This window comes from Delphinus delphis, chromosome 4 (assembly GCF_949987515.2).
Source record: "Delphinus delphis chromosome 4, mDelDel1.2, whole genome shotgun sequence".
Classification (NCBI taxonomy): Eukaryota; Metazoa; Chordata; class Mammalia; order Artiodactyla; family Delphinidae; genus Delphinus; species Delphinus delphis.
The window spans coordinates 118,287,382-118,431,560 of NC_082686.1; the positions used below are offsets into that span (position 1 = coordinate 118,287,382).

At 37.1% G+C, this 144,179-nt stretch overlaps 1 protein-coding gene and 1 pseudogene across 2 annotated transcripts; both read left to right on the forward strand.

Moving 5' to 3' along the window:
- Positions 1–3,042: 3,042 nt before the first annotated feature.
- Positions 3,043–120,905, forward strand: RASA2 (RAS p21 protein activator 2). 2 transcript variants are annotated; one of them, XM_060011351.1, is made up of 24 exons: positions 3,043–3,185; positions 27,531–27,648; positions 31,960–32,063; positions 41,595–41,689; positions 51,185–51,261; positions 67,297–67,380; positions 69,049–69,121; positions 72,428–72,504; positions 74,317–74,418; positions 84,024–84,180; positions 84,590–84,738; positions 85,355–85,469; positions 85,897–85,971; positions 86,418–86,541; positions 88,863–88,969; positions 93,892–93,975; positions 94,400–94,477; positions 97,904–97,977; positions 98,535–98,644; positions 113,707–113,789; positions 114,438–114,646; positions 115,300–115,403; positions 116,136–116,325; positions 117,796–120,905. In XM_060011351.1, exons 1-24 carry the CDS (start codon positions 3,062–3,064, stop codon positions 117,824–117,826), a joined length of 2,544 nt encoding a protein of 847 aa, XP_059867334.1. In that variant the 5' UTR covers positions 3,043–3,061; the 3' UTR covers positions 117,827–120,905. The 2 variants fall into 2 exon arrangements, with proteins under 2 accessions (XP_059867334.1, XP_059867335.1); XM_060011352.1 differs by having other exon boundaries at positions 98,535–98,641.
- A 7,449-nt stretch (positions 120,906–128,354) lies between these two features.
- Positions 128,355–129,478, forward strand: LOC138414048 (cytochrome b-like; annotated as a pseudogene).
- The last annotated feature ends 14,701 nt before the right edge of the window (positions 129,479–144,179 follow it).

Genomic DNA, 144,179 nt, shown 5'->3' on the forward strand with positions numbered 1-144,179 from the left:
AATGAGAGGAACTCTAGTTGAATTTAAAACACAATGCAAGGGCGATTAAGGGAGGGGGATGCCACAGCCTTCTTGTCGTAGTGAGTAAATCTTTTGAGTCTTTACAAAGGCTTATTTCCCAAATATTTTACATTAAGGAAACATTGACTCTGCTAAAAATCTCTGCAAAGCAGATCAGTACCAGCAAAAGAATATTAATGTCCTTAAACATTTATTCAGAATTAGAGTAATTAGGAATGACTTTGGATGAAGAAAAAATGAAGTTTCTGAGTTTTAGTGAAATAGTATGATAATTCTGAAATCTGCAACAGGAAGGCTGCCTGGGAGGAAAAGTGTGTAATTTTACACTTCATGTAAAACTGTTTTCAAACAATTTAGCGATAGAGTTATGGACCTGGGGTTAAGCTAGTGAAAAGAAAGGAAACTAGGAGAATCTGTACAGATGTTATTTTAAAGAAAGGAAGAAACCTTTAAAAACTAGCTTTTAATTTTAAATTATAGGTTGTTATTAAGGTTTCCCATTCCTATTTTAACCATTTGGACAGGTATGAAAATGAATAATAAATACAAATCAGAATTTCCCAAACAGGAAAATTTCGAGTCTGCAGAGGAGAGGAAGTGAGCTAATATGATTCAAATCATTCATTCAGCAGATATTTATTGGAAGAGTTTAAAAAAATGAATTTAGAAGAAGAGATAAACAAGTACACAGGTAACATAACACCAGGCAGAAAGTGATCAATGCCATAAACAGGTACAGATAAGAACCTCTGTCTGTTGAGAGAAAAAGAGAGATGGATGGGGCAGCATTTGGTCTGGGAGGAGGAAGGGCCCTCCTAACAGAGTCCGGCTGGTGGGAAAAGTGGCTCAGTGTGGCCGGAGATAAGAGGAGTCAGGTAGGCTGGGTCCAGGACCAACCCTGAAAGCTCGCCCGAGGAATGTGAACTTTACTCTTCATCGTTTCTAGTACTGTTCATGACCTGTACTGTGTAGCTTGCTGCCGGCTTAAGGGATGAATGAAGCCATTGATGCTTTTTTGAGCAGACAAGTGACAAACTCCAATTTTTGCTTTAGAAAGCTTAAGTGATGTGTGGGAGGAAGGACAGGGATGGGAGACCTGTTCTAAGAGTTCCAGTCAAGAGCAGGAGGTGATGTTTACTGAGTTAAACCTGCTACCTGCCCCGCATTCCACTAGATGCTTCACACACACTCTCAAGAATGATTTCATCCTGAGAATCACCCTTTGAGGAGGGAAGAGTAAGTATAGAATTCCCATTTTACGGTTTAAAACCAGGTTCAGAAAGACTGCGTAACTTGCCCAAACATCACACGTGTAAAAGTGATAGCATTAGGCTCAGACCCAAGTCAGTCTCATAAGCTCCTTCTTTTTGAAAACAAAACACACACAAAATACTATGACATGTTGACACTACTCAAATGAGGATGGTTTTAATAAGGACAATGACAGGGAATGGAAAGGAAGGAAGAGAGAGGAGAGATTTTGGCAGAGTCAGAAGGATGTGGCAACTGAAAACTGTATGGGGACAAGGGATTCAAAAAAGAGTCAAAGTTTCTAGCCCTGATAACAGAATATGGCTGTGAACTCAGATTTGGAAATGAAGGTAGGGAATTAAGCTTTGGACCTATTTTTGAAACGACAGCAAAACATTCATATAGGAGGAGTAGGTTCACTTTCTCCAACATGTGTAAAAATCACATAGTGGTCACTGGCAACACACGCAGAATTGGTAGTGTCACTCCTCGGCCAAAGACACATACCAAGGCCATTCTCTCTGGCTGTCCAGCCTTTGCCCAAGCGGCTTCTGCTCCTTGGCCCCTTTCCACCTCTCCCCCTTTGTCTTCAGTTTATCCTGCAGTACATTTCGCAGGAAGGTCTCCCATGACTCCCCAGTTTAATCATCTTAGTTCTTTTCTCCCAGTGCCTCTGCCCTTCTCTGTGTCCTCTCCCAGACTGAGCTGCTGGAGAGCTGGGGCTGTCTTCCCCTTGACGTTGTGCAGTCTCTGAAGCTATCATTTGTTAAGTCTGACCCTCAAAAAATATTTGTTGACAGACTGATTCCTATTGTTGCCCTAGAAAACAACTACCCTGCCCTATTAAGTCACAGTTTCTTCCTTCTTAGGGCATTGCAGTTAACCTCAAGACTAGGAAATCATCTTCCTCCTCACATACCAGGGTATTATTCATGCAGTTTACTCACTGCAAAAAGTTCCCTTGGAAAAAAAGCTAACAAACTAGTCAAAGATTTACGAATTTCCTAGTGTCAATCAACTTTTCAACAAGCTCACTTATGGGCGGGGGGATGGGAGATGCGACCCGACCCTTCTTTGCTCTTTGTTTCCCAAGTACCCAAGCGGTGGTAGAGGCTTCAACATTTCTCTATGGGAGGGTCTCCGGCGCTGCACTGAGGTTGAGATTGGGGGGAGGGACCTTTTTTTGAACCAGCTTTTGCGGAACGAACAGTGTTCTGACTTAAAAGTAAGAATCTGTGTGTGTGTGGCGTCTGGCTTGAGGGTGAGGGCATGTGGACATTACTGCGGGAGTCTCTAAGGCACCTGGGCTCCTTCTGAATAAGGTAGTTTGGAGGTCCACGCAACTGTCAAATTCCATTCTCTTTTCTTCCCACAGGGAGTTCCCTTGAGCGTTAGATGTGGAAATCCGCGGACGGCGGCAGGGGGGAGTAATTCCCAGGAAGATTTGGGGAATCTCGGGAGGGCCGGTGTTTTCTCAGTGGGGTTTTGAGGCTGCTCATAGCCACGACTCAGAGCCACACTTGGCTAGAGCCTGGGCTTTGACGGGGCCAAGAGGAGGAAAGCCAAGAGGTGGGTTCGCGCCTGGCTGCCCGGGTTCGGGGGAGCGGGGGCGGCGACTGCGGGGCCCCTGGTGGGGCGGGGGCAGGGCGGAGCGGGGCGGGGCGGGGCGAGACCGGCCGCGGCCCGGGGGGCGGGGCCAGGCGCGGCTCGCCCTCGCGGAGGCCGCGGCTGGGCTCCGCCTCGCCCCGCTACGCAGGCGGCGAGGCTGCGGTACAGGCCGGGCGGCACCATGGCGGCGGCGGCGCCTGCTGCTGCGGCTTCTTCCGATGCGGCGACTGCGACGGCAGAGCCGGAGGCCGGGGACGAGGACAGTCGCGAGGTCCGAGTGCTGCAGAGCCTGCGGGGCAAGATCTGTAAGCTGGGGCCGGGGTGAGGGAACCCACCCGGCGGCGGCGCCGCCGCCGGCGGCCGCGGGACTGAGGGGGCGGCGGGCGCGTGGGGGTGGCGGCGCCGAGCCGCGCTGGGACCCCGGGGCCGAGAGGGGCCTGGGCGGGGGCCGGGCGAGGCGCGCGGGGAGGACCAGCCCGGGGAGGCTGGGAGGGGGGTGTGTTGGGGGAGGCGTCTCCCGGACGGGGCGGCGTGGGCTGAGGCTGCCCCAGTCCGGAGCGAGTGGAGAGCCGGGAATTTGCCGGGGACCGGGGGGGGGCCGTTTGCGGGGGCAGCGCCGGCGTGAGGGGCTCGGCTTTGGGGCGCGGCCTGGACGCTGGGACGCCCCGGCCCGGGCTGCGGCTGGGGGCGTGAGCTGGGGGCGTGAGGAGCTTCCGGCTGCCCTCCTACGCAGGCCTGCGGGCGGCTGCTGGCGTCGGGAGCGGCCCGGCGGTGGGAGCCGGGCGGTAATTACCGGGAGGCGCGGCCGGAGGAGGAGGAGGAGGGCGGGGAACTGAGGCTGGCCCGAGGGGAGGGGGCTGCCTGTTTTCTGGGTTTACGAGTCGGGGCGAGGGTGGAAAAGGCGCCCAGGGCTGGGGAAACGGTCCGCCCTGGGACTCGAGTGGCCACCGTACGGGTGCTCGCGAGTGAGCGCTCCGGGAGGGGCTGGGGCCGGACACCTGTACTCGCCCCACCTCGCTGCGGCGGGGACTTGAATCGAGAGACAGCGTGACTGACAGGGACTTAAGGCAGGATGTAGTGGCTTCCTGTGAGCAGGTCTCAAAACAGTCATCCAGCCCGCACTTAACCCACTTAATTCCTTTCTTTCTTATGCCTTTAATTGTTATTCGTGAGTGAGCCATCCTAGTTGCCTTCACATTTTTACTCAGAGGCCCTGAGCATTACTGTAGACAGACCATTTGAATTCAGTCATTTGGACATTTATTTTTTTTAAAAATGACCCTTTGGCGTCAGATTGCCAGTTTTTTCACAGTACTGTAGTTTATTCAGAGGAAACACTTTTTTTTTGGCTATTTGTAAGATAAGATATGTCAATACAGTTTATTTTTGCTCTGGTTGAAAATTAGTTTTGCTTTCTTGATTGAGTATCCTCAGATTGGAAACATGCTACATGCTTCATGTTTCCTGTAAATAGCCCTTAGTCATTAGGAGTACTTTTTACTCTGTATGAAGAAAATCGAATTGCATTAAAATGGTTAACAATGCTCTTTCTTGCACAGGATGTAAAATTTTCCTCTTCCTGAATAGTGATATTATTAAGTGAGGTTGGATTTCCCCACTTGCCTTTTTCAAGTTGATCCCCCTTTCAAGTATTTGGGATTTTATTAAACCTCAGAAGCAGACATATTAAATTCTCTCACCTTTTTATTTCCAGAAGTAGTGCTGGGGTTCTTAAGAGAGTACAGTTCTTAAAACCTGGAAAAATGACACCAGAGAAGGAGATCTTGTCTATGTCTAAGATCCCAGCACAACCTACTAGGGTATAAAATCTTTTCAGTATTCAAATTAAGTCTTATGCTTAATATTTGCATATATCTAATTTAATATTTGGGAAAACTATAAATGAATGGGCCAGAGCACCCCCCCACTGATCTGATTTTTCAGATTTTCACTGCTTTACATTTTAGTGTCACTTGATGCTAGGCAGTGTCTATTGGAGCCTCGCTGATTTACATAGCTGCAGGTTGTACCATGGAACTACATATACACATATCTTGGAATCGAGAGTTAGGGTTGGGCTGTTTCCAGAAGGACTTAGCTGCCCTGCACTTTCACCTGCTCCATGGCAAAGGTAGCACAGTGAGTGATATCACTGTGAGTGGAACTTGGGCCTACAAATAAAAAACTCAACTTTGTTTCTATGGGAGAGCAACCCCACTACCCAGACTTGGAGATTGAACATCCAGCTGCTGGGAATGATATTACCTCTTTAATCATAGTCGAAGTACTACATCTGTTATCGCAGTCAGCTTCTTGCTTTTTGAATTGCTCAGCTTATAGCTCAGGTCATGGAGTGTCTGTTTCATAGAAAAAACGTATTAGGAAACTTATATACGAAGCTTCCCCCCATCTCCCTCTCCGTTTCTGTGCCCTCCTTTTAGCTGGTGTAATCTAGAGTTGGTTGACCTTCAGAACCCTGTGAAGAGATGCTGTTTTCTGTTTCCCTGAAACTGACATGTGGGTTTTGCAGACTGGGGGCTGGGGGGCTGGAAGTGTCATTATTAGCAGGTGCTAAAGTCACAGAAATGGGATGATAGCGGTTCTGACTGTGCAGATATTAAGCAGCTTGGGGGTGTGGGTAACTGTGTCAGCTTTCTTTTTCACCATGCTGGGAGAGAGACCTCGGAGGAAAGCTTCATGTGCCCACCAGCCTGGAGATGTGCTGGCAGATTCCAACTGCTGATTGAGAGCCTTTGACTTGGGGAATTATAGATTCTTAGGTCTGAAAGTGAGCCTGAAAGGAAATGTTCTTTCTCCTGGACTTGGGTAGGACCCTTCAACTCCAGATTATTCCAGCAGATAGTGGGAGGGTTGGATTTATATCTCTCTAAAGTTCTAGAATAGTAGTCCACAACCTTCTTTAGGCATATCACTCCAGTATTTATTAAATTTCCCATATATTTCCATATATCCCATATATTCCCCGTATACTTCACAGGGTGAAATGACATTCTGTGGTCACTTTCAAACAATCAACTGACATTAGCTAATCCAGTGTTGCTACAGTATTTGAGCTTATGTGCGGACCCTTAATTCCTTGAAGTCATATTAGTGCAGTAGGAAACCATGGCAGCTCCAAATATTAATATTCAAGAGCCAGGTTTAGTTGTTGGATGTCTTAGAGTTGTATGAACCTTTCATCAAGGAAAGCAAGGTTGTACTCCAGACTCCATCCTTTGGTCTGAACTCCTGTGCAGTGAGTGGCCGGTATGTTAGTCCTCTTGAAGCACTTTGACATTGGCCCCATCCCCCTAAAAATCCCATACACAAGTGAAAGATGGGGGTTGGGGCTTTCTCCTTTATACTTTCAGGCTTCATGCTGTTATTTTGTCATGTCCTCCTTTTTGGTTACTGTTTTTTGTTAAGTTTGCTCTCATCCAGTTAAATCATGTTGTAAAAATGTTGCTCAAAGAGCCCAGACCACCTTATGCATGGGTTGACCTGCTCAAGGGAGACCGGATTGATAAGGGAGCCAATGAGGATTTGTGTGAACGTTGAGATGTGTGGTACAGTACAAGATCTGTGGGACCACGATATGTCCCAGAACTCACGTGGTCTCCCTGTGTAGGATCTGTGGGATATGGTTAAGTGCTTGAGTTTAGAGGCTTGGTCAGGTTAGTCACCTGGGTTTGATTCTTCACTTAATTTCTGACTTTTGTTAACCTCTGTGTGTCTCTCTGTTCTTGTGTGTAAAGTGGGGGTAGTTAAAACACCTCTATCTCACAGGCTTGATTTGAGGATTAAATAAATCCCCTCCCCGATCATTCTCTTCATCCCCCCAGGAACTGAATCAGATATGGGCCATCTCTTAGGAAGGAGTAATAAAGTAGTAGCTAAAAACTTTATTTTATGTTCTGGTCCAACATGTGCTGGCATTTCCTGGTGTACAAAGCTGATTAAAATCAGGAGACTTGAATTCTGTTTCATACGTTGTTCATTATTATTCATGTGACTTTAGGCAGCTCACTTACCTTTGAGCTTGTCTTCCTCACCTTTAAAATGGGAATAATGCCTCATCACTAGCCATTTTGTACATGTTGTTCCCTCTGCTTGGGCGTGTCTTCTCCTTTCTTCCACCCCATATTTATGCCAGGGAACTCCTACTCATCCTTCAGAAGCCTGCTCCATGTGATCCCCTGACCAAAGCCGTGTGTGCGGGACACTGCTACCCTCATTCCTGGAGAGAATGTGGTAGGCCTTTGTACTGCTGGGGGATCACAAGTTGTTGTTGATTTCCTTGTAACACATTGTATAGAAATCATTTCTTTCCCCCATTAGACTGTGAGTTCTTCCAAGGTAGAATTCATTCTTGTTTTTTTTTTTTGTTTTTTGTTTTTAATGTCCAGTTGTCAGCATGGTGGCTAGAACAAAATAGGCCTTTAGAAAATGTCTTACCTCTCACTATGTTATCCTGAGGAGGATTTGAGATATGTACTGTATGTGAAAGTGTTCTGTAAATTTTACAGCTAAACAAACTAGAAGATGATAGTATTATTAAAGACAAACTACATGGGTCCGTGGCAGGAAGTTCATCCCTTTCAAAATCACAGTTCCAACTGAGCTTAGGTTTGAATTGATGCCAAAGTTGCCGTATTAGGAAAAGGATTAAATTTATCTAAATGCTCTGATTGCTTATTATTGGGGTTGAATATTATTACCTGACTGTATTCCATGAATATTGTTACTAATTGGTCCTGAGCCTGTAAGAGAAAAATCTAATAATCCCACCTTACACATTAAATATTTTTATTTGTCATGGGAGGTTTCAATTTTTTGGTAATAAAATATAAATCAGAACATTTTATTGACCAATGTGATCGAATTGAGAGGGAGAAATTAAAAAGTTTATTCATGCTGAGAATTCATTATTATCAGACATTTGAAATGAGATGTTATTTAATAAATTAATAGAGAGAGATTTAAAAAGGGTTTGTTCATGCTAAGAACTCATTATTGTCAGAAATTTGAAATGAGATGATGAGTTATTTAAGATGGAGGAAGAATCCATCTTTCAGATGGATCGAAATGAGAGAAAAGGGTTCTTTGTAAAAGTTCACAGAGCAGTCCGCTAATCATTTGCTCTGAGGAAGACAGGAGGTAAACCTCAATGAGTTCATAGAATTTTTCTTTTTTAACTTAGAACTCTTTGAATAGACTCTTAAGAGACTGGAACTAACGTAGCTGAAATAAAACTATCGTTTTATCCTTTAATCATAGATACTAATCCTATTTCTTGCTAATGTGCTTTGTGAAATTATTTGAAAATAATAGCAGATTATGTTTTATCTACTAATGAAATTCTGTTTGCTTTTGAGTGCTGCTATCAGTTTTGTTGTATAGTAATCAATTAATGTAAATTAAGAAACTTTTTATGTATATTAAGAAATTTCTACATCTTTAGTTTTGTATGTCATTATTTTCACCAAAATCCCTAGCTAAAATAATATACTTTATAAGGCTATACCAGTAGACATGCAAACATGAATGAACAGTACTTGACAAATTTGTTACAGTGATATTAGTTCTAAGAATATCATTAATGACAGAATGACTTTGGGCAAATTCTTTAACTTTGCTGAGCTTCTGTTTTCTTACTTGTAAAATGAAGGGTTTGGTTGTGGTCTTTAACATCCCGCCCAGCACTGAGTCTTTGATTGTTGCCTTTTAACTTGAAACATTTATTAATACTTTAAGACAGTACATTGGATGCTTTTATTTTAATGCTTAAATGTGTTTAGTATACTTATTGTGTGTAATATGCACTAAGATTTATTAGATAATATTGTTTGAATCCTAACGAGTTTTTTTTTTGTTTTTTTTTTTGTGACATTACTTTATTCAGCAGTACACAATACATATCTGAATGTGTGTTAGGGCACCAACCTACTGGGCTGTGAAATGGGCCTAAGCAGTGAATGAGATGAAAAAGGTTCTTACTAGTTTATCCTAAAGCAATAGTTGCTTTTAGACACTTGTATTCTTAGAGAATTATAAAAGTTTAGAGCTGGAAGGTAGAGAACATATCCTGTTCAGTCCCCTCATTTTGCAAATGAAGAAGTTGACACTCAGAGACTCCACTGTCATACAGTTAATGGCCTGTTGGGCACTAGTCCACTACTATCAAAGTTTTTACTAAAATGCTACGTAGGATGAACTCATTAGTATGAGTGCTGCAAAAGTACTGTGTTTAATATATGAAGATTACACTGCCTATCTTAATGATAATATCCAGAAGTAGTAATAGATTTTCACTGTGCCAGCTACATCCTCTCATCTGTTCCTCTTTAAGAACTTTGTGAAGTAGTTAGGATTAGTGATGAAACTGTGGTTGTAATCTAGGTGGAGACTGAGCCTGGATGTTTACCTTTTTTTGTTATGCTCTAACTCAGCTGTTTTCAGACCTGACTGCCCATCAGTGTCACCTGTGAACTTAAAAAGTTCTGATGCCCAGGCTTTACTCCAGACCTACTAAATCAGAATTTCTGGGGTGGTACCTGGACACCTGTAGGTTTAAAACATTCCACAGGGTTTGTTAATGGGCAGCTAGGATGGTGAGCCTCAGCTTTTGCCCATTGAACAGACTAGCCACCAACTACCTGAATGTTAGCAACCTGTTGTGCGTGACCATTTAAAGGATACCAGCGACTTCCCTGGCGGTCCAGTGGTTAAGACTCTGCGCTCCCAATGTAGGGGGCACGGGTTCAATCCCTGATCGGAGAAGATCCTGCGTGCCGCGTGGCATGGCAAAAACAAAAAACAAAAAAAACAAAAAAAGAATAAAGGGTACCAGTTGAAAGTTTGGTGTGATCACAGGGAGGTTTTCAATTGATTATTTTTAAAGGTTTATTTGTTCATTTGATTAGATAGTACAAATACTTGGTACAAAATTCAAAAGGTACATAAGGTATACATTAAAAAGTTAATTTTTCTCACTTCTTTTATTCCCCTAGCCATTCCCTCTTCAGAAGCAAGCATTACCAATTAATTTCTTTCGTATGCATACAGAGATTATTTAAGCATTTATACTTAAATGTGTGAGTATTAACATCTCTGTCTCACCAATATACATATCATAACAAAATATACACATTGTTTGCATCTTGCCTTTTTACACTTAATAGTAGTAGCTTGATGATTTTTCATAAATATATGTGTGTATATATGGGGGGAGGGAGGGAGGGAGGGGGAACTGCCTCATTTTTTTAACAGCTGCATAAAATTTCGTCATCTCTATATACCACAGTTTATTTAGCCAGTCCCCTGGACTGGACATTTAGATTATTTCCAGTTTTTGCTATTACAAACATTACTGCAATAAATAATTTTGTAGGTATTTTATTTTTCATATGAATGCATGTGTCTGTAGGATAAATTCCTAGATGTTAAATTGATGAATTGAGTGGTATGTGCATTTTTATGCTCAAAGGATAGTGGCAAATTGCTTTTCATAGAAACTATAACAGTTTATGCTCCCAGCAGCAATATATGAATGCCTGTTTCTTTACGCCCCCATAGTGTGTATTTTAAAACTTCTTGATCTTTACTGGTCTGTAAGATGAAAAGGAACACCTAGTATTTAGTCTTAATTTGCACTTCTAAATGAGGTTGAGGATTTCTTCATAATTTTTAAAATAAATTTATTTATTTTTGGCTGTGTTGGGTCTTTGTTGCTGCGCGCGGGCTTTCTCTAGTTGCGGTGAGCGGGGGCTGCTCTTCGTTGTGGTGCGCGGGCTGCTTATTGTAGTGGCTTCTCTTGCTGCGGAGCACGGGCTCTAGGCACACGGGCTTCAGTAGTTGTGGCTCACGGGCTCTAGAGAGCAGGCTCAGTAGTTGTGGCGCAGGGGCTTAGTTGCTCCGCGGCATGTGGGATCTTCCCGGACCAGGGCTCGAACACTACCCTGCATTGGCAGGCGGATTCTTAACCATTGCACCACCAGGGAAGCCCCTTTCTTCATATTTTTAAGAGCTATTTTTTTCCGCATTTTTTGGTGTTTATTTGGTTTGCCTTTTTCCCTGCTCCTTTATCAGTCATCTTACTGATTTGTGGGAATGCTTTATGCAGTAAGGAAGTTAGCTATCTTTTTAGCGGAAAGATTTTTTTAAATTTAGATCCTTTGGCTGATGTCTCTGTTTATTCTTGAGGAGAAGTTGGTTATGAGATCCAGTGAGGGCAGTCTTTTGTTTCATCTACATATATAATTTTCTGATATTAGAATAGAGATGGAAAAAGAATTGTTTGAGGAAAAGTAAATGAAGACTTAACTATAAACAGGAGCTAAAAGATAAACAATAGATTGGGAGAAGATACTGGCAGCAAATCTTAGAGGAAAAAGAAAACACTTATATAACACTTATACTGTGCCAGGCACTGTTTTAAAGCACTTTAAGTCCAATAAAGATGTTTGAAAAAAAAAAAGATAAAGCACTTTAAGTATATTAACTAACTTAATCCTCATGGTGACTCTATAAGTACAGTTATTATCCACATTTTTACAGATGAGGAAACTGAGGCTAAACTAAGTAACTTGTCAAGATGAGACAGTGAGTGAGCCGTGGGCAGACTGGCTCTGTTACTCTTAACCTGCTATCTATACTCCTTATTTGTTAGTGTCCAGAGTATATAAAAAGTTCATCCAAATTTTAAAAAGGAAAAGGCCATTAGAAAAATAAAGGATATGAATAGGCATTCCACAGAAAAGAAGATACAAAAGGCCAGTAAACATAAGAAAATACTGGAAAGGTTTAACAAAAATTAATCAGGGAAATACAGATTTTAAAAAGTCATCAGTTTGTGAAAAAAGAAGAGCTCATTGCTTTCAGTATTTGGTGAGGGTTTAGGGAAACAGGTACTTTCTTCACTGTTGCTTGAATTTAAACTGGAAAGCAGTGTTGGAGAGCATTTTGGCAATATCTGTTAAAAATTTAAGTGTGTATACCCTATTCATTTCTACTTCTACATATCTGCCCTACAGAAACACACGGTTGCAGAAGAGGTATATACAAACATGTTTAATATTACCTTGTTGGTAAAACAATACAGAGGCAATTTAAGTGTCCATCAGTAGGATGATGGCTAAGTAGTATGTTCATAAACATATTTTATAACACACACACACCCCCCATTTACACGTACCTGTGTGGGTGCAACTTCTTTATATCTAGGTGCCACTTTTGTTTTTTTTTGAAAAACTCTGGATCATGACTGAGTTTTGGCTTCCTGGATGCCGTTATCAGAAATAGTAGCCTTATCCCATATATGGCTAAAAATAATGAGATGTATCTATAGTATGAAAGGAAAGAACTTCAAGAGGTATCGTTGAATAAGAAAGAAGCCAGTTGTTAGGGTGGTATGTATAGTTATATGTGACTTCTGTATATGTATATGGAAAAATGCACAGAAAGGTGTTTGAAAAGATAAACAACATTGGTTATGTCAGTGGTGGACAAAGGGAATTGGCCTTATAAAGGTTTACTTTTCTGGAGAGTGTATTTATGTATGAGGTATGTTATCAAAAAATGACTATTTGTATAAGTGAGTTTGATACAATATTTGTCTTATTCTGTGAGAGCCTCTCTTTCTCTAACTGTTGAAGACTATCCTATCTGCAAAAATAAGGACAACCAAATGTTAGGTTGGGTAACATTTTGAGTGCACATAGAAATAAAGTCAATTTTTCTGTCAATTTTTTGGGTAACTTTTAATTTTGATATAACTGCACACACACAAAACTGTAAGAGTAATACAGTGAATTCCCATATGCTCTGCCTGTTTTCACCAATTGTTTGTATTCAGAAAGTTGACTTTAAAAAAATTCAGTATTTTGTTTCAGAGGAATATAGTAAAAAGAATAATTTTGATCCCTTAAAATATTGTTAACATTTGTGTGAGTAGTACGGAACCTCTTCGTTTTGAATTTGGGCAGTTTTAATTTTCTATTTTATTAAATGTTTATTTATTTGGTTGTGCTGGGACTTAGCTGTGGCTCACGGGCTCCTTAATTGCGGCACATGGCCTTCTTAGTTGTGGCATGCCAACTCTTAGTTGCCGCATGCATATGGGATCTCGTTCCCTGACCAGGGGTCGAACCCAGGCCCCCTGCATTGGGAGCTCGAAGTCTTAACCACTGTGCCACCAGGGAAGTCCCTGGACAGTTTTATTTTATAAAAAAATTTTCTTGGTAGATGGGGGAAGTGAACTAACATTTATTGAGTATTTACTCTTTTCCAGGTACTCCGTTAGGATACTTTGTAAATTATTTCATTTAATCCAATTTCATGAAGAAATTTGTTATTAATTCCTATTTTAGCAAAGAAGCAGATGGAAAGGCTCAGGGTTCAAAGGGGCAGGGGCAGGTATTCAGAAGGTCTTTAAGATGCCAAGGTCCATGTCCTTTTCTCTACCAAGTTGCCTGTGAGTTGGTATATTGGGAAGAACTGATGAGTACATTTCTGTTGTCAAGAAGTTAATAATTATCCCTAAATTGGTTATGGTCTAATGTCAATAAAATTAGAACGTTGGAATGCTATAAAAATTTATCTTTAGTACTGTTTTTGGGTTTCACAAAAAATGTTATTCTTCTGTCTGCTTGGCTGTGCTCATGTGGGTTTGTGCATGTTAACGGTTCTCTTAGAAAACACACCCGTGCACACACACACACCCCATATACATGCACCTGTGTGGGTGCTACTTCTTTATATCTAGGTGCCACTTTTTTTTTTTTTTTTTTGAAAAACTCTGGATCATGACTGAGTCCCATTTTGGCTTCCTGGATGCTGTTATCAGAAATAGTAGCCTTATCCCATATATGGCCTGTCCATGTAGCCCTTAGTTCTGTCACCACCTGGCTTTGGGCCTTTCATTTGCTTGCCATGCTAGTCTCTCTTGGTCAGCTTAGGAGCCTTTAAGTTTCTTGTAGCTGTAGGGACCATTGGCCTATTCTAGGAGAGATTTCTGCCATATGTGCTTCAGAGTTTGGTTTGCTACTTGAGAAGGGGGCTGTAGGGAGCTTAGGGATCAGCACACGTTCAAAACTGAAACCGGAAGTGGGCAAGGCAAACCACAGGAAGATCCTGCCTGCAACTTGGTGACGTCTCTCTATAACCCATGGAGGTTTCCTGGCAATACCTTGCGAAACTTGCCTTTTCATGTACAGTAGTTTCCTAACTTCTTGCTCTGGCCTAAGCTTCAGTCGGAGGTGATTAATATGATAGCAATATAGATAACTGTATGATAATTATTATGCACATGACTTGTGTAAAACAATTGGCCCCTAACTATGTTCTGTAGACTTTCACACTGAGGAGCTGCATCTTACCTAGTAGGGCATTTTTGAGGAGTTGCCATGGAATTCATGCTTTAACCTTGACTTTATGCCTTGTCAAGAGTTGTACTTTATGTTGTTCAGGTTTTATAACCACAAGACAGTTCTTTGCTCACTGAGTTTAGGCTAACCACCTAAACTATACTGGATTCCTGGAGTCCTTTGCCCACTCAAGTGCTCACTCAGTGCTATTACCTCGTTTATGTTTTACTGGTGATTGCACAGTACCTTATTTCCGTGATGGAGTAGGAGTGCAGTGTTAGTGAAACTTTATTATTCCCTGTTTCTTTAACCTCCAGGTCCCAGGTTGATATCATAGTGCCTGTTCTTCCATAGAACCAGATTTCTGCTAGGAATTATGTAATGTGTTGATTTTTTTTAAGATGACCAGTTGAGTGGGATTATAGAATCTCAGATTATATTTTTAAAGGTAATTTATCATTTATTGGGAGTAAGAAAAGTTGCTTGACAATCTAGTTATCTGATTATGTTAATTTATGCATTGGAAAACGCTACTTACTAGTAGATATTCCAGCAGTCACCATATGCCTATTGGTGTCTCATTCTCTGCCTCAATAGTATCACAAATGTAAATGTCTAACTTCCCAGTGGTGCTTTCGAGATGACAACTAGAGAGCGAAATAACAGCTATGTAACTTTTTTCTCTTCAGTGGTTCTTAGGTACCCCCCCCTCCTTTTTTGTTACTGTACACCTGGGGCAATCCGACATACTCTGAAGAGGGTGAATAGGAAAACTTTTGGAAGGTCATGTGTGATTACGGCAGTTTTTCTCTTCCTTTCTCCATTGAGAACTGTAAAAAATGAACAAGAGAGAGCTCTTCTGTAAGATTTCTTTATAGGAAATATTTATTAGGTATCTAGAAATTGAATGATAAATGAAACTGTAGCATGTTGAAAACATGATTTTCTGCTACTTTTCTAGTAATCACCTAACCTCTCTGAGCCTCAGCTTCCTTTTGTATAAATTCGTAATGGTAGTTATTCTAATCTTACAGAGTGGTTGTGGGAAGATTGGATGACTTGCTATAGTGCTTGGCACGTTGTAACGTAAACAGTAGTGATAATCGGTAAAGTAAATATTCATAGTTTTCTTGATGAACAGCTATTTAATATAAATGTATATCCAGTTCTTGTAGTGTTTATGAGATTAAACTGGCCACAGGTAGCAATATCTAAAAACATTTGAAATCAGTGTTGCCATGTGCATTTTAAAACATTTCAGGTGTTATCTCTCAGGATCTTAAATCTCTACGGAGGCCTAGAAGATTAACTAGTTAAGGTGTTGCAAACTCCAGTCTACAGAGACCAGGCATAGTGAAGTTAAAGCCAGGTGGGGATTGTTAGGATTTCAAAAGAGGCTGTCTGTCTACAGTTTCTACTCAGAACCACGTTGCCAGGTCTCTGATTATTAAAGAGAAACCAGAAATATGGATTTATTTATTATTAACTCTCCCAGTTTCTAGATGTTGGCTACATTTTTCCTAACACTATGCAAGACAGACAAAATAAATCTCTGGTTAGCTGACCCCCAAATTGTGCCCCCCCATTTGAAATAGTTCAAACCCCTCATTTTAGAGATGTGCAGCCCGAGGTATAGAAAGGTTAGGTGTTTGTGCATCTATTTCCTCTAGTGGAAATGTATTATTTCTTTAATAAAAGTCTCATTAAAAAAAAGTGAGCTTCTCTGGTGTATCTCGTTGTTAAATTACAGATTATCTTTGGTCAGAACCTTATGGCTTGAGTGAAGGGAATTGTGTACAGATGCTAATTTTTAGGACTCTCTAACCAAGGAAGGGCACTACTAGTTACTATTTACTGAGTGATTACTCTGTTCTAGGCATCGTGGTAAGTGCTTGACCTCAGCTAATGGTCACAGTAGTCCTTGAAGCATTATAATTACCTCTTTTTATGCAGGAGGTTGAGACTAGGGACATGCAGATCATTAAGTACAAAACTCACGTTGAAACTCATATGTGTCTCCAAAATGAATTTGTTTAACTTGCACCAGTACTGTATATGTTTTCAGAATTTTGTGCAACTTTCATCTTACTGCAAAAATTAAAATTAAACATTATACGAAAATTTGAAAGACCTTATATGTTAACATTACATAGGATTGTCTTGGGACTCCCCTGGCGGTCCAGTGGTTAAGACTCAACACTTTCACTGCAGGGGGCACGGGTTTGAGTTCTGGTCGGGGAACTAAGATCCCGCATGCCTCGCAGTGCAGCCAAAAAAAAAAAAAAGAACACGTATAGGATTGTCTTTTTGTCTATAATTAGATGGCATAACAGCATTTTACTTTTATTCTAAGCTTGTCGACACTGAAGCTGTTATATTTTTAAGCATATGTTTGTTTCACTCCATTTTTTTGTTGTGTATGTAAATGATAATGTTTGCATAGTTTTATATCTTGCCCCCCATCTAAAGGTCTAATCCTCTGTTTAGGTTGCTATTCCAGTTATTAGAACATCATATCCTGAAGTCACTCAGGCCAAATTCTGTGAATTTTCTCTCTGTAGTACCTCTTCCATTTTTCTTTTGCTCGCATCTTCCCTTTATTCCCTTAGTTTAGGCCCGGTAACTGTTAGTAATTTTCCTGAAGCATAGTTTTGATCACACAGAAACTTTTAGTGACCCTTGTTGCTTCCTGAATAAAGTTAAAACTCCTTAGCTTGGCATTCCAGGTTCTGTTTGATGCCACCTTTCCTTTACAGTCTCATCCTTTCTTATAACCCTTTCATCTCTCTTTACGCTTTAGCCAATTTGTACTATTCACTGCCTCCTTGAAGGTGCTCCTCCTGTTTCCACCTCCCGAACTTGTTCACGTTGTGCCTGCCTTACTCCTGGAATGTTATCCCTCCATTCCCAGTTTCTGTATTTAAAAAAAAATTACTTGGAAGAAGTTACCTTGAAGATTAAGTGAAATAATATATATGAAGTCCCTAAAAAAATCTATGTGTAATGTATTATTTATTTGATAAATGAATATAGTGAACTATTATTATGATTTAGCTTTCCTCCCACTCCAAATAATCTTTATCTTTGGATCATCTTGTCCAGGACCCTGGCCCTTTGCAGTTTCTCTTGGGAGTTAATCACGCTGGCGGGTCTGTATTGGCTTTTATTTCTGTGCTTAAGGTATCCTTTGAAATAGATTGGAGATTCTACAAGATCTCTTAGGATAGTTTCAGGAAGGAATAGCTGTCTGTTCCTCTCAACACTGCTGTGTTCAGAAAGACATTAATAGGAATGGAAAGACTAGGCTTTGGAATTTGATTTCTGTCATTTCACTGTGCCAGCTGTGTAACTGTGAATTTTTTTTTTTTTTAGTTTATAAAAGAGAACAGTAATGCTTATGTCACAAGGTTGTTGTACCAACCAAATGAGGTATTTGAGAAAATATTTAGCACTGTCTCGGAGCATGCAACTGCTTGATAAATATTTATCTTCTTTTCTTACTTATCCCAGTAGTGTTCCCCTCTCGGACACACAGAAACATGCATACAAACCTATAGATATATATGCATGCACACAGTCCCCCCAAAACATACACATAAACACATATGTGCATACTCACATCCATGCCCAGAAGCGTAACACTGGAATCTCTACCCAATACCCTGATATTTGGGATTCTAGTCCTAGGTAAAATTTATATGGTAGGCTCTGGACCTGTGACCTTTGCACAGAATCATTGATCTTGTACACAGAGAGTTGACTGTCTTTCTATTTCTGTTAATCTAGGTTATTGGTTTTGATTCCCAATGGTGTTTATCTTCTTGGTTTAAATTGTTTACTTTTTGCCAATGACTAAAAGCTATTTTCTATAAAATAGTTACTTGTCTCCCCTCTTTCTTCAGGTATTTATGCAGAAGTTACCTTCTAGGTGGAGCCTTCCTTGGCTCCCCTCCCTCTGCCATTTCATGTGGTGCCCATTCCTGCTTAATACTAACATACCATTTTAATTTATTTATCTTATTTATTATCTGTCCATCTGTGTTAGTTCAATGAGGACACAGTTTTCTCATTAATGTATCCCTGGCATCTGAGTAGGCACTCAGTAAATGTTTGAATGTGTGCATTTCAGGACTGGTTGGTTTGTTTTCAATATGATATCTCTGTATTAACACTATAAAAATTCTGAAATTTAGTGCTTTTGGTAACTGTATACAGGAGACATTTTCTTTTTAAAACTTTGGAGCAGTTGACATGGATAAACTTATATCAAACTTATAAAAAGAAGTTTATATGCAATTTTATAATTCGTGATGTGATATTAGAACCCCTTTTTTTGCCCATGCTAAAGTTATAAACATACACATACTTATTCAGTAGATATTTCATTAACTGTTATAAGCTAAGCATGATGCTAAGCATTGGTCCTGTCCCTTAAGTTTATATTCAGCGAAGAGACATGTAGCAGTCTCCTTTGCTGGTTCCTTCTTAACTCTACTAATGCAAAATGATGATGGAGAGCTCTGAGGCTCAGTCTTCAAATCTCTTTTCTTTTCTCCACATTTACCTTCCTTGTGATCCTGTATAGTCTTAAGGTTTGAGATATATTATGTACTTGCTAATGATTCTCAAATTTTATCTCTAGCCAGCACTTCTTTGCCCACTTGCATTTGCACTTGGATATCTAATAGGCATCTCAGACTTAACATACGCAATACAAACTCTTGATCCCTCTTTCCCAACAAGAGACTCTTTCCTCTGGAAGTGGCATCTCTGTCCGTCCAGCTGCTCTGGCTGAAACCCTTTGAGAAGCGATCCTTGACCCCTTTTCCTCTCACATCCACATGCAAACTATCAAAAATCCTGTTGGCTCTATCTTCAAAATATATGCCCAGCTGACCACTTCTTTCCATGCCAGGACTGCCCCCCTAGTCTCAGTTATCTCTAATCAAAATGATTACAATAGCCTCCTATCTAGTTTCCTGCTTCCACCCTTTTCCTTCTGCAGTGATTCTTTAGAACAAAAGTTGGATCATGCCATTCTTCTGCCCATAATCCTTCAATAGCTTCCCATCTCATTCAGAAAAGCCTAAGACTTTCCATTGGCCTGCAAGACCCTATTTAACCTGTTTCCTTCCCCAATCCTACCTCATCTCTTACTGTTTCCTCGCTCTTCCTACTTTGCTTACTGTTTTACAGCCATACTGGCCTCCTTGCTATTCCTTCAGTGTGCCAAACTATCCTGTCTCAGGGCCTTTGCATATTTTATTGTTTCTGCTAATCATCTCTTTCCCCAGGTATCTGCGTGACTCACTCCCTCATTGACCTCCTTCAAGTATCTCCTCAAATATCTTCACAGAAAGGCCTTCCTTGATTCCCTGTATAGAATAACATTGCTCTCCTCCCTCTCTACCCTCTGGGCCTGGCACTCCCTCACTGTCTTACCTTACTTTATTTTCTTCCATGGCAATAAATATTATATACTTACTTGTTTAAGAGTTTATGATGCTTGTCCCCACTGTCTCAATTGTATAAAAGTTCCACGTGGGCAGAGACCTAGTTTTGTTCATTGTTATATTCCCAGCATTTAGAAAGGTGTCTGGCATGCCATAGGCACTTAATAAATATTTGTTGAATGAAATACAAGTGCAATCCAATACGATCCTTAGAGTAGAAGTGCATATAAGATGTAGTAGGGAAGAGAGGAAAGGGTGACATGCCTACCTAGGAGTTGAGGGAAGACTTTACAAAGATGGTCTTAAGCAGAGCTTTCAGGAGAAAAAAGATCAGGTGAGAGCATCCCATGCTATGAAGATAGTGTTGAAAATGTACAGGGGCATGAGAGAACACAGTGTTTTCAAGGAACTAAAAGTACAGTACTGCTGGAGCATAACTTGTGGGGGTAAAGATTAAGTAGTAGATGGTGCCAGATTATGAAGGGTTTTTATGCCAGACAAAGGAATTTTAGGTTTTATCCTGCAAGGTGGGCAGTGGTAGATATGGAGGAGCCATTGAAGATTTTTGAGCAAGGAGTGATATATATGTTTACGTATTAAAAAAGTAACAGGCAACAGTGTGAAGGAAGGGGATCAAAGCTAAATACAGCATTTTGTTATATACTCTGTATATGAAGTTGCAAGATATGTATGATGCAGAGAAACAATTCATGTCCCGTGAATGGGCAGGCGACTATTTCATTTTATGGTTGACAAAACCAGTGATGTGTAGTGTGAAGGTGTTCTTGGCCTACTTGCAGTACATCTGTGAGGGAGAAGAAATGCCCGGTGGAGGATTGGTTCATCTCTAAAAATCCATGCTTTAGGAGAGAAGATTTTTTTAAAAAATTTGGTTAACAATTGTGTTGTAAGTCATGTAGACTGAAAAGTTCTTAAAGAGTACCAGTTATGAATTCAACAAGAAATGGTGTTGTTATAGAGTAAAAGATGTCGTGCTTGAAGGCCAGCCTCCTTTCTTCATAGAGGAATGGTTGTTTCGTCAGTAATATGCCTCCTGCTCTTGATTCATTGTTGAAGGAAATAGCAACAGCTGTAAATGTAGTCAGAGCTATACTATTTGCTGTAGGGCCAATAATACATCTGCCTTTGTAGAAGTATCTACCTTTGCATATTGAAGTACCCTGGCATGCACAGAATTTTAAAAATCAAGAATGAGCTAAAAACATTTTCTACTTTCATTCAAATGCAAGTAAAAACTATTTCCATTATTTCAGCTGTCTTGCTCAAGTGTCATATCTTAGCAATATATTGAATGTCTTGAACACATTTTAATCTTTTTACTTTAGAGTCAAAATAGGATGTGTAAATTTAAGGATAAGATGGAGGTACTCAAATGGTGCACATGGTTTGGATGTTGAGAATTTGGCACTCCCAAATTCATGGAAACATGGTATTGTATTATTGAGCATGTTTTCAAAACCACATCCAAATGCTGCAGTAGGAAATGAAGAAATGTTTTCCAAAGGCAGATACAACCATGCAGAGTTAGGATCCATTTGTTTCCATTTCCCAAGTTGAAGCATTCACCTTTTGAGTGTGCTCTGCTATTCAACTCATTGTCTAATGGAACAGTAAAAGTGGTTGTCAGTGAGATACTGCTTTATAATTTCTGAGTCCATGTTTGATCCAGATAGCCAGATCTAGTTGAAAGACTTACCAAACTCTGATGACGATGACCAGTAATGTGAGATGGGACTTTCAAATTTGTTAGAAAAGGTAGAAAGGATAAGAAAAGAAGCTAGTCAGGATTAGGTTACAGAATCAACTCTAGCTAGTGTAAGCAGAAAGAGATTTAATAAAAGATTTTTTTTTAAATAAAAGATTTTAAGTGGCTTACAGAATTGTTAGAAAGACTGAAGAAATAGACTGAAGAAATAGACATTTCAAGAATGACATTCAAAAGCCACATTGCATCTGGGCCACAAAGCGATTTACTACCTCTTTTTGGATCAGAAAGGTGCCTGCAAAATTAGGAAGTTGTACCTTTTAGCTGTAGAACCTTGCCACCTCTACCATGATCAGGAATCTTCCACTATTAGGAAACAGCCAACGACAAGCAACCATCTTCATCGGTAAACTGTTGTCACTGCTGCTAGCTCTAGAAGTAGGTTTTATTATTACTTTCTGGACACACCGTGCAGCTTGTGGGATCTTAGTTCCCCGACAGGGATCAAACCTGTGCCCCCTGCACTGCAAGCATGGAGTCCTAACCACTGGACTGCCAGGGAATTCCCCTGCTGCTGCTGGCCCTAGAGCTAAGCCACACTGGCCACAACCTGTGTGACAGAATGGATGCCTTGTACCCTTCTTCTTGATATCTATGAAACCTGTGACTGGATACAAGGACTGCAGCCAGTGCTACTGCGGGAAACTTGGACATCTCCATGACAGTACTTGCTAGTAGAAGCAACATAAATGCAACCTCCCTTCTCTTTTGTCCTCCAAATTTCCAGCGAGTGCATCTAATTAACGGAATTTAAATCACATCCACAACCCTAACTACAAAATAGGCTGGGAAATGTAGTTTTTAGCTTTCTAGTCTCTGCAGTACAGGAAATCATACGCCAAAGGACATTGTAACAGATGATGAACACTGACCCACCATATCTGCCACAGATATAGACCCTGATTCTCCTGAAGGCTAGCCATCATCAAATGCGCTATAGATAAATTGAGAAAGATGGCACATAATACCATCAAATAATGTTGAGAGGCTTACAAGTATTTGTATTTTAGTATATTTTAAAATTGTTTTATAATGACATATTAAAAAAAAATGCCTGAAATTGTTTCTCCACCTATATGATGAATTTAGTGGTCTGTGGATGCTCAGAGTTACCTGACATTTAAAGTGTAGGTAGTGGATGAAAAGCCTGAAAGAGGGAGTTCAAAAAAAAAAAATTAGAATGGGTTACCTAAGCTGAGGAAAGGTCAGTGTTATCAAACACTGAAGTGTGATTAAATAAGGTGGGACCAGAAGAACAGTCACTTGATTTGGTAGCACTTAATATTATTAGTGTTCTTGAAAGTTCTAGTAAAGAAATAGGGTCAGAAGCCAAATTGTAGGTTTAGGCTGTGAGTAGGAGGGGAGGGATTGAAGCAGAGATTATAAAATAAGTTATCTGGAAGCTTGCCTTTTAAGGAGCAGTAGTTTATTGTTTGTTTGGTTTTTGTCCAATGCATTCGCTTATTTATATACAATAATCAACTAGAACTAGTGAGGCCCTATGAAAATATCACCCACAGGACAGGTATAATCTTCTAAAGTTCCTCACTTCTTTGTGTAGCTTAATATAAAGTGTGTGCTATTAAATTAATCATTCTGCTTAGAGATATATTGAGTACAACGTTATTTTTGTTAATTCTCTAACCATTAGTTACTTTTGATTTTTTAGAATAAAGTGACAGTTAATTATTTTGATTTATGTTTTTTATAAAGTGCCAGTTAATTACCACTGTATTTTGGAGTCACAGTTTAAAGTGTTGATAGCTGACTTAATCAACATATATTAGCATGATTGATTGGTGATCTGGCATTGATTAGATGAATTTACTTTTCAGTGTAGTTTATTTTGAACATTAGTGACAGATATTCAAAGATTATGACAACTGCTTTTCTAGGAAGTGATGTTGAGTCCATTTTATATATTACGTAGAACTTGAATTTTAATTATTCTGAGTAAATATCTGATAATGTCAAGTTCATTGGATTCTGTAGACAAAATAACCCCCACTGTCTCCCTCTTAGAAAGGTGGGCATCATCAAAAAATCTAGAAACAATAAATGCTGGAGAGGGTGTGGAGAAAAGGGAACCCTCTTGCACTGCTGGTGGGAATGTGAATTGGTTCAGCCACTATGGAGAACAGTATGGAGGTTCCTTAAAAAACTACAAATAGAACTACCATATGACCCAGCAATCCCACTACTGGGCATATACCCTGAGAAAACCGAAATTCAAAAAGAGTCATGTACCAAAATGTTCATCACAGCTCTATTTACAATAGCCCGGAGATGGAAACAACCTAAGTGCCCATCATCGGATGAATGGATAAAGAAGATGTGGCACATATATACAATGGAATATTACTCAGCCATAAAAAGAAACGAAATTGAGCTATTTGTAATGAGGTGGATAGACCTAGAGTCTGTCATACACAGTGAAGTAAGTCAGAAAGAGAAAGACAAATACAGTATGCTAACACATATATATGGAATTTAAGAAAAAAAAAATGTCATGAAGAACCTAGGGGTAAGGCAGGAATAAAGACGCAGACCTCCTAGAGAACGGACTTGAGGTTATGGGGAGGGGGAAGGGTGAGCTGTGACGGGGCGAGAGAGAGTCATGGACATATACACACTAACAAACGTAGTAAGGTAGATAGCTAGTGGGAAGCAGCCGCATGGCACAGGGATATTGGCTCGGTGCTTTGTGACAGCCTGGAGGGGTGGGATAGGGAGGGTGGGAGGGAGGGAGACGCAAGAGGGAAGAGATATGGGAACATATGTATATGTATAACTGATTCACTTTGTTATAAAGCAGAAACTAACACACCATTGTAAAGTAATTATACCCCAATAAAGATGTTAAAAAAAAATAGTAGAAATCATGCAAACCATATTCCACGGCTATAATGCAATAAAACTAAACATTAAAAACAAAAAAAAAAAAAGAAAGGTGGGCGGTGGAATATGTGTACATTTATATAGTGTAGTTTTCTCAGATTGCACTGGTGTGAATGGAACAGCAACATGTTCAAGGGCAGTGATTTAGTATTTAAGATTCCCTCATTAGATATGGAGCATGTTTATTATGATTTAATTCCAAATTTGTTTATATTCCAGGCCCTATATGGTGACCTAGGTGGATTTTTAGTTAAAAAAAAAAAAAAAACAACCCAAACCCTCTGGATTACACAGAGGGGAGACGGCAAAGAAGGAGAGACTTAAAGGAGAAGGTTGAAAGTAATGAAAACAGAATTGCTGGGCAGTGTCCTGGAGTGAGAGGGAGGGAATGGGGTAGAGAGAGCACAGGTAGATGGATGAGCTATAGATAATAGGTAGGGACATTGTAGTCTTTTGAGGAAGAGAAGATGGATGGATACAAATTCAAATATATATTATTTTTCCTGTTAGGAAATGTGAATTTGTAAAGGCCAACCCATATTAGGCAAGTTGGGGGTCATTTAAAAGATGAGATTCCTTTATTTTGACTTGAGATGCTTATTCTATGACGTGGTAACTTGATTTCTTTCCCCTAATCTCTCAGTGGCAAACTTAATAACAGTGAGTATCTAACTGGTGCCTTTCCATTGATTTTTCTAATTTTATTTTATTCTACTTTTAGTTTTCGAGAATTCTGTTTTATTCGGTGGACTTACTCAGGACTTAAGCCTGAGAGACAGCCTCTCAGATAGCTCTGAGGGACGGTTCCCTGATTTTTATAATTTTAATTTAAAAAAATCATTTGTTTATTGAGTTTTTCATAGGTGCTTCTTAAGTTTCTGCTAGACTTCTTTAAAAGATATTGGTTTAAATGGCCTTTAGTTTTATTTATTATTTTTTAAATATTTATTTATTTGGCTGTGCCGAGTCTTAGTTGTGGCATGTGGGTTCTCTAGTTGCAGCATGCAGGATCTTTAGTTGCGACGTGCGGGATCTAACCCGGGCCCCCTGCATTGGGAGCACGGAGTCTTAACCACTGGGCCACCAGGGAAGTCCCTGGCCTTTAGTTTTAAAGTTGGTAAGCAGAAAGAGACTTGAGTTTATCTAGCCCAGGCTTTCGTTAGGAAAACTGTTCTTCAGAGATTTGTCTGAAGTCATTTGTCTACTTAGTAGCAGAGGTAATACAGGAACATTGGTTTCCTGATTCTCATGGAAATGCGCTTTCCCTTATGCCAACTACATTGCTTTCCTAATTTAGTACACTGGTGTCTGATTTCAGCACCCACAGTTTTGTGTGTCCTTTTAGCCAATGAGCATGTCACAAGAACTTCGAAACTAGACTTACTTGATTCTTTAATATTCATTCAGCAAATATTTCTCAGTATTTAACAGTCACTATTTTAGATCTTGGGGCTCAGTAAGTTCTCATGCATTGAAGGAGGGAACCAAGAACTCCCAAAGAATGAGAGAACCAGAAATAAACATTTAGGTAAAAATTAAGAGTTCCAGATAGTTGTAAAGGCTCTGAAGAAAACAGAGACATGGAATATGGTAGCAGGATTATTTACTTTAGATAAATAGTCAGGAAAGGTTTCTGAGGAAGTGACATTTGAACTGAGACTTGAATGATAGGAAAAGGCAGCCATATGAAGATGTAGGGTTAGAGCATTTCAGGCAGATGCCCTAAGCTTGAACAAGCTTGACATGGTTGATGAATGGAAAGAAGGTGAACACTGCGGAGAGTGGGAGGAGAAGAGGTCAGAGAGGAGAGGACAGTTCAGTAGGGCTGTGTAGACCATGAAAATGGGCATTTAAAAATGGAATTGTATTCTAAGTGAAATGGAATGGCATTGGAGTAGGGGGGTAATTGACTTGAAAAGTATGTTTAAAAGATCATACTCCTTGATGGAGAGTGGATTGTAGGGTGATACTAATGAAGGCAAGGAGAAGTGGTTGCATTTGGGATTTATTTTGGAGTTCTGGATTTACTGATGGACTGGACGTGGGGATGGGAGGTTTGGGGAGCATGGTGAGAAAACGAGAGGAAGATGGTGGTAGACTGGGGGGAGAGTGGGTTTTAGGGGAGGAAATCAGATGGTTTTTCTGGGACTTGTTAAATTTGAGAAGCCTACTGGATATCCAGGGAGGCAGTTGAGTATTCATATCTAATGTTGAGGAGGAGAAATCAGGCCTGGAAACACATATCTGGGAGGCATCAGCATGAACACCGTATACTGAAGGAATTTGCATGGGGAAAGAAGAGAAGGTGGTCCAGAAATGAGCCCTGAAGCATTGCAACATTTAGAGACGTGAGGAGGGAAAAAAGTCAGCAGAGGTCCATGAGGCAGGAGGAAAGCCAAAACTACTGTGTTGTGGAAGCCAAGAAAAGAGTGAGTTTTAAGGAGGGATGTTAGCATTCACTTATATTAAATAAATAGTGCTGTCAGATCAGGTATGATGAGGACAGAGAAATGCCATTGGGTTTGGCAATATGGAAGGCATTGGTGACCCTAGATAGAGCAGTTTCACTGTTGTCATGGGGTTAAAAGCTGATTGGAGAGGGTCAAAGAATGATTGGAAGGTGAGGAATTAGAGACAATGGCTAGAGATGATTGTTTTTGAGAAGTTTTGCTGTGAAAGAGAGTCTAGAAATGGAATGATATCATGAGGGAAGAGACGGAGTCAAGGGAGTTTTTTTTTTTTTTCTTTTTGTGCTTTTTTAAAAATTGGGAAATATCAAAGTTTGTTTATGAGTTGACAGGAATGATCCAGTAGAGGGGAAAATTAATGATACAGGAAAGGGGGATTAATTGTGGAGATGTCTTTAGGGTGGTGCTGGTGGGATGGGATGAGGACATAAGTGGGGACATTGTGCTTTTCTAGGATCAGGGATACGGTGGTATAACATGACCTCACATGCCCCTTTACACACAGCTCCTCTCTTCTGTCTCACCACATTCCTTTAGACCAAGTTGATTATCTTTCTTAATTACTAATTTTTTCTTCTGTGCTATATCTTATATGTTCTTTTGGATTTAATGTGTCCCATATAAGACTTAGCATGAGGCAGCTGGTGATATTTAACACCAGTTTTAATTTTTGTGCCAACAGGTGAAGCGAAAAATTTATTGCCATATCTTGGACCCAACAAAATGAGAGATTGTTTCTGCACCATAAATTTGGACCAGGAAGAAGTTTATCGTACCCAAGTTGTTGAAAAATCTTTAAGGTTTGTAAAAAATTGGTAAATTATCATTCATATGATATATATTGAATAAAAGTTTTTACACATTTTCCTGACTGTAATCATCAAGAAGACGTCCTTCATCTGAAACTTTTATTTTCCTTATAGATTCTGAGTTCATTTTTAGAGTTACAGAATCTCAGAGTTTGAAGGAACCTTAATGTTCATTGAGCTGGACTAAATGCCGTACGCTTAGTTCCTCCCGACAATTATTTTTGACAAGTAGTCATATGGCATTTGCTTAATAATGTTCCAGTGACCAAGGAGTTCACTGCCTCCTAAAAGCAGCCTGTTAGGTCTTAGAAGTATTCTGACTCTTGAAAAGCTCTTACATTTAATGATTAATGTCTGTCAAAAGGAGAACCTACCATATGCCAAGAACTTGCTGGGTGCTATTTATTCGTACATCCACAAGAACAAGATAGCCACAGTGCTTGCTTTCATGTGGCTTTTCATTGCCTCAAAATATATCTTCCTCTTAATTGTTCCTAATTGTGTCCCTTGGATTTCTGGAGAACAAGTTTAAGCCATCATTCACGTGACACTCTTTCAAGTTTTTGAAAACAACTACCAATATACCTCAGTTTTTTCTCTAGGCTAAATTTGCCCACTCATGTGAACTTTTCTCAAAGTACATCATTATTTTATTTCTCTTGAAAATAAATTACCCCTTAACGTTTATAAAAGTCACTTAACTAAGTAGGGCATTGTAAGGGAATGAACTCTTACGTAGATTTGTCATTTTTTGGAAGTGTAATAGCACTGCGAGAGTACCATAGCAAATTATAATTCATAAAATTGAGATGTGCCACCTCTTCCCTGTAATAGTGTTTGTGGATATAATTCTAGTGCAGAGCTGTACTGGAAGGATGCAGTCTTGTTCAGAGACAAGACTTAAAATAAGGGAATGAAGAGTTGTTGGAATGAACGTATGGTGGATGAAATATTTAGTAATCCAAGGAGATTTGAAATAGTATACTTCACATCTTTAAATCGTAAATCACCTATCCCTGTTGTATTAGAATTTGTTTTTATTTATATAAATGATGAAACTGAGTCACAAAAAGCCTGAATAATTTGTGCATGTAATAAAGGAAGTTAGAAGCAAAACTGGGATAGGGACCTGAAACTATTTAAATCTCAATTTGTTATTTAATGTATGTTGATTCCGTATCAAACAAAAATCAGTTATATACAAAACTAGTAATTTTCAATAAATTGAATATTTGTGGTAGTTTCTAGTATGTAATATAGCTGTAAATGAATAACTAAAATAAGCTTACTATTTTTCCAGAACTCTTGCCTGCCTTTTCAGATATTTGTGTGGGGGAAATGATAAAACCAAGTATTTTTATCCATCTTAAATTATTATGCTAGATGCATAGCAACCTGGAAGATATTTTAAGGCTAGCAGTGGTTACCTTAGGTCATTTCAGTATAATTAGACTACATGTTTCTTGGATTCTAGGTGCCTCCTAGCGTTCTTCCTTGTGGAATAGGGTGAAAGAATTTGTAGTATAAACCCTTGCTCACCTTGCTTTCATTTCAGTGTTTTCTACCCTAGTGAATGTTGTGATAAGCTGTTAAGTCAAAAGTCAGTAGATATCATTTAGATCTTTTATGGGTTCTGAATATTATAGTTTTTATAGGTAGTCTGGATATAGAATTTTTCATGGCAGGTAAGTAGGAGTCACATATGGAATCCATAGCTCCTAAATCTCTACCTCAAATCCTTTTCAGAAGTAGGTGGTCTATAAACAAATTGAGTAGCAACACTTCTTGTACCTAGTGCTTCTCTTCCCCACACCAGGAATTTCCTTAGGAGTGATATGCAGGATTATAGGTTAGTGATAACAGTAGAGTATTGCTTTATAAAAACTATATGTCTAGTTATTGCTTCTAACCAACGTTGTTGAAAACTTTTTTCAAATGGATTGATTAATTAATTAATTTATAAAATAAAGATGTGGGCGCCCAGATGTGGGGATTAGATTGTTGAGATTGTGATGATACAGTGATACAGATGACTTAGTGAATAATTCTCATCTTGTTCTTATTTGGCTTTAGAATGTGTTTTAAAAATAATATTTGAGTGTGGATGTGTAATATATAAAGGAAATTCTCAATTGTATATAAAATGATGCAAAGGAGAAAAATACCTAAACCTGTCTTTACCTAATAGTTGTTTTTGTGTTGATTGCTATATTGAGACTAATTAGAAAGACTATTTTGACAGACCACCTTTTAAGTTTATTTTGGTTACGTTTGAAGTGAAAAATATATTGACAAAAGTTGACCGGGTATTATAACAACTAAAAAGCTAAGTCAGCTGTTTTCTGGACAGGGTCAGAAATGACTTCTTTAAGAGTCATTTACTTTGCATTTTAGCTTCTCTTTAAGTTGTGACATCCTGAAGAGATTGCATTTTATGGTGACATTTTTAAAGTACCTTTTGTTCTTTAAACATTCTCAGGAAAGAGGTACTCTTGACAAAAGATGTTAACTAGAATTTCAGAAATTCATGTCTTCATAGGAGAATTTAAATATCAAAAGAGCATTCTTAAAATGAACTTAGAAAAATAAGCTGTTTCGTAGGAGAAACTCTTAGCAACTTGGGGGTAGACAAAGATTTCTTTACTTAGGGTGCCAAAAGCACCAATCATAAAAGAGGAAAACTGATAAACTGGATTTTATCAAAATCAGAGCCTTCTGCTCTTTGACACTGTCAAGAAAATGAAATGGCAAGCCACACCTAGGAGAAAATATTCTGACAAAGGACTTGCATCCAGAATTTATTAAAGCAAACAAACAGACCAAAAACCCAGTAAGAAGACAGACAAACCTTTTAAAATATGTGGAGGAAACTCAAACAAATCGTTCCTAAAATAAGATATACAAATGGGCAACAAGCACAGGAGAAGATATTCAGCATCGTTAGTCATCAGGAAAATGCAGTTTAAAACCACTTCTGTCACTACACATTCTTGAACATAATGTGTCACGATAGATATCAGATCACTGGTTCCCGTGACAGTATGGAGTGAGTCATTGCACAGGGGAACTTTGTTCTTTATCTTGATTGGGGTAGAGATTACACGGGTGTATACATTTATCATGTCCCATTCACTAGAATAGCTATTTTTTTTCAAAACAACTTTTTATTGAAGTATAGTTGATTTATAATGTTGTAGAGCAGCTAATTTTAAAAAGGCTTTCAGTAGCAAAAGTTAACAATGACGTGGAGCCGCTGGAGCTCTTATCCCTCGCTCGTAGGCGTGCAAGATAGCACAGCCGCACTGGAGACAGTTTGACAGCTTCTCATAAATTAGAAGTTCACCTGCCTTTTAACTCAGCAATTCTATTTTTAGTTACCTGTCCAAAAGAACTGAACACATAAAAGAGCTTCGTATAAAAATATTCATAGCTGCCTTATTTTTAATAGCCCAAACTGGAAACAACTCAAATGCCATCACTAGGAGCATGGATTGTGGAATATTCATAAATGGAATATTACCCAGCACTTAAAACAAATGAACTAATGATATACACAGCAAGATGGAACAGATATCATAGACGTTAAGCTGAGTGAAAGAAGCTGGACACAAGTGTACATACTATTTGATTCCATTTATATGAAATCCTACACCAGATCTTTAGTGCTAGAAATCAGATCACTGGTTGCCTGTGACAGGTATGATGGAGTAACTGCAGAGAAACAAGAGGGAACTTTGTGAGGCGTTGCAATGTTAATATATCTTGATTGGGATGGGCACTCTACAGGTTTATAAATTAATCAAAAGTCATTAACCTCTGTACTTTAAATTAGATTTTATTTTATGTAGTTTATACCTCAGTAAAGTTGATTAAAAATAACCTATTTTAATTTTTTAAAGTATGTTTTAAAATAACATTTTACGTAGCATTATTCATTTTAGGTGTTATGTATTATTGTGATTTATGTATTTTTGAGATGATGATGGTGTGAATGACACTGTCCTCAGCTCTCATTTGTGTCCACTTTAGGTGAGCATGACCCCAGGCAGTTACTGGATCTTCTGTCCACAGGACTCCAGAAAATCTGTTTGTTCAGAGCCCAGCCTGGCAATCGAGGTCCTTTCAGAGCTCAGCTTGGTTTGTACAGGGTTTAGCTGAAACTTAGCATAGAGAATTATTTTGGAACTCTTGAAGCTTTTCTTTATGGTGTTTAATCTGTAATTTTAATTTATTTTATTGAAAATATTATAGGAGGACACTGTTGAATTTAAATTTAATGAGCTTTCCCCCTTTTCTCTTTAGCCCGTTTTTCAGTGAAGAATTTTACTTTGAGATTCCAAGAACTTTCCAGTATTTGTCTTTCTATGTTTATGATAAGAATGTTTTACAAAGAGACCTTCGTATAGGTATGTACTATTCATAATTGTCTTTTAATCACAACATTCATGTTTATATTCGTTCTTTCTCTAAGTATAAAGTGTTGAAAACAACAGAATAATATATTCTCAACTTTCTAATCCTTTCCTGTAGACTTCATGTTCATTTATGGATCTGATTTTTAATTTGAATGCTCAGCTTGGGTGACACTTCCTCAGGGAAGTGACATAACCAATCTCCCCCTAGTCATGGTACCATATGTTTCCATAGTACCTGGTGGGTCCCTTTCTGTAGTATTCATTATAGTTGTTCATCAGTTTGTTTGTTTTTTAGGTGTATCAGAGTCTATTTGTCTACTTCTTTTATGTTATTAGTAAAGCTTGATCCTGGGTAGAACTCTGATTTATATGAATCTGATTTGACAAATCAGTTTGTTGTTTAATGTCTAGGTGCTCTAGTTGAATATATATGATATTTATGAAGGCAGAGACTGTCACTGCCCGAGTGCCTTATATTTAGTAAATGCTCTGTAAATATTGTTGAATGGTTCAAAGAATGTTTTTTACAAAGATCACAGTATTTGATCCCCACCAAAGAACATCTGTTTTTGAAGTTTTTCTAACAGAAGTAATAATTCGGTTTAATCTAGTCATATTCTTCTCTCTGGCTATATTGGTGACTGGTAACTGTTTCTTAAGTAATTGTCTGAGGTATGATCTGTAGGCATCGACTAGGACAAAACTAACTGGCCACATATTCTCACGTTCATGGTCTTTGCACTACTATCTTTGAATAACAGGTAGAGGTCTGTAATTTACATGCATTACTCTCCCTTTTTAGTGTCCTGAATTTCATCATCTCCATCTCTCCTTTCCCATTTGAAACATGCTCATCTCCTACAGTTCAAATGATTACGCTTTATTTGGCTTTGACCTCTTAACTACCGTCTAAATTGTTTCTGCTTTTGCTATTGAATTCCTTAACAAATGGTCTATATCCTTCTGCTTCCTACTTATTTCTTTTTAAATCGCTGTAATCTGACTTCATTTTTCTGACAAACTTGTTTTTGAAGTTTGCCAAAAATCATTTTAGAGCAGATAAAATAACCTTTTAAAAACAATAATACTTTCTCTTAATTGTAAAATTATTACATGTTCTAAGGGATTGGTAATGACTCTGCATAAGAACAGTTATAGTTAATAGTCTGTGTATTTCTTCCCATTCTTTATTTCACACATTTATATTATTACATTGTACTATTTATTCAAGTTTTTTTCCTTTTTCATTTAATATCATCTAATGATCCTTTTCCCATGTCATTAAATATTTTTCACAAGTAATTTTTAAAATATCCTTTCTATAGGAATGTATTATCTTAACTACTCTTTTCGTGGTAGAGATTTATGTTTCCAGATTTTTGTTACTCTAAATGGTGTTGCTGTGAACATCCTTCTGCATAAATTTTTGCATGTCTTTTTTTCTAGGATAAATTCCTAGAGGTGAAAATACTGAGCCAAAGCGTTTGAATATTTTTAAGGTTTTTTCTATATATATTTTTCCATTGGCTTCCGGAAATATTGTACTAATTTACATTCCCCCAAACATGACATGTGCGTAATCATTTCACCATACCCTGGTCATTCTTGGATATTATCATTGAAAAATTTTTTTTTCCAGTTTGATAGTGAAAGAAATATTTCATTTTTCCAGTTTGATAGTGAAAGAAATATTTCATTTTAACTTGTATTTTCTGATTATTAGTGAACTTGAGGAATTTTTTCATGTGTTTATTGGTCTTTTACATTTTTCTTCTATGAATTAGTTGTTAATTCTTTTGCTTATTTTTCTTTTGGATGGAATTTTATCTTTTATTTATTCTCATGCATCCATATTTGATAAATATGTTAACTTCTGTCAGCTATATACATAACAAATACTTTGTCACAAAAGGCATTTTCATAGTTTTCAATCCTCGTCTGCCTCTATGTCACATTAGACTCTTTGGATTGCTTATTCAACTTGTTGAAAGCCAAGGAAAAGGCAATTTAATGACATTGTATTTTCCTAGTTGTCTTCCTTCTGACTTCTTTACTTATATGTAGACTTTTCTCTGTGTAGCAAACCCTTAATTATGGATCACCCCTGAGACTCCATCCTTAATTCAATTAAACAGACATTTACAAACACTTGTCTATGTGGCATACAAAAGATGGGGATATTAAGGTGAATAAGATTCAAGTTGCTCCCAGGTTTTCAGGCTGATTTATACTCTAATCCTAATATATTTAATAGGGTCTGTGCTGGAGGTAGGAACAAAGTACTTGGGAGCACAGAGTAAAGAAGAGTTAATTATGTTTGGTGGAGGATTAACAGAGACTACCTAGGTAGGAAAAGGAAGACGTTTCAGGATAATAGGGATTAGCAGAAGCAGAGAAGAAAAAGTGGATCATGTTTGTGGTGTATCTGCTGGAAAATGTAAATCACTTAGGCCAAGGGTGGTAGAAGATGAATCTGGGAATATGATTTGGACCAAGTTGTGGTGGACCCTCAAAGCTGTGTTAAGGAATTTGGACTTTATCCTGTAGACAGTAGTGTTGAGCCTTTTAAGAATGAGGAACCTTTTAAAAATCATATATAACTGCATATACGAATATAGTTTTGTAGTTTAACAACTTCCTGTGGTGTAAACAATAACTTACAAACTCAGAGTCTATAGGTTACGTATTTAAAGTGTGTATACATATATATACATATATATAACTATATATACACATATTTTTAAAGTATATGAACATCTACTTTAAATATGTCATCTGTAGCAGCGGTCCCCAATCTTTTTGGCACCAGGGACCAGTTTCATGAAAGACAGGTTTTCCATGGACCTGGGGAGGGGTACGGTTTTGGGATGATTCAAGCACATTACATTTATTGTGCACTTTATTTCTATTATTATTATGTTGTAATATATAATGAAATAATTATACAACTCACCATACATAATGCAGAATCAGTGGGAGCCCTGAGCTTGTTTTCACTTGCCACTCACCGACAGGGTTTCGATATGAGTCTGCAAGCAGTTGATTTATTATGGTCTCTGTGCAGTCAAACCTCTCTGCTAATGATAGTCTGTATTTGCAGCCGCTCCCCAGTGCTAGCATCACCGCCTCAGCTCCACTCAGATCATCAGGCATTAGATTCTCATAAGGAGCGTGCAACCTACATCTGTCGCTTGTGTAGTTCACAGTAGGGTTCATGCTCCTATGAGAATCTAATGCCACTAATCTGACAGGAGGTGGAGCTCAGGCAGTAATGTGAGCGATGGGGAGCGGCTGTAAATACAGATGAAGCGTTGCTCGCTTGCCTGCCACTTACTTCCTGCTGTGCAGCCCGGTTCCTAACAGTATGGATCCGTGGCCTGGGGGTTGGGGACCCCTGATCTATAGTTTATGCTTTAGAATGGAGAGAGGTTAAAGGCAGGGAGGCCATCAAGGAGGCTATTATCAAATGAGATGAGTAGGGTAGTGGCAGTGGAAATGCAAATGAGGGAATGTGCTTCATGGGAGTAGCTTTAAATAGGATTTAGGTACTAAGAAGATAAAGAGGATATAAGAAGGGAAAGAGTTAAAAATGGTCTTGTTTCTATGGTTGTCATTAACTGAGATACGGAGCATTCAGGATGGGAAAGGGAGATGATGACTTTGATTTCAAACAAGTTAAACTTGCATTACCTGGGGAGTATCTTGGTGGACATGTTGGTTGACTGTTGGAAATACAGATCTGAAGCTCAGAGAAGAAATCTGGATTTGATGTGGAGGTATGGATTTGAGTCATTAGCACTGAGTGATACTTGAAGCCTCCACTGGAATGAATGAAATTGCCCTGGGAGCATTTAAGGAGGGTTGCAGGGAAAATGAGGCTTTAGTGAAGATTGATTAAATGTATCAGGAAGTTGGAAGAGAGAGAGAAGAGATGAATATCTCAGAAGGCAGGGAGATCTTTTAATGGCAAGACTAGAGAGAGGTAGAGTAGGATAAAGATTGGCTAGAGGCTGTTGGTGATTATTAATGACCCTTGAGAGAGTGTGTATCTTTGATTGACTAAACATTTTAAGAAAATGTTTTGTAATTTTCATTACCTATTTACAAGTAGTCATTATATAGTATTTCTTGGGAAGGCCTTTAGTTGAGGTTTATAATTATGATTTCGAAAAGTTGCCCTTGTTTTGTTTTTTTATTTGTTTTTAAAGTAAAAATCAGTCCTTTGAGGAGTGGTATCAGAAGGCCATAACTTGGTGTGGGAACTGTTAAAAAAAAAGTTTATTCTTATTAAGGAATAAAATTTCTACATTTAGTAGAAATTGTTTTTCCTTTTACAGATAGGAATTATTATTATTAAAGTAAACACAGTTTGTACATAGCCTTTAATTTAAAGTTGGAAAATAATCTTGATATTTTCACTTATAAATTTTTACATTTGTTTTACTTTAACGTATTTTTCTTTTGTCATTAACTCATAAAGTTAGGCGGCACTTTGTTTTTTTTAAATTTTGAGCTACTGGAAATTGAGTTGCCTCAATTATTTTATAACTGAGTTGTCCAATTGTAGGCTAAACAGTGCCATAGCATTTTCTGGGAATGAAATTTGAGCTAGGGTTGAGAGAGCCACCTTTTAAACTTAAGAAGATCTAAGAATGTATATTTGTTGAATAGCTTTAAAAGCCTGTTTTTTGTTTTTAAATGAAAGCTGCTTTATTTATTTATTTTTGGCTGTGTTGGGTCTTCGTTTCTGTGCGAGGGCTTTCTCTAGTTGCGGCGAGCGGGGGCCACTCTTCATCGCGGTGCGCGGGCCTCTCACTATCGCAGCCTCTCTTGTTGCGGAGCACAGGCTCCAAACTGCGCAGGCTCAGCAGTTGTGGTTCACGGGCCTAGTTGCTCTGCAGCATGTGGGATCCTCCCAGACCAGGGCTCGAACCTGTGTCCCCTGCATTGGCAGGCAGATTCTCAACCACTGCGCCACCAGGGAAGCCCAGCCTGTTTGTTTTTTATTTTTAATTGTATAATAATATATGGATATTTTCCTTTTTGTAAAAAAATTTTTAATTATAGTATTACAGACAATTAATTTTGGCCACTGACCCCCCCTCCCAGTCCCTTTCCTGGAAGTAATAACTGTTATTAATATGGGGCATAGTTTTTCATATTAGGAATCCTTATATGCCAGGAACAGTTAGTATGAAAACTTGATTATAGATTAATTGAAAACTTGAAACATAGGAACCAAGCTGCAAAAAGATAGAAAATTATAAAATTAAGGCTTTAAAAGTCTTTTACTGTGTGATTTATTGTCCTAAGTTATAGTGTCTTCTTCCCTTAAAAAAGGAGAAAAAGAGAAGAGAAAAACTGCATGTAAGAATAAAATTCCATTTCCAGTGAGGATCCTAATAATATTAAAACATATATATTTAACCTTCTAATGTGTATTTTCTAGTTATTTTAGTTTTCAGAGGGATCTAGGCTTAAGCAGTTAAACCATGGTTATCTTAGTAGACTGGTTTACTTGTTTTTCTTTCCCCATGGTTTAGAATGTTATAAGAGAATTTCAGTAGGATATTAGAGACCTGAATTCCTTTCATGACTCTATCACTAACTGCCTTTGTGAACCTTAAATAAGTCACTCTACCTTCTTAGGCCTTGTTCACCTATGAAATAAGGTTGGGTTTAAGATAGCGAAGGTATTTCTTAAACCCTTTGAATTGTAATTTCTCCTGGCATTTAGCTCTTAAGTCAAACCTACTGTTTAAAAATTGCTTATGACTACACTTTTGTGTCTGCTTGCATAGGGACTGTATCAGTTATCTATTGCTACATAACAAATCACACCCCAGTACTCAGTGGCTTAATTTAGCAATCATACATTTGCTCATGATTCTGCAGGTTGTCAATTTGGGCCAGGCTTATCTGGGTGGTTCTTCTGGTGGTCTCACCTGGGGTCACTAATGTGCAGTTACCTGAAAAATTGACTGGGCTGAATGATCTGACCCATATGTCTCATGGCTGGTGCTGTCCATTATCTGAGCCTTCCACTCCACACGGTATTGAGGTTGCAAGAGGGTAAGCCCTACTGCAGGTGCTTATTAAGACTACTTGCATTACATTTGCTGATGTCCCATTGGCAAAAGTAAGTGGCATGGCCAAACCCAGAGTCAGTGCTGGAGGGGACCACACAGTGGCATAGAACAAGGAAGTATGATTTATTGGAAGCCATTAATATACCAGTCTACCACAGAGACCAAAAGGTATCAATCTAAACCCTGTACATGAAGGCATCTAAGTGTTGCCATCGATTGAATTGCTGTTACTGATACTGCCAGAATTTGTTCAGTCCTCTGGTTCTTTTTCATCTTGTATAGGCAGTCACACTTATCGCTACTTTTATCTGCCCTTTCAGCCATTTCTACTAGTAGCCAAGTAGGAAAAAGGCCATCAAGATTTTGCCCGTTGGTGATCTGTATCAGGATGAAATTTCTAAGAATATGTTGTGCTTAAAAATGGGGGCCTAGTATAACATGATATTTACAGATGGTAAGAAAATGCTTCTTAGAAGTGGTAATGGAAAGCTAAGAATACTTTTTTTACTTAGAGACCAACAGAAATGGTTTCTGTGTCCACAGTTCCTTCATTTCTTTTTGTGTTTCCTCTCCTTGTCTGATTTTAAGGAACTAATATAGCATCTGGTATATATGTGTGTATATATGTGGTCTAAGCTCTTTCTGTCTATGGGTTTGTCAGTACAGTGGGGAAATGAAATGGTACCTTTAAATAATGTGTTGGGTATTTGGTTCCTGGGGTGGTTGGTTGATTATTTATATATTTGTTTATTTTCAATGTTGGTGATCTCACAGCTAGTGAAATAATGAGTTAACTTTGTTTAAAATAGTAAACATTAAACTAAAACACTTTGGAGACTGTTGGAGGCATGGAATAGGTTTCATTAGAGCTGAAAGTTGTTTCAAATACAGAGGAGGTAAATGAGATGTAGAATTTAAATAAATTGCCCAAGATCACACAGCTTAATAAGTAACAGAATTAGTGTCTGTAGTGTCTGTAGTGTAGACACTACAGAGTTAGTGTCTGTGTTGGAAGGAGCATGCACAGGCAGGCATACCTTGGTTTTGAAAGCTGGCTTTAGCACTTATTAGTGGGCAGGTTTTTGATATCATTCAGCTTTCCTCATCTGTAATATATGCTCTTCCCCCAAGATTGTTATGAAGATTAAACAAAATGTGTAAGAATATTTACTACCTGGTAGCTGTTCAGTAAATGCTGGCTTTTCTTTCAGTTCAGTGCTCTTTCCACTGTATCAGGCTGCCTACCTTTAATATTTAAAAGCTGTCATCTAACCTGTTTAACTAAGGATAACTCACAACAAATACGAATGATGATCGATTTTTTTGGTCTTATTTGTATTTCAGACACTTGTTCCTCCCCTCCCTGTTCCTCTCCTCCTTCTCCAATTTCCTTTCCCTTTTACCTTCCCACCTTTCTCATTCATTCTTTTATTCATTTTCCCTCCCTCCCTCCCCTCCTAACCCTTCTCTACCCTGTTTGATTCCCTAGGGCTGATGACATATATTTCTTTTTCATATGTTATATTGCCTATTGAAGTGCTGAACATGTTGCAGGTATCCTAATACCTAATGACTTCAAATATTTTTCTTTATTTTTCTCTGTTGTTCTTTGTCAGTTTCTCTGACTTCTTGAGATCATGTGTTCTTCCCTGCTTCTTCAGGCTGACTAAATCTTTACATTTTAGAAACTGACATCTTAAAAGGAAGTTGATAAGAATAAGAACTGGCAATAAAATTGCAGGTTTTTCTCAGCTTACAAACGGCTTATTTATACGGCTAGTCAGAAAAGAGTTTCCCCCTCAGAAGACAAGAACCATTCAATTCTTTTGTGACAGTGAGTACCATGGATACATGAGACATGAAATAGGAGGAAGAGGGTCCTTGCCTTAGGATTTTTTTTTTTAACCTGTGAACTAAGAGAGGATTCTCTCTTGGGAAGGCACTTGTGACAAAGAAGATGTGTTTCCAGTGATCGAGTTGTGAGTTATAAATAGAACAGGTAGATTCCTACTCTAGTTTTTAGAAGTATTATTGGTTAAATAGACTTTGGTTAAGGAAGTCTGGAAATCAACTCACCATTTAAAATACAAAGCCATTGTGATTATTTGTTGAATCAGTAAATGAATCAAACCAGAAAACTTCTGAATAAACTTTTTTAAAAGCCCTTTTTTTAAGTTGGGGGCTTGCTTTAGTGATGTTTGTATGCATTATACATGCACATGTATGTACATCTACATACACATTCATAAATTATGTATAAAACTAAAAATCCTGGAAATTGTAGAATAAGGGTCTTATAATATTAAATTTTTAAATAATAGCTTTATTGATGTGTTATTTACATGCCATAAAACTTACCCTTTTAAAGTGTGCAGTGCAATGGTTTTAAGTATATTCACAGAGTTGTGCAACCATTACCACTGTCTAATTCTAGAATAAAATTTTAAAGATAGTTTTTCTGTGTTTGTTTTCCTGTTATGCCTTTTCTTTCCACTTGATACACAAAAATTGATATATCTTGACAGAAATTTTTTTTACTGTTTTCTCAAAGTTTTCAAATGTTGAACTAAAAGATCAAGATGGTCATAAGTGAAAAGGGTATGAAGTATAATCAGGGTACTTAAAATGGAAATTCTTGTTTGATAAAATAAAGTGAACTATTTTTTACTTTAGCATATATCCTTTGTTGAAGCTTTTGTGTTGAATATTGGAACAAATTGTCGGTCATATGCAAAACTATGTCTACTTCTTAAAACTTGAATTGAGGAAGGAAATGCTTTGTACCAACATGGCAAATACTTCATTATAATAAGAACATTTCTGTTTCTTCCTCTCATACTTCTTTGTTCATTGTACTGTATCTGTCTCTGAGACGTAGAAACTCTTTAGGGAACTGCTTTGATTTTTTTTGTGTGTGTGTATGCATTGAAGCAGCATAAGCAGTGTTTACAGTGTTTTGATAAAGCAAATTTTTAATAAAATTGTTTTAATCCCATAATTTCCAGTCAGTTTTCAAAATTATTAGTGACCATATGATACTGTTTTTCTGTTCTCTTAATTAGAGCTTATAAACTCTTATTAAATGCAGATATGTCTGCTCAGACAGAACATATGGTTTATTCATAGTGTTAAGGAGTTGAGAGGATTAGTTTGCACTATCATTGTACATTGAAAACGCAGTTGCATATAAATACAACTGAGTTTTGGTCTAAACCCCTAATTCAAAATGGCCCAGAGAAGGGTCTGCCAATGGGTAGAGGGAAATGAGGCACATTTTCATTTTTTAGGATATAGAAAAACGCTTTATAAAAATGGATTTTTTGATATCAACAGATACAAATTATTTTTAAATGTTTTCTACAAAGTATTATATGTAACAGTGCTAATGGTTATATATAATATGTTTCCTCATTGTTTTACTTATTTCTTACAGGAAAAGTAGCCATCAAAAAAGAAGACTTGTGTAACCACAGTGGCAGAGAAACTTGGTTTTCACTACAGCCTATTGATTCCAATTCAGAGGTTCAGGTAAATATTAAGGATTAAGTGATGGAAGAGATTGTCACACACAGAAAATAAGTGTAAAACGAACTAATTATACTAGTTCATTTAGAGAGAGCTTATCATACCTTATTTTAAATTCTGGCACCAAATACTATAGACCTCTGAGTAACATATAACTGGAAGGAAATGCCTCGCCACATGAAATCAAGGATAATGTACGTGTATGTGCACGCGTATGTGTTTGGGGGGGTTATGTTAGGAGGACATTTTTTTTCCTTCCATAGTTCTTTTATTTGGGTCACAGTAGCAAATTACTAACTTTTTTAGATGGGGAAACGGTTTTAATGGAAAAGATATATTTTATTAATTCTGAGGAGAATCCTTAGAAGTCTGTGATTTATTTCATCTGTTCTGACCAGGATGCTCTCTTTACTCTCTAATACACTAGACTTGGGAAAATGTTATTCATTCAAACCATGCCTGAGCCCACCATGCAGAGCTTTCATTCCCATACCTACCCTTCCTTTTGTTCATCTTTCTTTTTATTTCAAAGGGTATCATTAATTATTTTAAAGCTCTTCTTTCCTCTTGCCAAAATAAGAGATCTTAAAGATTCTGTGTGTGAATAAAGATGTATGTTTAGCCATGTAGCTTAACTTTTGTATTTGTTTCTCAAAAGTCTGAGTTACTCTTAGAAATTATTTCTATCTAAAGGGAATCCTTTTTTTGTAACCCTATTTATTTATAAAATATGATAAGGATTGTGAAACCATTTCCCAAGGGCATAACTGCAAGCAGAATTCTTCTTCTCTAAAAAGTTATAATTTGCCACTATGACTCAAACAGAAGTTTTAGGTAAGAAAAAAGTACTGCACACACCCCCACAGGTATTTGCAAATAAAGTGCCTGTGTCTGTTTCCTCATAACCTCTCAAGCATTCTGTTTGATTAAATTCTCAAAAAATTAAGTATTTGTTTGCTAAGACCCCTTCTTAAGTATAAAATATAATTGAAACTTCTCCTGTTTTTCCACCCTACCCCATTTTAATGTTCTTTTCTTTCCATTTGACAATAACTTTTATTCTTATCCCAGTTATACTGTATGGTAAATGATCCAGGTGAAAGGCAATGTGATGAAGTGGAAAGGGTTTTAAAGTAGAAGTCTAAAAATTGAGGTCCTAATTTTCATATGTGGTTATTTTACTGACCCTGAATTTTATTTCTATAAAATGGGAATGAAAGTTGCCATGTTGACTCATATGATTGTGAGAATTAAATGAAATACCTTTAAGAGTATTTTGAAAGCTGTTGATAGTTATACAAATGTAAAATGTCTGTTTACCACCAGTCAGTCAGGTGTGCATTTCCCTAATACGCCTTTACCAAAAGGCAGACATGAAAGTTTTGAAGTGCTAGTTTTTCTTTTTAATAGTTTTAACAAAAAAGAAAGATAAGAAAAGGCTTTGAGAATTTGGTCTAAAATGAAGTTTGAGGATTATTTTAAGATGTAGTTTATTAAAGTCCATTCTTCTTCTTGTGGCCAGTGTTACTTGCTAAAGAATTTAAGGGACCCAACTCTCCAAAGTTAGAAATTTCTATAGAATACTCTTTATATAATTACTGGAGATGGTATTAGAGATCAGTACTGGGTAACAGGCTTTTTATTTGATTGTATGTATAAAACTCATGGCTGAAACACAAAAATCTGCAAACAGCATTTAACCGTTAGATATCATGACATTTTTTATTTGCTACGAATTATTTTCATAACCATGAGTTTTTAACCTTTACAGTTCTTTTGTCTTAAATGATAGTTGATCTGTAAGATCTACTCACTATTTAAAATAAACTTTAGAAGGAAGAGTACTTAAGGGGATGGGAGGGGGTGCATGACACTTATTACCACATTAATCTGGTACATTGGGAATATTGTTTCGCTCCAAAGCTGATCTAGGAATATTAAATCAACCTCGTGAGTCTAAAAAAGTTAGAAAAGCAGCCTGATTCATACAAATCCTATTTTGTTAATGAATTTGTTCACTTGCATAAGTTTTATAAAATTTCATTAAAATATCATGGAAGTAAGAGCAGTTGATGGAGCCATAGGAGAAAGCTGTGAGACAGATTGAGTTCAGCAGGAATTTAATAATTACTATTAGTAATTAGAACAGCATATATCTAGCACAGTACTAAGGATTTAATATATTTTATCTGACTTAATCTTCAGATTAGCATTATGAGGTGTAGGTAGCATTACCTCTATTTTGTAGATGTGGAAAATGGATTCATAGAGGTTAAATGACATCTGCAAAGTCACAAAACTATTAAGTGATGGAACCATCATTCCCATAAAGAGCATGTCTGATTCTAAAACTCCTAACCACAGTGTTTTACTACCTTTCACTATTCTGTACTGTTGGTCATAAAAAGGCTTCAACATAGATTATTAAGAGAATCACTTAGGAAAATCTGAGTATAAGGCACAGAAGCTTACCCAAATTAGCTCAAAGAAAAAGGGAGGGACATTAGAAAGTTCCTGGGAAGCTCCTTGGAGTATAATTACAAGAATTTCAGTATGGCCAGTGAGAGCTAGAAAGTTGTCAGGCATTTACATGGGAGCTGCATCCTAAGTGGAGATCAGGTTTCTTACTATAATATAATAGACTAGATACAGTTCTCATAGAATTATTTTTGAAAAGACTTTAATTTCTCATAAAGTAAACTAAAATAATGGGTGGTTTGTTTGTTTTTGGTTGACCACCACATAAAATAGCTGGCTTGCATTTAGCACCACGGTGAATGAAAAATACATACTGTATCTTTAAAGTGTAGACTTCTCAACACAGCAGTAGGTACTGCAGGAGGCACATAGGATTGAGACCCACTGATTCCTTTCTCCCTACTCATGTGCTCATTGTGCTCCTTGAGTATAAGTGCTCACTGTTTAAATAGTCTTTTTCTTCTTTCCCTTTTATTTTGTAAAGTGAATAGTTAATGTTTTCTCTCTATTTTTCGCTCTAATTTTTTTTTTTTTTTGGCTGTGTTGGGTTCTCATTGCTGGGCGCAGACTCCTCTCTGGTTGTGGTGAGCAGGGACCACTCCTTGCTGCGATGTGCAGGCCTCTCATTGCGGGGGCCTCTCGTTGCAGAGCACAGGTTCTAGGCGCGTGGGCTTCAGTAGTTGTGGCACACGGACTCAGTAGTTGTGGCTCGTGGGCTCTAGAGCGCAGACTCAGTAGTTGTGGCCCACGGGCCCAGCCGCTCCGAGGCATGTGGGATCTTCCCAGACCAGGGCCCGAACCCGTGTCCCCTGCATTGACAGGCAGACTCCCAGCCACTGTGCCACCAGGGAAGCCCCTGCTCTAATTTTAATAACTATTCACTTTGCAAAATGAAGGGGAAAGAAGAAAAACGTTGTTTAATGGTGAGATTCCATGGTATTCTTTTCGTATGTCTTATGAGACTAACATGTCTCTCCCTTCTGCTTCTCTCTATAAATCCACTCTAATTTCTTGTTGACAGCTAAAAAATGCCACATCCATCTTTGAGCCTACTTGAGCATACAGCCCCCTCACCCTCTTAAGGTCTGACTCAGTTCTCTGCCACAATTTAGAGAGAAAATTTGGCAGACTTGGGTCACATGCCCACTGCAGTCTAATTTGATATGATTGGAGATTAAAGTTTTGGGGCATTGTCCCCTAAGAAAGGGATTTAGGTAGAGGAAATGATTGGTGTCTCTACTTCAGAGGAGATGTTTCATTTCCTAGCTCTAATTGGCATTTGTACCCAAAAGAGTTGCTAAATTATTGTTGTCTGAGGATCTTCAACTGTGACATGAGAACTTCAGTATATAGGATTCCCTTCAGTTCTAAAGTTCTAGGGAAGTAACATGTAGAAACATAATTTAGCCCTCAGATGAAAGGATTCCATAGTAATAAGATGGGTTTTATACCAAAACAGTTCAAAAATTGCTAAGAACACTAACCTCTTACCTTAAATTGTTTCCCAGATGCTTTATTATTGCTGTTAATGTTAATTGTTTTCAGTTTTCTTTTCAAACATTCAAGACAGTATTAATAATATTTCATGAGTGTGTTTTGCTACACTTTTTTTTCCTTTTCTTTTTGTTTTGTTTTGCAGCGTTCCCCTGTGGCTTGAACTATTCTTTTCTCAACCCACTCTAATCTGCCTTCAAACCCCACAGTGGGTTGGAGGGAGAGCGTAGACAGCTCTCAATAATGTTACGCATGACACTGTGTTAAGTCTAGTGGACATTTTTTAGTCCTCCTCTTACATGGTCTTTCAGCAACTTTTGATACTGTTGACTGCTCCCGCTTTTTCAAAGCATTTCCTTCCTTAAGTTTGTGGTCCTGGTTATCATCCTATTTCACTTGGTGTTCTTTCTCTGTATTCTTTGCCACATAAACGAAGTTAATATGAGTTGTATCGGTGCCCCTTCCTATAAATCTTCTTTTGGCTTAGGTCATCTGCAGCCATGCTTTTAGCTGTTTGGTCCTGGAGCTCACAATAACTAAGTATTTTTCCTTTCTTTATTTTTTAGGTACTATGATAAAAAGTATGCTTTTATATAAGACTGATTAAACCAAATCTGTCTTATGGAGAAGTTGGTGCTCTCATTAATTAAGGGTGTTTGTCTCACACAGCTTGTACAAGCAGTGAATCCAGATGCAATATCAATCAATCACATCCTTTTGATGTAATTACTTAGTTAATAAGTCTTTTTACCAACAGGCTTATCTTGAATTTCTGGATCCTGCCATAAGTTGTTGATTGTTTTACAGGTTGTGTTTTTTTTGGTGTGTGTGGGGTGGTAATATGGCCTCTGCCCTTGTTTAAAACAAGCAAGCATTTTAAAAAAATCCAAAGATTATAGCTAATAATGCATAAATCAAGGGGTTTTTTTACATGCTCAATTAAGACATAATGAGTATAAAGGTATCTTAAAAACTTCATTTGTAAATTTATAAACATGAAATAATAAAGGAATGAGCCATTCTAGATCATAATAAATACTTCTTTAAAGAGAAAACAAATCCATCCATAAACAGAAGGTATTAAGTAAAACCTTTATTTTTTCATCAGATAGGCAGTCGTGTCCAAAATGATTTATAGAATTAATTACTATATATAAAAGCATCCATCAGAAATCTAGAAGTTTCCTTCATATGAAGAAAAATTTTCATCAGTTGAAATATACTTGAGTTCTGTGGAATGGTTGTTAAAATTTAATTTAATTGTCGTTTAAATTAATTTATTAATGTTGATAAAACAAAAATGTTTAGACTCAGGAAGTTTTTAAGTGCGTGCATTGTGTTTTGCCCAAATAACTATATTCATTTGAATTTCCCAAATTGTATGCAGAAATTCACATAATATCTTCTAAATGGTACCAAGACTATACATTACTGTAAAATTAAAATAATCACAGATTTTTCTGTGTGAAATTTTTGTAGCAGTAACTGAAATAAAGTTAGAATATAAACCTTCAGACAGTAATAAGTTCCTAAATATGCTGCCTAATACAAACTAATGTGATATAATTGCTTATATCAACCTAATATAATTAGTGGTATGAAATATATATAGAATAATACCCTTTAAGTATCTGATTTATTTTTAAATTTTGTCACTATTTTGTCACTGAACCTCCCCTAGGAGGTTGGATAATAAGAAAGCTGTTGTGGACCAATCACATTGCATGTTTATCACCAAATATAGTTCCTTGTCAGCATCTTACAGTTACCTCTTTGTAAGTAATGTCCCTGTTTTTTTTTAGTTACCTTAGGATTTTCTCTTTATATTTTGTTTTCATCAGTTTTACTAGGCTGCACCTACGTGTGATTTTCTTTTTATCCTACTTGGGTGTTCCTAGGGTCTCTTGATTACTGTGCCTTGATGTCTTTTGTCAGTTTAGGAAAATTCCAGGCAATTATCTCTTCAGCTTTTTTTTTCCCCTGTTCGTTCTTTTTCCTCTCTTCTGGGACTTCAGTTACGTGAATAATAGACCATTTTACTATGTCTCATATGTCTCTTATACTCTCTCCCTCTCTGACTAACCTGTCTCCTATTTCACCAATCCTCTTTTCAGCTGTGGCTAATCTGTTAAATACATGTTCATTTTGGTTATTTTATTGTTTAATTCTAAATTTTTCATTTGACATATTTTATACTTTACAGGTATTTGCTGAGTTTTTCATTTTGTTTTCTATTTCAAAAAAAGAAAAATGTGTCCGTTAACTCCAACATCTGTGTCTCCTGTGAATCTGCTCTTTGTCAGTTTTTGATTTTTTGGTTTTTGTGTTTGCAGGGGGTGGGTTGGTGTGTGGTCTTAGGGCATGCTTTGTAATTTTTGATGGAATGCTGGACATTGAAATATGAGCTATTTTAGAGATAACTTGAAACTCTGGATGATATTTTTTTCTTCCTCCAGGAAAGATTTACTTTAGCTTTTGGCATGTGGTTAGGCTGGAAACCGATCACTTTAATCCAGTTAGGGATTTGGCTGATTCCAGGCTAGGTTTTACTCTTTGTAAAGGCCGATCTACGTTGTTCACCCTTTGTACTCAAGCATAGGCCTTTAAAGGTTCCAACAGAAAGCCTGGGTGTTTATGAGAGCCACTCTATCTTGGTGGGCCCTGGGCTCCCATTTTTATCATGCCCAGTGTGAGATTGTGGAAAGTTTTGAGTAAGCTTTCCAGCCTCTCAAGCCACTGCTGAAGTTAGGGAGTCCTTTTCAATAAGCTTCTTTGGATGCTCTACCGGCAACGTCTGTTTATATCTCATTGGCCAGAACTGTATCTTATGGCTATCCTTAGCCACTATCCCTGGCTTCAAGGGAAACTAGGAAATGTTTTGCTGAACTCTCCTCCCTACCCCACAAATAAACTAGTTTTGCTACAATCTAAATCTATAAAATGGTGACAAATGCAAGTAAACTGAACTGTCATGTGAACATAGTAAGGAATACTAAATTTTTCTTAAATGTTTTCAAATTTGGGTTTCTAACACTAAAAAGTAGCTTCAAATAATTTTTAAAATTTCTTGTTCCTTTTACTTCATTAGAAAGCAAAACACAATGGTAGTAGAAACTTACAAAATCTAGATGAACAAAAAGAAAACAATTTGAAATCCTACCAACCAAAGATAAGTTCTATCAATGTTTTGGTAGATAGCGTTGTAGTAATTTTATATAGTAATATATATAGTATGTTTTATTTTTATAAATTAATATTGTATTATACACCCTCTTGTGACTTGTTCCTTCTACTAAGTATCATGTATATATTTCCATGTTAAAGTATATAATGAGGTAGTGTTTTATAGTTTAGAAATTATAATTTCCTTAATTTAACTCATAATGCTTTTTAATTTTAGTGTTCCACCCTTATAGTATGTGTCTTGTGTCTGCTTGTTCTCTCCCCACTCTTTTCTTGACCAGGTTAATACGTAATTACGTTATTGTTGACTAATGCCAAAGGAATGTTCTGTTTAACAGCCAGCGGGAGTAATGAACATATTAGGTAGGCTCTGACTCTGATAATGATTCCTGGGAGAACCCCATTAAATATCTTCTGATTTCTAGTCTTGAGTTGATACAGTGCTGTGATTTTTAGTTGTGAATGAAATTATTATACTTTTTTCCTATTCTATATTGTTTGTATTGTTTTAAAAATAGATTAGATCCTAGACATTTCCTGAGAAACAGTTGGGAGTGCCTTGTTAGTATACAGTTTCTACCATAAAATACATACATGTTAAAATGGTACAACTGCTTTGAGATGTAAGTGTTGGTGCAGTTGGCTAGGCTCACTCATTTGTCAAGTGACACAGATGCTGGTGTGACAGCAAATATGATTCAAAATTCTGGTTGAGTAATACTATAAATTACTACCTATCATGAACCTTCTTGAGGTCACTCTTGAATAGTAGGGGTTGTGATTATTAAATGCTGGATTAATGAAAGACCTATTTTATAAATTATGTATGGTTTTATAAATATTTGTGTCTAGATTTTTAGTGGAAGGTTGGCTAGATATAGTTCCAGTTCCACCTAACTGCTAATTTTATGACAGCTATTGCCTTTGTGTTTTAGAGCTTAGCTTTCTCATGCAGACTTTTGTGTTGAGATCCATCAGTGTTTATTGCTCATCTGTCTAACGCTGAGATTTGTAGTTAGTGGACCTCAGACTCACTCTTGTATAAAATATGCCGATTAAAAATAGGCTGATTGGGCTTCCTTGGTGGCACAGTGGTTGAGAGTCCGCCTGCCGATGCAGGGGACACGGGTTTGTGCCCCGGTCCGGGAAGATCCCACATGCCACGGAGCGGCTGGGCCCGTGAGCCATGGCTGCTGAGCCTGCGTGTCCAGAGCCTGTGCTCCACAACGGGAGAGGCCACAACAGTGAGAGGCCCGCGTACCGTAAAAAAAAAAAAAAAGGCTGATTCAGGTTAGATTTCTGTGTGTGTCTGAAAGGGGTTGTTCCAAAGAGGAACAGTGACTAGATAATAAACTTTCCTATCTCTGATGAAATAACTTATATCAGTAGTCCCTGGATATCACACCCCTGAAATCTCCAGTTGGCAATGTGGCAGTTTGTCTTGTCAGCTGGGTGGAGGTAATCCAACACTGATTCTTAACCAGTTCAGAATTGCTGATAGCCAGTTTAGAATTGCTCATCACCAGTGGCAGGGTAGAAATATCAAGCTCTAGATTATATTGTTCCTAAGCCTTTGTTTCTTGAGAAGTTGATAGTTTGCTTTAAACTTACACTACTGAATTTTTTAAAAATCCATTTATTAATGGCTGTTTAAGAAAGTAGTCCTTTATTTTCATTTTCAGTATCCCATTTTTTCATCAGTGCTCTTGGCCATATATTGTTATCTCTTATTTATTGTCTGCCCAACTAGATTGTGAGTTCTTATAAGCAGTGACTTTGTTTTATACTTCTTTGGATTCCTACCCACTCCCACAGTGCCTCCTAAAATGTAGTAGATATTCCATAAATCTTAATTATTTGAGAAAAGTAAGTGTTGGCAAATTGAATCTTACTAGCTTTAACTTAGTTTTATTGTTTTAGAATTGTATGATTTCTCTGTCTTTTAATGATACTTGTCTCTATACTTATTATCTTCTCTGGAAAAAGCATTCTACATCTTGTAATTTGCTAAATTCAAAATTTCCTAAAATGTAAGCTTTGTCTTTCTTTTTGATTCATGATAATTGAGATAAATATTTGTTGAACTGGGCATAAAATTCTTAAATTTAATACCACGTGTGATATAAGCATTTGACTGCTTATTTTTCAGATTTTGATCTACATTGTTGGTTATTAGTCATTTAACAAGTACTTAATGGAGACAAAGCCATGTGCTAAGGATCACTAGTATTTAGTTAGTGAATAACTAAATATTATGGCTACCATTTGAAAAAGTACATACCTTTAATTAATATTTTATCTGTAAAATAGACTTCTCAGTTTGTAATTTTTTTTTCATTATAGGGTAAAGTTCACCTTGAATTAAAACTGAATGAACTGATAACAGAAAATGGAACTGTGTGCCAGCAGCTTGTTGTACAGTAAGCATATTTCTTTTACCAAAGTCAACTAGATATAATTCTCCATTTTGTATTCTTTGAATTTTAAGCCAACTCCTTATTTTAAATACTTTAGAAACTTTTTTCAGAAATGAACTCTGCTATGCCATTCCTTTATTAATTTGTTTTCCACTTTATTTTCTCACATCTAGTCTACTCAGATTACATATGATGAGTCATTAATTCATTCAACCAGTATTTATTTAATGTGTGTTACATGATAGATATAGGATCACAGATAAATGTGTCTAACCACCAAGCAGCAATGAGTTGGAAAAGCTTCCCAGTAGAGGGCCTCTAGAAACTCTAGATACAGCACAGCAGAGCATTAGGGACCTTGGGGCTAAAACTAAATGTGTACCTTGAGATTACCAGTATTGATTCTCACCTACTTTGAATTCCTTTTTTCCTCTTTTCTCTCAACTTATTTTTATCACCCCGATTCAAATCTAACTGTTCTGGAAATCTGTTTCAGCCTAATCCTCCACCTTTTCCCTCTCACCCAAACCCTTCCTCTGTGTTGTCAACAAACAATGGGATATCCCTGACTTCTGAATGTTCTCTCTCTGTCTTAACTGATACGTGAATATCCCCTGAAGTACTGTTTCCTCTACTGCCTTCTCAATCTGAGGCTATGTATTCCACCATACCCATGTACCTTAGAGCCAGGGAGTAGGGTCAGGGAGTAGGGTCAATATTACTCTCCTACTGCTGCTCCAGGCTATGGTTTATTCTCCTAATTATGAACACCCCAGATCCTTTGAGGTATTCTCTCTTTATATAAATATACATATTGATATTTATGTGCTTATATATATACATAAAATACTATATATAATATTACTCAGTTAATTTTTTCTGAACTCTTTTAAAGAAGGTTGCACATATTATAATCCTTAATATATCCGTGTGTATTTCCTAAGAAAAGGGATATTCTCTTAAATATAATATTTAAATGTACTTTAGTACAGTTATCAAATTCAGGAAATTTAACATTGTTACAATAAAAGTATAATCTGTAGTTTTTATATTTCAGTACTTTAATCTACAGTTACAATATTTCACTTTTGTCAACTGTTCCAATAATGTCCTTTAAGACACATTTTTTCTCTCCAAGAAGGATACAGTTCAAGATTATGTATTACATTCAGTTGTCATGTCTCTGATCTCCTTAACCTGTACTTTTAGCTATTCTTTGTCTTTCATGGAGGTGAGATTTTTGAAGAATACAGGCCAGTTGTTTTTTCACATGTTCCTCAGTTTGGATTTACCTACTAAAAACAGGATTTGTTTACAGTTTTTTCCCCTAGACTGAGAGCATATAGTGAAAGTATTTGGATTACTCTCTGCCCTGCTCAGTTCAGTTATGTTGTACATTTGAAATACAGTTAATTGGATTGATTTGGTTTGCATTTAGTTTAATGTTGTTTTCCCCCATCCTTGTTGGTTTACTTTTATTTTACTGAATATGTAGAATATCAGGATGACTTCAAAAGTCAAAACTATACCAAAAGGCATTACTCAGAGATGTGTTCAGTCCCCTCTCTTTATATCCAGCTCTAGGCAACCATGATCTGATTTCTCTCCTTATAGTTTTTGTCTTTTCCAAAATGTCATATGAACCGATCTATATAATATATAGTCTCTTGTGTCTTTTACTAAGCATGCTTTTGAGATTCATCCACATTATGTATCAGGAGTTCATCCTTTTTTAGGTATTATTTTCTTTGTTTCTTGCCATAACTTGGTAGATACTGTTGTCCTCGTTTTACAGATGATAAAACGAAGCACAGATTGGTTAAATAAGCCCAGGTTCGTACAGGGAGAGTAGAGCCTGGATTTGAACTCTGGCAGTTTGATTTTTTTTTTTTTAATTTTGAGATAATCATAGATTTGCAAGAAATTGCAAAGTGCAGAGAGGTCCTGTGTACTCTTCACTTAGTTTCCTTCAGTGGTTACATCTTACATAACTATAACTAACAGTATAAAAACCAGAAAATTGACATTGTATAGTGACAGGGTATCATTTTATCACATGTGTAGATTTGTGTAACCACCACCACAATCAAGATACAAAACTATTTTATCACTGTAAATATTTCCCTCATGCTACCCCTTTATAGTCACACCCACTCCTTCCCCACCCCCATCCCTAATCTTTTGCAACCTCTAATCTGTCTCCATATCTAAAATTTTGTCATTTCAAAAATCCTGTGTAAATGGACTCTTAATAGTTTGTGACTTTCTGAGACTGGCTTTTTTCCACTCAGATCCAGCCAGTTGTGCACAAGTTTCTTAAAGATTGAATATAGTTGTGTCACTTTTTAAAATCTATTTTGCCAATTTCTGTCTTTTATTTAGTGAATTTATACATTTACTTATAATTATGGATATGTTAGGCTTAAATCCACCATTTTATTTTTTGTTTTCTGTCCCCTCTATTTTCTTTTTCCTGTGAGTTACTTGAACATTGTTTAGGATTACATTTTGATTTATCTATAGTGTTTTTTTAATCTATAGTGTATCTCTTTGTATAGTGTTTTTAGTGGTTGCTTTAGGTATTACATTGTACATGTGTAACTTATAGTCTACTGGTGTTGACATTTTAGCGGTTAGAATAAAATGTAGAAACCTTACCTTTTAATCCTCCACCATTTGTAATATAATTGTATTAAGTATTTCCTGTGCAACAGTGAAAACCACATCAAAGTGTTATAATTTTTCTTTCAGTTATTAACACAATTTAGAAAAGAAGAGAATTCTAGTCTATTGTATTTACTCATATTTTTGCTCTTTCCATATTCTTTCCTTCCTGTCATTTCAGGATCCCTTCTTTTATCACTGTCTTTATGTTTAGAGAATTTCCTCTTACCATTTTTTTTAGGATAGGCCTACTGGTGACACATTCTTTTAGTTTTTCTTCATCTGAAAATGTCTTGATTTTTTTCTTGATTCCTGAAGGATATTTTCACTGGATATAGAATTCTTGGTTGATAGTTCTTTTTTTTTTCAGCACATGAAAAATGTACCACTTCCTCTGGCCTTCATGATTTTTTTTTTTTTTTTTTTTTTTGGCGGTACGCGGGCCTTTCACTGTTGTGGCCTCTCCCATTGCAGAGCACAGGCTCTGGACGCGCAGGCTCAGTGGCCATGGCTCACAGGCCTAGCCACTCCACAGCATGTGGGATCTTCCCGGACTGGGGCACGAACCCGTGTCCCCTGCATCGGCAGGCGGACTCTCAACCACTGCGCCACCAGGGAAGCCCAAGTCTCCATGATTTTTGATGAGAAATCCACTATCATTCAAAGTGTTTTTCCTATGCAGGTTTTCCTATGTTTCTCTCTGGATGCTTTCAGGATTTTTTCCTTTGGCTTTAGTTTTCTAAGTTTTAGTTTGACTATAGATTTGTTTGGGTTTATCGTGTTTGATTTTGGCTCAGCTTGAATCTATATGCTTATGTCTTTTGCCATATTGGGAAACTTTTAGCCATTATTTCTTGTTAAATTTATCAGCCCTGCCAGCTTTCTCTCCTCTCCTTTTGAGACTCCAGTGGCATGAATGTTAGATCTGTTATTGTCCCACACATCCCTGAGGCTCTGCCCTTTTTTTCTGGTCTGTTTTCCCTCCGTTGTTCATATTGGGTTATTTCTGTTGTTCTGTCTTTAAAAGCTCACTGGTTTTTTCCTCTGTCCTCTCCATTCTACTGTTAAACTCAACTATTGAATTATTTTTATGTTGGTTATTTTTAAGTCCTAAAATTTCCATTTGGTTCTTCTTTATATTTTTATTTCCTTGGTGAGACTTACTGTTTTTTTGCTGAAACTTTCTATTTTTTCATTTATTTCAAACATGTTCATAATTGCTCATTGAATCATTTTTATGGTGGCTGCTTTCACCTTTTTGTCAGATAAGTCCAACGTCCATGTTATCTCAGCCTTGTCATCTGCCAGTTGTCTTTTCTCATTTAAGTTGGAGATTGTCTGGTTTTTCATATGTTGAATGGTTTTCAGTTCTATCCTGGACATTTTGGGTATTATATAATGAGACTCTAGGTCTTGTTTAAATCTTCTCTTTTAGCCAGGCTCCTCTGACCCTCTGCTGGTGGGGGAAGAGGAGTCCCAGTTTCATTACTGTCAGGTAGAGGTAGAAGTCCAGGTTCCTGTCTCAACCGCTCCTGATAACCCTGGGGGAAGAATGAGAAGTGTTCCTTGTTACTGCTGAACGAAAGTCATGGTTCACGCTCCCCTTAATTCCTTCCTGTTACCACTTTGGCGGGATAGGGAGGAGTACCTTACTGCTGCTCCACGTGGCCTCCACTGACACCCTGGTCGGGAGGAGTTAGTTACCCCTAGAAAGTGGTGAAAGTCTTACCTTCCCACTCAGCATTCCCTGACACCACCCTGGCATGGAGGGAGAGGAGTGCCTCGTTGGTGCTGGCTGGTGATGGAAATCCAGGCTCCTCATGTGGTCTCTACTGACTCCATGGGAAGAAGGGGCTCATTACAACCTGCCAGAGGTAGAAGTCTAGGCTCTCCCCTCAACTTCTGGCCTTTGTTGATGGGGGTGAGGGTGGATCCACAGTGTTTCTCACGGTGTTTGATTGGAGTAGATGGTTATTGCCTAAAAATGGTTTCTATCTTGCTAAGCTGCCCAGTTCCTGGTCCTTTGGCTAGAGAAAGCTGGCTTTTCTTAGGGCATTTTGTTGTCTGCTCCCATTGGTGGGTGTTTCTGGATTGGTAGCTTCTCTAGCACTCAGTCTGGGATATATAAAGTGTAAGAAAGCCCAGGGAATTCACTGCTGGGTTCCAATTTCCTTGGGTCCCCAGATCTCTAATTGGCTTGCCTTCTTCTCTTCACCTTTCAGTTTCTTATGTTTGTTTAACATCTAGGGTTTTTAGCAGTGCTTAATGGGAAGAAGGAGGTGTGCATGTACTCCATCTTGTCCTAGAACTGGAAACCAGTCCATTTCTTTTACTTACAAATAGTGTTCCTTTGTATGAAATTTGTTTACCCATTCACCAGTTGATGGATATTTGAATTATTTCCCATCTGAGGCTATTATAAAGAAAACTGCTGTAAATGTTCACAGACAGGTCTGTATGTGGACATACGCTGATCTGCATTCTTTTCTTGCTTCTCTTTTTCACTTAAGCCTCCACTGTCCATATTCACTGTCCATACAGCAACAGAACTCCAGTAGTAGTTTTGTGGAACTTATTGCTGATTTCTCAACTTTAGAGGTATTTGAAGTTTGTGGTGTTTTCGTTTTTTCAGTAATGCTCAAGGCGTGGTTTTATGTATTGTTTTCTTTGTGCTCCTTGCTGAACTACAGTTTTGGGGAGCAGTGTGTGGAAAGGTTCATATCCCAGCAGTTGCTATTATTCTCCAGACCTGGAAGCTCCCCACTGTAGCATTTCCTGAACTTCAGTAAGACCTCCATCCACTAATCTCTACCACATTCTTACCTGCTCCTATTTTTACTTTCTTCTAGGTCTTTTTCTATGATCTGTTGCCATAGTCATTTTCTTACAGTTTCCCTGAACTCCCCTGATCTTCTCTTCCTTTTATATTTATATCCCTTTTATATGAATGAACTCAACTTCTCCTGTGTTCAGTCTGCACCTGAATATTGCTGGAGAAAATCACACAGAAAGACTAATTTTACTTTAAATTCATGATCACAAACCTCACTTGGATACTTACAACTATCACGGAGTTTTACTGTGCTTCTCTAATACACCTATGAGATTCTCCATCACTACAGACTGCAAATTGGTCACATCTTCCTGAATCCAAACCTGCAAACCTGTATTGGCCTCCATCTTTTTGTCCTTATGTTTTAGTCGATGAGGTGCTCCTTTTCTTGTTGGGAGTGAATTCTTCCATCTGAACTCTGGATTCTTTCTCTTTCCCCTACAAAGGACTTTGCTCCTTCAGTTATCCCTTCTTCTGTTTCATCAGCTTTACTTGCTCTTTTGGATTGTTCTCACCAGCATGTAAACATGTTCTAGGATCTTCCATTCTAAAAGACATGCCTTCCCAGACCTCATCTCCAGCCCCCTCTCCCAGCTACCATCCCCATTTCTCTGTTCTCCTTTGAATGCAGACTTTTCAAAGTAAGATTGTCTAATAGATGTGTGTGTGTGTGTGTGTGTGTATACGTGTATACACTAGCTCTGAGTGTTCACTGAGAAGGCCTGCAAACAGTGTCATCCCAGTAGCAATGAGCATACTTAGCACCTATATCTTGATTTCTAAATACCATTCTCTAGTCAGCACTAGGCACTAGATCTTTTTGTGATGATGAAAATGTTTATGTCTTAACTGTCCAATATGTTGGCCACTAGCTTTGTGTGGCTTATTGAAAACTTGAAATATGACTAGTGCAACTAAAGAGCTAAATTTTAAATTTTGTCTAATTTTAATTAATTATAATTTAAATAGCTAAATGTGGCCAATGGCTACAGTAATAGAACTGCTCCAATAAAAAGAACGTGGAGGAGTTTTGTTTTGTTTTGTTTTGTCTTTTTAGCAGTGACTAGTTTCTGGGTTTGGGCAGAGAAAAATACAAGATGAGCCCACAGAATCTATGGAATCAGAAAGTACGGAATTGCTCAGAAAATAATGAGGGCATGTGGAAAGGATGTTGAAGTCAACTTGAAAGAGCTCCAAATAACCAAATCTGGGACAATTTGATCATCAAAATAAATAATGATAATAATGGATTAAAACCTGTAGAATAAAATAAATATCCATGAGCCAATGCTGATGTAACAATTAAGTAAATACATGGGAGAGAAAGGACTGCTTTTCCTTATTGATGAATATAGGACAAGTGATGGAAATAGAAACATCACTATTAGCAAACACTACAATAATAATTAGTGCAGGGACGAATCATCTAGAGATGCTAAGTGAGCATAAGTGTAATGACAAACAGCATATATGCATAGTCTCAAAGAATAACCCTATAAGATGTCTGATAAGTACCATCTTAACTGAGTGATCAAAGTTAATGTCACTGATAATGAGACATTCAGTACCTCCTGTTAATTTGCATTGAGAAGGATATCAAGACACATAACCTCAATGTAATCGTGAACAGACATCAGACAAGTTCAATTTAAGGAATATTCTACAAAATAACTGGCCAGTACTGGCAAGATCATGGGACAAAGCAGGAAAAGTAAGGAACTGTTTTAGGATGGAGGGGACTAAGGAGACATGACAGCTAAATACAACTTGTTATTATTAACTAACATCGTATCAATGTTAGTTTCCTGCTTCTATAATTCTACTCTGATTACACAAAATGTTAACATTGGGTGATGGGTATACAGGAACTCTGCATATTATTTAACAACTTTTTGGAAGTCAGAAATTATTGCAAAATAAAACGTTTTTAAAAAATTGTGTACACCTTATGCATTCAACCCAGGTCTTTTTTCTAACTCCAGACTTACATGTCAGCCTACCTTCGATGTCTCACAGCATTGCAAATTTAACACATTTAAAGCTGCAGTATTGATTCTTGTATCTGTCCAGCTCCTCCCCATAGCTCAAGGCAGAAATATGGGAGTCACTTAAAATCTTTTCTCCTCTCTCTCCCCCAAGATTGGATCTATTTCTTACTGATTCTATAAAAATTTTTCTTGAATTTTCTAATTTTTCATAATACTTTCTGACATCTCCTTATTTCAAACCACCAATCATTTCTTACCTTGACTATTTCAATAATCTTTTAGCTGGTCTTCCAGTCTGCAATCCATTCTCTTTATAAGCAGCCCAGAGCAGTCTTCTGAAACATAAACTAGATCATGGCAGTCCCCTGCTTAAGCACTTAGTGATTTTTGCAGTGCTTTTAGAATAAAATCCAATCTCCTTACCGTGGCCCATAAGAACCAGTGACCCGGCCTGCCTCTTTGATTTCATTTTGTGGCGTGCTTCCTCTTCATATGCTTGCTGGCCTTCTCTCACTTCTTCAAATGTGACATTACTCTTCCAGCTCAGAGATGTACATTTGCCTTTCCTTTTGCCTGGAATGCCGTTATGCCCATTCTTCTTCTAACTGGTTCATTCTTGTCCTTTAAGTTTCAACTTAAGTATCACTTACTCTAAAATAGGGTACCCTGTTCTTTTTCTTCCATAGCACTTGCCACTATTTCTAATTATTATTATTTTTGATTTATTGATTGTTATCTCTTTCTTCAGGTAGACTCTGTGCTCCATGAGTGCAGGGGCCATGTTTGTCTTATTCACCTCATGGCTCCAGCATCTGGCACTTAATAGGCACTAAATAAATTTTAAAACAATTAAATGACGAAAGGTAACACTGTCTTCTTAAAGGATGAAGAGAAAGTAGCTTGCCTAGAAAAAGTGAGGTTTTTTTTTTTCCCCCAGAAGGAAAGAATAGTATAGGCAAAAATATGGAGGCGAGAAACAGCATGGTGTTGTGTGTGTGTGTGTATAATTAAAAGCAGTTTGATGTTGCCTAATATATGAACCTTGAGTCAAAGATTGGTCAGAAATTGGTAAATAGGCTGGAGCTAGATCTTAAGAGCCGCTTATGTACCATCTGACCTTATAAAACTTACATGAGCTTATGGAACTATTGGAAGATTGTAGACAATAGAGTATGGACAAATTTGCATTTTAGAAAGATCAGATTTGTGACAGCAGTAAGTATAGAAAGGTGAATTTGAAGGGTGTTAGGGTGATCCAAGTCAGAGGTGATGGCTTCTGTGCCAGAGCAACAGTTGCAGATGTGAGAAAAGAGGCCAGATGAAGTAATATTTAAAGAGCAGAATCACTGAAACTTACTGATTGATTAGATATAGAAAGTGAGGAGGAAGGAGAATTTAAGTGTGGCTGTAGATTTCTAGATTGTGTTGCTTGGTGGTGGTGGTATACACAATGAAGAGGAAATACGGGAAGAGAAGCTGCTTTAATAAGAGATGGTAATGAGTTGAGTTTTAGCTGCTCTTGAACATCTAGGTAGGGATTTCCGTCAGGCATTTAGATATAAAAATCTTTAACTCTGTGGTGAGATCTCATATAGAAATGTATGGTTGATGGTAGTTGTGGCCATAAGAATAGATGTGATAGAAGTAGGCTTAAGGGAGGTTATGTAGCATAAAGAGAGCAGTTGACTGAGAGCAAATCCAGCAGTAGACGTAGAAAAACATGTGAGGAAAACATGAAGGAGACAGATAGGTGACATGAGGGAAGTTAGGAGAGTGAGGGTCAAGGAAACCAAGAGAGAAGAGCGTTTCAAGGAGAGAGTGATCAGGAATATTGCATGCAGCTAAGAAGTCCAGTGAGAGGAGCCCTGAAAAATATGGATAGCATTTGACACTCAGGGGACCTTAATGAGGAGACTGTCCATAGAATGACAAATGCAGAAAAAACTGGGTTTCAGTAGGGTGAGGAGTGAGTGGGGAGGTCAAGAAATTTGGAGAGAAAAACAGAAAAATTAGATAGGTACAGAGTGACTTGAAGTCCAGGCAGTGATCTTTATATTAGAGAAACAGGCTGAGGGAAAGAACCTGAGGAGAGAAACTTAAGACAAATTGAATATATGGTTGTTGCTACTATATGGAAATTTAAAAAATTGTTTTGTATCCTGTAACCTTCTTACATTCACTTATTAGTTCTACTAGCTTTTGAAAAATAGATTGCATTGAATTTGTACATAGACAATTGTGTCCTCTATGAATAGAGTTTTGCTTCTTCCTTTTCAGTCTGGATACCTTTTATTTCTGCTTCTTACCTTATTGTACTGGCCAGAACCTCCAGTACCAGAGTAGAAGTTGTGAGAGCAGACATCCTTGTCTTATTCCTTATCTTAGGGGGAAAACCTTCAGTTTTTTTACCAGTAAGTACAATGTTAGCCATCCTTCATCAGGTTGAGAAAGTTCCCTTTTGTTCCTAGTTTGCTGAGAATTTTTATCAGGGATGGATATTCAAACGATCTTATGCTTTTTTTATTTTCATCTGTTAATATGGTGAATCTTGTTGATTGATTTTTGTATGTTAAGCCAGCGTCCACTTGGTCATGTTGTGTTAATATTCATGTATTGCTGGCTTTGATTTGCTGAAATTTTGTTAAGGATTTTTGCATCTCTGTTCATGAAGGATATTGGTCTGTACTTTTCTTTTCTTGTAATGTCTTTGTCTGGTTTTGGAATCAGGATATTAATGGTCTCTTTGAATGAATTGGGAAGTATTTTCTCCTCTTCGATTTTCTGAGTTTCTATAGAATTGATGTAATTTATTTTTTATATGATTAATATATGAATTCACAAGTGAAGCCATCTGGGCCTGGAATGTTTTTGTTTTGTTTTTTGTTGGAAAGGTTTTTAACCAGGAATTCAATTTCTTTAATAGATACATAATTATTCAAAAAAAATTTTTTTTCCAGTAATTTTGGTAGTTTGTATCTTTCAGGGAATTTGACCATTTAATCTGAGTTGTGCAATTCTTTGTATAAAGTTGTTCAGTTATTCCTTTTTATCCCTTTAATATGTGTAGACTTCATGGTGATATCCTAATGTTGGTAATTTGTGTCTTCACTCTTTTTTTTCCTTATCAGTGTAGCTAGAGGTTTATCAATTTTAATGACCTTCTTAAAGAAATGGCTTTTGATTTTATTGTTTTTATATATTTTCTGTTTTCTCTTTTATTGATTTTCACTTTTATTATTTCTGTTTATTTTGGGTTTAACTTGCTCTTCTTTTTAAAGTTTCTTTTGATTGAAGCTGAGGTCAGTGATTGGAAATCTTTCTTTCCTTAGTGCTATCCATTTTCATCTAAGTACTACTTTAGCTGGATCCCACAAATTTTGATATACTGAGTTTTCATTTTCATTCATTTAAAAATACTTTATAATTTTTCTTTTATTTTTTGACCCATGGGATTATTTAGAGGTAAGTTAATTTTGTTTCCAAATATTTGAGGATTTTCCAGATACCTTTTTGTTGCTGATTTCTCATTTAATTCCACTGTTGTCAACATATTTTGTATGATCTGAATATTTTAAAGTTTACCAAAACTTATTTTTTGTCCCCAAAATATAGTTTATATTGGTACATGTTTTGTGTGCATTTGAAGAGTGTTTTCTGCTTTTGGTAGATACACTGTTTTTTATAAATGTTAATTATGTTAGGTTGGTTGACAGTATTGTTTAAACTTTCATTCTTAATTGCTTTATTGGGTGTTAAAATCGCCAACTATTTGTGGATTTGTCAGTTTCTCCCTGCAGTTCTATCAGTTTTTGCTTCATTTGTTTTACAGCTATAATAGGGACTTAACATTTAGGATTTTTATGTCTGCTTGATAAATTGAACTCATTATTATAAAATAACCCTCTTTATTCTAATATTGGTAATATTCTTTGTTGCAAAATCTGCTTTGATATTAATATAGCCACTCTGGCTGCCTGGCTGGCTGGTTTACTTGCCTTCTTCCTTTTTTTCATGTTTCTTAATTTAATATTACAAGATTTTAAATCTAACTTTGATTTTATACTGGTATCTCTTTCCTCTAACATTGAAAATCTTAATCCCTAACTTTACATAAATACTTAACATAATTATTTATTTACATTATCTTCGAAGATATAGACAATAGATTCAAAATAATAATACCAGTATTACCACTGATAATTAGGTTACTGAATGAAGTTTTAGAGGTCTTACTGCTGTTTGTTCTAAGAATATAGAATATATCACTAAGGATATAGAATCAAATACTGTGCTCTAGTCCTTTGAACTAATTCCCTTTTTTTTTAGTGGTTTCTCAGGTTTGTTTTTGTTTACTTTGTAAGGGTTATTTCTTGAGTTTAATCTCACTTTTGAAATATAAAAGTTGACTATGTTGCCAAACTCAAAACTATATAAAGGTATCTTCGAACAAGTCCATTCCCAGTCCTCTACCCTACTAATTCCTATATTTAAAAGTTTTGGCCTTTCTTTCCAGTATTTTTACAAGTATAAGCAAATAAATATATGCACATGTATAAATAAAAATTAGAATATATTCATGTTTCTCATTCCATTCTTACACAGAGTATAGAGTTCTGTAACTTCCTCTTTTTTCAGTTAAGAATATATCCTGAAGATCACTCCATATCAGAGTAATTAGGGAATAGAGATTTACCTCATTCTTTTTGACAACTACATAGAATTCCATCCTATAGATACTATCATTCATTCAGCTAGACCCTTGCTAATGGACATTTGGTTTGTCATTACCCATTAAATCAGCTTTCTTTTAATTAGTATTAGTATGGTTTATATTTTTCCACTTTCTTTACTTTTAACTTAATTTTATCTTATATTTAAAGGAGTTTTAAAGTCAGTGTATAATTTTTTTTGTCCAATCTGAAAATCTCTCCTTTTTAATTGGCATGCTTAGGCCATTTACATAACTATGTGATGTGTCTGTTACTGTCTTCATGTTTACTAATCTTTTCTTCTGCCGTATCTAATCTTCTGTTAATGCCACTCAGTGTTTTTCATGTCAAACCTTGTACACTTTCAAAATTTAATGTCTTCTGTGTCTCTACCAAACATATGAAATATAGTTATAATAACTTTTTTTATGTCCTTGTCTACTAATTCTATCAACTGTGTCATTTCTGGATCTGTTACTATTGATTTGTTTTTCTTTTTGATCATGTGTTGTATTTTCTTGATTCTTTGTGTTCCTGGTTATTTTCTATTGGATGCTAGATATTGTGAAGTTGCTGGATATTTTTGTATTCCTATGAATATACTTGAAGACTTAGTTACTTGGAAATAGTTTGGTTCATTTGTGGTTTGCTTATAAGCTTTGTTAGATGGAACAAGAGTGGCCTTTAGTCTGGGGCTAATATTTTCCCACTACTGAGGCAGCACCCATAATTACCAGCTTTTTACTGTGGCCCTTGGGATCTCTTGCTAGTCATTTGTGGGCTTCTGGAATTGTTCCCTCTGCTCTTTTCTAATGGTTCTTTCCCCAGCCTCAGATAGTTTCCTCACATGTATATGTTTATCAGCACTCAGCTGGAGACTCCGGGTATGGGTGGGTCGGGGGGCCAGTTCTTTTGTAGCTCTCTGGAGGTTTCTTTCTTTCTGTGCAGCTTTCTTTCCTCCAGTACTCTGACCTGGGAACTCTAGTCACTTTGGCCTTCCCCAGCTGACAGCCCTTTCTTTCTTCTCAGGGAGACCATCTAACAGTAGGCTAGGACAGTTAGAGGGCTCACTTTGTTTATTCCCCCCATCAGAGATCACTGTCCTGAGCTGCTGATACTACCCATTTTTTTTTTTAAGTGTTTGAGGTGGGAGGATAAATCTGTTCCCTGTTACTCCCTGTACTATGTACTCCTGTATGTAGAAGTTAGTATTTGTCTTCTAGTTTAAAAAAAAAAAAATCCAAGGAAAACAATCAGATCATTCTGTATTATAAACAAGTTTGGACTAAACTTATTTTCCTTTGTAATTCCTAAAAAATGTGTCAATATCAAATACATTATGTGTCACATATAAATAAAATACAAGATAATTTAGCATACTAAGGTTATTTTAACATTCGTTTTCTGCTTATCCATGGTTTATGATGTGAAATTGCTTGATTTACCAACTAGAAGAATAGTTGTATCCTAGGTAATTAGGAAAATTATTTCATAACGTACATAGCAAATAAAATAATATGTATTTAATAATACTACTTGTGTGTTAGAAAACCCAATTTTTATACTTAGATTTAAAAATTAAGAGTACTTCTGATTTTTTTTATAGACTCACACTTTTGGACTGTGGGTATTGCTTTTTTGGTTTGTGGGTATTCTTATAGAAGTGTTTGTATACTGAACAGCATTTTTCTCTTTTTTTAAAATAAATTTATTTATTTAATTTATTCATTATTTTTCGCTGCGTTGGGTCTTCATTGCTGTTCATGGGCTTTCTCTAGTTGCAGCGAGCGGGGGCTACTCTTCATTGCGGTGAGTGGGCTTCTCATTGCAGTGGCTTCTCTTGTTGAAGAGCATGGGCTCTAGGCGCGTGGGCTTCAGTAGTTGCAGCACGCAGGCTCAGTAGTTGTGGCCCGCGGGCTTAGTTGCTCTGCGGCATGTGGGATCTTCCTGGACCAGGGCTCACACCCGTGTCCCCTGCATTGGCAGGCAGGTTCTTAACCACTGTGCCACCAGGGAAGTCCCCATTATTCTCATTTTTTTAAAATTTTATTTTAAAACATATATTTATTTGTTTGTTTGTTTTTGGCTGTGTTGTGTCTTTGTTGCTGCGCGTGGGCTTTCTCTAGTTGCGGCGAGTGGGGGCTACTCTTCGTTGCAGTGCACGGGCTTCTCATTGCGTTGGCTTCTCTTGTTGCGGAGCACGGGCTCTAGGTGCGTGGGCTTGAGCAGTTGTGGCACGCGGGCTTGAGTAGTTGTGGCACGCGGGCTCAGTAGTTGTGGTTCGTGGGCTCTAGAGCGCAGGCTCAGTAGTTGTGGCGCACAGGCTTAGTTGCTCTGCAGCATCTTCCCGGACCAGGGCTCGATCCTGTGTCCCCGGCGCTGGCAGGCGGATTTTTAGCCACTGTGCAACCAGGGAAGTCCTCTCAGTGTTTTTATACCTCATAAAATTGTAGTGAATTTTTATGATTAAGATTTTACATAATTAGTGTTTACATGAGATAAATTTGGTATTAGAAGGAAAGTAATACACTATATTCAGGCACAGTGGGACTGTAGGAGGACTTAAATTTTAGAAATGGGGTTAAGAAAGTAGAAGTTGAGTCTCGGCCCACTTCTTACAAGTTGTATTACCTCTTTAGCCTTATTTTGTTACTTTCTCACGTAAGCTTTTTGAACCTTACTTTCTTCTTTAAAAATGCATGATGATACCCTTCTTAAAGGCAGTTGTGAGAGTTTGATGCATTTTGTGAAAATAAATAGTAAACTGCACATACTATATCAAAATGGGTATCATTTTGAGGTTTAGCCTGAGAAGTGTAAATTTCAAACAGTATGTACAGTGGGAAAATTTGACTGTACCCAGGCCTGACATCAATAATCAGAATTGTTATCTTGGCCTGTACTTTCTTCGGTTAGTTTCAGAAATTTTTTAAATTTGATTTTTAATACCCAATTTAATAGAAATGAGTCATATTATCATTTCTTTCTTTACTCGGCAGCACACCATTTGCACCTCACCCACGTATATGATCTGTGGGTTGTGGAGAGAAATTAGGATGTTGCTCAATAGCCCACATCTTTCAACAAAGAATACTTTTCACTAACACTCATGAGTTTCTTGTAGGCACTGGGAAATGTACACCCTTAGCTGCTAAACTAAATTCGTGAACTCAATAAAGAGAAAATTTGAGGAGCAGGTCATTAAGTCAGATTCTGTGTTCTCTGTAAATACCAATGACTGTTGTCATGGAGTGGATGAGATGACCTTGGTTTTTATGGTCTAAAACTTTTTCTACAGAATGATGCAGGAGCTGTTACTGAGAGTCAGAATAAGAGGCTGCAGAACTGTATGTGGCTTGCCCTTTATTTATGAATCAGATTTTAAGTGGAAACCACAGTTGTTTCCTTGTTTCTCATTCATGTTTTAGCAGAGGATATGATGCCACAGATTTGACTTGGTTTGTAGTGTCTCCTTTAAGGTTCACACAGCTTTCTTTTCCTTTTTAGAAGCCACAGTAGTTTTAATGTTATTATCAAACCACAGCGTGTACCTTGTTGGATAGACCTTGTGTATATCCAAATATTATTTGGTAGTCTCAGTACTGGCTGTGGTGGTTTAGTCCTATTTGGAAATACAGCAAAAGTAAATAAATGCATATGTACATATGTTTGGGTAGGTGGTATATAGGCATACAACTTCAGACATGTGGAAAACAATTTTAACCCTTTGAATGTATTAATTCGTATTTAAAGATAATGTTTTAGGTTGTTTAACTTGAATATAAATGTTTTATGTTGTTTGACTTGAATATAATAACGTTAATTTTTCTTTATTCTTCCTTAGTGTCAAGGCATGCCATGGGTTGCCTCTCATAAATGGACAAAGCTGTGACCCTTATGCAACAGTTTCTCTTGTGGGCCCTTCTAGGTAATGCTTATTGAATTAGTATCAGATTTTTAAGTTTTAAAGTTTAACAATTACAAAATTAAAGTTCTAAGAGAACTTGCTAAATAGCTATTTATGACACAAAGTAACGAATGCTTTGAAAGAAAAATCTTCAGTTAGTTCTATTATTCACTTGCAAACAACCAACTCCTATTTTTATAAAAGAAAATGAGTGCCATTTCAAATCTGCCAGACTCTTAGGCTATGGGGAGCAACCTGTGTTTTATAGTAGTTAAAGTGTACTTTAAAACATAAACCTGACCTTCATTCATCATCAGCCTTCCTAGTTTCAAATGTCTTAGATCTTATTGCAGGTAGAATCCTGTTTTAATAAATGCTAGTTCAAAATAGCAAAGGAATTTCTATATTTTTATCTGGAAAACAACTCAGGACTAAAAATACCTTTTTTCTCATGGCATCTGTGCTGTACAGAGAGAATTCCAAGCTGTAGACAAACTGCTGAAGTACCAGAACATGGTGAAGTGCACTGTATCATTGATGTTAATTACTTACGATAATTTATGGAAAATCTATCACACTTTGTAGTATTTTCTGTTTTATAATTTCATTATGGTTTCTTTCAGAGCCTGATTAGTCTGAAATTTGTCTACAACTTGAAGGTTTAGAGTCAGGAAACAAAGAGCATACTATTCCCTCTACACAAGCACATGTATATACACATAGACATGCACTTCTTCTTCCCAACCCCAAGCTATGTATTCTTATTTTTTAGAAAATCACCAGTAAGTCACTTTGAAAAATGTATTTGTCCCTATGTATGTAAAGCACCATGCCTGGTACTTATTGGGTTCTCAAACAATAGTATCCTATTATTATTATAGATGGTTTTATATTTAAAAATATAAACCTGACCTGTTTGCTAAAAGCAGATACTCAATCCTATAACATTCATACTATCAGAGGGATTGAGTTTTGTGTGTTAAAAATGTTTAATCTAGTTGAGCTGTTTTTGGTTTTGGTTTTTGTTTATAATCAATACCTGATAGATCCTTTAGTGTAATTGCTTAGTAATGTACAGATAGAAATTATTTGGCTTGTGAATTTGTTTTAAAAAGTCACTGTTGGTTTTGATATTGTACTGTCATTTGGAGGATGTTACCATTGGCGGAGGCTGGGGAAAGGTTACATGGGACTTCCCTGTACATTTCTTTGCAACCTCCTCTCAATCTGTAATTATTTCAAAATTAAAAGTTTTTTTTAAAAAGCCACATTGTGGCTGAAGCCCAAGAAGTAAACTAAGAATGCTTTTCGTGTTCCTCTGGTAGTTTTCAGCATAGATAAAGGTACTCTGAATCTCATTGTCTTCCTTCTACCATTTATTTCGAGTTGCTTGTATAATCGAATGTGTTATTAAAAACCCCTGAAGTAAGCTTGGCAGTCAATCTAGTATAGCCATAGAATAATATAATCTTGGCATATATCAGATATACAAAATTTGTGTGTTCTTTGATTTGAAGTTTTAGAGACACCTCAGTTTTTTTCCCCCAAGTAATATTTAAAGCTACTGCCTTCCCCGAGTCATCTTAACAGTTAAACAGAAAGAGGTCAGGCTCCCTGGTTGGAAATAGCATGTTTTATAATTGTGTACTATTAAGTTCTACAAGGTAAAACTCTACCACATTGGAACAGGAATGACCAAAAGAAGACAAAAGTAAAGAAGAAAACAAGCAATCCGCAGTTTAATGAAATCTTTTATTTTGAGGTAACATTTTGTTTTATTTAAATGTTAACATTGAATATTGAATGCTGATTTACTTCTTTTTTTCAAATTCTGGCCATAGTCATAATTTTATTAACTAATGCAACTAAGCATTTCTAAGCAGTAGAACCACAGTGTAACACAGTAGAGGCCCAGTGCATAAAACAAATAACGGCAGAGCTGTGATTGATTTGAAGATGGGGAAGTCTAGGACCACGCCTACTCTTCAGTCATCCTCAATATCACAACCCCCTTCACACAGAACCCTACCTTATCCAGCCCCTGACCTAACATGCAGTGGCCCCAGGACTCTTCTGCAGAATATTATTTGAAAACCACTAGTTAAATAAGTACGATATCACTTGGTAGATCTGGGTTCTGGTCCCAGTTGAGTTTGAACAAATCACTACATGGGAGACTCAAATTTCTTATCTTGTGAAAGGATAATTTTGTAAGAGAAACCAGTAGCATCCCTACCTAACTCAGCATTTTTAGGAGGTTCAAATGTGAAAATGCTTCAAGACTATAAACTGTTATATGATTAAGGCCTTATTATTAAGTTCTTTTTAGCTAAATCACTCTGTGGACACATGCTTATTTTCTTAGAGAACTTCAGCTGCCTTGAAGTTGCCCAAAATACAGTGCTTTGGAGTTCTCTACTGTGGAGCATTTGTTAAATAAATGCTTTTTCATATTATTAGAAACTATAGGAAAAAAACAAAAATAATCAAACTGTATTCTAAAAGATTGTGTTCTACCCATAGAATATGTTGCAGTTGAGATTACCATGTAAGGAAGATTTGAAAAAAAGAGTTACATTTTGTGCTTTTCCTTCTTTTTGTGTGTGTTTTTCTTGATGTTTCAAAGTGAAAAGAGCGAGGGCACATCTAGCCATGCCTGCTTACTGTACTTTAATAAGGGAACACAGTTGAAGAAATGCCAAGATTGAAGTAGGAGGAATTGTGGGGGGTGGAGGCAAGGAAGAAAGAAAACAAAAGAAAGTGCACCAGTGTGAGACGCCCCATTTCCCGGCTCAGGACTTGCTCAGTTCAGTTGTTCTGTACTTACAAATGGCTGTTACATCTAGCCTGGAGAAAACCAAGAAGGGGCGACTTGCAGCAGCAAGCAGATGGTCCTTTGACAGTCAAGACCTGACCTCTTTGCTATATGCAAGCATACATATTAGGCCTTGAACCATTCATTCAAAGGGCCCTTTGTTGAGTTGATTATAAAGATAAAAGTCCAATCTCTGTGCTCTAGTGAGAGCAGGAGACCCAAAGCGTACATGTGTGTGCATACACTCAGCAGTAAAATGCAGTAGTAGATACTGGGTAGCTCTGCTCTAGGTGAGTTAAGCCAGAGGAAAGAGTATTAGAGAAGGAACATTTTGAGCAGAGACATAGAGACAGAAAAGCAGAAAGTTATGTCCAAAGAGTAGCAAGTAGTGATTTGACTAAAAGGGAATAATGGGAACTAAGCTTAAAAAGATAAGAGTAGGACCAACTAATGAAAGGCCTTGAGAGCCAGGCTGAAGTGCTGTGTTAGCCATTGAATGTTTTTGAACCTGGAAGTAATGAGTAATGCACTGTTTTGGGAAGAATTAACCATGATCTGTGGGCCAGATGGCTGAGAGAGAGAACAGAGATCAAGAGACTGTTGTAGCTTAGGTGTTTTTTTTAAAAAAGGAAAAAGCAGAAAGGGGGGGCTCTGATTCAAGAGAAGTAATATGGAAATGAGAGGAAGAGATGGATGAGAAAGAAACTGCAGATGGCGAGATAACAAATTGGTTATAGAAGAAGAGAGAAAATGAGGAGTCAAATGTTGTCTTCATGATTTCAAATCTGGAAAAATAGAAAAGTTAAGAAGGAAAACATAAGTGGTTCAGTTTGGGGCATAATGAGCTTGGACTCAGATATGTAAAATCCTCCCATAGGAAGTTCATGACTGTGATGGGTGATGGTTGTAGATAAAGAATCAGGAATTGCTTACAGCAAGTCAGGAAAGAAAGCCAAAGGAGTAGAGGTATACAATAAAGGAAAAAAGTGAAGAAGGTTAGTTCTGCCACATATTATGTATTTGACTTTGAGTATGTCTCTTAATTTCTGTACTTCAGCTTCCTCATTTTCAAGATGAGGATAATAAATCTAGCCCTGCCTGCTTCAGGGCAGTGTTCTGATGAATAAAAGAGATAATGGATGTGAAAGCACTTTGTACAACACTATGCAGTACGTATGTAGAGCAAAATAAAATATAAAACCCTGGAGAAAACCCATATTTATAGGTTCTGAGGAAGAAGTACCAGAGGAAGAAGCAAAGAGAGCAGAAGGTAGCCAGGATAGTGCTGGGTAAACTCAAAAGACCAGAGTAGCTCTGGGAAAAGGGAGTATGGTTGTATGGTCACTTGTCCAGATAAAGGGGTCAAGGAAGGTGAGAGCTAAGAATTTCATCATCAGACTTGATGACTAAGAGAGGGGTCTGGGGAGGGTGATCTGTGAGGAAGCCGGATTATAAGGAGTTACTGCAGTGAGTAACTAGTGAGTGGGTGGTGAGGAAGTGGAGGCTGTAAGGATGGGTAACAGTTTTGAGATATTTGTCTGTGAAAGGAAAGAGATAGGAAGACCATAATTTAAGGGGAGAATTTTTCTTAGACTTGAATGAGGTGAACAGTCTGGTCAAGAAAGCTGTAATTAAAATAGATCGAATGCTTGCTGCATGTTTACTGCGTGCTTATTACTGCATACTGTGTGGGGACGGAGCAGTCTTAGAAAAGAGGAGGATCATCTCATCGTCTTGTTTGGAAGAGGATGAGAACACTCATCGAGTAAACAGGCCTGTGTGGGAACGGACATGTTCAGGTGGACAGTAGTTGAGGAAGTTCCTGCCAACGGCCTTGATGTTTTTGGTAAAAATGTGAGAAGGAAGTGTACGGGTGGCATTGGTATCTTGAGAAATGTGGGAAGGTCTTCAGACAGTTCCTAGCCTATGCAGCTTCCCTGAAATAGAACACTTTTACTCTGAGTCACCAAGAGATTACATATGAGCCAGAGAACCCAGTGTTGCCATAGATTGAGTTGATAAGGAAGGGTATGGAGGTAAGGTTGATTTTGATATTTTTTTTGCCACCTTATTCTTGCCACTCTGCTACTTCCATAGCTGTTTTTGTATTTATCTTTTGGGTAAAATATTACTTAGGCACTTTCCTCTGTTTATAATATACACAGTCGAACATTTTAGGGATGATAGTTTTTTAAAGTTCATGTAAGAAAAAGATATTAAAAAATTTTTTTTACTAAAATATTTTGTTTATAGGTAACCAGATCCAGTAGTTACACCAGAAAGTCCCAGTTTCAGGTAGAAGAGGAGGACATTGAAAAGCTGGAAATTAGGTATGTGTCTTGGGTTTTACAGAATTGCTATGTTCTGTGCTAAAAGAAAATACTAAATTTAACTGTAAAAGGTGACTCAAGCTTAACAGAATTCTCTTTAGCAACTTAATCGATGAAACTTAGAGGAATGTGCATCTAATTTAAATCCAAATAATCTTTTCAAAATCCGATTTCTTTGTACTAATAGTTAAGGTGTATTTATTTTAAAAAGAAAATGAGCTAATTTTCACCTATTTTATTATATTTTTAGTTTTTCCCAAATTTAATTGCTCCGTAAATTTCTAAATCATAGCATAATGAATGCAAAGAATATATAGAAAAGTAATTATGTATTAGCCAATTTAGAAATAATTTTTTTATTCTTCTTAACATATCTGCTGTCTAACAGAAATTTCAGTGAGGTAAGAAGTCTTGTAAGATGATTCAACAGGTGCATGTGTTTGAAGTTTGTGCTATTTCCTAGGTCTTAAATATCTATGCTCTTTGGGAGGGGAAAGTTTTGTAAATGCATGTATAGGTGTGGTGTTAACAGTGTGTTCATCTAAAGGGTGTATTAATCACATGTTTGGAATGATCAGGTAATGTATTTTTCTAAATCACCTATCTTTACATATTAACTGGTTTTAATTGAGAAAGAAACTGTAGTCTTGTGTTGGTTTCTTTTCTCAAAAGCAAAAAAGGAACTCTGTAGTCCTTATTTTTACAGGTTAAAATAAAGTGTAGACTTTGAAACTAAGAAACTTAAGTGCTTTCTTTTAGATTATTTAAGATAGTCACTTTCTATGCTTTTAAGTAAAAGCTACTGCAGTATTCTGCTTTTTTAGTTTAGACAGTGAGGTATAAGACAATGCTAACATCTCTTGTTTTTAAGCATGTAAAATTATGTCTGGTACTTTTGCCACAAGCATCTTTGCCGTAGGCATTTTTGCCGCAGACATTTTCGCCACATGACTAATTGGCCATAAGTCAGCTTTGCTGTGAAAAATAAAATAACTAGTTGACAGTTGGTTTCAACTGGTTGAAATGTGTTAGCATTTCTCCTGGTTATCGATGTTATTGATAGCTTCATTGAGCAGACAAGTGACGGTGATTTGCCCCAAGAATTGGTTTCTTATTTGGAAACACACCTCATTGGAGGAGAAAGAGGCTGAGGGCCTGAAAGGCACAGAGGCAAAGCCACATTTCACATAGAACTTCGAAGCATCCATCAGCAGACATGTGACACTATGGCAAGAACAAACAAGAGTGTGGAGGCTTCAGTACAAAACTCAGAAACCAATATGCATCCTAGTGTCTGGAAACGCATACCTGTCTTAACGAAGGAAGAAATTTTAGGAAAAAAGTGCAATGCTGAATGAGGAGACAAATCAAGAAACAAAAACAACATGTGAAATACTGTGAACAAAAGACTTCGAAGATAAGCGTTTGGGTACAGCCCACAAAATAGAGTCAGTATTTGCACAGCATTGCCATGAATTTACACACATTTTGAATGTGTTCAAATAAATTTTGTATTTTGCAATAAAGTCTTTTTAATTTTGTTTATTTTTTATGTTTGTGTCTTTTTTAATGTCTCTCTTATTTTATTTTATCTTTTATCACAAAATTGCCTTTGACCAATTAGTTATGTGGTGAAAATGCGGCAAAAAGTGCTTGAGGCAAAGATGTCTGTGGCAAAGATGCTTATGGCAGAAGTACCCAGAACAGTAAATTAGTGCTGGAATACCAATCATAGTAATTTGAAGCTTTTTGGTCATGTGCGTTCTCTTACACATTGTTTGCAAAAAATAAAGCCAGTTTTTAAATTTTCAGGATCGACTTGTGGAACAATGGAAACCTGGTCCAAGATGTTTTCCTCGGTGAGATTAAGGTTCCTGTGAACGTGTTAAGAAATGATGCTTCTCATCAAGCCTGGTAAGAAGACAAACATTGTAGTGAACTACATAGTAGGTCATCCCCTTTCATGCACTGTATATGCAAATAAATGCTTACTTTGAGCATATTTTAAGTTTTTAATGGATAAGCCCAAAGTTATTAACATTAACTGATTTGGCCATTAATTTATTGTTGCAGAAATATAAGTACAATTATATTAGTTTTATGACTTGTCCTCTGGTACTGAGATAAAAGAACTGAATTGCCTAGGAATATTTTCATGTTCAAAAACTTAATCTTAACTCTAAAGAAAAAATATAAAACATTTCGAACATTACGTAAGAGTTGCCCATGTGAGAAGATGCTTGATCACAAATCAGCATCTGTAGTTCAGAAGCTTTATTAATGGGCATGGGAACTGTGGATGTTTGAAAGCAAAAGGTTTATTGTAGGGATTCAGCTGTTTACGGGATCTCACCAGTGATTTTCCTACCCCAAATCCCATTGAAATGCACCATGGATGGCTCTGATGTTATGTTCTAAATGCCTAGGATCTAGATGTTGTTGAGCTGATCCAGTTAACACACTTTTCAGGAGCTCTAGTGGCTCAATATTGGCTACAATATTACCTTTTTGTGACTTCTAATAGTGACATTAAACTCATGTTAATGCTCGGACATTAAACTGATGTTAGTTTCCTTAGTAGAATCAGTGTGAAACTCTTGTTTTTTTTCTGTCTACAGCACTTAAAAGCGTGTATATCCTTTCCCTTCCAGTAGGTTGCCCAGTAGCCCTCATGCTAGACTTGGGTTTCAACTGAGTATAAACAGCATGCCTTTCTCATTTGCCTCTTAAGGCCCCCTTTTTAGGGCTCAGTTTCAGTTGCCTGGAAGAGGAGTTGAAACAGTGTTCAGATGTTTCTTACTGTGGACAGCAGTCTCATTTGCCTTTAGGATTTTGCTTCTCCTGAGTGTCGTCAGGCATTCTTCACTTTGGACTCTGTTGTCCTTAAACAGTTCTCCCTAGTAGACTGATATTTCTTTCTTTCTTTCTTTCTTTCTTTCTATCTATCTATCTATCTATCTATCCACCCATCCATCCATCCATCCATCCATCCATCCATCCTAAGTCTTAGTTGCAGCATACGGGATCTTTAATTGTGGCATGAAGAATCTTTTAGTTGTGGCATGCGGGATCTTTAGTTGCAACATGTGGGATCTAGTTCCCCTGACCAGGGATTGAACCCGGGTCCCCTGCATTGGGAGCACAGAGTCTTAGCCTCTGGACCACCAGGGAAGTCCCTAGACTGATATTTAGAGTGTCAAAAATTTTATTTTATTTTTACCTCTTGCTAATGCAGATCTAAGATTTATTAGTCTTTATGATGCGTTTTATATGCTGTAATTTTCAAAATGTATCCATAGATGGAAACTTGGTCACTATGAAAAACTGATGAACATTTGAGGCTTGTCATTCACCTCTGCCAATCTTCTTCCACCTTCTATAAAATTAGCATACTGTTTAAAAAATATTTATTCATTTATTTATTTGGCTGCATCGGGTCTTAGTTGTGGCACGCAGGATCTTCATTGCAGTGCGCGGGCTCTTCATTGCACTGCACAGGCTTCTCTCTAGTTGTGGTGTGTGGGCTCCAGAGCATGCGGGCTCAGTAGTTGCGGCACGTGGGCTCTCCAGTTGTGGTGTGTTGGCTTAGTTGCCCTGCTGCATGTGGGATCTTAGTTCCCCGACTAGGGATCGAACCCACATCCGCTGCATTGGAAGGTGGATTCTTAACCACTGGACCACCAGGGAAGTCCCTAGCATACATTTTTAAATGAAAATTTCTGAACTCAGTTCATTAAGTCTTTAAAATGATATGCCATGCTACTTGGTACAAAATAAAATGTGAGTCACTGTGCCTCCCAAGGCCCCTCAAAGTGAACTTGAAATGTGCCATTATAGCCCTATTTTAAATAAGAGGTCTCCAAATTTGGAGGCCCTCCAAATTTGGCAAAATTTGTAGAACTACCTAGGCAGGATGTAAGAACACTAACAAACAAATTAATTTTATTCCCATAGATTTTTTTTTTTTGCTAATAATACTTTAAAAGTAACCTGCCTAAAAGTATGTATTAAAATTTATACAACATGAAATAGAAACATCTGCTAATTCATTTATACTTCTCTGCATGTAAGGAAATATAAAAATGTGAATGCAGTTTTCTTTTAAGTCAAATTAAATCTCAGCCTCCTTTGTCAATTGTAGAGCTGCAGCATCCCCTTGTGGGGTTGATGGTAACTACATGAAAACTCAGGAAACGCTTTATTTACCTTCAGGATTTCAGGCATATTCTTTCTTTCTTTCCTTTTTTTTTAAAATTAATTAATTAATTTATTTATTTTGGGCTGTGTTAGGTCTTCGTTTCTGCGCGAGCGCTTTCTCTAGTTGTGAGCAGGGGCCACTCTTCATCGCGGTGCGCGGGCCTCTCACTGTTGCGGCCTCTCTTGTTGCAGAGCACAGGCCCCAGACGTGCAGCCTCAGCAGTTGTGGCTCACGGGCTCTAGAGCGCAGGCTCAGTAGTTGTGGCTCATGGGCCTACTTGCTCCGCGGCATGTGGGATCTTCCCAGACCACGGCTCGAACCCATGTCCCCTGCATTGGCAGACAGATTCTCAACCACTGCGCCACTGGGGAAGCCCAGGCATATTCTTTCTAATCTTAATATTCTAGCTCATTAGTGTTGATAATATCTAGTTTTAACTTTATCATATGTAGATCACAGAATTTGATTAGACTTTTTGAATAGGTAGTATACTCACATGGTTCACAGTTCAAAAGGTAAAAGTCTGTCTCCTGCCCCTGTCCCCCAGCTAACCATTTTCCCTCTTCTGAGGCAGCCGCTAGTTTGAGATTGTGGAAATATTTTATGTAAGTATAGGCAAACATGGATATATCCTTCTTTCCCATTCGTTACACAAATGTACACATTTAAAAAATTTTTTTATTTTATGTTGGAGTATAGTTGATTAACAATGTTGTGTTAGTTTCAGGTGTACAGCAAAGTGATTCAGTTATACATATACACGTATCTATTCTTTTTCAAACTCTTTTCCCATTTAGGTTATTACAGAATATTGAACAGAGTTCCCTGTGCTATATAGTAGGTCCTTGTTGGTTATCTGTTTTAAATATAGCACTGTGTGTACTTGTCAATCCCAAACTCCCTAACACTCCCTCCCCCCCACCCTTCCCCCTGGTAACCATAGGTTCATTCTCTAAGTCTGTGAGTCTGCTTCTGTTTTGTAAATGAGTTCATTTGTGTCTTTTTTTTTTTAAGATTCCGCATATAAGCGATATCATATGATATTTGTCTTTCTCTGTCTGACTTAACTTCACTTAGTATGATAATCTCCAGGTCCATCTGTGTTGCTGCAAATGGCATTATTTCATTCTTTTTTAATGGCTGAGTACTATTCCATTGTATATATGTACCACATCTTCTTTATCCATTCATCTGTCAGTGGACATTTAGGTTGCTTCCATGTCTTGACTATTGTAAACAGTGCTGCAATGAACATTGGGGTGCACATATCCTTTTGAACCATGTTTTTCTCCGGATATATGCCCAGGAGTAGGATTGCTGGATCATCTGGTAGCTCTATTTTTAGTTTTTTAAGGCACCTCCATACTATTCTCCATAGTGGCTGTACCAGTTTACATTCCCACCAACAGTGTAGGAGGGTTCCCTTTCTCCACCCTCTCCAGCATTTATTGTTTGTAGATTTTTTGATGATGGCCATTCTCACTGGTGTGAGGTGATAACTTGTAGTTTCGATTTGGATTTCTCTAAGAATTAGTGATGTTGAGCATCTTTTCATGTGCCTCTTGGCCGTCCATATGTCTTCTTTGGAGAAATGTCTGGTTAGGTCTTCTGCCCATTTTTTTATTGTGTTATTTTTTTTTGATATTGAGCTGCATGTGCTGTTTGTAAATTTCAGAGACTAATCCTTTGTCAGTCTCATCGTTTGCAAATACTTTCTCCCATTCTGTGGGTTGTCTTTTCATTTTGTTTATGGTTTCCTCTGCTATGCAAAAGTTTTTGAGTTTAATTAGGTCCTTAATGGACACATACTGTATCATATTCTGTACCTTACTTTTTTTCACTTTCAATTTAGTAGAACTTCAGTAAGTATTTGCTGACTGTTTATAGTGGTTAAGAGTGTGGACTCCAGAACGAAATTGCGTTGGTTGAAATCCCAACTCTGTCATTAACTACCTGGGTGACCTTGGACAAGTTGTTCCACCTGCATGCCTTTGCTTTCTTTGGCTATCAAATGGGGATAGTACAAACAGTACCTGCCTCCCAAAGTTGTTAGAGGATGAATTGGTTTCATGTAAAGTAAGTTACAAGTGGGTATACCATGGGTATAACTCAGGCTCTCATCATTATAGTTATTGCTGCTGTCATCGCCATTATTCCACATCAGTACATATAGAATTTCTGCATCTTTTTTTTTTTTGGTACCAGTATTCCACTGTTTTGTAATGGTATAAATAAAGAGAACCTTAGTGATCATCTAGTTCAGTCTCATTTCACCAGTTACATCAGTATCAGAGAACTTAACATGTGCAAAGCCCTTGTGTGATTGTACACATTGGCACAGTAATTTCCTCCTAAATGATCCAAAATGAACATTAAGAAAATAGATGCAAACATCCTTTCATGTTATAATTTAAAATTTTGAAAGTAAGATTCAAGAAGTAAATAAAACACATGGTTGGAGTTTTTTTCAATATAAGCACTTTATACAAATTTAAAACTAGATTAATATTTACTTTAAGATGAGTTGTTTTTGTAGTTTGCTAATTTTGGCACCTATCTTTAATCTCCTATCTTTAGTAAAAATCTGTTGATAATGATTATCTTTCTGGAACCAGAAATAACATTTAAGTATTAGTAAAGGTGCTTCTGAACAGTTATTTTCCAGATTAGTCAGCATTATACACAAATAATTGTAGTTTTTGCCTGCCTACCTCAATTTTAATTATACAGACCTTGTTAAAATTTTTCAAATGCTGATTTTTCTTCTGTTAAGGGGCTGTCAAAACTGCTGACTCTTGAGAACATTAGGATTGCTTTTTTGTCTAACTATGAATGAAAAAAATACATGTGAGCAACTGAGTGCCACTTTCAGTTGATAACTTCTTTTTGTTTCCTGTTCCTTATTCTTTCAAACTGAAACACTTCATTCAAAAACTGAAGAAAATATACTTGAGGTTTTTGTTTTTTTTTTTTTTTTTTGTATCCCTAGACCTCAGACACACCAGATATCCTCTACTTAACAAATCTTGAGGTTTTTCTTTTTAGCTCTAATTCATACAAGATTGCTTAATTCACCAGGGCTCCTTTAGATTGTTTAAATTGAGATTTTTGTAACAATGTTTTAAAATAATAAATTACATGTACATAATTATATAAATAATGACATTATGTATAGTTATTTTACATATATATGTTTAACTTTTACTTGCATTAATTTTTTTGCAGCATTTATTCCTGGGCCATAAGTTTTTGTTTCTTCAGTTTCTTCTGGGATATCTTTTTCTTCTCGGCAACCTCTTCTGGTTTAGGAACAATCTGTTCTTTTTCTGTGAGGATTATCTCAGTGTGGCAGGGAGAGCTCATGTATGGGTTGATCCGACCATGAGCTCTGTAAGTCCTGTGCCGTATCTTGGGGGCTTTGTTCACCTGGATGTGCTCAATGACCAGAGAATCTACATCTAAGCCCTTAAGTTCAGTATTACTCTCTGCATTTTTGAGCATGTGCAGTAAAAATTCAGCACTCTTTTTGGGCCTCCGACCCTGTGTCCAGCCCCACTGTTTGGCCTGGGGCACACCTACCAATTCCACCATTGTAATGATGGAATGGCACACATTGCTTCTGTAAAGTGACATCCTTCAGATACTTGGTGGCTTTTCAGATATGCATACACTTAATGGCCTGGGCAGTTTCACGAGTGTTCTTAAAGTGAACACGAAGATTTGAACCTCTTGATTTGCCTGATTTTTTGTGGTTTTCTGGGTCAAGTGAATAACGAACCATTTTTAGAGGTTACCTCAGGCCGTTTACTAGAAAAGCTATTTAATATATTTTAAGTGGTAACAGTTATATGTATATAAATGTTTTATAAATAACATTTACTGTGTACAAGGCACTATTCTAAGTGCTTTACTTACATAACCTCCTTAGGGATTAAATCAGTTAGATACTATTATTACCCCTTATTTAAGAGGTGAGGAAACAAGCACAGAGAGATTGAGCAGTTTTCCCAAGGTCATACAGCTGTGATTTGGACCAAACTCTTTGACTCCAAAGTTTTTGCTCTTAACCAATGTAAAATAATAAATTTGTACTTTGGCATAAATATTTTTGAATATGTTTAAAACTCAAAAATATTCTCTGTTTTAAGCTGTCAGCAAAGATTTGAGTGTCCCTTGCTTATAAAATATTATTAAAAAGAAAATTGAGTGAGCGTTCCCTTCTCATTTAAAAAAATGATCTTTTCAAGGAATGGGTAGGGCAATTTTGAAATTCTGTATTTTGTTCAAGTAGACATGGGTGAAGTATTTTGTCCATAGGAATTTCTTATCCTGCCAAAGAAACCTAAGGAGACAGGTTTAAAAAGAGTGGCAGGAGCAAGCCCTTCTGGAGTTCCTGAGCATCCTAGAACAGTGTATGCATAAAAACGAATAACTGGCATAACACTGCCCTAATCCCTCTGCAAAGAATGTGCCATGTTAGGACTATAGACCTATTTTGCGGATATTTTGTAGTTTTATGAGAGTACCAGAGGGATAAAGCATATTCCTTCCCCCAGTAATTCGGAGATAAGGGAATTAGAGATGCCCTCTGAGTATAATTTCTATAGAACAAACCAAAACAGAGTCTGTAACCTGACTAGAGTATGAGGACACTGTTTAGGATGGGTAGGCACAGTCCCTGGGAGGCTGGGTTTTAACTGTAACACAAGTAATTTTATCCTTCCATATACGGAAAACATGAGTTAAACTAGAAGGGGCAGAATAAAAATGTATCCCAAAGAGGCCAACATGGGTGGCTGCTGCCCATTCAAGCACAGTCAAGCGGTAAGGGGATTCTGTTCTAGAAGTATTGTTCTTTCCTTGGCAAAATTGTCTTAGCTGAGAGATTCTTAAGATTTCCTTAGATCTCTGTGTTGTGTCTCTGTACTCACCACAGCACCTTCTGCTAAATAATTTGGCTTTCCAAATAGCTTACCAATAGGTAAAAAATGTATTGATCAAACATAAACAATTGTATTAACAGGTAAAAAAAGGTATTAGTTGAAGTAGGCGATGTAGATGAAACACTATGGGAAATAGTGATAATTGTTGAAGCCAAGTGATAAGTGCATGGGGGTGATGGTGAGGGTGTTGCTTACTAATATTATCACTCTTCTCCCTACTTTTGTGAATTAACATTTCCATAATAAAATGTATTAGTCACAAAAAAGTGTGGGTCTCTTTGCCATTTGACTGTTGTACAGTCTTTCCTCGGTATCCATGGGGGATTACTTCCAGGAACCGTGAAGTTCAAACCCATGTTGTTCAAGGGTCAACCGTATTTCTTTTCATAAATTTAGTAATTGGCCTTCTGTTTTAAATATATTAGTCTCTGTGCTCAATCATTGCAATTCAGGTTCACTTTGAGATGTGCTGTTAAAACTAGGTATCTGGGTCTGCAAAGCTACAGAACATACACTGCATTGTTGAAAATTGACCAAAGTGATGCCCACATCAGGATGCTTGGGGATCAGCCAGCTAGACTTCCCTTAGAGGCACTTCAGAGTCATTTTTGCTAATAGGCTTATTTCCAATTATTTCCATAGGCAAATTCTTTAAATCATTATTTCTCAAATCAGAGACTAGAAGTTCTGAAGGTTGGTCTTCTGAGACAAGAATTCCTGTTTTGTGGGTAGTGATATAATTTCTGTATAATTTCTTCTCCTTACATTACCATTCCTTCATCTTTTAAATTTTTCTTGGTTAATTCTCTAGTTCTCTTTTATATCTTTATCATATCTTTCTGAAAGCTAGAATTCTATTAAAACCCCCTCTCTTCTATTTTTAAACAAGTTAGTCTGTTAGGGGAAGACATCAAAAGTAAATATCAAAACTACTGACTCCTTTATAAAAAGCATTCTAACTAATGAGTGAAGGAGGGATGATAGAATCATAGTTATCATTTTGCAACCTGTGCAGATTAATGACTCTCAGCAGTGGCCATCAGTGATTGCTAATATCACAAAAAGAGAAAACAGTCAGACATTAGTGCCTCTTGGTGGGACTACACAACACTCTAAATGAAATGTTCTTGCCAGAATATGAAATCTGAATCTAACCAAGCCCCTAGATCTATTTACAATACTACAGGAAATACAGAGGAGACAAAAGAACATGTTAAATGACATCATGGAGATAGAGTTAACACAGTCCCAAGTCTGGAAAATTGTATAGATAAATTACCTGATTTCTTAGTGGTTAGAGGGTATCTATAGGTTAAAAGAAACTTAAGCTATCAACCAATTACAATCTATAAAACTTGGATTTGAATAGAACATAGAAAACTGTTTAAGTTTGGGAGAATTTGCATACTGACTGGATAGTAATGATTTTTAAAAGTTTATATATATATTTATAGTTATATATACTTAAATATTTATAGATGAAATTATAAAACACCTGGAAATTGTTTTAAAATAATGCAGGAGTGGGATGGGAGGAGTGAGTAGAGAGACGGCTAAAACAAGAATAACCTTGAGTTGATAATTATTGAAGTTAGGTGATGGTACATGGGAGTTCAGTATGCTACTCTTTTTACTTTTGTATGTATTTTTAAATTTCCATGACAGAAAGTCTTTAAAAATAACTTAGATTTCTGGTTTTGGTCCTACAAACTTCTCTTGATTTTTAAACACTTCTCTTTCCTTGGAATATTTAAAGCTGCCTCTATTTTTTACATATATATTTTTTGCCTTTTACTTACCTGGAAAAATTCATGTAAATCTGATGTTTGCAAATAAAAACATTTTCAGTATATTTGCACTGTTAATTCTTTAATAATATAAAAATCATTTATAAACCTTCAATCACTAACTTTTAAAAAATAAGTTCAAATTTTTACAATGTAGGATTTACTTTAAAATGAGATCACTTATACCTTCTTGTAGTATGTCTTATCTATTTCAACCAAATGTGTCTTTCTTAAATTTAGTTGGTAAAGAGTTATTTTTGATAATATGTTGGATTTTGTGTTTCATTTTTTATTATTTTTTTCCTAACCTGCAAGCTAATCAGACTCTTATTCAGTCCTTTTGAGATCTTGATTTTTGTATTATCTGTACTTTTTTTTCCTGGATTAAAATCTATTTTTAGCTTTCTAGTTCAATAGACAGCCACTATTAAGCCTCTGAAAATTAATACTGTGCTATTTAATGAATTATCCTAACATTATATATTAAGTTGACTTTTTGGATTTAGTTTTTTGATAGCTTAGCTGTTTGTTTACCTCACCAACTTTGAGGCCCATTACCATTGCATAGAATTGATTCTATTTTTACTTTAGGTACTTGCTACAACCAAGAGACAATGGAAACAAGTCATCTAAAACTGATGACCTAGGATCCCTTCGATTAAATATATGTTATACAGAAGACTATGTGCTTCCTTCAGAGTACTATGGTCCTTTGAAAACTTTGCTGCTAAAATCACCAGATGTTCAGGTACTTTAAAAATCTTGTGTGTTACTTAATATGGAAAGGCTAGAATAATTCTGTAAATTATGAGGAAAAGATTTCAGAGTATCAAGTTTTATTAAAACTATATATACGTGTGTGTGTGTGTGTGTATATATATATATATATATATATATGTATACACACACACACACACACACTCTGTATGTATGTGTATATATATATATATAAATATATATATATTCTGAACCAGAGTACTGTATACCAATATCTGCTCCAAATTTCATCTCTGATAAAAATCTAGAAAATTAAATATTATTCTATACAACAGTTATCATTAATGAACATATTTGAATTACTTTTTAAAGGCTAATGATTGAATATTTAATCACGCTTCTTTGATTTTGTGCTTGTTTTCTACCTTTCTATATTCTAGCCGATATCTGCCTCATCTGCTTACATTTTGGGTGAAATATGTCGAGATAAAAATGATGCTGTTTTACCCCTTGTACGACTGCTGCTCCACCATGATAAACTTGTTCCTTTTGCCACTGCACTAGCTGAATTAGACTTGAAAGATACACAGTAAGAGTTATATTTTATTAAATGTTAATTATGTGCTGTTGAAATTGGACCTTAATTTGCCAAATTGTTTTTGTAATCTCAGTTCTTTTGTATTGACCAGCCTCTTTCTGTATAGAGGTCTTAAAAGAACTGCTTAGCAAGTAATAAGAGGCAGTTCTTTAAGTTAGCAAGCAGTATCCACCAACAGTAAAGTTAACAATTAAAAGATTTTTTTCACTCATTGTTAAAATTTCCTGTTACTAATCTTTGCTTCTTTATTGTAATGACTCACATGTCACAAATAAAACACCAGGACAGAAGGGTTTTTTCCTCCTTATCCATTATGTAGCACCCTTATATGCCCATGTGTGACATTAAAAGCAATCAGATGGCTTCCTGTTCCTGTCATAGGCTAACACTTGTTTTAGACACACACTACTTTTGTAGTTCAAATATAGGTTACTTTTTTTTGCTAACTTATTTTTTTATGTTTTTGGTAAGTTTGAAAATCCTAATTGTAGCAGGTTGGTAAAAATTACTAAAATTGTATATATGACCAAAGTCAAATACCTCATTATTGATTTTACAGCCTTTGTTTATTACACTTGGTTTCACCTTATTTCTATTTGTATTTCAGAGATGCAAACACAATTTTTAGAGGAAATTCCTTGGCTACCCGATGTCTGGATGAGATGATGAAAATAGTGGGAAGGCACTACCTGAAAGTAACATTAAAACCTATTCTAGATGAGGTACAGAATATAACCTCTGATACTAATAGTTTGTCCTTATTATAGCATCTCTTTCATCAAGTTATCTACTGATGGGGATGATATATCCATTCACACATTACTGAAAGAACACAGGTGAACACTTTAGAAGTAAAATAAATGATTTACTTTTCCATCAATGGATTTTTACTTGAAGGGCACATTGTAGTATACTCTACATAATTATTTCTTTGTTATAGGGTTTATTTTAGCTGGAGTTTCAAATATATGAGAAATGTTTTTTGATACAGTTCTTTAGGCATATTGTATACATTATCTCTGGATGGGGGGTTAAACTTTGTTACAGTTTTAATTTTTATAATTGTATGATCAGAAAAATAATAGTTATTTTCATTTTGCCAAATTATTTAGAAAAGAGCATTAGATGAAGAATTAATCTATTTTCCAGATATGTGAATCCTCAAAATCCTGTGAAATTGATCCTATTAAATTGAAAGAGGGAGATAATGTAGAAAATAATAAGGTAAGTCTTCTCTGTCTTTATAACTGCATTAAAATTGGTCTTAATGGTATACCTATCTCTCACTTATGTTGTAGTAATGTTATTTGGAGGGAAGCAGTGCTTTTTATTTGCATAATGCCTATACTATTAGCAGCATTTCCTATGTCTAGTTTTTAGAATGTTACTTCCCTCATTTCTCTTTGGATCATTTTATTCTCTGCTGCTTCTTATGAATTTTATTCCATACATTCACCTCTTATATCTAACTAGTCTAAATCTAATTCATTAAATGAGTTCAGGATGCAATTGTCCTTTAGCTGAGTGCGTTTAGAGAAGGGAAGCAAAGTTTTAGAATACTAGATGGTGACTGCCTAATATATCTCATTTTCGCTGCATTTTTTTCCATAAAGGCTGTTGAAGATGTATAAAAGTCAAAATCTTAATGTTTACCTTTTTAAATCCTACAGGAGAATCTGCGCTACTATGTAGACAAGTTATTCAGTACAATTGTAAAATCAAGTATGAGTTGCCCCACTGTAATGTGTGATATCTTTTATTCTCTAAGGCAAATGGCCACTCAAAGATTTCCTAGTAAGTGCCTTGTTTTACTAAAATACTCCTTTTTTTTCTATACTTGATTTTTCTGTAGATTTATTATCTATTTAGTTTATGTGAATGTGTTTATGGTTTGTTAAGTATATAGTCTTCTTTCATTTTTCAAAATAGTTCTAGCATTTTAATGAAACATCTGATTTAATTTTCTTGTAATCTCAAAACAGAATACTCTTGCTTATTTCAATATAATAGCAACTTTATACAAGCAAATCAAAATCAACACTAATTTTAAGAAAGGCATAAATTTAGAACCATAACAGTATATAAGTATTTATACCAGCTGCTTACAAGACTGTTAGATATGATAAACAAAAACAGCTTTGTTATTTGTACCAACTACCTTTTCCACTTGCATGCATTCAAAATAGTGAGAATTTTTAAGTTCTGTACAACTGACTAGATTTGACAGTTTGAGAATGCTAAGGTCTTAGTGATGAGAGGTTTTTGCAGAAACGGTTTTAGACATTAGAAACATCTCTGTTGCAATATACATAGAATTTTGAGGTAACATATCAATATCTGGCATGCTTTAATTTTGCAAGAACACCTGTGTCAAGGCTTTGCTTAGAAACATTTCAATTAAATTAACAGTTGCTATCTCTGATTCTCAACACTTGGAATTATTCTAATTATATGCATCTCTGATAAGTAAATAAACTTACTATGGCTGTCTTTCCAGATCTGCCTGTAATGGGGGGGAGGGTAAGGAGGTAAGGCAGCTGCTTAAATTATCAGTCTTATCCAGCCGTGTGAAACTGTAAGTTTATTTCTGTAACCATCTGAAGAGATTTTGCTATTTTATCATATTTTTTAAGTGTGTTATGTGCACACAGGTGTGTGCAGTTATCTGCTGCTCCACTAAATTACCCAAAGCTAAAGTGGGGTTGAGTTGTCCAACTAACATGTAGATAAATTCAGCCCTAGATGTCTTTGCTAATTATAGTAAAAATATAAACAGTTAACTTGAAATAAGCATACTAAATCTAGACTTTGTAATGAAAATAAGGGGAGCAGAGACATTAAAGTATGGAAAGATGAAATGCTGACTGAAATTATATTTTTAAATAGTGTGTTAGATCATAATAACCACATTGAGGAGGACTTAGTGAACAGGCACAGTGCTAGCCTGAATTATCTCCACTCTCTCACCTACACAACACCACATGAGATAGGTACTGCTCCCCTTCAGTAGTTGATGAAACTGAGGTTTAGGGAAGTCAAGTAATTTGCCCAAGGTCCGTGACATGGCCAGCAGGCAAGCAGGGTCTCACACCTGGGCCCGGCCCACTCCAAAGCATGCTACTAATCAGCGTACTCTACACTACCCAGTGAATCTGGCCTTCAGTATGCATTAGCTGTTTAATTCTTGTTTATGTGAATAATCTAAAACACATCCTATGATTTTTTAATAAATGCAAACATATTTCCTTAACTATCTTTTTGTTGGCCTTAGATATTCTCAGTAGACTCCAGTAGTGATAGTTCTATTCTCAAAAAGTATTTTCATTGTTTTCTCATTTGTTCTTACTGCCCTGGGAAGATGGGTGGGGAGTGGGGAGGCAGTCATGGGAAGCAAGTATTATTAAAGAACTACACATTAAATGACTTGTGGGTGACCACCTGCTGAGTGACTTAGAAGAGTTAAAACTCAGACCAAATGCAGACATTGTTTCCCTCACCTGCTTCTTTACCATCTGATTGATTGTTGCATTGTGTTGACTCCAGTCAGCAACAAAAGCTGTAGCTGAATGATCAAAGCCACAAGTTGTCTTCAGTTCATCTGCATTTTTATAGGGAATATTGGTAGCTTTTTTAAAGTAAAGATTTCTGTCTAATTGTTTTTATTACATAACCTTTGATATTGTCAAGATTTTTGAGGGAAAATTGAAACAGTATCCTAAAACTGAAGACAATCGCCTTAGTCTTAGGGGATTCAGTATTACCACTAGGTAGTGCTAGATACTACTTTTATTTTTGTTGTTGTAATTTCAGGAGTCTCTTCTTGCAGATGAGGAAAGAGGTATTTTTCCAAATTAAAATATTTCTGACAACCTAGCAGCTTTGTTTTTCACTTTCTTTATTATATTATTTCTTTCAGATTTTTTTTTAGTCATAGGATTTTTTTCCTTTAATTTACTCATAACCATTACTATCATTTCATCAACTCAGTTCTTACTATACAAATTATATTTATCTCCTATTTAATTTCCATGTTTTTCCAATATTTTTTACCTGGTCATCTTTGTTTTTTAATTCAGTGTTTTTGTGCATGACATTTCACCATTTTTTTCCTGCAGATGACCCTCATGTTCAGTATTCTGCAGTGAGCAGCTTTGTGTTTCTTCGTTTCTTTGCTGTAGCGGTAGTATCACCTCATACTTTTCATTTGCGACCTCATCATCCAGTAAGTCTTGTTCTTCTCAAAGCTTTATTCCATTTTAATTTATTTTTATTAAAATAAGAAAAGATAAAATAACAGGCAAATTTCACTTGGCTATGTTTTCTTATAACGGATACTTAAATTTACTGGGCATTTTTCTTAGCCATTTGATTCTTTCAGAGAAGGTGGAAAATTCTATTTTTTTGTTATTGTTAAAAGATATGCACATGAATAATAATACTATGTTGGTAATAACTGCAGCTTGGTGATGGGTACAAAGAAGATTCATCATCTTTTCCCTCTGCTATTCTGTATGTTTATAAATTTCCATAATACAGGGATGTCTTTTTTTTCTTTCATTAGTTATAGGTTTAGTTTGATCTTGCAGATATCTTTAAATCTCACAGAAATTTGAAGAGGCTCATTTCTGAAAGGTGTAGAAACTTTCATTGGAATGTAATTTGTTTGGTATCTCCATATTTTTACTTTTTATTCACCTGAGATGATGATATAAATATATGAGATTTAAAACTTAAGGCATATAATCTTTCTGTTCTGAAGTCGTATTTAGTTACTTAAATCTGAATCTGCACTGCATAGATTTACGTGTTTCTTAACATTTTAAAATTCCTTATTTTTGCTGTTTCTTTTTCCTTCTCCTACAGTGTATTATTGCTAATTCTTTAACCTTTTATGTTCCAAACATTTTATAATCTTATCTAATTGTTTTTGTTGCTGATTTTTATAACAAATAATAATAATAAAAGCCAACATTTATTTAGTCCTTGCTTTGTACTAGGCCTTCTTCTAAGTACTTTATATGTTCTAACTTACTTAGTCCTCCCAGTAACCCTGTGAGGTAAATTCTATTCTCATCTTTATTTATAGATAAGAAAACCACAATTCAAGAACTTCTCCAAGGTCACACAACTAATAAATTATGATTTGATCTCACTCAATTTGAACTGGATTAAGAAAGTTCACTGACTGACCCACTCAGTCTTCCCAGGCTGTAAGCTTACCCCTGTTCCTTCCTGCCTCTTAGGCAGTCAGGTGTTTGAGCACCTACAGTGTATCAGATGCTGTGCTCAGCACTGGAGATGCAGTGATGAGGAAGAGACACTCCCTGCCCTTAGGAAACTCGCTAATACAGTGTAGGGAAGACCCACAGGTTTTGGAGTTAAACTGGGCTCTGCAGCCACTGCTTCTCTTGACAGCTACACATTGGCCACTTACTTAATTTTGAGAACTGAGTAAAACCATGCTGCTGTGGCAGCAACACACACTTTCTTGTCAAAGAACAAATGGTCTCTGAGTAGCTACAGCGGAGGATTGGGCCAGTGCCTTTTGTTCACAGGGCTGTCCTTTCTGTGGCTATATTACTGAAGCTGTACAGAACTGTGGGGCAGCAAAAGCTTGATGACATTCTGGACATAAACAGAACTCCTACCTCTGAGCTTGTGACCCTGCCTTATATTCAGACTTGAATTTGCATATCCCTGTAACAGATGTTACAGTAAAGTCCTTCTAACCACAGACTCTGTATTTGAAGTCACTTTCCAATCAGTATGTCAGAAGGATTGCTTCAAACTGTCATATAACTTTACTGTTTGCTTTTAAGTGAGCCTTTCATTCTAATTGGGGAAATAAGGCAAATATATAAGACACATAATCTAAAACTACATACATAAATCTAAAACTAGCACCTGATTAGTACCAAGTAAGGAGTATAGACAATCCATACTATAGAAATTGAGAGCAAGGAATGATCCCAGTGACCTGAGGGCGATGACATTGTCAAGACTATTATTGAAAGTTAGAGTGGTTGAGGAGGACAACCAGTTAAAGGTTGTTAGATTTTACATTTATAAGTTCTTTGGATTTTGAGAATATTAGTAGAGTAGAAAAGAAGAAAATCCAATTGCAGAAGATTAAGGAATAAGTAGGTGAATGCAGTTTTACCTAGGAAATATATCAAAAGTGAGCTCGCCCTGCTGCTAAAAGACACGGGCAAATTCAAGTATGTACATGTGTGTGTACATATACACATGAATAAATACTTCTTTTGAAAAACACTAATTTTAAAATATGGGTTATAGTAACATTGACGTGGTAGACCATTCTTTTGAGAAGTTTCATAGTAAAGAAGAAAGATTGAACTTTCCTTCTCATCCTATCCCCTAGTCTCTCACTGATAGCTCCTTCCAAGACTCAGCCAAGGCAGACTTCTCTAACCCTTCAGTCTGGGTTAGGCTCCTCTCTTATATGTGCCTGTAGCACCCTGGGGCTTCCTCTGTCATGGCACTTGTCATACTGTTCTATAATCATCTGTTTATTGTCTCTGCATGTGGACTGTCAATACCTTAACAGCAAGGGCGGGATCTTTTTCAAATTTGTGTATCGCAAGCACATGGCACAATTTCTAGAACAAGTAGGTGCTCAGTAAATTTTTTTTTTTTTTTTTTTTTTTTTTTTTTTTTTTGCGGTACGCGGGCCTCTCACTGTTGTGGCCTCGCCCATTGCGGAGCGCAGGCTCCGGACGTGCAGGCTCAGCGGCCACGGCTCATGGGCCCAGCCGCTCCGCGGCATGTGGGATCTTCCCAGACCGGGGCACGAACCCGTGTCCCCTGCATCGGCAGGCGGACTCTCAACCACTGCGCCACCAGGGAAGCCCTCAGTAAATGTTTGATAGGTGAAAGATGGTAGCTCAGAGAGAGAGCTCATCAAATGATGTCTTTTCCAAAAATGGGAAAAGCTATGTATGGTTTAAATAGAGGAGAAGAGACCAACAGAAAGGGAGAAATTAAAGACAGAAGGGGCCTTACTAATATATCAATGTACTGGATGATTCAGAAAGAGTGTCTTTAAAAGAAAAAGTGATAGAATAAACTTGCTGGGGGAAAGAACAGTTTCTCCTTTGAAGTATTATGGTGAATCCTATGAAATTATTTCGTTTTGGTTTTTTTGTAGATCAAAAATAGTCAACAGCAATTTCACATGGTTCAACTTAATATAAGGAGAAAAGGATAGGATATGTTGTTTTGGGGTGACAGAGTCAACGTTTCAGTTCAATTTAATAAATGTAATACAGCATCTACTATATGCTGGTGCTAGTCTGTGTACTAGGTGCCAGATGACTAAGGTCCTGGGCATCTATGAAAAATTATGATGGCAGATAATAGCAGGGTGAAAATTTAGAACGGCTTCTTTGTAGAGTACACTAGGGGATCAGCAGTAGCTAAATGATACGATTGTCAAATAGTAGTGAGGGCCATGTTGGTGTAAACAAACCTCTGACATGCAGAAATTATGTAAAATATGGTTTGCTCACTTTTTTCAGTTCAGGAAAATAATGAGCTAAAACATTGATTTCAAAACCAAATTTCAACAGGGAAGTCTTGATGAAATTCAGTTCAAATTCAGGTTGTTAGCACATTGTTAAGAATTTTATATTCTTCAAAGGCAGAGAATTGGAGGGACCTTTTATAGATATTGTAGCTAAAATATTTTCTGGATGTTGTAGCTAAAATATTTCTGAATAACCTTAATTAAGGTGTGTAACTGTTTCACGAGTATATCGTAATGATCATATCTCAGATATTCCTTCTTTTCCAGAATTGCCTTACATCCTGGTCATCTCTTCACCTTTACAGTCACTGCCTATTTTCAGTGTGGGGATACTAAAATATTAAGGAATGTCAACCAAACACTAAACTAAAGCATTTCTGTATCTAAATTTTCTTGAACATGTCTTTTTTAATTTTAATTTAATTTTATTTTGATTCTTTTTAATCTCTTTTTTAAAAAAAATATTTATTTATTTTGGGCTGCATTGGGTCTTCATTGCTGCGCGCGGACTTTCTCTAGTTGTGGCGAGCGGGGGCTACTTTTCACTGCAGCGCACAGGCTTCTCATTGCGGTGGCTTCTCCTGTTGCGGAGCACGGGCTCTAGGCACGCGGGTTTCAGTAGTTGTGGCACATGGGCTCTAGAGCACAGGCTCAGTAGCTGAGGCGCACGGACTTAGTTGTTCCGTGGCATATGGGATCTTCCCGGACCAGGACTCGAACCCGTGTCTCCTGCATTGGCAGGCGGATTCTTAACCACTGCGCCACCAGGGAAACCCTTGAACATACCTTTTGATGGCAGATTATGGGTATTTGAATCTCCAAAACAAAAAAGATGTTTTATGTAGTGATAAGGGAATTGGTTATACAAATGGATGGATTGGTGGAAACTCATCAGACTATATACATTTAAAATCTGTTCATTTTATTGTATGTAAATTATACCTCAATTAAAAAAAAAAGGAAGCAGCAAGGATTCATTAGGGAGCACTGTTTAGTCAACTTTATTTATATTTATTTCTTTCTGGTAGATAGGCCTGGATAATAGACTCAAATAGTTACCTTCTGCTAAGTTCCTACATGAACTAAGTGACTTCTTATTTCCTAAGTTGAATTTAGGTCTTTGCTTCCATGGTGAAAAGAATTGATTGCAGAAACCATAAAAGTATTGAATATGCTTACAAGTGGGTTGAATACAGAAATTTGGAAACTTCCATTTTAAGTCATATGGTAGAAAAAGGTAGATGCCATTGACATTCCAAAAGTGAATACAATTTTTTAGGTAATCCCATCTGCCATACTGTACCCACCCCCCAAAAATTAATATTGATTAAATTATGGCTTTCAAAGGAAAGTATAACATGTCATTAGATATAATTACTTGGAGAGGAACTGTCAATTACATGTGGCTTCTTTAGTCTCTTAATTCCTTAGTTCAGTGAATTGTGCCAGTCCTTAGCTAGATTTTAGCTGGTTTGAACGAACATTTTTGAGTCACTGTTTCAGAGCAAAGTAGCCCGTTCACTCTATTCTACTTTTTACACAAATTCTATTTCTTGAAAACCTAACAAGACTTTTTGTGTCTTTTCTACATTCTTTAGGATCCACAGACAGTTAGAACATTAACTCTCATCTCAAAAACCATTCAAACTTTGGGAAGCTGGGGGAGTCTGTCCAAAAGCAAGGTAAGTCTTTACATCTTTTGCTCTGTATTCACACTTCTAAATGTTGTTGTACCCTGTGATCCCTTCTCCCTCACTTTACTCCCTTTCAAATTAAAAACAAAGCAGAACCAAAAACATATATGTATAGATGGCGATAGTTTTAGATGTTGTGTCTTAGTCACCCTTACAGAAGACAGTTTCATTTAAACTAATGTGTCTAAGATGGGAGAGAGAGTCTAGTTAGCAGATGCAAAAGGCTTTTGTTTATCTTTTTGTGCCATAATCATCCAGCAGCTGTTGAGAGAAATCTTCAGCTCCAAGCCCCGTAACTCTCTTAAAATATACGATTGAATCCCTTTAGGCCCTAATCCTAAATTTAAAACTAGTCAATTATATTCTTAGTTCTCTACTTAACATATATAAATTCCATGTGTTTTTTTCTTAGTCAAGTTTCAAAGAAACATTCATGTGTGAATTTTTCAAAATGTTTCAAGAAGAAGGATATATTATGGCAGTTAAAAAGGTATGATTGTTTTACTCTGGAAATATTAACTTCTTATATAGCATTAGGCAAATAACATTTTATATTGTTCCTAGGAATCAATCCCCAGTTTAAAAAAAATGTTTAACCTGTCCATCAAACATGAAAAGGCTGTCTTTTAGTATATTTCTCCTCCCATACAGAACTATGGATTTTTCAGCTGTGAAAAATACCTAAATGAGTTTTAGCAACAGCTATTATTGCCAGTGTCTTAGTAACACAAATAACAAATATCTAGAGTTGATATTTCTTAACAGCAGCACTGTTGACAATTTGGTTGGGCAATTCTTGACTATGAGGGACATTTTTGTCCATTGTAAAATGTACAGCAGCCCTGGCCTCTACTATTAGATGCCAGAAGCATGTTCCCAGTTTTTACAACTAAAACTGTCTCTAAACATTGCCAAAAGTCCCCTGAGGAACAAAATTGCCTCTGATTAAGAACCTCTGGTCTAGGGGGAAAGACTTAATGGTACCTGATGTATAGTAGGCACTTAATTGCCGTTGGAGAAAATATATGAATTATTGAATATCTTATAAACAATATAGGCTTGTGGTTAGTAACCTGAGGAAAGTTACTTTAATTTAAAGTGTACAGAAGTCTATAGTATATGAGGTCATAACAAAAGAGCTGCAACAAACAAAAGTTGCTATACTTAGAAGTAGAGAATGTTTTGGGAAGATTTTTAATTTCTTGAGTCTTTAGTTCTGAATCACCCCAAACAAAATGTAGCATTGTTATAAAACCCTAAAAATTTGTAAAGAAAAGTTATTTTGAAGTACATCTAAACTTAGCTTGAAGAAATTACTGTATCTTATTTATCACAATTCTAACTTAATGAATCTAAATTAGCATGGTTAGATTTTAAAGATTGCATTCAATTTCTGTAGCATGATTCACAGGTGACTGCCAGGAGTATATTTTGTTTGTAGTTTTTTATGTGTGCTTTTAAATTTCTTACAGGGACTCGTAAATGAAAGTGATCATTTAAAAAATTAAAGCCAGTTGGATTTTTTTCGTCTTGAATAATAGCGCAAGTTCAACCAAAAAAAAATTTTTTTAAGCAACCATTGAATGTTTTTGAGGAGAAAGTCTCTCAAAAGAATAGGCAAAGAAAAAGCTGCCCTTTTATTCTCAGGACATTGTTGAAACAGTTTGTGGGACAGTGTAGGCAGACTTTTGTTGGCAAGATTATGATGTTCTTTTGTTTTGGGGTTGTTTTTCCATTTCTTATGACCTAGGCTGTGGCAGCATCTGATTTCTTTTTCCTGATACAATCAGAATGTGTATAGTTGGTAATGTCAGTGGAGAAAGTATTTAAGGGTGCCAGGAGTTTAGTCTGTTCCTGATCTGCTCTGAGTCACCCACTCACATTCTCATGCACTATCACTGTAGTACATCTCCTGTCTCACATTTACATAGGATATTTTGCCCTAATATATGAATTTTCTTTATTATTTACTAGTCTAGATATGTGCAGTGCTAGAAAGTACAAAAGCTTATGAAACCCAATTTCTCAATTAGTGGTGTTCTCACTAGTGACATTGATCACTGCTCCAGAAGAAAATAGTTTATAATTCTGAATCCTATACAATTTCCACAAAGTTTAGGAAAAATAACCTGAATAGGTCTGTAAACAGGCTGACCATATAATTCAGTGTCCAAAACCACAAAGTTTTCAAGGGTGAAAAGGAGTACTTTGATTATGAGGGGACCAAAGTTGTAGACAAGGATGGCCCTGAGCAAATTGAGGCCTATATTTACCCTGCCTGTAGTCCATCTTAATTATTATGTTTTCTTTCACCTTATATAAGTGGATTTACCTCATATTCCTTAACAATATGACAAATAAATAATAAATTTAATAATTACCATAAATAAATAATAAATATTTATCAAATAAGAAAATTAATGCCCGCAGGCAAATATTAAGAAATGAAATATTTAAATAACTCTTTCACGCTCCATTAGTGGATGGTTGATCTGTGAGAACTGAAGATGTAATAGGACATTTCTTTAGTTTCCTTGGATACTTGTTCTGTGTCACCCATATATAATTCAAAAGAAACTCTGTTCTTGTTCTTTCAGTTACCAAGATTTCTTCCAGCAAACTAGAAGTAAACATTCCACTGGAAAATCCCACAAGTGGAGGTTCTGGTGGGCAATCTACAGCCAGTCTTAGGAGAAAATGACTGTGCCCACAAACTCTACTTTAGATTATTCACTGGTGCCTCAATGTCATCCTTATTGGAATGTACTTTGTTTTTGTTTTAAACCCTAAGCGGGACAACATAGAAAAGTATAAAGGAAAAAACAAGGACTAAACGAATAAATAGTTCCTTTATGGAGCAAAATAGGATTCCTCTCTAAGAACAGGAATTGTTCCTGAACTACTAATTTCTCTCTCCCATGAAGAGAAGGCCACATGTCAGGAATCTCTTGACCAGTTGAGGTAGCATATTCTTGAAGCTTAAATGCTTTTCACTGGGTAGTTTGCCATTGCTAGATTTGGGTACTTCAGATTTTCTTGAGCCACCACATTCCCACATTTTCCATGGGAAGTTTCTAAATGGTTATTAGATTTTCAGGCTATTCCAAAGAACCCAGTTACACTTTAGTCATAACTGAAATACTAGCTCTCAGGGCTAAAGTCAATTATATATGATGAAAGTCAGCAAACTCTTCTGTAAAGGGCCAGTGAGTAAATACTTTAGGCTTTGATGGCTGCATAAGGGGACTGCCACATATTTTTCTTCGTTTTTACAACCCTTTAAAAATTTAAAAACTGTTCTTGTGGGCCTTACAAAAACGGGTTGAATTTGGCCTGCTGAGCTATAGTTTGACAATTCCTGACCCACAGTATAGGTTCACAATCCTGTATCTGAAATCTTTGGGAACGGAAGTATTTCAGAATTCAGTTTTTCAAAGTTTTGAAAGATAATAGGTATGTGCTATATATTATATAATAAAATACCCCCAGTGTGCCTCACAGTAATGTTTGTGTAGCACATTAGTGAATATTCACACTAAGTAGGATAAATACAGGCTATAAGTAGCCTTTCACCAGTTCAGGTTAAGTTACTGTAAATGAGTTTACTGTAAATCAAAAGCAAACCAAAAAACTCTTTGTACTCAGAGCTTTTTAGATTTCAGAGTTGCAGTTAAGGAATTGTGGGTTGAATTATTTCTACAGGGACATATATCCTGGGTTTTAAGTAATTTAATGTTAAACTTTTAGAATACCTGTCATATGTAAATTAGGGACTTCCTCTACAATTAAGTATGTATTTTGCTTTATTCCTTAATAATGAAGAACTTCACGATATTATCTATCAGCGACATTGATAAACTGAATTTATGATGTACCTTGTCACAAAGTTGTAATATTTGCCCCTTTCCCCATTTAGTTCTTGGATGAAATTTCATCTACTGAAACTAAAGTGTCCAGTGGTACCAGTGAGCCTGTGCACCTGAAAGAAGGGTAATTTAATGAAATTAGATTTTAAAGTCATATTTCAGTATAGACATTAAGTAAGTACAAAGAGCATGGGTCCAGGAGTGAGGAAATCTGGGCTTTGTTCTGTGCTAAAACTGCCTAAGTAACATCAATCAGGTAAGTCATCCTCACTATCCTATAAACTTTATGCCAGATGGGCATGACTTCTTGTCCATACAGTGCTATAGTTGTTTTGCAAATATAATGAGATTATGGGTGGTAGAGTAGTACTGAAAAAAGTAACAGCATTATTCAGTCTTAAAGTAGTGTTTTCATTGGAAGCTAAAGGGGAAAATTACTCACTTGACCTTTTTAGTTCTGGATAGTACAGTTGTAAATATCAAATTATTTAAGGACTTTATTCCCTTAGTATGGCCAAAATAAATGCAGGAGTTATAGATGGCAAAGACATTTTCATAAACTTAATATAGTCTTTGTCATTTAAAGCTCTTCATGTCATTTAAAATTAAAGGATAATTCTTTGTTTTGGATTAATTATTTTAATATTTGTAGCTAAATGTTTACATCTGTTGTTTTGGCAGTGAGATGTATAAAAGAGCTCAGGGAAGAACTCGGATTGGAAAAAAGAATTTCAAGAAACGGTGGTTCTGCTTAACAAGCAGAGAGCTCACCTACCACAAGCAGCCAGGTAGTTGTGTTTATGCTCTATTGTGGGGCTTTTCCTGATTCCCACTGAAGATTTCTTTTTCTGCTGCTTAATGTGACTAGCGAACCTTTTTACTAATGTTACTGTAGTTCATGGTTTCTCACAGTGATGTACACACACTAAAAATATAATAAATATTTGACGAGTAACACCATGTAAATTACACTTTTCTCTCCCTTTGAATGTCTTGTGTTACTAAAAGTGGTGTTCCTACAGTATGCTCTGTTTTCTAAAAATCCCTAGTAAATCCCTGTTTTTGTAATCAATCTATAAGGAACAACAGTTAGATATTTTAAAACTCAGAATTTTAACTTCCAGAGTCAAATTGGTAAGAATCAGTTTCTAGTAAATGAGAGTGTTTCAGTGGTTTGCCAAGAGTTCCTACAGTCATACCATAGGCTGTGATTCCTATTCAGTTAAAAGATTCATTCTAGACTATTGCCAAGCTAACTCCAAGATGAAAATTCTAGTAATTTGCCCCCTGAAAAGGCACAAATTGGCTATCTGTTTGGGTACAGAGAGCCATCTTCCTACAGTGTGATCTGAGGGCTTCGGAGAGGCAAAGTTTGTCCCTCAGTGGACTGACATAATGCTTAAAATCTCTACCTTTTAAGTTTATTCCTTTGGGGGTAAAGCATTATCCATAGAAGGCCACTAGTTTCTGATACCTTAGCAAGAATTTAGTATCTAGATCATAGGTCACATACAGTAAAATTCCTTCTGTTCAGAGTGATCAGGATCCAAAGCTGTTCACTTAACCAGAAAGGTCAGTTAAAGCAAGAATCACTTAAAAACAAACAAAAAGATGCATTCATACCTTAAATATTTATATGTTTGTTTAGCAGTCTTATGATAGCCAAGATCTTTTCTTTGAATATGGATCTATAGATTAGATTTCCCCTCTGTCTTTCTTGTGCAAACATAACCCTAATGCATCAGTTTTCAGGTTGATTTCTCTAAAGTGAAGCTAGAGCTTAAATACTTGAAAAGTAGTCAAATTATAGAATCCTTTTAGAGTGTCATGATAGTCACCCTAAGTTTTTGCAGCTGTCTCACCCCCATATAAATCAACTTTATTTGTGTGGGTGTTGGTCTCCTTTTTTGAAAGGCTTTTCAGAGTGTTTGCCTGATTTTCAAATAAATATATGCCTCTTGGCAGGCGGCACTTATTTTGTCACTTTACATAATGTTTAAGTAAATTATAATTACACCATGGAAAAATGGCATAAATAGGTCTGGGAACAAACACAATGGACTTGGTAATCAAAACAGCCTAACCAATGGAAACAGAAGGGTACAAGCTTAATAGTTAGTACCCTAGCAGCCACAAGCATTCAGCATCCCATGAGCATCATTCAGTAAGTTCTACAGAGGAAATGGAGAGTCTTGGTTAATCTGACAAATCTGTTAGGTAAAGATCTGTTAAGAGAACTTCTGGTATAAATTCTGAAATGATAAAAACAAACACCAGACGTAAGATACTTTCAAGAGAATGTAGACTCAGTTAAGCTGAGTGCTTCAGTGGAGACTCTAGAAGAGTGAAAAGAAATTTTTTTGTTTCATAATTCCTGAGGATCTTTAGCCAGAATGACTACATATGTCCAAATATATTAGTAAGACATAAGAGGCCAAATGCACTATATTTTTAGGCACCTAGATAATTTGTTGTGGAATATAAATATTCCAATGACTAAGGATCAGTCAGCTACATACTTGCCCTTCCAGACAGCATTCTTTAAGCTAAGCATATTTTTAATGTTTTAGAAGTTACAGTTTATGTTGAATACTATATAAATGCTCTCACATATATAGCACCATTTTTAAAATAGCTGGCATAATATGCTAATTATGTTTACATCAGCAGTACACTGGAATAAAATTTAAGGTAAGTTAGTTATCCTCTGTGAATAAGTTGGCTATTTTCTCCTCATTTGAAGTATTTTCTAATCTAAATCAACATTCTAAAGTCTTCTTTGGCTTAAGACTTTAGAAATCAGATGATAGCTTTGGACCCTTTTCCTCTAGAAAAATTCATGAACAAATATAGACACAAAACCTTGCATATAATTTCAGGGAGTTCATAGTCCCAGAGTCCATGCACAGTTCTCAAGAACTTCTGTTCTATCCAGTGATCTTATGAGGATAAAATTCTCTAGAATGATTAGACTGCTCTAAGGTATAAAATAGACACATTAGAAGTTACATTATTTTCAGGCCTTAAGAAATTTAACATGTTGGAATGGCATTGGAGGAATCAGCTTGTTATATGAAGTTTCAAGATTATTTACCAAAGCCTACAGTTTTAAGCATCCATGCTTTTTTTTAAACTATTTTGTTGGATTTTTCCAAAATATATTACATGCTTCCCTGCCTTCTAAAAAAGAGTTCATTGAACGTAAGTTAACATTTTCTAGATGGCTTGGGGCTGTCATTGATAATATTAATTATTATATAGTACTCTGATTTAGTGATGTTTTCTGGGCTGCTTATGGGTGTGTGCAGCTGTTTACTTCCCAGCTACATGCCTTGGACTGCTGTGCTTTTTTGTGTTCCTGTGTTTGCTTTATACAGTTTTTCATTATCCCCTCTGTGTTTAGGCTGTCACCTTAAATTTCTTGTGCTGTCAGTGTACAATAATGTAGCATCTCACTCCCACCTCTTATCCCCTACTTCCATTTTTTACTGCTAATATACTATGAGTGAAGATGTAGGTACTGTGTTTGTTAAAATTATACATAAGATTAAAAGGCCTTGATTGACGATTTCAGGACTTTCCTCTGTGAATAAAATCCATAGGCTTTGGATTCTCTCTTTGGTTGTTCAGCAAATGTTTTGCTTACTTCCTGTTTCCTTGCAGTTTTTTGCATAGCTATGACTGCTAGGTAATTAGTCTCTTATTACACTTTACGACTTTGGTGTCTGAAAGAACGCCTCCCAAATATTCTGTAACATAGCTTTAAATCATTGAGTCTTTCACTCTTTCCTCCTACTGAACACTAGTATTCTGAATCAAGTATTTCTACCACTTAGAATCAAATAATAGTTTTCCAGTTTACTGGAAAAGTAATTAATAGAATTTTCTCAATTTTAAGGGTTTTTCTCAAATAAGTTATTAAATTTTGATGCCCACTTAGTAATAGTAAGCAATTAATCTTCAATATCACTAAATTAACATGTGGCAAATGAATATCGTAGGGCATTTAGTCAGCTATCAGTCATGATTACCTTGACAGTTTCTTATGGATCTGAGTGTGATTATGATTTTATATTGATACACTATAACGTGGTCTTCTTCTACAAGTAAAAGTTCTCCTAGTTGTATGCTGGAATCAAATGAGTTATTGATGTTCCAGCCTCTTCCTATCTCATCCAGCCTCATCTTCTGCATTCTCCATATGTCACTTTGCCAGACTAACTCTTGAAGCTCCTTTGAGTTGTGCTCTTTTACATTCATGCTTTTGCATTTGCTCTATCTAGAAATCCCTTTCTTTCCTTCTTTACCTGTGTAATCTGTTGTCCTTTAACCCTCAGAACAAGTGTCAGCTCTTTATGGAAGTCGTTTTCATAAAGCTTCTGGCCACCTCAGTTGAGTATTCTCTTACTATGTTTCTTTAGCACATTAGTGATAACTTATGTCACACTGTGTGGTCATTACTTTTATCTATCTCTTGCCCTAGTTTTTTAAGATCCTCAGTGGTAAGGACCATGTTTTTACTACCTTCATTAAGGCATTTATTAATTTTTAATAAATGGTTTTCTTCAGAGGACACCATGTTTTCCAGATATGCTGTTATCTGAATACATTAAGAACCACTGCTGTGGGTTTCTAAAATTTCTGCCAAGTTTACTACTAATAGGTTATATTTTTAAATAATAAATTGTTAACAAATTCATCTCTGAAATTCCATTTGTGTTCTCCAAACTTGATTAGATATTGTCTACTTTTGGATGACCTGTTATACACAGATACATACATACAGCCTACACAACTTCCATATGATATCAGTGTTCTAGCTCATATAACCTATGGACAATATAAAAGAAGTTTCCATGATGTTTTAAACATGCATCTCAATACATTTAGGTTGACTTGGTTTTTACCTGCTCATATATTCATACACAGGGCTCTGCAGTATTTTTTTTCTTTAATAACTAAAGAACACCATTGATTTGTCTGTGCATTATATTCAACAGATATTTTATTGGGTGCCTGCTGTGTGCCAGATGTTGTTCCAAGCTCTGGAGAAAACAGTAGTGAACAAAACATACCAAAATCCTTACCCCCATGGATCTTATAGTTTAGTAGTGATTGACAGTAAACAAACAAAAGAATTTTATACTATATGGGATGATTATAAATGAGATGGACAAAAATAAAACAGGGAAGGGGAATAGAGAACTCAGGAGAGTTGCAATATTAAAAAGTCTAGTCAGGGAAGCCTTCACTGAGAAAGTGACATTTGAGCACAGACCTAAGGAGGGTGAGGGAGTGAGCTATGTGGATAAATTTGAGGTAGTAGTGACGCAGACATAGCTAACAGCAGCTGGTACAGAGGCCCTGAAACAGAAGTACACCTGGAGTATTCAAGAGACAAGAGAACGCTTTTGTGACTATAAAAAAAAAAATGAATAAGGGGATAATCACAGGAACTGAGATCAAAAAGACCATGGAGGAGCTAGATATTATAGGGCTTGTGGATCATTGAAGGAGTTTGAATAACATGGCAGGGCACTGGAGAGTGTTAAGCAAAGGAATGATATCATTTGAATTATGTTTTGATAGGATTGATCTCCCTTGCCATGTGGAGTGCTGTGTGGAGATTAGACTGAAGGGGGCAAGGAGACCAAGTAAGAAGCTACTGCACTAATTCAGGGGAGACAAGATAATGACTTGGACCTGTTAGTAGCAACGGAGGTTGTAAAAATAGATCACATCTTGGATCTATTTTAAAGATAGTATTCACAAGATTTGCTATAGGGTCGGATATCAAGAGTAAGAGCAAGTCAAGGATAACTCCAGGGATTTGGGCTTACACAAGTAGACTGATGAAGTTGCCTTTTTAAAAATAGACATGGGAGTTCTGGTAATAGTAAAGAAGCTTGTACTAGACTAACTGTCTCATAGATAACAACTAAAAACTTTGGCCAGAATATATAAAACAACTCTCTGAAGAATTTGACCCTTGGAAGATGAGAACTATGCTGGGTGAGATTTATGTTTATTTGGCTTTCCCCCCGAGAGCCTCCCAATCTGTGCAGTATGAGGTGGTAGAATTCAAACAGAAAGTCATAGTTTGCTTTTTTTTTTTTGGCCGCACCACATGGCATGTGGGATCCTAGTTCCCCAACCAGGGATCGAACCCATGCCCCCTGCAGTGGAAGCATGGAATCCTGGACCACCAGAGAATTCCCAGAAAGTCATAGTTTTATTGCCTTGAAATGGCAAAGGACAGAGTTCAAGGCTGCCAGAGGAGGCAGAAATTGAGGAGATTAAGAGGAGGAGCCTTCCAATCTGCTTTGAACTCCCCTGAAATCCTTAGCTGACTCGAACTGCTCGTGCTAGGGGGAACTTCAGAGAGGCTAGTGAAAAGCAGTAACTGAAAGATTAAAAAAGATGAGAAGAGATCTCAGCTTCTTTCCTCCTCAGAGACAGAGTTTGGAATTTTAGAAGGTGGTGGTTCAGAAGTAAAGACTATGCCCTAGGATTAAGGAGATTTAAATAAACAAAGTATCATATAAACAAAGTATAAAGCCAAGCCTCAGAGTGATCAGCTAATGAGGTAACTTTTTGAGGGAGGATAACTGAATCCAGAGTCTCTACAATGTATTATTCTTAGTGTCCAGTATACAGTGAAATATTAACAAGTTTGAGAAGAAACAGGAAAATACAACACTAGTCAAGAGAAAAAGCACTTAACAGACGCAGACCCCTATATGGTCTACATGTTGGAATTAGCAGATATGAACTTTAAAGCTGTTATAAATATTTCAAGGGTTTAATGGAAAAGATAGTCATCATGATTAAAAAGATGGGGAATTCCAGCAAAAGAAAAAAATAGAAACTATAAAAAGGAATCAAATGGAAATCGGAATTGAAAAGTACAACATCATAAATGAAAAGTTTATTGGATGGGCTTAACAATGGTTTGGAGATGTCAGAAGAAAGATTCAGTGGACTTGAAGACAGATTAATGAGAATTATCCACTCAAAGAACACAGAGAAAAAATATTGGGAAAAATGAACAGAACCTTCAACCTACCGAGTTGTGGGACAGTATCAGGCAGTCTAACATATGCATGATTGGTATCTTAGAAGCAGAGTAGAGAAAGAGGCAGAAAAAAATACTAGAAAAAATAATGGCCTAAAATTTCCCAGATTTGGCGAAAAACATTTTATTACAGATCTAAGATCAGTGAACACCAAGCATAGTAAATACAAAGAAAACTACACTTAGACATATAATAATCAAACCAAAGATAAAGAGAAGAATCTCAAAAGCAGAGGAACAAAAGACAGATTACATACAGGAGAACAATACAAGTGACAGCTAACTTCTTATAAAAAGCAACCAAAGCCAAAAGACAGTGGAATGATGTCTTTCAAGTGCTGAAGGAAAAAGCTCTCTACTTAGAACTCTAGTGAATATTTCCTTCAAAAATGAAAATAATCCTTTAGATAAGTTGTTAAGTAGACTTGCACTATATGGAACGCTAAAGGAAATTCTTCAGGCTGAAGTGACGTAACACCAGATGGAAACTTAGATCTACAGGAAGGAATGAAGAGCACTGAAAATGGTAAATATGTACATAAATGTAATAATGTCTGTCTTAATTTTTTTAAAACATCTGTTTAATGCAGAATTTATAACATTGAATTACAGCGTTTATAACAAATTTAGATGTAGAATATATGACAGTAGTAGCACAAAGGAAGGGGATGGAGTGAATTATTGCAAGGGTCCTCTATTTTATGTGGAGTGACACAAGAATAATTTTAAGTAGATTGTAATGAGTTAAGGCTGTATAAATCTCTAGAAGAAAACTTTAAAGAAAAAAGTATAATCCATCTCTCCCCTGCACAAAAAATAAATTTGGCAGGAGGGGAAGAACAGAGGAGCAAAAATCGGATGGGACAAACAGAAAACAAATAGCCAAATGATAGGTTAAGCCCAACTATAACAAGTAATTAGAATAAATGTAACATCATATCTAAGATCTGGAGCAAAGGAAGGATTATGCACTTTAATCAGTTCTCTTCAGCATTGTATTGGAGGTTGTAAACAATGTAGTAAGACCCCTCCCCCCCAAAGAAGAAAAGGACATATGGAGTTACATAAAAATTCCTAAGGAATCTTCACAACAACTGTTTGAACTGATAAGTGAATTTAGCAAGATCTTGGGATACATGATTTGTATATACAGATCAGTTGTATTTGTATAAACTGGCATCAAAATATTAGAAGATGGGGTTTCCCTGGTGGCACAGTGGTTGAGAGTCCGCCTGCCGATGCAGGGGACACGGGTTCGTGCCCCGGTCCGGGAAGATCCCACATGCCGTGGAGCGGCTGGGCCCGTGAGCCATGGCCTCTGAGCCTGCGCATCCAGAGCCTGTGCTCCGCAACGGGAGAGGCCACAACAGTGAGAGGCCCGCGTAACGCAAAAAAAAAAAAAAAAAATGTTAGAAGATGAAATTTAAAAATAATACCATTTATAGTAGCGGCCCCCCCCCTTCAAAAACACCCACCTAAAATACTTAGGATCATTTTTTAAAAAATAAGTATAAGACTTTAAAGAAAATTATAAAACATTGCTGAGATAAAATAAAGGAGATGCAAATAAACGGAGACATACATCATGTTTGTGGAGTTTAAGGTTCAATATTTTTCAAGAAGTCACTTCTCAAATTCATCTTGATTTTAACACAATCCCACTCCAAATCCCAAGTTTTTTTGGGTAAAAATTGACAAGTTGATTCTAAAATTGATGTCAATGGGAAAACAAAGGACTTAACGTGGCTGAGCCAATGTTGAAAAAGTAGAACAAAGTTGGAGGACTAAGACTAAGACTACTAATTACTAAGTAATTCAAGTCTGAAATTTTGTCATAAGAGCTAGAGAGATCAGTGAACAGACAAGAGTCCAGAAAGACACACACACATATATATGGTCAATTCAGTTTTGACAAAAGTGTCAAGACAGTTCAGTTGGGAAAGGAAAGTCTTTTCAACAGATGGTGCTGGAACAACTGGATAAACGAGAAAATGAACTTCACCTTACCTCATACTACACACAAAATTTAATTCAAGATAAGAGGATCATAGGCCTCAGTGAAAACATAAGAGAATATCTTTGCAACTGTAGAGTATGCAGGGATTTCTTAGGATATCAAATGCACTAAACATCTTTTTAAGATAAACCGAACTTCATTAAAGTAAGACTTTCCCACTCTTTATATCATCACTCCTTTTTCTTTCTTTTTTGTTATGATAATGGCATAAAATGTGTTGCTTGGCAGTTGAAATTTTTCAAGAGGTTGTTGGGATTTGAGTTTCTTTAAACCATAAGCTAATGTTTTTCACCAAATTTGGGAAATTTTTTACTTCAAATATTTTTTTTCTGTCCATTTTCTCTCCTTCTTAGAACTCCAAATATACTTATTCAGGCATGCTTGATATTGTCTCAGGTCTCTCTGAGACTCAGTTTATTTGTCTTCTTTCCCTTTTATCTTTGTTCTTTAGATTGGATAGTTTCTATTTACGTTCATTGATTTGTCTACCATCTCAAATCTTCTCTTCAGCTCATGTAGTGAATTTGTCATTCCATTTATTGTGCTTTTCAGCTCTAAAATTTCTGCTTGATTCTTTTTATAGTTTCACTTTTCCTGTTTAGAGTCCATATTTGTTCAGTCATTATTAGCATATTTTCCTTGAATTATTTGAACATATTTATAATAGTGGATTTGCTCACTAATAGAATAAATTCAACGTCTAAGTCCACTCAGAGTCAGTTTCAGTTGGCTGCTTTCTTTCCCAAGTATGGGTCACACTTTTCCTGTTTCTTTCCACATCTCATTTTTTAGTTAAAAACTGGGCTTTGTAGGTAATACATTATAGTGTGTCTGGATTCTGTTTGTTCTTCTGAAGAACTCAGACTGTAACGTCTGTTCCATGTGTGTGTGTCTGTCGGTCTCTTTTTATCTTTCTCTCTGTCAGTGTATAGCTGCTGTTGTCTTTGCTCAGATTTTTTTTTGTCCCTAATCCTACCTCCCTCCCTAGGGCTCTCACCTGAGCTTGCTTAGTTCAGTGGTCAGCCAGCGATTTGAGCATAGTGCTCAAATACCTGAAGCCAGTAAGTCTTCCACCCTTCATCACCTGAGCTGTTTGTGAATCGGAACACATTCAAAGGCACAGCAAATTCACATGTCTCCCCAGGCTTTCCACTTTTGCCAGACTCTCTGGGATGGCACATACATGCATCTTTAGCAGTTAGCCAAGGATGTGGCAGGTTTATTATCTCAGCCTTTCTATAGCTCTCTTGTTTCCAAAATCTCACCCTTAAACTGAATTTGTAACCTCCAGCCAGTAAAGCTGTGAGTTTTCACTGATCTGGGCAATTTGGAAACACCCTCAGGGAGGAAGACTGTAAACTGCACAGTTCTTATCCTATGCGGTAGCAGTTGTTCGTTGAGTAAACACGTCTCAGATTTTTACTTGCCTTTGGTTATTTTCCAGTGCTCTGAAGTGGTTGTTTTTAATAATTTGCCCAGTTTTATACTTACTTTCTAAGGAATGGAATTACTCAGCTTCCTTACACTACTATCAAAAGATAGATTCACAGTTATTTTGTTTCATCTGTGTTCCTTGGGACCGATATATAGCTGGAATTCTGTTTTTCTTGGGGTGGTAATGGTTTTTTAATGGAGATATAATTCGCATAACCATAAAATTCACCCACTTAAAGTGTACAATCCATTTTTAGTATATTCACAAAGTTGTGCAATCACCACTAGTTGCAGAACATTTTAATCCCCCCAAAAAAGAAAACCTATACCCATTAACAGTCACTGCTCACTCCTCCCTTCCCCCAGCCCCTGGCAAACACAAATCTGCTTTCTGTCTCTATGGATTTGCCTCTTCTGGACATTTCATGTAAATGGACTTAAACAATGTGTATGTAACCTTGTAAGACTGGGTTCTTTCACTTCGCATAATGTTTTCAAAGTTCATCTATGATATGGCGTGAATCAGTACTTTATTCCTTTTATGGCTGAGTAATATTTTGTTGTTTGGATATATTCCAAATTTTGTTTATCAGTTCATCAGTTGATGTACATTTAGATTGTATCCATTTTTTTTACTATTATGAATAAATGCTGCTGTGAACATTCACATATATGTTTTTGTGTGGACATATGTCTTCAGTTCTCTTGGCTATGTACTTAGGAGTGGAATCAGTGAGTCATATGGTAACTAACTTTATGTTTAACTTTTTGAGGAGGTAATGATTTGAACCTAAACTGGATTTTAGTTATTTAATAAGGAAATATAATACACTCACATTTATTGTGATTACTGTAATTGCTACTTTGTTTTATGTTTTTTGTTTATTAGGCTTTTCTGTTTATTGAGGGTTTTTCTCCTGTCTTTTTAATTGGAATAATCAGTCCCACTCATGTTCATTCTGTCCTACCTACTGAGAGAATTTGGGCATCCTATTTCTACCTTTAAATTGTTAACAGACAGGTTTAAACTTACATGTTTACCTTGTTGTCTGCAGTTAATCACAGTCTCTTTTCAAGCTGAGAAAGAACATGAGCATGCTTTCAATTTATTTTTCCCTAATAGCGTCTACCTAATGAAGTCGTCTGAAATTTTAGTACTAGGTTCTCTTCTTTTTTTTTTAACATGTTTATTGGAGTATAACTGCTTTACAATGGTGTGTTAGTTTCTGCTGTATAACAAAGTGAATCAGTTATACGTATACATATATCCCCATATCTCCTCCCTTTTGCGTCTCCCTCCCACCCTCCCTATCCCACCCCTCTAGGTGGTCACAAAGCATAGAGCTGATCTCCCTGTGCTGTGTGGCTGCTTCCCACTATTTTACGTTTGGTAGTGTATATATGTCCATGCCACTCTCTCACTTCGTCCCAGCTTACCCTTCCCCCTTCCTGTGTCCCCAAGTCCATTCTCTATGTCTGTCTTTATTCCTATCCTGCCTCTAGGTTCTTCAGAACCTTTTTTTTTTTTTTTTTTTAGATTCCATATAGATGTGTTAGCATACAGTATTTGTTTTTCTCTTTCTGACTCACTGCACTGTAGGGTCCAACCACCTCTCTACAAATAACTCAATTTCGTTTCTTTTTCTTCTTTATCCATTCATCTGTCTGTCGATGGACACTTAGGTTGCTTCCATGTCCTGGCTATTGTAAATAGAGCTGCAGTGAACATTGTGGTACATGACTGTTTTCGAATTATGGTTTTCTCAGGGTATGCCCAGTAGTGGGATCGCTGGGTCTTATGGTAGTTCTATTTTTAGTTTTTTAAGGAACCCCTCCATACTGTTCTCCATAGTGGCTGTATCAATTTACATTCCCACCAACAGTGCAAGAGGGTTCCCTTTTCTCCACACCCTCTCCAGCATTTATTGTTGTAGATTTTTTGATGATGGCCATTCTGACCGGTGTGAGGTGACAACCCTCAGAATGGGAGAAAATATTTGCAAACGAAGCAACTGACAAAGGATTAATCTCCAGAATATACAAGCAGCTCATGCAGCTCAACATCAAAAAAACAAACAACCCAATCCAAAAATGGGCAGAAGACCCAAACAGACATTTCTCCAGAGAAGATATACAGATTGCCAACAAACACATGAAAGGATGCTCAACATCACTAATCATTAGAGGTTCTCTTGTTTCTTTTACCTTTTTATGTTTTGATTTTTCTAACTATGCTTATCAATTTTTCTGATTTCTTTGCCCAGCACTATTTTTTATATAATGTACTTGTCTTTTTCCTGAATTCTTACTTATTTTGCAAGAGTATGTCCTCAAGGAATTATCTCAGATAGGCATTAGGGCTGATAAATTTTCTGAGTCCTTGCAATAAAAAAAAAAAGTCTGTTTTACCCTTACACTTGAATAAGTTAGATCGGATTTAAAATCATTTCCCACAGAACTTTTAAGATACTTCTCCATGGTTTGCTAGTTTCCTTTGTTGCTAGTGAGAATTTTGATGTCATTCTGATTCTTAGCCTTGATTCTTCTCCCTAGAAACTCTTAGGACTTTTCTTTAATCTTCAGGCTCTAATATTTTACTGCCCAGTGTCTTAAGTATTACCTTTCTTCCACCCTGCTCAGCACTTGATGGATCCTTTCAATCTGAAGATTTATACCTTTATCTCTGGGACATTTTCGTTGGTAATTTTACTCTGAACACTTTCTAGTTTGTTTCTGGAATGCTTATTAGACAGATATCAAAACTTCTAAATTCATCCATCATGGCTCTTAACATTTTTACTGTCTGTTTCTTTGTCCTTTTGTACTTTAGAAAGTCCTCAGTAAAATCTTCCATTTTACTAATTCACCTTGCAATTCATTCCAATTAACATTATCAACTGAAATTAACTCTAATAACATCATATGTGCCTGGAGCAGTGCACTTTCTCTACATATGCTGTATTGTCCAGAAATGAACAAATACAGCAATTCTAGGATATGGGCATGCTTTTGTGTATTCAACAAATCTAAAGATAGAAACTTCCTGCAAAATTTTTAAATTCTCTGGAATCTCTGTGGTGCCCCATGTAGATTAGTACCGAAAGACATGTCTCCTTTCTTCCTCATTTATTATACCCCTGATTTCCTCAGATGTTATTCTCTTTGTTGTATGTGTGCCTCCTCCAGAGTGCTGATTTTCCTCATCTGTTTGGTGATTTTTTTGGCGATTTGCTCATCTTTGTGTTACAGTCCATTCACCTGCTTGAGTGTTCAGTAGCTTACAGCCAGTGATTTCGAGGGAGGGACAGGACGAGCTGCTGAGGGGCAAGGGTGCTCGTGCTTGTCTTCTGGCGTGGATGCTTTCAACAGCCTGTGGCAGCCCTGCTTTACAGCCCAGTACGCATCCTTACTGCTTTAGCCTGGGGCTGTGCCTCTGTTGACTGCTGCTTAGCACAAGGTGGCGGGGCGAGGGGGGGCGGTGAGGACCTAATTGACCCAGCTGTTCCAGATGCAGCGTACCAATCAGTGATATGACTGTCATCACACATGTCTGAGTGTGTTCCCCCTCGCCCCGCCAACTGTCTATGTCCATTGACTCTGGCTTGAAGCTTTTCTAAACCAGCCCTCCTTTTACAGATGTCTTTTCCTACGTGTGGTTTGGGCTGTGGCTTCTTCCAGTTTACTCCCTTCCCATCTCCCCACACCTCCTCATAAATTTGATCTTGTAGCTAGCTCCCAGGAGACTGCTGATAGTCTTTTCTTATTTTCCCATGTATATGTAATTTGTATTTGTTGAATTTAAATGTCGTTTCCGCAGAAAAGTTTTCCCTACCTGCCCAATTTAAAGTAACTTCCCAACTACTTTCTATCATATCGCCTTGGGTTGTTGTCATTATAGCATTCATCTCTACCTAATATTTGTCTTTCGTCAGTCTTTCCAGACCTAAATGCAAACTTCATTAGGGGCCTTATGCGTTCTGTTTACTCCTGTATCCCAAGTGGTTACAGGACAGTGTCTGGTATATAGTAAACATTCAGTGTATGATAGTTGAATTAAGTGACTTTATCTTTAAAAATTGTATATCACATCTTCTTGAATTACACGAATTTTAGATTTTACATCAGGAACCAGGCTTAGCAAATACTCTGTTAACCTCTCTGTTCAAGAAAGAAAACCTTTATTAATCAAATTAGTGTCTTTGACCAAAAAGCTGTACATTAATCCATGGAAAATATAAAGGTCTTAGCCTCCAGCACTTCAACCCACATGTCATTAAAGCAAAGTTTGGTGGAAGAGGAAGCAAAGCTTTGATTCTCTAAGAAAAACATTACAAAATGACCAGAAAAAGTCATAATTATATTTGCTTATAGTTTCTTATAGTTTCTATGACTATATGAATGTAGTTTATTCTCAAGTAAATTGTTAAGTTGAAATGCTTCGTATCCTCATGCCACCTTATTATGAAGCTCTTTTAGAAAACTCAAATTTCCAAATTTTTTTAAAAAAATATTTATTATTTTTGGCTGTGTTGGGTCTTAGTTGCAGCACACAGGATCTCCAGTTGTGGCATGCAGGCTCAGTAGTTGTGGCACTTGGGCTTAGTTGCCCCGTGGCATGTGGGATCATAGTTCCCCGACTAGGGATCGAACCCACATCCCCTGCGTTGGAAGGTGGATTCTTAACCACAGGACCACCAGGGAAGTCCCCAAATTCTTAAATTAGGTTAATGATTCACTCTACCAAATAAAATTTTACTTTTATTTCCTGTATCTCTTAGAGTAAATTTGGTAGCTCTAGTCAGCTGACCAGCCATTATGTGATAGTAATGAACAATTTTTCAATTTCAAATCATTGTTTTGAGGGTTAATTCCTTAATTAAATATTTGATTGGAAAAGCAGAAAAATCCACTTAGATACAGATTCATTGTTTATTTAATAACTCCATGAAAGAAAATTCCATGTCTCGACAAGTTTTGAGTAGACCTTTATTGCTAAGTATATTTTCAGTCCCCACATAATTAATGTTACAAATATAATAACATTTTTATTTTCTACATGGAGATCAGATTTATTCCCTCATTTTTCCTTGAAAATGTTTTAATTTTATTTTTAAAAAAATAAAGAGGGAGTCACCTTATAGAAAACAATCAAAATTCATTTGTTCCATAAAACAAAGGATTCTTATATATGCACCATTTGGAAATCTGTAAGTTTCTTATACACCTACCATCAAGAGAATGATCTTAAATCTTATGGAGTTAACCTCTCACCTCTATAATTCTGATGGAAATTATTTTAATTTTATCCTACTTCTTTTATAATTTAGGCAAAGATGCAATTTACACGATTCCAGTGAAAAACATTCTTGCTGTGGAAAAACTGGAAGAGAGCTCTTTCAACAAGAAAAATGTAAGTTACATAATTTAAAGCTTTTTAAACTGCGTATATTACTTAGCTGGAAATTTAAAAAGGTTTATTTTAGTATTTGTTATTAATCATTAATATCTTATAATTGGTGGCTAGAAATCTGTCTTAAAATTGTCCATTATTGTTGATGCTTTATATAGTCTGCCTCCCCTGTTAAGTTAAAGGTACTTTTCTCAATATTTGTATATTCTCAAACTTCTCAGCTTGACATTCAAGGCTTTAAGAATATAGTCGCAACCAGTCTGTGCAACCTTATCTTCTGCTACCCTTCAGTACATACCAATACACTCAAGTCAACCAAGATGATTTCCTTGTTTCTGTTTTCCCACTGCTTTGTCTTTACTCATACTTTTTTCCTCCATCTGAAATTCTGTCCCTTTATTCCTGATTATATGATAGTTCCTTCCTTTGGATTTGTGTGATTTCTAAAAATTATACTCTGTTGTACCGTTTAGTACCATGTGACTCAGTCCCAGGGACTAATTTGCTTGAAACATAATAGTTTATACGATACCTGAGCAGCAGTTACCTAGCCAAGCAAACTAGATTTCTCTTATGTACCTTTTTGTGTTTTGTACTGTTTGGTTTTTAGACCCTGTCACTAACTTTTTGTCTTAATTGCCTATGAAGATGTTCCAAGTGATACACACAGAGAAACCACTCTATGTCCAGGCAAATAACTGTGTGGAAGCTAATGAATGGATAGATGTACTCTGCAGGGTGAGCCGATGCAATCAGAACAGGCTCAGCTCTTATCATCCCTCTGCATATCTAAACGGAAACTGGCTCTGCTGTCTAGAGACCAGTGAAAACGCTCTGGGCTGCAAGCCATGTACTGCGTAAGTTTCTTTTTGATTAAAGAAGCAATGTTTTAAATGTGTTACATTCATACAATGGAATATTATTCAGCCATAAAATGGATTGAAGTCCTGATACATGCACAGATGAACCTGGAAAAGATGCTGAGTGAAAGAAGCCAGACACAAAGGCCATATGATAACATTTACATAAAGTATCCAGAATAGGTAAATTTATAGAGACAGAAAGTAGATTAGTGGTTGTGAGGGGCCAGTGGGAGGGAGGAATGGGGAGTACTAATGAATACAGGTTTCTTCTGGGGGCGATGAAAATGTTCTCAACTAAATCATGGTTGCACAGGTCAAAATATAAAAAAGGGCAATGTTTAAATAGATGTGCAAGCTTGGGCAAGATACCGAGGAAGAAGGGCTTAGCCCTGTAGACTTAAAGAGTAATGAGATGAAGCATAGGTAATGAAAGTGATTTCACTTTAAAATTCCCTTCCTTTTGATTAGTCACATAATGACCAAACCTCTCTTGGCCCCATTTTATTTAATTATCAAATTAGATTAGATTCCTAAGGTTCCTTCTGCAAAATTCTGTGGTTCTATTTTCAGTCTCAAACCATCAAAAGTCTTTAGCATGTTAACAAAGTGATATTTTTCCAATGTCTTTGATTTCATTTTTACCATAGAGGTGTCCCTGCAGACATCCAAATAGATATTGATGAAGACAGAGAAACAGAAAGAATTTATTCCCTTTTTACCCTCAGTTTACTTAAGCTGCAGAAAATGGAAGGTAACTATACAATTAAAATACTTTTATATAACCATGATTCTTCATTACCAATGCCTGAAGTGTTGCTTTGGCATTTTCTTAAAGTCAAAGATACCTCATAGATTTAACAAAATGTTACTTACATGAAAGTTGACAAACTCCCAAAGGGAGCCTTTTTCATAATATTCATCAAGTAAAAATACTGTTTTTGAATAAATGTGATTATCATAATTAATAAAATATATGTATTTTGGTTATCTATGCATTTCCAGGGGAGATCTTCCCAGCTTGAGCCCCTTGAAAAGTTTTTTTTCTTTTTTAATAAATTATTGTATTTATTTTTATTTTTGGCTGCATTGTGTCTTTGTTGCTGTGCGCAGGCTTTCTCTAGTTGTGGTGAGTGGGGGCTACTCTTGGTTGTGGTGTGCGGGCTTCTCATTGCAGTGGCTTCTCTTGTTGCGGAGCACGGGCTCTAGGCACACGGGCTTCAATAGTTGTGGCTCGCGGGCTCAGTAGTTGTGGCTCGCAGGCTCTAGAGCACAGGCTCAGTAGTTGTGGCGCACGGGCTTAGTTGCTCTGCGGCATGTGGGATCTTACCGGACCAGGGCTCGAACCCATGTACCCTGCATTGGCAGGCGGATTCTTAACCACTGCGCCACCAAGGAAGCCCGAAAAGTTCTTATTTATACTGTCAATACAAATTACATTTAATGAATTTAGTTGTCTGATCAGAGATTTTATTGCTTCTTGTAGAGGCTTGTGGAACTATAGCAGTCTATCAAGGACCACAGAAAGAGCCTGATGACTATTCTAAATTTGTAATCGAGGATTCTGTAACAACCTTTAAGACAATTCAACAAATAAAAAGCGTCGTAGAGAAGCTAGATGAACCTCATGAAAAGTATAGGAAGAAAAGATCAAGTAGTGCAAAATATGGGAGCAAGTAAGTATTTTTAAAAATACTTTCATTGCCTCTGCTACCCTGTACTCACACCTGAAGTGCAGGCCTCCTGCTTACCTTCGTCTTTCAAAACCGGCTCAGAACCTTTCTCTTGTGCAAGAATCTCCCTGGCCACTCATACAGGAATCTTTGTCTTTTTCAATTCTGGTATCATTTCATTATATTGGTGCAGTACTTTGTCATCACTTTTTAATGTTATATTTCAATGTAATCTTTGAACTGGATACTTAGTAGTTTTCTGTTTTTGTTTTGTTTTGCTGATCCTCTTCCTTATCTCTTACAGTACCTTTATACACACTAAGTACTAGAAAAAAAGAATCAGCTTCGTAGTGCTGGAAGTAGCTTGTAGTTGATGCTTTGGATCCATCTCAGATGCAGATGGACACTGGTGGAAACAGCAGCAAGAGTTAATATTTATTAAGGAGCTTACTCCTTACCCCTGGGCACTGTACCTAGTACTTTACGTTGCATCAGTTAGATAGTTTTTAGCAGCAAGTAACAGAAAATCCCAATTGAAGTGGCTTAAATAATAGGAAATTTTTTAACCTTACAAATTAAGTCCCGATTTCTACAGTTGGTTAGCTCAGCTCAACAGTGTCATCAAGGACAATCCAGCGCCTCAGCCATCTTCAACAAGATGATTTCTGTCTTCCTCAAACTTGTCCCCTCATGGTCACAGCTGGGCTGCAATAGTTCAGAGCCCCACATTTTTAATAATAGCAGCCAGGGGCAGACAAAGCTATTTCCTCCTCAAGAGGAAGGAAACCTTGTCCAAAGTTACCCCTAGCTTCCCCTGAAACACAGGGCTGCCCAGTACTAGCGCTAGAGTCAGGTTGCGATTTGCACAGAGGTAGATAGGGAGAGATGGTTCTTGGACCAGCAACTAAGTGTTTGCCACAATGCACACTCTCTCATTGATCCTCACATCAGCCCAACAGCGTTATATTCCCATTTCACAGCTAGAGAAACCGAGGCTCAGGGAAGCTAAGCACAAGGTCATACAGCTGATTAAGGAGGGGCTTTCAATCTTGGCCCCGCCATTTTTACTTTTTTTTTTTTTACCTGTGTGGATTGATAATTATATATGTTTTATAAACAATAAAAATCAGTTTGACAGGTATAAATATTTGTGTTCTCCCTAGATAGAAGGCTCAGTACATTAGGAAGATTAGTGTAAGCATCCTAATACTGTCTTTTCTACGTTAGTAGAAATACTTTGTTCTCTTCTAACAGTAGTAATCCAGTTTTCTTGGAGCCCCGGAAGGTTTCCATATGAGGTCCTAGTCAATGCTTGACCACCCTTCTTAAATAGTATTCTCCCCCTGTAGCCACACACACTCCTCCTGTACCCACACCCCCTTTCCCAGCTGTATTTTCCTCTGTTAAAAAATTCCAATCTTTCTTGTACTAAATATTTTATTTGTTCATCTTATTTCCTCTATTTTTCTCTAGGGAAAATCCAATTATTGGGAAAACATTTTAGAGTTTGACCAATTGACTCAGAAGAACTGGAAAATATTATTTTTGTTGGAGTTTTTCAATTCATCATATATTTTGTTCATAGTATTTAAGAATGAACATTGGCTTTACTGTCACCTGCATTCACCTTGTATTTAATATTTAATAATTGAAATTAACTGTTTGGGAATCCTGGTATTGATGTGTTCCTAGAGAATTTAAAACCCAAGATTCCCTTCATATCTTACGTGTCAAAAGCCATGTTTCTGCAACTTCTTTTTAATAGAAAGAATCTTCCTAAAGAAGCTTTGTAACAAAAGGAGAACTCCTCCATAGCAAGAAACCATTTCTTCTTCTAACACTCTGTGTTCTGTGGACTTTTCACAACCATTAGTGCCTGCTCTATACTGCCAACATTGTGTTTTACTGGAATATTTCAATCCATGACTATTCAGAGCTTTCCATTTAGTTCATCTAGACCCTCCCTCTTCAAAAAAAAAAAAAAAATGATCTCCTTTGGCCCATTGGTCATTACAGATTACATTTGGAACAGCGACAGAAATGTTAGAAAACTGCCAGAGTATCCTGGAAAGCTGGTAGATCTTTTGTCTATTTAGAGGTGATGCAAACAGAACTCAGATAGGAGAAATCAGGGAACATGAACTGTTGTCTGCATCTTGTTTACATTTGGGATGAGTGACGGCAGATGAAATAAAATGAGACCACTAAATTTTTTTCATTGTTTAAACATCAGGTACTCATTTTCTTGATTTGAGAGTTCAGGTTAATGTGACTTCTAAGGACTTCACTTTTGAAAAAGAAGAGAAAGTAAACAATGGGAAAAGGTGGTGGTAAACTCACTCGACTTCACTCATTACTCCATTATTATAAGGGCCACCACCATAGGACGCCCTCCTCCCAGCGTGAGGCTGAGATCTAACTCAAGAACAGTCACTCGGCGCACTTTACTCATCTGGGCCACCCCAGATTATACTTCAGATACTCCGTGGTATCTAATCTTTATGATCAGTTGAATGATCAGTGTTTAAGTCTAGAAATAGTGCTTTCCTAAAAATGTTTATATTTCACTGCTGTTTTCTTATTGCCTGCTAGCCAAATGGAATTTGGGCAAGCAACTGTTTGAATCCTATTTTTCCCTAATTTACTTTTATCCTGAAAATCATAACTGTAAATAAGCAATCGAAGCAAGTTGCCACCTTGAAGTTAAGTTAAGAGGTATGCACTTTGCTTCATCAGTATTAAAAACCATGGTACTCTTATTTTGTCTTTTTAAATTCAAAACATATTCTAAATGTGGTACTTTGAACCTTGGAGTATTTTACATGTTTCTGTTTAAAACTGTGACTACTTATTAATGTAAATCTAGCTAGTAGTGCTTTTTTTGTTTCCCTGAGCATAAGCTATATTTCAAGATACACTTTGCCAATTATGTTATTGGTAATTGTTTTTAAATTATAATGTTACTAGGTAATTATTTTTAAAGACCATTCACACACAGTCATCAAAGTTGTCCCATAAATGATTGTAATGGAGCAATGTCTCTAATGTACAAGTCTCTAAAGGACTTGTAAAAATCAGTTGGTTTTATTTAAGAATCAGTCCTAGTCTGCATTATGGTAGGTCATTGCTGGCCCATTTTAAAGACAGGTTTGAAAAGTCTTTTAAATTTTATGAGCTAGTAGATTCCATAAACTACATTGATTCATCATTGTGAAAGAATTTTACCATTTAATAAATTTCTCACTTTTGAATTTCATTCAGATTGAAATTTCATTTTAAGGGTCTCTGAATGTCTGCCTGGAAAGGCCATGTGAGCATTGCCAGGTACCACTCATTACTCTCTAGTGGCTTCTTTAGTTATATTCTTCTAATATTTCTAATGTCAGGCCCTCCGTTATGACGGTTTTTAAAGATCACAGCATTCTCAAAGGGACCAAGGCTGTGTGAATACGTAACTCAGAATTTGAAGAGTTCAGTTACTAGTTATTTTCTTCACATGACACTTTTTAAACAGCCAGTTTGACTGGAATTAACCACCTTGGCATAGCCTAAAAACAAGTAATATGACATGAAATTTTCTTTGAAAGTCTTCTGAAATAAGAGACCATGTCAGTGGGACCCCAAAATAACCAAGGTACTTACTTGCTCCCAAGGGCCTCCTCATTCCTCTGCTGTTACTTATGAGTACTTTGATTTTTACTACCTGATCTGCTTTCTCTGCCTTTTCTAAACTTGAAAAAAATACATGGCAGCTCACTTTACCCTAAAACCCTGAAAACCCCAAGAAGGAAAGAAAAGGATGATATGGAGAAACTCTTGCCATAAATGCCAATTCTGGTTCTTAGTTTATCCATTTCTATCATTTAAAATTATGCTGGTATGTTGCTTGTTTTGTTGTTGTTATCGTTTGTTTTGTTCTTTATTTAGCTTTGTTTTTTTAATATTCATTTAATATGATAATGGGCAATAGCAACATTTTTTTACTCCCAGGAATATAATTTATCAAATTGAACTATTTTCTTTGCCAAAGAAAAATATGTTTGTCACGGGTAGTGGTTAAGTGTCAAAACAAGGCTTTCCTTATTGTACAAAAAAAGATGACGAATGATGTGGCTTTTGTTTTTGTTTCTGAAGCCTAATTTCATTCATTTATCAGAAAGGCTCATTCATGCCAGGTTTTAGAAGACAGATTTTTTTTGTTTTTTTTGTTTTTTTAAGTAAAAGCACCTTTAATTTGTTCTAATGGTACATCCTGTAAAGACAAAATGCTACAAAGCCTTTTAGGTGTCCTTACAGTATGTGAAAAATACAGGACTCATTCTAGAGTTAAATTGCCAGTCTTGATATTATCTGCTTCCATTTTTATTAACTTTTGGAAATTAATGTTGCTAGTAAATATTGGTTTTTTACAGTGTCCAGTTTGAAAATATAAGTTATCAAAACTTAATGTAGTGAATTTGTGTAACCATGTTGTATTGTTGAGAATGTATTTTTATTTAAATTTTATTTTCTTATCAAAAGTATTATAAAACTTAAGAACTTTTGTAGCTGTCGCTTGAAAATAACTCAAATAAATTACAAGAAGCCTGTCCACTCTTTGTGTGACCTTACTTTCTCACTGATGTAAGAATTTCTTCTCATTTAAAATTATTGTACCTGACCTATTAGGAAGGGAATAGCAGAAGTGAGGAGTCCTCAGTAACAAAGAACAAACCATCTGGAAAGGGTGCAGTAGTCTTCTGCATTTATCTAGACTGATTTTTGGTGGACTGAGGTCCTTATTTATTCATTCAGCAGAATTGTTTTGAAGACCTACGGTGTGCAGGTGCTGTGAAGGGTCCCATCATTGCCGAGAGCCATGCACTTCTGTTGTGTGGGAATATATTCCCCTCTTTTCTGAGTAAATAGTCTAGAGCTGACTTGCACCCCCAACGAGAGAAGCCAGAATCTTCCCCATTAGTGCCTCAGCAGCCTCTCAGTATCCTCAAATAAACCTCCATAAAACCTAGTCCCTGCAACTCCAGAGGAACTGAAGGTTAACAAAGAGGAAGGAATAGGGTTCTGAATCTCTAAGCATCTTGTTTTTACTGAAATACCAGAATCCCACTCATACTAGCCCATGTATTAGAATAGCCCTTAGAAAAATCAGTAAGGACATAGTTGAACTCAACAACATCAATCAACTGGATACAATGCACATCTATAGACTAGTTCCTTCAAAAGAAAAAAAAGAATAGACCTTAGAATAGAAACATCAAAGGGTTCTGTGAGGGTTCTATTCTATGACATAAACCAGTTCTTTAAAGAGAGAGTGGGCAGTACTTCTGCTGGATTTCTAAGTTTCATGACTCCAAAACAAGAGACACCTAAGGCCAAGCAGAGTCCCTTTATGTTCCATTCTCTGGTGTAAGTTTCTCGACTGCCCCAAGTCTCAATGACCGGTGTGGCCCTTCAGAGAATACCTGTCTTGGATAGACATGATGTACTTCAAAGATAAACTGATCCATGTCCAGAGACCTTGGGTCATCATTCCTCATATGTATCCTCACCTGAGGGTTAGTCTTTTGTGGCCGAAAGTCTCATTCATTGGCTTGTCATTTTGCCATGCGACTTCTCAGTTTGGTGAACCATTTGCCATCATATTTTAAGCTTATACCTAGATTTTATATTAACAGCAGAGAAGGTAACCTGTTGAAAGTCCTATTAAGATTCATTCAGTTTTCTGCCTTGTATGTTAAATCCTTTTTATTTCATACTGTCAAAGCCTTTGCTTTCTTTGCATTTATCTACTTTTCGACATGGTCTTAGATACATGAAGTTTTTGCTCATCAAGGAAAATTCTGTCTGGAGTGAACAATATTGTTTTCCAAATTTAACATATTTCTCAACTCCACCCAGAACTGAGAAGGCCACACTGCACTGTTACAGAAGCACCCATTATTTTAGTCAGACTCAATGCAGTGTGGGGTAAGTGACCCCTCAAGAGGCCTATCAGAGTCTCCCTGAGGAGATGGAGGGCTCAGGTGTAGTTTGAAAAGGCATGAGTCAGTATAATTTTTATACTTGAAAATGCAAAAAACACCTCTTTTTGTAATTCACAGAACAGAAAAGTCAACAAAATATTGACTGGTACAAATAGCATAGGTGAGACCATGATTCTCACCTGAAGGCCCTTTGCAATATGGAGGCTGAGATGTTTGTGTTAATGTGGGACATTTGTTTTTAAAGTTTGGGAAACACTGGAATATGGGCTAAATTCCAACTCCTGATCCCAAGTCTCTTAAACTGTACATCAGAAGTAGTTGTCAGGAGTAAAACTACAACCAAAATCACTGCCTCCTTGGAGTTTGCATTCTGGGGCGAGACGGAAGATTAAACAAACAGATAAAATGTCAGATGGTGATAAGTATTATGGAGCAAAGTAAAGCGGGGAAGGGAGACCGGGAGGGCTGGGATACGATTTAAAATTAGGTGGTCAGGCAAGCCCTCACAAGGTAGGTGACATCTGAACAAAGATCTGAAGAAGGCGAGGAAAGGGAGTCTTAAGGATGTGAGGGGAAAGGTCCTCCCAGGCAGAAGAAAGAAAACGTGTGGTGTGCTCAAAACAGCAAAGGAGATTAGTGTGGCCACAGCGAGGTGATTGAGAGGAACTGGGATGCCTGGGATGAGAGACCATTTTGAGCAGTGGAGTAACATGGTGCACTTGGCTTCCTTGGATTGCTCTGGCTGCTGTGTTGAGAAGAGTCTCGCAGGCATAGGCGGCAGCAGGGGATTGGGGAGACTAGCATCCTATTCGTGTGAGAGGACCCCGAACAGCCAAGGGGATCCTGACAAAGGAGACCAGCAGCTGGAGTAAACAAAAGAGGCACACGGGCCAGAGTAATAGAATAGAGCGCCCAGGGATAAACCCACAAATACGTGGTCAGTTAATTTATGACAAAGCTGCCATCCAAAGGACATGCAGTAGCCAAAGGACATGTTCCCCAATAAATTGCTTGGAAAATGGAACATCACAAGCAGAAGGACACTGGACATCGTCTGCTTCGCACACAAAGCTAACTGAAATACACAGTTCTTCACATCAGGCCCTTCCTTTGCTGGGTCCTCTGATGACAGACCCCCAGCAGTCAGCCATGCACAAAAGATTCTCCTCAATTTTTCATCACTTTTCTTCCCATGGCAGCACCTTGCAGCAGGTCCTAAAGAAACAGAGATCCACTCAACGTGGATGCAGACCTGCATTGTTCTGAAACCAAATCCCTGGTACGTCCTAAGGAGACCTAGCTCCTGTCAGCTGTGCACAGAGCCAGGTCTGTGGGCAGATCAGGCAGGCCCTGCACTGGTAAGAGAGACGTGCTTGTCGCCCTCTGCTGGCAAACTAGGAAATGCAGGCCGCACCCACTCAGTTTAGTGGAGGCTGAGTTCACTGCTGGCAGTCCTGCCGAATCCACTAATGTTTGGGAATAAAGATAGGTGGAGGCAATGTCCCATGAATTCTCAAAAAGAGTTATAAAACAGTTAGAAACCATATGCAATGAAATGAATGTAGATACAAACTTTACACCTTACACCCAAAATCACTCAAAATTGTCCACAGACACATTTAGAAATAAAACTATAAAAATTAAAGACTAAAACATATAAGAAAATTGACATGGCCATGGATTTGGTCACGTAGATCATAAGCTTCGAATTTTATCACAACATGTAAAGCCCACACACAAAAGGGTAAGAATACTCATGTGTTCTATAAAATTAAAAATTTCTACTCAGCGAAATGCCTTATTCAGAAAGCCAAAAGACAAGCAACAAACTGGGAGAAAAATATTTGCAAAAAACATATCTGATAAAGACTTTGTACCCACATTATACAAAAATCGATAAACAGCTGCATTAAAAATGGGTAACGATCTGAACAAACACCTGGCCAAAGAAGATTACAAAGTGGACAAAAATATGATCCACGTCGTATACCATCAGGGAATTACACATGAAAACTATAAGACAGCACTACACACATATTAGAACTGCTAACCTCCTCCCAAAAGGACAACACCGATCACTGGAGGATGGGGCCAAACAGCAACTCTCCTTCATTGCTGATGGCGCACAAATATGGCCGCTTGAGATACAGTTTGGCAGTATTTTCCAAAGCCAAGCAAGTCTCACCCCTTGAGATCCATCTTTATGCCTCCAGTATTCACAGAACTGCTTTGAAAAACTATATCCAAATGAAAAAAGGACAATGTTATGCACAGAAGCTCTACTCATAACGTCTAAACCTTCCAGGAATCAGGGTTTCTTTAGAAGATGAATGCATATGGAAATTGGGGTACATACATGCGAAGGGGAGAATCGGACGCCCCAAACTATGGAATTTCAATAGGCCCCAAACAGCTAAAACAATTTTGACAAAGAAAATCAAAGTTGGAGGCTCACACTTCCCAATTTCAAATGCTAGTACACAGCAACAGGAAATAAAACACTGTGATACTGGCATGAGGTATACATAGAGATGAATGGAATTGAATGGAGATCCCAGACATAAAGCCATCTGTATAGGATGAACTGATTTTAGACGAGAGTAAACAGCATGAAATTGGGGGGAAATGATGTTTTTAACAAATGGTGCTAGGCAATTGGCTATCCATAGGCAGGGGAAGGAAACTGGACCCTTTATACCACATATGAAAAGTATCTCAAAATACATAAAAGGCTTAAATGTAAAAAATAAAATTTCACTCAGCCCCATGTATTCACGTGTTCTACATTCATGTTTTCAACCAACTCCAGATCAGAAATATTAGGGAAAAAATTCCAAAAACTTTCAAAAGGAAAAACTTGAATTTCCAAATGCCCACAACTATTTACATAGAATTTACATTGTATTTTAAATATTTATATAGCATTTCTATTGTATTAGTTCTTTTTTTTTTTTTTTTTTTTACGGTGTGCGGGCCTCTCACTGTTGTGGCCTCTCCTGTTGCGGAGCAAGGCTCCGGACGCGCAGGCCCGGCGGCCATGGCGCACGGGCCAAGCCGCTCCGCGGCATGTGGGATCCTCCCGGACCAGGGCACGAACCCTTGTCCCCTGCATCGGCAGGCAGACTCCCAACCACTGCGCCACCAGGGAAGCCCTGTATTAGTTCTTATAAATAATCTAGGGATGATTTAAAGTATACAGGAAGATGTGCCCAGGTTATTTGCGAATACTGTACCATTTTATAAAAATGACATGTACATCCATGGATTTTGGTAAGCTCTGGGAGTCCTGGAACCAATCCCCCACTAATACCAGGGAAGACTGTAAAATCTCCAAGAAAACATGAGAATAAACCTTCATATACTTGGATTTAGCAATGGTTTCTTAGATCTTACAGCAAAGCACAAGCAACAACAAAGAAACCGATTGGATTTCCTCAGAATGGAAAACTTTGTACATCAAACTTTTGTGCATCAAAAGATCCAATCCAGAAAGTGAAAAGACAGCCCACAGAATGGAAGAAAATAATTCCACATTATATATCGGATGGGTCTTTATCCAGTATATATCAAGAACTGTTATTGTACAATTCATCAACAAACAAGCTGTTTTAAATATGAAAAAAAGACTTAAGCAGACCCGCCTCTATACAAGACATGCAAATGGTCAACAAGCAGATGAAAAGATAGGATGGAAATGCAAATTAAATCCACAATGCAACAACTACTTCACATACACTAAAATAGTTATAATCAAGAAAATTAACAGTAACTAATATTGGCAAAAATGCAGAGACATTGGAACCGTTAATCATTATTGTGGACGTGGAAAAGAGCACAACCTATGTTTTCAATATGAATATACAATTACCAGATGGAACAACAACTCCACTCCTAGAATAAATAACAGAAAGTATTAAACACAGGTGTACACATCTATTGATAGCAGCGCTGTTCACAATATTCAAAAGGAAGAAACAATGCAAATGTCCACCAATGGGTAAATGGATAAACAAAATGCAGTTGGTCCATAAATTGCCGTATTATTCTGCCATAAAAGGGATCAAGAGAAATGGTGCAGTGGAAACAAGTATGGCAGTTCCTCAAAAACTTCATTAGAGAATTAACGTACGATCCATTCATTCCACATCAGGGTATATACCCAAGATATTGAAAACAAAGACTGGAACAGATATGGGTACAGCCATCTTCCCAGCAGCATTAACCATAGTAACGAAAGGTGGAAGTGAACCAAGTCTCCATCCATTGATGGATCAATGGATAAACTGAACGTGGTGTACACACAAAGGAATGTCATTCAGCCTTAAAAATTCAGAAAATTCTGACATGTGCTACAATATATATGAATCTTGAAGCCATTAGGAGAAGTGAAGTAGCCCTGTCACGAAAGGACAAAAACGATATGATTCCACTTATAGGAGTTATCCAGAGAAGTCAGATTCAAAGGAAATATTTAAAATGCGGTTGCCAGGGGCTAAAGGGAATTAGTGTCAAATGGCTACAGAGAGTCACCGTGAAAATGGAGAAGTTCTGAACATGGATGCTGAGGTTATTTGTACAACAATGTGAATGTGGTTAACGCCATAGAATTTTGCACTTACAATGTTTTAAATGGTAATTGGCATGTACAATTAATCACAAGAAATAAAAATGAATGAAGTACTGATACTTGTTACCATACAGAAAAGGCAAACCAGATCATATCCTGTGCACTTTTCAATCCATCAAGGTTGTGAAGTTGATGAGATGTATCAGTCATGGTTCCAAAAGAAGAAAACAGGATCATAATGCAAAAAGACGTTTCCCTAGGTTTGAAACAGCTGGTGAGAGCCGACGTGAGCCTGTGGGTTGGATTTTGATGTGATCATACGTTAACTTAAGTGTCTGACAAAACGCCATACTGTTTTCCACATCCACTGCAGCATCTTACTCTATTTCTGTATGTGGCAGAATAATATGGGAGTTTATAGATCTACCCTGTTTTGCTTATGCATTCATCCACTGATGGATATTCGAATTGTTTCTACCATTGGGCCAATGTCAACAAGGCTGCTATGAATATTCGTGTACAAGTTTTTGTTTGTACACCTGCTCTCTCTTCTTTGTGGCATATTTCTAGGAGTAGAGTTCTTGAACCCAACTCTAATTGTGCTTTTATCTTTTTGAGGAAGTGCCACGCTACTGTACATATTGTCTGCACCACTTTACATTTCCGTAAGCAATGTGTCAGGGTTCCAATTTCTCTACATTGTTGCCAGCATTTTAATTTGTTTCTTCCTGATTATGACCATTTATTGTATGTGAATGGATGTTCACATTGTGAGTTTAATTTGCATGTCCATCATGACATGAAAGAAATATACCTAAGAGGGTTTTATCAGAATCTCAAACCTCAGGATCCTGCTTAGTAGACATAGCTGTTGCATAACCAAAAACTATTAACGTTCCCCTTAAGTAAATTTTAAAAACCATTAAGCACAAAAACGATCTACCACAATTCATTACAACACCACACTACTCACAATTAACCCAAGCCCACCATAAACCTGTGAAGGTTTTGAAGAAAAACCTACAAAACTAACTACCAAAATAGTACTTAAAATAAATACAATCTATGTCATTATTCTTTTTTCTTTTTAAATTAATTTATTTTTGGCTGTGTTGGGTCTTCGTTGCTGCGCGTGGGCTTTCTCTAGTTGCTGCGAGCGGGGGCTACTCTTTGTTGCGGTGCGCGGGCTTCTCATTGCGGTGGCTTCTCTTGTTGCAGAGCATGGGCTCTAGGCACAAGGGCTTCAGTAGTTGTGGCGCACGGGCTCTAGAGTGTAGGCTCAGTAGTTGTGACGCACGGGCTTAGTTGCTCTGTGACATGTGGGATCTTCCCGGGCTCGGACCTGTGTCCCCTGCATTGGCAGGCAGATTCTTAACCACTGGACCACCAGGGAAGTCCCTGTCATCATTATTCTTACATGGAATGTAACCATGGCCAATGACTTGAAAAATCATCATTATATTTCAAGTATAAGAACACTAATGACCAACATTTAAAAATCCCACCCATTAATCAAAATTGTTAACAATGCATTTATTGATCTACCGGCCCCATCAAATCTCATCATGATGAAATTTTCCTTCCCTGCTTGATATTTATTTAATTTTACAAATCTTAACACGGTTATTCCTAGCAATACACTATACATCAGATACAATAACTGCCTTCTCTTCAGTTAAGCATATCTACTGAAACGTAAACTACGAATGAATCATCTGAAATTTATATGCAAACCGACATTTCCTATTCTCTGTTTGCTTATTTACCCATGTAAGGAGGGGCCTGTATTATGGATCTTACACCTTCCTAGAAATATGAGACATCAGAATTATCGTACTATTTAAGGTAATAGCCACAGCATTTACAGGTTATGTCTTACCATGACGCTAAATATCCTTTTGAGGAGCAATGGTCATTACAAATGTCCTTTCAACAATTCCTTACATTGGCATTAACCTAGTCAATTGAATCTTAGGAGGATTCTCAGTTGATAAAGCCACCCTTACCCTATTCATCACCTTCCACTTTATCCTTCCATTCATTATTGCAGCTTTAACAGTTCTTCACCTATTATTCCTTCATGAAAGAGGCTCTAACAGTCCAAGAGGGATCTCATCTTATATGGACAAAATCCCACTTCATCCATACTAGACAATTAAAGATATCTTGGTTACCTTGTTCCAATTAAAAGCTTATTAATACTACTACTAGTCTCACATGACCTACTAGGGGACCCAGACAATTATATTCCACCTAACATCCTCAACACTCCCCCTCACATCAAACGAGAATGATACTTCTTATTTTCCTATGCAATTCTTGATCCATTCACAACAAGTAGGAGAGGTACTAGCATTAGCCATCTCATTCCTCAATCTTCCCAAAACTTCATACAGCAAAGCAACAAAGTATAATATTATGACCTCTTAGCCAATGTTTATTCAGAGTACTTGTAGTGGACCTATGAACATTAACATGGATTGGAAGACAAACCACTGATCACCATTCTGTTATCATCGGACAAAGGGGATCTACTCTATACTTTCTTAGAATTATAGTCCTTATGCCACTAATAAGCATTATTGAAAATAACCTCCTAAAATGAAGAGTTTTTGTAGTATATTTATTACTTGGTTCTTCTAAACCAGAAAAGGAGAGTAGCATAACTCCCTAAGACTCAAGCAAGAAGCTCCAGCTCCACCATCAGCACCCAAACCTGAAATTCTACTTAAATGATTCCCTGAACAACTTGCTTATGGGACACTAACATTAAACTAACATTCCTATGTACTTTGTGCACTATGTGCTCTTCCACATAAGTAAGTAAGTACATATGCTTTCTCATACGTAATACATATGTATAATCATGAATTATCTACTGCATGTGTATAAGCATGTACATCAGCTTATTGATACTACATAATGCATTAAACATTTCCATTCACATTAGACTCCAGTCCCCACAAATATTCACAGGGGTAATTGAAGTGACTGATATTATATAGGACCTATGTTTATCATACATACCACATAAAATCAAATCATTTCCACTCAACATGTTTATCATAACCTGTAACCAGAGCTTAATCATCTAGCCACGATACACCTTCAACCCACCCACAGATATGCCTCTCTCCTCATTCTAGGCTCATGAACCATGGGGATTCCTATAAACGAACTATATCTGGCATCTGGTTCTTATTTCAGGACCATCTCACCTAAAATCACCCACTCTTTCGCCTTCATTGATATACCTCGATGGACTAATGACTAATCAGCCCAGGCTCACACATAACTGGTTTCATGCTTTTGGTATTTGGAACTGGTGTGGGTGGGGAGGTTCTGTGACATGCTATGGCCATAGCGGCCTTCACACCGTCAAGAAATTTGTAGCTGAGCTGAAACTGAATATTATTTTCCAACATCATCTACCATCATATGTTTTTTGTTGTTTTTGTTTTTACTTCTTTATTGGAGTATAATTGCTTTACAATGGTGTGTTAGTTTCTGCTTTATAACAAAGTGAATCAGCTATACGCATACATATATCCCCATACCTCCTCCCTCTTGCGTCTCCCTCCCTCCCACTCTCACTATCCCAACCCCTCTAGGTGGTCACAAAGCACCGAGCTGATCTCCCTGTGCTATGCGGCTGCTTCCCGCTACGTGCCCAGCTAGCTCAGTCGGTAGAGCATGAGACTCTTAACATCATATGTTATTGAGTCAGTGGTCACAGGATATTGAGCAATTACACACTTATGTACACATGCACACTCATATCAGGTAAATAGCTTGCTTAATCAAACCCCTAGCCCTGCTAATTCTCATAATTTATATACAATTATCACCCTGCCAAACCCCCAAAACAAGTCAAAGCATAGAACTATATAAGATTCAACTAACTCATTCAATAAACCTACTGCCTTCACTTCACCAGCCCAAAGTTAGTATAACTACAAACTAGCCTCCTAACTCTACCATTGAATTACTTAGATATATAAGGCTTATACAGACAGAATCCCCCTCAATCTGCCATTTACCTTGAATAAAATTTAAAATAAAAATTACATTTTAATAATCTCCACAAGAAAAAAATAAATATTTCAATACTAATTTTAACACAACCCAAACTAGTACACTGAATATCCATGCGTCAATTAAGTACATAAATGTGATACGTACAAATCCTACTCAACTTGTTGATGGAGTTTAATAATTAGAGCAAGGCCCTGTAAATGCCTGGGTGAGTTTACTAACTCCATAAACACATAGCTTTGATCCTAGCCTTTCCATTAATTTCACATGAAATTACACATGCAAGTATCTGCATCCCAGTGAGAATGCCTCTGAATCAAAAGAGATTAAAAGGCATCAAGCGCACTAAAATGCAATTCAAAACAACTCGCTAAACTGCGCCCCCATGGGAATGGACATTGATAAAAATTAAGCCCAAAATGGAAGTCTGGGTAAGCTATAGGAACTCATTAGGGTTGGTAAATTTCATGTCAGCCACCTCGGTCATAAGATTAACCCAAGCTAGTAGAAATCCAGTGTAAAGCATGTTAAAGATTACCCCCCAAATTAAATGATGTCCTCGCTAAGCTGCAAAAAGCCATAGCAAAAATAAAAATAAGCGATGAAAGTGACTTTAACATTTCTGATTACAGGACAGCTAAGATTAGTTAAGCCACTATTCTTAGCATCAGAGTACTACTAGCATCTACTAGCTTAAAATTCAAAGGACTTGGCTGTGATTCATACTCCGATAGAGGAGCTATTCTATAACTGATAAACTCTGATGAACCTCACCAGCCCTAAATATCACCAACCTCAGGATACCCTGGTAAAGAACAATACCGTAATACGCATAATTATCAGACATAAAAACGTTAGGTCGGGCTTCCCTGGTGGCGCAGTGGTTGAGAGTCCGCATGCCGATGCATGGGACACGGGTTCATGCCCTGGTCCGGGAGGATCCCACATGCCGCAGAGCGGCTGGGCCCGTGAGCCATGGCCGCTGAGGCTGCGCGTCCGGAGCCTGTGCTCCGCAACGGGAGAGGCCACAACAGTGAGAGGCCCGCGCACCGCAAAAAACAAACAAACAAACATCACTTTTAACATAATTTTAAATGTTATTCTAAAAAGGTACAGCTTTTAGTTACAAAGTTCCCTAGAGAGTAAGCATAAACAATACCATAGCTGGCTTAAAACCAGCTACTAATTAAGAAAGCATTCAAGGTCAACCACATATTCATCATAATACCAATAGTATATAAACCAACCCCAAAATTAATAAGGGACTAATCTATTAATTAATAGAAGCAATACTGTCTATATGAGTAACAAGAAATATTTCTCCTGGCATAAGCTTATATCAGAATGAATAACCCGCTGATAGTTAGCAGTAAAATCAACGTAAACCATTATCTAATTATTTATTAAAACCATTATTAACCCAACACAGGCATGCATTTAAGGAAAAATTTTTAAAAAGCAAAAGGAACTGGGAAATCACAAACCCTGCCTGTTTATGAAAAACATTAACTCCAGCACTTCTACTATTAGAGGCACTGCCTGCCCAGTGACACTTGTTTAATGGTCACAGTACCCTATGTGTGGAAAAGGTAGCATAGTCATTTTTTTCTCTAAATGAGGCCTTGTATAATTGGTCACACGAGGGTTTTACTGTCTCTTTTAATCAGTGAAATTGACCTTCCCATGAAGAGGTGGGAATAATATATGATGAGAAGACCCTATGGAGCTTTAATTGATTACTTAATCCAAAAAAATAAACAATAACTGAACTTTAAAGGATAACATAGCTTTTAACGGATTAACAATTTTGGTTGGGGTGACCTTGGAGAATAAGACAACCTCTGAGTGATTCAAATTTAGACCAACTAGTCAAAATGCTTTATCATTATTAATCCAAAATACTGATACGTGGAATAAGTTACCCTAGGCATAACAGTACAATCCTATTCTAGAGTTCATATTGACAATAGGCTGTATGACCTTGATGCTGGATCAGTACATCTGAATGGTATAACTGCTGCTCATGATCTGTTTGTTCAACGATTAAAGTCCTATGTATGTGATCTGAGTTCAGACTAGAGTCATCCCGGTCAGTTTCTCTTCTAGATTTCTCCCAGCATGAAAGAACAAGAGAAATAAGGCCTTCATTATAAAACGTTCTTCAAATTAATTGATGATATAATTTCAATTCAATTAATTGATACATACCCCACTATAGAGCAGGGTTTGTTAGGGTGGCAGAGTCCAGTAAATTGCGTAAAACTAAAACATTTTTCCGCAGAGGTTCAAGTCCTTTTTCTAAGAAAATACATATAATCAGCATTCTTTCACTCATTATTCCACTTTTACTCACTGTAGCGTTCGTCATATTCATTGAACAGAAAGTCCTAGGCTATATACAAAACCAGAAGGGGCCACACATCGTCAGCCCTTATGGATTATTACAACCCTTTGCTGATGCAGTCAAACTATGTATTAAAGAACCACTATGACCAGCGATCTCATTTTATGTATGTTATTATTACATCCTCAGTAATGGCTCTAAACCCTGGCTCTCACAATATGAATTCCTCTCCCCATGCCCTATCTGCTAGTTAATATAAACCTAGGTGTGCTATTTATAGCAGTCATATCAAACCTCGGCATTTCTACTATCCTCTGATCTGGATGAGCTTCGGATTCAAAATACACAGTTGGGGCTTCCCTGGTGGCGCAGTGTTTGAGAGCCTGCCTGCCGATGCAGGGGATACGGGTTCATGCCCCGGTCCAGGAGGATCCCACATGCCGCGGAGTGGCTGGGCCCGTGAGCCATGGCCGCTGAGCCTGCGCGAACAGAGCCTGTGCTCCGCAACGGGAGAGGCCGCAACAGTGAGAGGCCCGCGTACCGCAAAAAAAAAAAAAAAAAAAAAAAAAATACACAGTCATCGGAGGTCTACAGGCAATAGCACAGTGTCATAGAAGTAACAGCAGCAACTATTCTCTTATCAGTCCTACTGATAAATGGATCATTTACACTTTCAACAGTAATTATTACACAAGAATGCCTTTGACTAAATTTCCCATCCTGACCACTAGCCAGCATGTTTATCTCTACTCTAGCAGAAACCAACAGAGCTGCATTTGATTGAGCAGAAGTAGAATCAAAACCTGTCTTTAGGTTCAATGTAGAAAACATAGCAGACGCATTCACCCTGTTCTTCCTAGCAGAATATGTCAATATCATTGTAATAAATATTTTCACAACAACCCTATTTTTAGGAGCATTTAACAACCCCCATATGCCAGAATTCTATACAGCCAATGTCATCCTTAAAGCACTCCTAGCTGTCTCCTTTCTATGAATTCAAGCATCCTACCCACAAATTTTTTTATTGGATTATAGCTGCTTTACAATGTTGTGTTAGTTTCCTCTGTACAGCAAAGTGAATCAGCCACATGTATATATGATCAGCATATATATCTCTTATGAAAAAATTTTACCACTAACGTTAGCCCTGTGTATACAAGAAGTTTCACTACCTGTCATCACATCAGGCATCCTACCACAAACATATTATGTCTGAAGAAAGAGTTACTTTGACAGAGTAAATAATAGAGGTTTAAACCCTCTTATTTCTAGAATCATAGAAATTGAACCTACCCTTAATTTTAAATTCTTCATGCTATCAGTTTGTACTACATTCTAGAGTAAAGTCAGCTAACTAAGCTATTGGGCCCATACCCCAAGAATGTTGGTTTGTATCCTTTCAGTACTAAGAAACCCTATTGTTTTTACTGTCATTCTACTGACCATTATCTCAGGAATTATCATTGTAATAACAAGGTCGCACAGGTTACTATTATCTCCATTCTAATAAAAAAAAAATTTAACCCGTAAGTGTGAGGACTAGAAAATCTAAGGCAACCCAATTATCTAATTCTACTTGGGGTAAGGAATTTAGGGATGTCTGTTGTGCTGCAGTGCAATCTTTTCAGCTATTTGACCAATGGTGGCTGATAAATTTCTGATCATCTCTGTGTACATACACTCCTGCATTAGGAACCAAGATGCCACAAAGATTTTGCCACCGGTGTCTTGCTATCTTGCTAACATAGATTGTTTGACTCTGTAAAGAAGAGAGAAAGGAGGTTCATCTCTTTCCTGATGTATAGACAATGGGGTAGCATAATGTTCTAATAAACATAAACCTTCTATTTGTCAGCTATTAAAACATTTTTCAATGAAGTAAGGAAGAAAGGGAGGGGGTTCGGGGTAAGTTGCGCTCAGTCTCTAAGAACTGAAGATAGTATCAGATAAGGAATGGACATACTAATATGTTGAAGAATTTAAACTTGAAAGATTAGGTCAGAGGGAAGTTGGTCTGGGTGAGTGGTAACATGAGGAACATCTGAAAAGTCAGGGATAGGTATTGTATTATGAAGGGCCTATCCCAGTATATACGCTTTGTGACGGCTTTACTAAAAAATTTTCTTCCCATCCTGAATACTGGGGCAAAAGTAGAGCTAGAAGTAAAAGAGTAACTTTCAATTTTGATAGGGAGACAAACATTTGAATAACTTCTATTGGACCAGTAGGATGGGTCTCACAGGCCTGGCCTGGATACTTGGGTCAGCTGTTGACCACTGTTGTCGTCAGCTTCTCCACCTGGCCTGATGGTTGTTTTAAGGTGAGTTTGAGGTTAGCAGTCCCCTCTGTAAACCAGTCCGATGCAGAGGCCCCTTTTAAGTGGGAAATACGAATTCAAGAGTTCATTCCCTTCAGTTTCACTGTGTATGATCTAGTTAAGAGTACCTGATAAGAATCCTTCCCTTTAGGTTGGAGACAGTCCTTTAAATGATATCTTTTCCAGTATGCACAATCTCCTAGGTGCAGGTCATGGAGCACCTGACCTTCATCCAAAGATAGATCACTGTGATCAGATTCAGAAGTGAGCTTCGAATATCCTTTTAATAATTCAATTAAACTTTACAATAATGTGACATAACAACAAAGTGGTTTCTTGGATGTAGGTAGTAAATACAACACCTCAGTATATATAAAACCTCAATATCTACAAAGGTGTATTACTGAAACAATTTTTCCCTCTAAATTATCTTCATTTTGACCATAGTCATTTAAGATTTTTTGTTTTTTGCAAACTAAGTCTGGTTTCTATACACTTGGCCTGATTATCTACATAAGTGTAATTGATCATATAGGCTCTGTTAAATTGGCCTTTATTGGAACTTTTCATAAGGGATCTCAAATTGAAGTTTTCAAAGGCCTCTCAAGGCCAGGAAAGCCATGCCATTGGATTCTACCTACAATACCTACAGATTTAGGTGCATTCCTCCCTTCTCAAGTTCCAAAATATCTTGAGGTTCTTATTTCTGCCAGGAAGTGGCCTTCCTTTTCCACTTGGAAAGCCTACTAGGAACCGAAGAGATTCTAAATTCAGGGGGAATCAGGTAGAGAGAAGAGATAAATGCTTCCATTCTGGTTACAAACGTATGTTTTACCAAACTGCTATAAGTCATGATTAGCTTAAAGGGAAAGGTTTTCTTCTATCTGGAAAACAGAGTTTAAAAGCCAGTCATAGTTCAGACAAAAAGTCATATAAATGATAATCATATTTATCAGTTCATTCAGTCCCATGTAATTAACTTTTGTTCTGCTTGAGTCCAGTTTTTCTATTAGTGTTGTTGACCTTGCCTGATGATTAAGGATAAAGTTCAGAAGTTGATGAGGTTTTTGTTAAGGCTTGTATGATTTGCCCAGTGAAGTGGGTGCCGCCTTGTTCACTGGAGATTGTGGAAAGTATACCAAGCGGAAAACACATTTTCTAACAGTTTCTTTATCATTATGAGTGCATCAGCCTTGCAGCCAGGGAAGGCTTTCACACATCAAATATAATGGGGTTTTCCAGGGAGCCAGGAAGAACCAAGAGGCTGTTTTGCGCTTCCCACAGCCCTGACTGTTTAATTAACAGCATTGCTTACCCATCTTAATTTCTGATGTAGGAGCAGACTGTTGCCATGTTACAAGGACATCAGGATGGCAAAAGTCTGTCAATGAGGGTTAATTTTTTTGTAGGCACTGAATGGCCTTTACCAGCAGGAGCTATAATCTTGACATTCTGTTGTTGCCTTTGCATGAAAGGGCATTTCCCTAATACTCGGGTTCAGTCCCTTTAGCATGAACCTCAATTTTGATGACAGAGAACGTTCTATGTCAGGATGTATAAAATTTCCAGGAATTTCATATAACTTCTGGAACACTGATAATACATACTTTAGACATAATATAAAGAAAGCTTTTTTGTAGACCTTTTTATGATGGCCATTCTGACTGGTGTGAGGTGACACCTCACTGTAGTTTTAATTTGCATTTCTCTAATAATTAGCGATGTTAAGCATCTTTTCATGTGCCTTTTGGCAACTCTGTGTCTTCTTTGGAGAAATGGCTGTTGAGATCTTCTGCCCATTTTTTGATTGGGTTGTTTTTTTGATATTGAGCTGCATGAGCTGTTTGTATATTTTGAAGATTAACCCCTTGCCAGGTGCACCATTTGTAAATGGGTGTGTAGAAAAAGGAACACTCCTACATTGTTGGTGGGAATGTAATTGGTGCAGCCACTGTGGAAAACAGTATGGAGGCTCCTTAAAAAACAAAAAATAGAGCTACTGTATGATCCTGCAATCCCACTCCTGGGCATATATCCAGAGAAAACAATACTTCAAAAAGATACATGCGCTCCCCCTTCCGGGTACCTGGAAACGTCAGGCCCGGGAGCCAATTCTTGCCGGGGATGCGGGCCCGGCCGGCCACGGGAAGTCAAGGCTCCTCTTGGCTGTGACAACTTCTCATACTTTCCTCATTTTTGATGACCTCGACAATGCTGAGGAGCACTGCCCTGTTCTAAAACCTCAGAGTCTTCTGCTTCCGTTGGCAGAAAGGGAAAGAGACGGTGGAGGAGCCACTTCAGATTCATAAAAATCCCAGCTTACAGGTGGTTCTAATGCTTCCCAAGCCATCTCTATTACTGGTGGTGGCAGGGGCAGGGCCCTGAAATTTTCCCTGGAGGAACAGAATTTAACTGTGCATCATGGATAAGAAGTAAAGATCAAGATTCTCCATATGCATAACCAATTATTTCTCCTGTATTTGTTGAAAAGACTTTCCTTCCCCCCATTGAACTGATTTTTTGCCATTGTTACAAGTCTTTACAACATATAAGGGAGTTGTCCATCCTTTTTTATTTCTGGTATGGAGTGATGGAGATCTCCTCTAGCACCCAGTGCTAAGGCAACATTTCCAACTTGAATATTCCATTGGTCAGGCTGCTGCAGGTGGCCCGGCTTTAGGAAGACCAGCCGCATGGCTGACAGAGTCTTGGTGCTCCGGCCGGGTGTCAGGCCTGAGCCTCTGAGGTGGGAGAGCCAAGCTCAGAACATTGGTCCACCAGACACCTCCCAGCCCCAAGTAATATCAAACAGCAAAAGCTCTCACAGAGATCTCAATCTCAATGCTAAGACCCAGCTCCACTCAACGACCAGCAAGCTACAGTGCTGCACAACCTATGCCAAACAACTAGCAAGACAGGAGCACGACACCACCCATTGGCAGAGAGGCTGCCTAAAATTATAATAAGGTCACAGACACCCCAAAACACACAACCGGACTCGGACCTGCCCACCAGAAAGACAAGATCCAGCCTCATCCAGCAGAACACAGGCACCAGTCCCCTCTACCAGGAAGCCTATACAACCCACTGAACCAACCTTACCCACTGGGGGCAGATACGAAAAACAAGAACTACAAACCTGCAGCCTGCAAAAAGGAGACCCCAAACACAGTAAGTGAAGCAAAATGAGAAGACAGAGAAACACACAGCAGATGAAAGAGCAAGGTAAAAACCCACCAGAACTAACAAATGAAGAGGAAATAGGCAGTCTACCTGAAAAACAACTCACAAAAATGATAGTAAAGATGATCCCAAATCTTGGAAATAGAATGGAGAAAATACAAGAAACATTTAACAAGGACCTAGAAGATCTAAAGAGCAAACAAACAATGATGAACAACACAATAAATGAAATTTAAAATTCTCTAGAAGGAATCAATAGCACAGTAACTGAGGCAGAAGAACACATAAGTGACCTGGAAGATAAAATTGTGGAAATAACTACTGCAGAGCATAATAAAGAAAAAAGAATGAAAAGAATTGAGGACAGTCTCAGACACCTCTGAGACAACACTAAACGCACCAACATTCGAATTATAGGGGTCCCAGAAGAAGAAGAGAAAAAGAAAGGGACTGAGAAAATATTGGAAGAGATAATAGATGAAAACTTCCCTAATATGGGAAAGGAAATAGTTAATCAAGTCCAGGGAGCACAGAGAGTCCCATACAGGATAAATCCAAGGAGAAACATGCCAAGGCACATATTAATCAAACTACAAAGAACAAATATTAAAAGCAGCAAGGGAAAAACAACAAATAACACATAAGGGAATCCCCATAAGGTCAACAGCTGATCTTTCAGTAGAAACTCTGCAAGCCAGAAGGGAGTGGCAGGACATATTTAAAGTGATGAAGGAGAAAAACCTACAACCAAGATTACTCTACCCAGCAAGGATCTCATTCAGATTTGATGGAGAAATTAAAAGCTTTACAGACAAGCAAAAGTTAAGAGAATTCAGCACCACCAATCCAGCTTTACAACAAATGCTAAAGGAAATTCTCTAGGCAGGAAACACAAGAGAAGGAAAAGACCTACAATAAAAAACCCAAAACAATTAAGACAATGGTAATAGGAACATGCATATCGATAACTACCTTAAATGTAAATGGATTAAATGCTCCCACCAAAAGACACAGATTGGCTGAATGGATACAAAAACAAGACCCATATATATGCTGTCTACAAGAGACCCACTTCAGACCTAGGGACACATACAGACTGAAAGTGAGGGGATGGAAAAAGATATTCCATGCAAATGCAAATCAAAAGAAAGCTGGAACAGCAATTCTCATATCACACAAAATAGACTTTAAAACAAAGACTATTACAAGAGACAAAGAAGGAAACTACACAATGATCAAGGGATCAATCCAAAAAAAAGATATAACAATTGTAAGTATTTATGCATCCAACATAGCAGCACCTCAACACATAAGGCAAATACTAACAGCCATAAAAGGGGAAATTGACAGTAACACAATCATAGTAGGGGATTTTAACACCCTAGTTTCACCAATGGACAGATCATCCAAAATGAAAATAAATAAGGAAACACAAGCTTTAAATGATACATTAAACAAGATGGACTTAACTGATATTTATGGGACATTCCATCCAAAAACAACAGAATACACATTCTTCTCAAGTGCTCATGGAACATTCTCCAGGATAGATCATATCTTGGTTCACAAATCAAGCCTTGGTAAATTTAAGAAAACTGAAATCATATCAAATATCTTTTCTGACCACAACACTATGAGACTAGATATCAATTACAGGAAAAGATCTGTAAAAAATACAAACATATGGAGGCTAAACAACACACTACTTAATAACCAAGAGATCACTGAAGAAATCAAAGAGGAAACCAAAAAATACCTAGAAACAACTGATAATGAAAACACAACGACCCAAGACCTATGGGATGCAGCAAAAGCAGTTCTAAGAGGGAAGTTTATAGCTATACAAGCCTACCTTAAGAAACAAGACACATCTCAAATAAACAACCTAAACTTACACCTAAAGCAAGTAGAGAAAGAAGAACAAAAAAACCTAAAGTTAGCAGAAGGAAAGAAATCATAAACATCAGATCAGAAATAAATGAAAAAGAAAAGAAGGAAATGATAGCAAAGGTCAATAAAAATAAAAGCTGGTTCTTTGAGAAGATAAACAAAAGGATAAACCATTAGCCAGACTTATCAAGAACAAAAGGGAGAAGACTCAAATCAATAGAATTAGAAATGAAAAAGGAGAAGTAACAACTGACACTGCAGAAATACAAAAGATCATGAGATTACTACAAGCAACTCTATGCCAATAAAATGAACAACCTGGAAGAAATGGATAAATTCTTAGAAATGCACAACCTTCTGAGACTGAAACAGGTAGAAATAGAAAATATGAACAGACCAATCACAAGCACTGAAATTGAAACTGTGATTAAAAATCTTCCAACAAACAAAAGCCCAGGACCATATGGCTTCACAGGCGAATTCTATCAAACATTTAGAGAAGAGCTAACACCTATCCTTCTCAAACTCTTCCAAAATATAGCAGAGGGAGGAACACTCCCAAACTCATTCTGTGAGGCCACCATCACCCTGATACCAAAACCAGACAAAGATGTCACAAAGAAAGAAAACTACAGTCCAATATCACTGATGAACATAGATGCAAAAATCCTCAACAAAATACTAGCAAACAGAATCCAACAGCACATTAAAAGGATCATACACTATGATCAAGTGGGGTATATCCCAGGAATGCAAGGATTCTTCAATATACACAAATCAATCAACTTGATACACCATATTAACAAACTGAAGGAGAAAAACCATATGATCCTCTCAATAGATGCAGAGAAAGCTTTCAACAAAATTCAACACTCATTTGTGATAAAAACCCTCCAGAAAGTAGACACAGAGGGAAGTTTCCTCAACATAATAAAGGCCATATATGACAAACCCACAGCCAACATCTCCCTCAAAGGTGAAAAATTGAAACCATTACCACTAAGGTCAGGAACAAGACAAGTTTGCCCACTCTCACCACTATTATTCAACATAGTTTTGGAAGTTTTAGCCACAGCAATCTGAGAAGAAAAAGAAATAAAAGGAATCCAAATTGGAAAAGAAGAAGTAAAGCTGTCACATAGAGAATCCTAAAGATGCTACCAGAAAACTACTAGAGCTAATCAATGAATTTGGTAAATTAGCAGGATACAAAATTAATGCACAGAAATCTCTTGCATTCCTATACACTAATGATGAAAAATCTGAAAGTGAAATCAAGAAAACACTCCCATTTACCATTGCAACAAAAAGAATAAAATATCTAGGAATAAACCTACCTAAGGAGACAAAAGATCTGTATGCAGAAAATTATAAGACACTGATGAAAGAAATTAAAGATGATACAAATAGATGGAGAGATATACCATGTTCTTGGATTGGAAGAATCAACATTGTGAAAATGACTCTACTACCCAAAGCAATCTGCAGATTCTATGCAATCCCTATCAAACTACCACTGGCATTTTTCACAGAACTAGAGCAAAAAATTTCACAAATTGTATGGAAACACAAAGACCCTGAAGAGAAAGAAAAATGGAGCTGGAGGAATCAGGATCCCTGACTTCAGACTATACTACAAAGCTACAGTAATCAAGACAGTATGGTACTGGCACAAAAACGGAAATATAGATCAATGGAACAGGATAGAAAGCCCAGAGATAAACCCACACACATATAGTCACCTTATCTTTGATAAAGGAGGGAAGAATATACAGTGGAGAAAAGACAGCTTCTTCAATAAGTGGTGCTGGGAAAACTGGACAGCTACATGTAAGAGAATGAAATTAGAACACTCCCTAACACCATACACAAAAATAAACTCAAAATGGGGCTTCCCTGGTGGCGCAGTGGTTGAGAGTCCACCTGCTGATGCAGGGGACACAGGTTCATGCCCCGATCCGGGAGGATCCCACGTGCCGTGGAGCGGCTGGGCCTGTGAGCCATGGCCGCTGAGCCTGCGCGTCCGGAGCCTGTGCTCCACAGCGGGAAAGGCCAAAACAGTGAGAGGCCCGCGTACCACAAAAAAAATAATAATAAATAAATAAATAAATAAACTCAAAATGGATTAAAGACCTAAATGTAAGGCCAGACACTATAAAACTCTTAGAGGAAACCATAGGCAGAACACTCTATGACATACATCACAGCAAGATCCTTTTGACCTACCTCCTAGAGAAACGGAAATAAAAAATAAATAAACAAATGGGACCTAATGAAACTTAAAAGCTTTTGCACAGCAAAGGAAACCATAAACAGATGAAAAGACAATCCTCAGAATGGAAGAAAATATTTGTAAATGAAGCACCTGACAAAGGAATAATCTCCAAAATATACAGGCAGCTCATACAGCTCAATATCAAAAAAACAAACAACCCAATCCAAAAATGGGCAGAAGATCTGAATAGACATTTCTCCAAAGAAGGTATACAGATTGCCAACAAACACATGAAAGGATGCTCAACATCACTAATCATTAGAGAAATGCAAATCAAAACTAAAGTGAGGTATCACTTCACACCGGTCAGAATGGCCATCATCAAAAAATCTACAAACAATAAATGCTGGAGAGCGTGTGGAGAAAACGGAACACTCCTGCACTGTTGATGGGAAAGTAAATTGATACAACCACTATGGAGAACAGTATGGAAGTTCCTTAAAAAACTAAAAATAGAACTACCATACGACCCAGCAATCCCACTACTGGGCATATACCCTGAGAAAACCATAATTCAAAAAGAGTCATGTACCACAATGTTCACTGCAGCTCTATTTACAATAGCCAGGACATGGAAGCAACCTAAGTGTCCATCAACAGATGAATGGATAAAGAAGATGTGGCACATATATACAGTGGAATATTACTCAGCCATAAAAAGAAATGAAATTGAGTTATTTGTAGTGAGGTGGATGGACCTAGAGACTGTCATACAGAGTAAAGTAAGTCCAAAAGAGAAAAACAAATACCATATGCTAACACAAATATATGGAATCTAAAAAAAAAAAAAGTTCTGAAGAACCTAGGGGCAGGACAGGAATAAAGATGCAGACATAGAGAATGGAATTGAGGACATGCGGAGGGGGAAGGGTAAGCTGGGATGAAGTGAGAGAGTGGCATGGATATATATACACTACCAAATGTAAAATAGATAGCTTGTGGGAAGCAGCCACATAGCACAGGGAGATCAGCTCGGTGCTTTGTGTCCACCTAGAGGAGTGGGATAGGGAGGGTGGGAGGGAGATGCAAGAGGGAGGAGATATGGGGATGTATGTATATGTATAGCTGATTCACTTTGTTATACAGCAGAAACTAACACACCATTGTAAAGCAATTATACTCCAATAAAGATGTTTTTTTAAAAAAAGATACATGCACCCCAATATTTACTGCGGCACTATTTACAATAGCCAAGACATGGAAACAACCTAAATGTCCATCAACAGATGAATGGATAAAGAAGAAAGACGATATGGTAT

Excerpts from the sequence above, each read along its gene's own strand:
- RASA2 (XM_060011351.1), top strand. The coding sequence starts at position 3,062 with ATGGCGGCGGCGGCGCCTGCTGCTGCGGCTTCTTCCGATGCGGCGACT. Across the intron at positions 27,649-31,959 it reads GTTGTTGAAAAATCTTTAAG|CCCGTTTTTCAGTGAAGAAT; the intron begins GTTTGTAAAAAA and ends TTTTCTCTTTAG. Across the intron at positions 84,739-85,354 it reads TTAGACTTGAAAGATACACA|AGATGCAAACACAATTTTTA; the intron begins GTAAGAGTTATA and ends TTTGTATTTCAG.